Here is a 144,179-nt window from a genome sequence, read left to right as displayed (position 1 = left end):
TTTGCTTGGGGCAGCAAAAAACCTAGAGCCGGCCCTGCCTAGAGTATATCTTCATCAGTGATGTAGAATCCACCATGACCCTTGGTAAATAAAAGACTTTCAGAAAGTGCCCATGCGATTTTTTGTATTCATTTTTGTACATGAAATGAGTAGCTCTGCAATACCCATAGTCTATTACTAGTGGCTTCTGAGAGTGCTACCAAATGTCTGCAGGTACAGCATTATTTTATCCTGGCACTTTATTCTTAGAACTGTCTTCTGGGAATCATACCTTTAGCCAATCAGCATTTCTGACATTAAAACATTCTTGAAGCTCACTTTCCAGGACTTAATTTGTAGGAATAACATGTTGGTGTCACTGTGGGTGTGTCTTACCAAAGACTAACAAACATCCTATCTCACACAGAGTGGTGGGTACCACAGGATTACAGGTATATGAATCCTAGTCAGCTACTTTGATTGCTACTGTAATCTTTTCTCTAAGGGCTACATTCTGATCTCATTTGCACTGTAAATCAAGAGAAATTCCACAGAAGCCATTACAGTTACTATAGATTTAAACTGGCTTATATATGAGCAAAATTTGGTCCAATGGATTTATGCGACTATGAGAGCAAAATCATGTCTGTAGGAATCGACATTAATATTCTAAGCCACCACCCTCTCCCCCACCCCGCCTGACGTACATAGTTATAGTTGTAATTAGACATCATGAAAAAAAGCAAACATTTAATGAAGATTTTTGGTAGTAGTTTACTGAAAACCAAATTTTTGAGATAAATGATTGAAAACACAAAATTTAGGAAAAAAATTACCAGCTCTAGTTGTGACTCATAAAAAGGCACATTAAATAGCTTTAAAATCACAAGGTTAGGGGAGAGCTAGCTAATTGTGAACCAAAGAAATTGTATGGTCAATTTTTTCCTTATTTAAAAAGACTCAAATGAGAAATGTAGGGGGAAAAAACCCAAACAACAAACTCACAGCACAATTTAAGGGTTTTCCTAACACAAGTAAGCATTAAAGCTTATCTCCCAGAACTCACTGTGAGAGAAAAGTTCTCACCTGCTCCTCTGAGTCCTCCCCCCTAGCCTAGGTGCCTGGGCTCTTATACTACCTAGCTGCTAAACTCTGACTTCACCCGGAAGAGATAAAGCTTCTTAACTTGGAAAAATACCCATTTACTGACACGGGATATAAACTGAGCAACTAACTTGCCACGTCTACTGGTTTTCCCCAAAGGAAAAGCACATTTGCAATTCCCCTCATAAGAGAAGAGGCACAATTCAGATTTAGTAAAGACAGAGGGAATTCTTTATTCAGGTGTCAGAGTAACAGCCGTGTTAGTCTGTATTCGCAAAAAGAAAAGGAGTACTTGTGGCACTTTAGAGACTAACCAATTTATTTGAGCATAAGCTTTCGTGAGCTACAGCTCACTTCATCGGATGTAGCTCACGAAAGCTTATGCTCAAATAAATTGGTTAGTCTCTAAGGTGCCACAAGTACTCCTTTTCTTTTTTTTATTCAGATGGTAGCCACACAGACACTTGCTCTCCCTCTTTGTCTAGGCCATAGGCTGGAGAACACAGCTTGTGCTGCACAGTGATACCAAACAGGGTCTGCCTAAATCTTGGCCTAGATTAAACAGTCACGAGATGGCTTGCTGACTGCACTGCAACCTCCTCTACAAAATCTTTGATCTTGCTTTGAGCATTTCACAGCCATGAGCTTCTGCAGGAATTTAAACCACTTAGATGTTAGCATGTTGTTTGGGTCAGAGCAGCTGATACTCATCAAAGAATAGGTGAAGTAGGCCAAATAAGTGTGGATCATCAGAGTAATTAATCACCCCAGATGAACAGACAAAAGCAATTTTAAAAATCACAATGCTGAATTACACCAATTACAAACACACATCTGAAAGCAATATGGCTACCTGTCTCCTAAACTACATTTCCCATAACACCAGTGGCTTATGGTCAAGGGTTGAAGCCTCTTCCCAGCTTTAAAAGTGCCTTCTTGGAAGAGTTCCTACCTTGTGTTTTGTATGGTAGATACTAAGGGCAGGCAATGTTACCTGTGCATCTACTAGCCATGTTGTTGTATAAGAAGTTTCCACACAAGCAGCTTCAACATCAGCATAGCAAGGTACCTTTCTGACAACTGATGCATTGTTTCTGATAAATACTAGATCTAGCATATAATCAGGAATGCTCTATTGTGAAAATCAAAACCTTTAATTCTAATTATCAAGTTATGTGAAATATAGAGAGAATAACAAAAACACTAAATGTTAAAATCTCTGTTCTGCTTTCTTCTCAGTTTAGTACCTAATAGCTTAGTCCTGCAACTGTTAGTTGTGGAATTTAACAATTAAGCTGAGCTTAATTCTTCTTTCATACCAGAATAACTCAGGAGCAACTCCACTGAAGTCATAGAAATTACACCCCTACAAAACAATGATTGAGTCCAATATTGCCTCTACTGGGATTATTCATGTGAATAAGAAATACCGCTAAAAGAAAAAACTTAAAGGTTTGGGCCCTACGTTTTAAGAACCCACTTTTGCACATAAATGTCATAGTCTTCTCTGGTTCAGATGAATATTTTAATGCTCACCTCACTACATACTTGCAAGGTGATGCTTTCATCCTTTTTGCACTGGATGGGAAAAAGGTGACTAGGGCAGTGGAATTCATGAATGTATTGCTAAAATGACTTCCTGATTTGAATATCTTTCTACTAAAGCCACAAAAATTTGGAGTTGAATATGAATGAGCTTATTCAACTTGCTGTTTGTTGATATATGACAGGATCTATACTGCTTGAATCAATTTCTTTCTTTCTTTTTTTCTTATGAAAGGGGATTAGTAAGTTTTGCTTTCCCTATTTGTCTGTAGCCTTATTTTGCTTTACAAATGTTTCTTTGGGTATTGTCAGAGCTGTTGTTTTTTTTTCTTTGCTTTGTATCGTATACATGCATTGTGGACACGCTACAAAGAAGTTGTTTACATTACCCTGTGTGATAATGATAGATTGTTTATTTTGACATTTTGTGAAAGTTATAAATATATACATAGCTTTTTAGAATGGGTTGTCGGTCAAAATGGTGACAAATGGCTGCTGATTTGTCAACTGTTGAAATAATAAATGTGTTTATCACCTCTTCATTTCAGTACAATAGAACTATGGAATGAGAATAATGGAATTGTTTGGAATGCATTAAGAACTATACCTGTGGTATGATATTTTTGTGTGCATGCATAGCTACGTCATATGGAGATATTGGGTTTAATTTTCAGATGCACCTATAGCCTCCATTGTGCAAACACTTGTGCTTAACTCTACTACTGCGAGTACTTCTATTAACTTCAATGAGACTAGTCATGATAAGAGAGATGATATGATAGCGTATATTATCATGAGTAGATTTCTAGCCCATTTACAAAGTATCATTATCACAATTTTTCAGACAGGGAATCTAGGCCTATAGAGAAGTGATTGGTCCAAGGTCACCCAGCAAGCTAATGGCAGATCTGGGAATAGAATCTGGGTCTCCAGAGTTCCAGTTTAGTGTGCCGTCCCTTAGTACACACTCCTCTACTCACTAATTGCATACATTTGTTTGCAGGATCAGTGCCTAAATGACTCAGTCTTTCAACCATTTAAGTGCTGTTCAAAATTGTGCCCATGGCTACAAATTAAGGCCTCTACCCTGAATTTGGATCCATGCAGGCAGATCCAATGGAGCTCCATTGATCCCAGGGGTTTCCTTACATGGATCTTACTGCAGCTATGGCGCATGATATGCTACTTCAGAGAGAGATGGCTTTATGGAAAATAAGAAATAACCTTACCTTTAAAAGATTTCATTTAAAATGTTTCTGATCGGCCCAGTTCTTGTGAAGCATGTTTCACAAATCTTGAAAGAATTTACAACAGAGACTGCATACGTCTATTTGGTAATTTCGGATTAAAACTGTGTTTGAAAACAATGTTGCTCTTACGAAATATGCCTTTTCCACTGATCAAGTGATGCTATAGTTCTATTCATTGAATTTACTAACATTTAGAGAGTAGAACAACAGACTCTCATTTCAGAGAATAGCTCCATAATTTCATGCACCTACCATAAAAACAAGCAAATTGACACCCTGCCAGGAGTAGCCAGAGGAGATCTTAGAAGGGAGTTCATAACGATACTGTTGCCATATTGCATGCCTGTAAATAATTCATTAAGTCAACCACCCTTTTGTTTTAAGCAAACATGAGCAGATGCCTTTTTAAATTGGATGCAGACAACAGTTTTCCGCACGTGATTGTAATATGACACTTAAAGAGTAACATTTTTGTCTTATTGATTTTTGTAGTGTTATTGACTCTGTTAATTCACAGTGATTACTGCTGTTAACCAATGAGAGACTAGATGGGTTTCTTCTCACACACCTCCCCCCACATTTTTATTGTTTTGTGTGGGTGCTAAATTTCATAGTGAAACGTAGCAATGCAGAAGCTAACAAAATTAATTCATAAGCAATTAAGTAAACTAAGGAGGTTTTCATGGTCCCGAAATCTTAGCATTATTTGTATAATATGAAACTTGCTATTCAGACATTTTTAGCCCTGTTTCTGAAATCTTTTTACTTTTGTGTTTGGAAAATAACTGCATAGGAATAGCCTATTAATTGATATGAAACCATAACAGTTACAGGGGATGGAGGGGAAGGTTACGGTAGTATTTGCAAAACTGATGACTCCTTACTATGCAGTTCATGAAGTCATGTCACACCTTTCAAAATACCATAATTATAAAGTGTGGAGGTATATAAAATATGTCCTTATCTCTAACCTTGCTCTATGTCCTTTCCCCTCGCCACAAAGACCTAAATAATAGAACATTGCCTCTTCATCCTATCTGCTATTTCTAGTTTGGATTTTACAAACCCCTTTTTTACATCAACATATTCCCGCTTAAACATTCACACAGCATCAGTTTTCTTTAGAAATTCTGATTCTAAGCATGTAGTGAAAAATTTATACACACAAAAATAGATGCCATGTGTATCAAAAATTAGACTAGAACCTACTGAAATGTGTTTTTCTTTAATATGTAAACATGTATATTTTATATGCTCACTCTTTTTTTTTTTAAATCCCTAAATCCTTATTGTGAAATATTCTATGGTACAAATTCCATTCCATTTTGAGTAGTAAACAGTATACATTTTAACTTTTTACTGACATAATTTTACTATGAAAGCTTCCTGTCCTTCAGAGTCTGCTTTAAGGATAAACCACAAACAGATGTTGAGTATTATTAACCAGTAAATAAAATGGAATGTATAAGCGTGTTTTATTGGTCCAGCTAATGTTTCAGAAAGGTTACAGTCTTTTTACACGTTTTGTAAGACTTTATGAGCTATAAACTACAAATTCTTTTGCGTATGGGTTACACAACTTCTATGCTGTAGCAAAAGCACTTGAAAATGTTTTTAAAAAATCATTGTAACTAATTCATCCCTGCCTTTTCTGGTTTTATATCAAACCAACTGAAGTAAAGCAGAGGCGAATCAGGCCCATCATTTTTCTTTTTTTATATTTCCCTATTGTAGTCTGGCTTTTAAGAACTGAATGGGAATATGCCATTTCATTCTTCAAAGAAACTCAAATATTGCAGACAAAGAACCAGAAATGTAACATGCATAAAATATATAACACATAATTAACAGTCATAGACTCTAATGGCAAAAGGGATCACTAAGTCTGACCTCCTATGTAACACAGGCCATAGAACTTCACCCAATAACATCTTCATCAAGCCCATTATGAACAAAGCAGCTTAAACACCAATAAAAAATATGCAGAACTTTATTAATAACTAATTTGACTGGCATAGGCAGCATAGGGTAGTCATGAAATACTGTGTTAGGCCCTGATCCTGTGAACACTTATGCATGCGCGTAATTTTAGAAACATGAATGATCACACTGACGTGAAAAGTTAAGCAAACCTAAGTGTTTGGAGATTCAAGGGTTTAGTTAAAATTGAAAAGCCGATTAAGAGTAATTATTCAGTTAAATTGTACAAATGGTGTAAATCAGTCTCATTTAATCCATAAAATTCTACAGACAATGATCTACTTTTTGGTGTATTAATAAAAATGTCCCAATAATCTTCTCGACTACAATAGGTAAATCGGGCTATCATGTTTATGAGGGCTGGACTTGATGCTGACCAACTTGAATTGATAGCATTTGTTTTAATTTAAAAAGATAATTCCAATTTTTAAAAGTGCCTTTTATTTTTAACCTTGGATATAATAAATGTAATATTTTTCCCAACAGAGCTTGAAATTGTGTCACTTATGTGAGATGTATGATATGCTGATTTTCGGAGTGCATGAAGAACATGTATTGAAATATCTTTTTCAGAAAGATTTACAGTATTAACCTCAGGCTATTTTAAGTCACAATCAATCTTTATGAAAACAGCACAGAGATTACAAAGATCCTTTTTTTCCTTGTGATTGCAAACCAATATTTTAAATTCAAGCTGTTTGAAGAAAATAGTTCTTTGAAAATACTCCAAAGGTTGTGACTTTCTTTTTCTGCTTTTTTCCCCTTCTGTGCTTGAACGTTACATGAGTTAGAATGACTGTTACCTTGTGTCAGCCAGAACTGAACAAATGGCTTTAAGTTAAACTGATTCAATTGAGAATCATTCAGTTTCAACTAGATTGCACTTTGCATAAACTAGTAGGTAGTTAAAAACAAATGATGAGGTTATATTTTTTCAGCTACCTTTACCATGCTTAGACCCCAGTCCTACAAATACTTTTGCTCACATGTAAGCACTGAAGTCAAATGGTATATTTTCACATGCTTAAAGTTAGGCACACTATACGTTTTTTGTAGGATCAGGGCCTAAAATTACAAGCTTCAAGTATGCTAACTGTAGCATAAGTACCAGATGTGTGTGGGGGAAACCTGACTTCTCTGAAGCCACTAGTGAAACTCCCATTTACTTCAATGAGGCTAATATTTCATCCTAGACATGCAAAATAGTCTTCAAAATGTAGAACAAATTCTGAGAATTTTTTTCTTTCATATATTGTTATGGATTAAATAGTGAGACCGTGTCTCTGAAAAAAACTTCCTACAATACAAGGATGAATGGGGAATGAAGAGATGTTTGTCTCCTCACTGTACCAGACTTTAGATGTCCCCCAAGGCCATTCCCCAGCTTCTTTGGGAGATGCCGCCTCCTAATCTACTTCCAGTTCTGGTTTATCAGAGAATTGGACTTCCTACTAAGTGGTTACCTACACTGTGCTGTGCGCCTGTCACAGTGCAACAAAATGAATTTTACAACCTACTCGCCGGGTCCTTGGCCTGCTGAGAGGAAGGTGACAAAACACCACACTGCCCAGGATACTCTGACAGTGAGGGGAAAATGCCTTCCTATCACCAAAAAGGTGACTAGCATGATAGCCACAGCAAGGCCCCAAAATATGGTCCCACTCTAATTCCCAGGGGATGAGGTTGGAAGGGAACTTTTTTTATAAGCCTTCTCCTTTGGTACACAGAAGCCAATAGGATTATTCTGTACCCTTCTGTCCAATCAGTCAGCCACAGAGATACCCTTCTTCCTTCCTCAAGCCCATAATTGTCCATGAGGAGGGAAAAAGGCGGTGGTGCAATCCTTAAAGGGGCCAAGGGTTTTTTTTTCTCCTGCTACCTCAGAGGTTGCAGGGAAGGGGCATTCTTTTGCCAGTGATGATGCTTTCCTTATTTCACATCATACTAAATTTACTTCTTTCCTGAGGCTTTGGCTACACTACAAATTAAGTCATCATAAATGATGTCATTCAGAGGTGTGAATTAGCCATCCCCCAGAGGGACATAACTTATGCCGACTTAAGCACTGGTGTGGACAGCACTATGTTGATGGGAGAAGCTCTCCCACCAACATAGCTGCCACTGCTCTTGGGAACTGAAGTAATTAAGTCAACAAGAGAGCTCTCTCCCACTGGCTTAGAGCGCCTACACAGAGAGCTTACAGTGGCACAGCTACATGGATGCTGGTGCTGCGCCCCTGTAAGCTGTCTAGTATAGCCGTAGCCTGAGATAGGCAACCCTTACTCCAAAGCTTTGCTGGTACCAAAACTTATTAGGCCATCTGGTAGGCAGGTTGTCCAATGCTGACCAGCAGAACTGGTGCTGATTTCTCTGAAACGTGGTTTGTCTCAGCATTACTCCCTCAAACACTTCATTATTACAAAGCTGTTGTTTAGTATCCCAAAGGCCGTTACCACCTGCAATTTTCATAGCAACAGAAGTTGAGGGGTGATTTGCCTTTATGTGGGCCATGGTATAATAGATAATAAAGTCATATTTTTGCAGTTTGTGACAAGACTGACAGCTCTCTTGAGGCTTAGTTCAATATGAGCCAAATTCAACAAATATTGTATTTACCAAATGTTTTTTTGACCTAGATATTTTTAATTGCTTACTAAATACTCTTTCCATATTGTTGGATGCAAATGTGGAGTCGTCTTACAAAATTTTGAATGACCTAAAAACAACTTTTGTTTTTACTGCTGCTAGCACTCAGCAAAACATTGGACCCGTCTGTCTGTTGGAATTTTGATAATGTCTTATGCACATTTAGTTGGCTCGTACTCTCATTGACTGAGAACACTGTATAGCTAACCCACAAAGACGTCCGAATGGCTGATTTCGGCAACATTGAGGAGTGCATCCACCTCCAACTCAAGACAATGGGCAAAGCATTGAGAAGTACACCCCAAAGGGAACTTTTTTTTAATAATATACACAGTCTCTTCTCTTTCTAGTCATTACTGATGTCCCATCTGTCCATTCATTCTGCTGCTTAAATCATTCTTCATTAGCTTTTTCATAGTTCTCATAGACAGAAGATATTGAGTGTTGCCTTTGCTGTAGGGTTTTATTACTTCCACAAGGACAAGAAAATGTTTTTGACATTTTGCTGTTTCTGCACAACAATAAAGTGTTATGGCTGATTTTCCAAGAGAGGAACACTCTCACTAAGCATGCCAAGAACAGAGTTGGCATTAACAGCTCTTTCATATAACTTATTTTCCATTTCATTGGCAATATGGTATGCTTTCTGATGCTCAAATATCTGTAATGAGAACAGTGGATCTTTTCAACCTGTGCTTTATTTAATCTCTCAACTCACAAAATGTACTGTATGGAAAAGAAAAAGGGTTTTTTGTTTTTTGGGTGGGTTTTTTTGGCAACTACTTTGCAGTATGTAAGTTGTCCTAAAGCAGTATTTGCTTTCTGCAAACAGCTTGGAGCTGTATCTACCATAGAATCTACCAAAATGTGTCTACTCCTTTCTTCTGTCGTCATCTTCATGGAACTGTGGGTCTGAGTCACAGTGCTGGATACTTTTTCTCAGAGCTATAGATGTGGGGTTATTCTGCAGTTCTTGCATTTATCCATGATGAAGAAATATGAAACCCAACTGACTTTGACTTGACGATCCTGATTCTCCATCACTGACCATTTTAAAATCAAGATTGGATGTTTTTCTAAAAGATTTGCTCTAGGAATTATTTTTGGGAAGTTCTATGCCTTATGTTATACGGACAAATGATGATCACAGTTGTTCCTTCTGGCCTTGGAATCTATGAATCTATTAAATGGGTAAGAGCAATTTACCCTTGACATAATGAGGGAGAGAAAGATCGAACTGTTTCCTTATAGAAGGCTTCCCAGTTCACTGCTGTGTGTCCTAAAATGTTTACAATAGTCTGTATTTTTCCTGGTGATGATCCTCTGAATCAGTGGTGGGTGTTGCCTTATAGTCTGTTAGTTTATCTCCTTTTATGGTCCTTTGGGCATAGATTTTCACCTTCTTAAATATCTCTAAAGCTACAAGTAAAAACAATACCAAAATATATAACAGATGCACAAGTGCACCTGGGGAACGAATGTTTTTATGGACAAAATGTCATCATACTTACTTATTGGGGGAGGGATAGCTCAGTGGTTTGAGCATTAGCCTGCTAAACCCAGAGTTCTGAGTTCAATCCTTGAGGCGGCCATTTAGGGATCTGGGGAAGCAATATTTGGTCCTGCTGTGAAGACAGGGGACTGGACTCAATGACCTTTCAAGGTCCCTTCCAGTTTTATGAGATAGACAGGAAAAGTGTTTAATATGGAGATATACCTCATTCATCATGCCCATATGGCTTGTTGGCAAGACACTTGATCTCAGTGAGGTAAACTCCTACTGTAAGTTCAAACTAGCCTGGTGTATTTTTTTCCTTGCATGTTAGTTTTTCCTTCCAGTCTTTGAGACTTCAATTATGTACTTCTTTAAAATGATCTCAGAAGCATTTTAGGACCTACTTTACTCACTATAGATGTACCAATGTAAATTAGAATTTAGTAACAAAGAATTACACTGTACCTACATCAGTAAGACTTTTGTGTGCCTTATGGCGATGTGTTTTAAACAAACATTCATCAATAAGTTTGATGTTAATTAATTAAGCATGAACATTGATAGGAAAGAATAGTCCAAAATCTATGCGTAATTAATTAGCCTGCAATTATGCACCCTTCTCCTGCAAATAAATGTACAAATCAGATGACTGTGTGAGTAAAGGGCAAATTAAGCAAGAATAATAGCAAGCCAACCTGGATTGGGGTGCAGTAACAGAACAGTGTGGATAAACTTCCATAGCACCTGCCCACCATGATTAGCTATAGTGCACATGGCTCCCGTCTGAAGACATTTTTGTTAAAATGTTGTGCTGTTGCTACCACTTGTTCAGACCCACCAATGTGAGGGAACAGTAGAGAAGGCAAGTGTTCAGGATGCTGTCAACATTATAAATACGATATCACCCACCCCTGCTCAGAGCAGGTTTACACACCTTGGTGCTTCAAATGCCTTAGCCACTGGCAGCTTGTCTATACTCAGTTTCCCCATTGCTACCACCACTGGAGCTGAATCGGGGAAATTTTAGCAAAGGCTTCCTAGTTTAGAGAGAGGCTACAAGGATAACCCTGAGCAATACCATTTCTGAAGCTTTTGTTCTGCCCATTCAATGTAAAATGCTATTAAGAAAATTTATTTTTCTTAAATTTTGTTGTTGTTGCCTTTAGAAAGTTTATTTTTAACCTATGTGGTTGATGTCAAAGTGCTGGGATAAGACCTGAAAGTGTTCACAAATGTTCACACTGTAGGAAATTGTATTAATGGTCATATCAACAAGAGAATAAAATATTAAGCAGAAGCAGAATTAAATACTTTAGACAAAGTTCTTTTTAACTTGAAGAGTAACCTGGTTTTGAAAGCAAATTACCCATCTTTTAAAAAGAAAAGGAGTACTTGTGGCACCTTAGAGACTAACAAATTTATTTGAGCATAAGCTTTCGTGAGCTACAGCTCACTTCATCGGATGCATTCTCTCTAAGTCGCTAAGGTGCCACAAGTACTCCTTTTCTTTTTGCAAATACAGACTAACACGGCTGCTACTCTGAAACCCATCTTTTAAAGGTACCATTTGTGACAGATGGCATTTTCCTGCAATATTCTTGGAAGACTGACTTACATTTACGTAGATTTGGGATCCATTGTATGAAATGAATGATTTATGTGTTATTGTGGGGGTTATTATGGAGTGATATTGTATGTAACCTCTCGAGAAGAGAGATGACAGATATGAGACATGGAGGGTTCAAAGTTCTATGTTGAACTGTGTGCCAGACAAGATTGCACTCTTGGAACAAAAAGTTTTAAGTGGTTTTACTGTGGAATATGTAAGGGCAGGTAAATGCAAATTCCCCACCTCTAGTTACGCAAAACCCCAGCCATTTGAGTAAGCCATTGTCTGCTGATCAGCTGTTACATGAAGCCAAGCTCAAAGGCTCAAGCTGAATAAAGGAAAAGACCTATTCCTGGTTGTTCTGGTTCTGAATCTGAAACAGTTAAGAACTTGTAGCCCTGGGCAAAACTCATTTGTAGCATTTGAAGGATTGACACCTACCAGAGTCTGAGATTGAAGTTGGGGTGACCTCTGGTAAGCTTTTTAGCATGTATAGGTTCCTAACATTTTTTGGGGGTAATGATTTCACCTTATTTGCTTAAAGAGCTGTATGGTAACTTGTAACTGCTGGCAATTAGACTGTTTATGGCCTTCAAAGTTAAAGGAAAGCACAGACAATGTGACCTGTTTAAGCAGTCTGGCCTGCTGGGCACATTGCAGTGTAGACAGGGAACTATGCAGCCTGGAAAAAACCCTAGGCAGAAGAAAGGAAGATGTGGGTATCTACCCAAGAGAGGTGATGGCTGAGGAATCAGGAGCCTAGAGTGGTGCCATTAAGAGACCAGGGAGGGGGAATCCAGGTGCAATTGCCTTGAACTGAGACACCATTTAAGGTCCATATTTTCAAAAAACTGGGCTTCCATTTTGTGCATGTAAATTTCAGTCGGAAAGAGAATAAAAGAGGTGAGGTGGGGGAATAATAATTAACAGGAAGATCGGAGGGGGGGAGAAATTAATCTGCAAAATGCTTGCACACGTGCACAAAAATTCCAGCCATTTTGTACACATGTAGCATCCTAGCTGAAAAATTTACCTTTAAATAAAGTAAGTCAGTTTTCAGAGTTAACAACTTTGGTGAATTTTTGTTGAAAGTTCAATAAAATGAATAGATTTTTCATGAAATTGTTTTAAACGTTATGTCCCTTCTTTCTTACCAGCACTATCTCCTCATTTACTAGTTAGGCAACTGGAATATATTTTTAAAGCTTTTGAATCTTGCATCTTTTAGAACAATCGCATATGAATCCTACCTGAACAAAACTACTGGCATGTAGCATTGGCAGAAATGGAGCGAAAACATTCAACTCTTATCAATGTGTACTGAAGTCAAAACTGCCTTCATAACAGTTCAATCTGTCTCTTACACATCCTGTTTGTATCAAGTTATCTCTTTACTTTGCAAATGCTGGTGTTTGAAGATGCAATCTATCAATCACAGCAGAAATCCAAGACTTTAAAATGGAAAATTAATTTTAGCAGAGAGCAGGACATCATCTTCAACACTGTAGCCCCTTAAAAAGGGGAGATCAAGCTATAATAGAAGCCGTCAAACCTACATGAATCACTTAATCATGTTTATATATAACTTGCATATTAAAAAGCAATATCCGATGTCAATGGCTCAGAGATAAAAATATCTTAATAGTCAGTAACTGACTAATGAATACTACAGTAATAACAGTTTAATTTGAAGAATTCTGACAGCTGGTTGCCTTGATGAGAGCTGTTACCAAGGAGCCCTGGTCCCATGCTGAGAACATCCACAGCATGCTGATTTATAGCAGCAGTGCAGAACTGTTTAATGTCAGCACCTCTCAGCTAAAGTAATAATAAACGGGAATGTTATGGTTTATTTTTCTGTATGAATTGTTCAGGCTCTGTATGGTAAGCACCAACTCAATAGGGGATAATAGCTGCCATTCCCCAGGGAGTTGTAACTGAGGTTTAGGCATTTTTATTGGCAAGGTTAGTGTATCAAAATGAATCCAGAAGAAGTTGTTTTTCTTCTCTCTCTGTCTCTTTTGATCTCTTGTCCCATTCTGGTTAGCAAATATAATTCTTATGGTTATGAAAGCTGGCTTTAGGTTCCCACTACAAACATCTCCTTGTAGTAGTTTAACTGTGTGTTGTGAAATATACTGCATACACTCCTGTATGATTTTTGCCTTTGATATGTAAGCCTCCCTCCCCCCGACTGTGACTTCAGAACATTCACTAAATTCATTGACTTAAAAGCAGACTATTGCTATATGCCAGAAACTTCATACTAAGAAATAGTGTGTTTGAAGAGCTTAATGTGAAAAATTATTTTTTGGATGGCTTCATTTTGACTGTTGTGCCTTTTGTTCTTGTCCAACATTACAAACATGTAATATTCCTAACAAGCAAACCTCTAGAATCCATTTTAGTTAAGATCTGCCATCTTGAGCATTTAGGTTTGCAGAGATTGGTTATGAGACGCTGCATGACACGAATAAATATGAACATTTTCCTCACAAAAGCATTAAGGTTTGGGTGTTTCAATGGCATTTTACCTTTTAAATGTACACTGCATTTGATTATAAAGGCAAGCACATACTTACATTAGCTAGAGTCTCTCATCTTTTGCCATAATTTTTTGGCTAAAGATGAAAACTGCAGATTAGTAACAGGCTAATGCACAGATTAAATTCATCTTTTGTTGTTTGTCAAAATTGATGTCTCCTAGCTACTGTATTGGGATTATGCCAGGACCCATTCGGGTTCAGCCCCAAAAACTTGGGTTAGAGAGCCAGAGGCTTTGAGGTTGGGGGAGAATAATTCCTTTCGTGAGCCCCTTTTATTTTACTGCTGGTCTTCATTTTCTGCTGAGCCACTAACTTCACTGATGTGGCAACTTCCATAGTGGGTATTTATGGCTGTTTGGGCATACGCCTTTTATCATTCAAATGCACATCCATGGGGGCAGGAATAGCAAACACCAGTGAAATGCACTAAAGCACGGTGGTTATAGCCTTAACAAAACATGTCTTTGTTGATTACAGGAAGGATGCCATCTGCTGTGGTGGTTAACTATGGAGTAAGCACTAAGACCAAGACCAGCATAATAAATGTGATTGTGGAACTGGAAGGGAAAAGGATGTATTAGAAGGAAAGAAATACTGTTAACTGGTACTGAGAGGGGACTATAGAGATGCCCATGGTTAGAATAATTAGAACGTACAAATATTTGACCTATGGTACAGCATATCTTCCAACAAGATTTAGCCTCTCTTTGAAACTATACACTGCCTCTTTGTTAGAGGTGTAAATTGCATACAGCTGTTGTAACTGCAGTTTGATGCCAAATCAGAAATATACTTAAGCCCTTCCCTATTCAGGAAAGCACTTAAGCGCACGCTTAATATTAAGCAGGGAAGATTTCAATTCTTCTTTCTGTCTGTCTAGGACAGGGTGGGCAAACTTTTTGGCCTGAGGGCCACATCGGGTTTCCAAAATTGTATGGAGGGCCGGTTAGGGGAGGCTGTGCCTCCCCAAACAGCCAGGTGTGGCCTGACCCCCGATCTCTATCCAACATCCCCTGCTTCTCGCCCCCTAATGGGGGCCCCCCCCCCGGGACTCCTGCCCCATCCACCACCCCCTATCCCCTGACCACCTCCGGCCCTGACTGCCCCCGCCACCCCATCCAACCCCTCCTCTCATTCATGACTGCCCCCCCCCAGAACCCCTGCCCCATCCTTCTTCCTGACCACCCCCAGAACCCCTACCCCGACTGTCCCCTGCTGCCTCATCCAACCCCCCCTTCCTGACTGCCCCCCCAGGACCCTTGCCCCCATTCAACCCCCCTGTTCCCCGCCCTCTGACCGCTCCGACCTCTATCCACACCCCTGCCCCCTGACCACCACCCCAAACTCCCCTGCCCTCTATCCACACTCATGCCCCCTTACCATGCTGCCTGGAGCACCGGTGGCTGGCGGCGCAACAGCCATGCTGCCTGGCTGGAGCCAGTCATGCCACTGTGCAGCACAGAGCACCAGGTCAGGCCGGGCTCTGCAGCTGCGCTGCCCCAGGAGCTCGCAGTCCTGTCGCCCAGAGCATTGCGCTGGCAGCGCAGTGAGCTGAGGCTGCGGGGGAGGGGGGACAGCAAGGGAGGGCCTGGGGGCTAGCCTCCTGGGCCAGGAGCTCAGGAGCCAGGCAGGAGGGTGCCGCGGGCCGGATGTGGCCCACAGGCTGTAGTTTGCCCATCTCTGGTCTAGGACCTTCTATGACCCGCATCACTATCGTGTCTCAGTGCAGGCCTTTGGGAACCCTTCTTTAATTTTGTGAAAAACCCTGCTCCCTATAGGAGTCTTGCCATTGACTTCAATGGGATTAGAATCAGACATACAAAGAAAAATCTGTCCCTTTCTCCACATCACCGAAGGCTCTACTGCTACTGGTGCCAGGGACTGGGGGTAAGATTTGGATATCATGTGTGAATAGATCTACTTTTCCTCCTCTTATTACACATGAGCCAACACCCCCCACCCTGAAGGAACAGTTCTGGCCCCTGCACATAGCCAGGCTTTAGGTATTATTAAATAACTCTTGTGTACTGTAACTGACTAGCTCGTACTATCATAAGATATATCTAGTTCATTTTTAGTAGTTATGATTTATTCCTTAGTGTTTAACCTATACATTTATTATATAACCGATACATTCCAAAGTTTTTTTTTCTTCTGTTTTCTCTAAAATTTACATTTTATTGCTTTTACATTGTGTTTAACGGGGAGGGATAGCTTGGCTTGCTAAACCCAGGGTTGTGAGCTCAATCCTTGAGGGGGCCATTTAGGGATCTGGGACAAAAATTGGGGCTTGGTCCTGCTTTGAGCAGGGGGTTGGACTAGCTGACTTCCTGAGGTCTCTTCCAACCCTGATACTCTCTGATTCTATGAAAGCATTAAATGAAAATGTACATATTAAAATAGAAATATTTAGATATTTTAAATGGTCATTCTTAGATTAAGGTTCCATTTATAAATTAAAGGGTTAATAAATATTTAACATGTTTTAATAAATGAATACTCAACTGATTCTGACAGAGTCCAGCAAATTAGCAAGTTGCTTATAACCACCTAAAACACCTACTGATGTGCTTAAAACCATCTGTAATGCTATGTCTGCAACATGCTTATAACTAGTAATTGTTTGATAACCCTTTAAAAACCAGTTTATAAATAGAATTCTAATATTAAGTGTGACCTGTTAAGGTCACAGCTTGATTTCAAGACAGTTAATAAGAGCTCTTTCAGTGATAAGATTACTACATCAGAGATAATTCAGCCAATTACTGTATCATACAATTGACTTTAGTTCATTTTATATTGCAGTCCTATTGGTTCAAGTGATGTAAAACTTGTCTTGAGCACTTCTAATATTTTTAAAGTATCATATTTCACAACCATGAAATATAGCTTTCTGAAGGCAACTTAGCCATGAATATAATATGACCTTTAATCTTTAGTTGGCATCAAGCACAAAATAAATAAATAAATCTCATAGCTATGATTAATCTGTCAGCTATGCTTACAATGTGAGGAACAATCCAAGTCAATTTTGAAAGCATTTTTCTCCAATAGTTGCAAAACATGAAACAGATTGTGATTTCAGAAGTAACTCGAATCAATCTCTCCAGCCAATAAAAGTTGTTTGAAACTGTCTTGAAATCAAATTAAAGTAGTGAAAACAAAATTCTAAGGGGCAGTGTCTACTTATCAGTTATACCCAAACAATCATTGTGGTTTGCATCAGTGTAATAGGGGGAGGTAGGTGAAAGGAGGGGCCTAAATATTTTGCTTTGTTTTTTCCCCCCATAATTCTCTAATAAATAGAACTTTACAAAAATAACACTTTCTACAGGAGGTCAGAGAGATTTTTCCATATGGTTATAAAACTGCAAAGAAAAATATTTGAACATGCTCTAGATGTATTAAATGTAATGATCTGAACATGTTTTAGGCAAAATACTACTTGTTTTCCAAAAGTAGAACTTCTAGTTCAATGAGACTATCCATGTGAATAAGGCAGACTGGAGTTTAACAATGGTCATCAAGGCAACAACAATGTAAACTAAAGGCTGGGAGAGGAAATTAGGGCCTCTTTCCATCCCTCTCCCTGTTTTTTTGAAGGTCTGAGGAGTGCAAGTTGCCCTGTTGGAACCATGACCCCTAAAGGAATTAGTTGCCCGATTGACTGATGATGATTGACATACACACACAGCTAACTCTTTAGTTGCAACAACCTACCAACCCTTGAATAAGATCCATATGTTTAGAATCCACAGTACAAATATGCAAGTCTCTTTTTTATCCCAATAACCTGCACAAGGTAAATTGAATTAAGAGAAGCCCAAGTCATTGGGAGCTGTCCTGAGTCTGGATCACAGGGTTTTTTCAGCCATACATAGCAAGGCTATTTTTCAGATATCTTCACACACAGAAAAAATTGTCACTTTTAAAATTAAGATATTTAGAGCGAGTTTCTGATTTTTAAGACAAGGCCTGGGCTGGAAGTGTACAGAGGAGCCATCCGAGACCTCCCGGTGGAAGTGCCCAGACCTAGAAAGAATTGTGCTTGAGTCAGCCATAGGTGCAGTTTCGCTGCTATATTTGTGGGGGCAGTGCGTGTGCTGAAGCCAGTTCTCCTGGCTCTACCCCTGCCTGGAGTGGTATCTGGGCTGCCAGTGCTGAGGGTGGGAGGATGGGCTGGCTTAAGAGGGGAGCCCCAGCTGCTGCTCCTGCTGCCGTCCACTGTGGTGACCTGAGCATGGGAGCTGCAGCCACTCCGGCACCAGCTGCTGCGGCGATGCCACCTTTCTGCTGCCTCCCAGTGCTGCTGTGAGCACCTTCCTGTTGGGGCGGCTGCTGCTGCCGCCAAGGGGATGCCACAAGCCAGGCTCCAGTTTCCTCCAGATTTCCCTATCCCTTTTCCCTTCTCACTGCCCCATCCACTGTCCCCTCCCCATCCCATCCCCCTTCTCCACTGCCTCTTCCCACCCTCGCCCCCCCCCCCGCTTCCAGGCACTCACCATTGTACAGGAAACAGGATGGTGGCCATGCAGGGTGCCTGTAGACGGCAACGACGACTGGCAGTGTGGGAAGAACATAGCCTTCCCCACCTCCATCAGGCTGAGCAGAGCAGCTTGGTGCTTGCAGAAATTGGGCTGGTGGAGTGGACAGTGGTGCATGACTCCGCATGCCCCACCTCTGTTTGGAGGGGGTTAATGCCCCCACCTGTCCCCCCCCCCCCAAATTACGCCCGTGGAGTCAGCCCAAATTCTTCCTGGGAGCTCTTAAATGAACCCACGTGGCAATGGCAGCTGCACCGTTCTTTCATTGGTGGGCAGCTCAGAAGAGTGGTGGGAGCCGACAATCTACTCGGCTCTCTCCCCTGCTGGGTAACTAGTGTCTGTGGGAGTCCCAGCAGAGAGCTGAGGCCTTGCTTCTCAACAGGATTGTGCTCCGCCTCTGCACACAGTACCAGATTGGAGGAAGCACAGGAAGACCAGATGTAGAAATGGGAAGGAGAGATGAGATCTTTACTCTTCTTTTTTTTTTTTTTGAGTGGGAGGAGAGAGAAATCAGTATCTTGGCTATTAGTTTAGTTAAAACTGGTGTACACACTCTTATTTCAGTCTGAGTGGCTTACTTTGGCTTAGGTTAAACCTGTTGATGATCAATGTACGATAAGCTGAATCAAGTCTAGTTTAAAATGAAATCAGACGGTCCACACCACCTTTTCCACTGGTTTAACAAAATAGGTTCTAAATAACACCTTACATTAAACTGACGCAACTCCCTATAAAGAAGGAACTTGAGGAGGATAAACTAAGGGAGTCAAAATAAATATGCAGGAAAAAATGAAAAGACCTAAACTAACAATGCTAAAATGGAAAAAGACAGAAAGAGCTAAAAAGGAAATGACGCAATATGAAGATGGAGCAATGCAAAGTGTGCCTTTCTGGAGTACTGTGGGTTTGTGAGAGATTATTCAGTTAGGGTTTAGATCAGTGGTTCTCAACCTGTAGTCCAAGGACCCTTGGGGGTCTGCAGGCTGTCTAAGATTTTCAAAGGGGTCTGCACCTCCATTTGAAATTGTTTAGGGGTTCGCAAATGGAAAAAAAGTTGAAAACCCACTGGTTTAGATCATTACTGTCCCTGTGATTCTCTAGAATATTCCTGTAGAAATGTATTCAAAGTGTGTTTTCTTTACAATGATAGTTTATGAACCTAAACACAAACTGACAGTAATGAGAAAATAGTGTTGCTAAATCTATTTTTATGTAAATTACCTCATTTAAAATATTCTGGAAGCTGTAAGGGCACTTAATGAACCTTACCGATATTCTTGTTAGAAATGCCTGACTTAAACCCTGATCTTCTCTTTCAGCCTTGATAATCTTCCTTTCATAGTTTAATGTGTTTGTTTCCCTTCATGATACTGTAATTATAACAGTTTATCTTCCCCCCCACCCCGCAAGCATCTAGCAAACCCAGTTTGAATTAAAAATGAACAAATCTTGGTGTGTTAAATGTAAATCTACCTCCAAGGCTGTTGTTTGTTGTGCACATAGCGGAGGAAATGATGATGTAACAGGCATAATTTATACCTGTGCCTCTGACTGCCTTGATAGGGACAATACTGTCAGCATCTCCACAATGAATCAGTGCCACTAGTAATATTAAATACCTTTTTGTAGTGCTTCTCTTTCAAAGCAGCTTTGGTTATAAGACTTAAAATTGCATTGAGTATCAATTTAAAAAATAAAAATTCATTGGGCAAAGAAGAGAGGAAAGTGAGGTTAAAGTGATCATGTGGCAGTTAATCAGAAATAATAATTGTTGTTAACTGTAAGACCCCAGTCCTGTGAACACTTACACACATCCTTTACTTTAAACATGTAAATAGTTCCCCTGAGATCAAGGGACTACTCATATGCTTAAATTTCACCATGTCCATAAGTTTGCAGGATAAAGGCCTCACTGACAAGAGTTTATACACAAAGTAATATTTTTATCATCAAACTTTATACCCATTGAAAAGTGGGTAGCTGTTTTTCATTTTGTATATAAATATCATTGCATTTATATTGTATAAGGAAAGAGTGTGTAGATAAAGGAAATGTTATGTTTTTGAAGAATTGTTCTTCTAGAAATATACAAATTAAGGGCCAGATGGTGGTGTGAGGCCACAGAATTTCTTGGGGATTAAGGACATGGTGAGAAGCTGCAATGCTTCCCTGGAGGAATTCTGGCTCACTCTGTCCCTTCTACTACCATGGGTGGTACCATGTCAGGGAACCAGGTGCGGGGCGGGGGGAAAAAGGCTCTGCAGCACTCCCTGTCTCACGCTCCTACAGAAGCTCCCGCCTAGGTACACTATGGTGTTAAGTTTCAGAGTGGTAGCCATGTTAGTCTGCATCAGCAAAAAGAACAAGGAGTCTTTGTGGCACCTTAGAGACTAACAAATTTATTTGGGCATAAGCTTTCATGGGCTAGAACCCACTTCATCAGATGCATGGAGTGGAAAATACAGAAGCAGGTGTATATATACATAGTACATGAAAAGATGAGTTGCCTTACCAAGTGGGGGGCTCCGTGATAACAAGACAATTAAAGTGGAAGTAGGCTATTCTCAACAATAGAATACCAAGGGAGGAAAAAATCTCTTTTGTAGTGGTCATGAGGGTGGTCCATTTCAAACAATTGACAAGAAGGTGTGATAACAGTAGGGGGAAATTAGTTTTTGTAATGACCCATCCATTCCCAGTCTTTATTTGATGGTGTCCGGTTTGCAAATTAATTCCAGTTCTGCAAATTAGACATGAGCTTGCTGTATGATTCAGGGCTGCATCAGCAGAAACATCAGATCCACAGTATGACTACACCTGGACTATTGCATTAAAGTCTGGGATACTACATTACCAGAAATACATTGAAAAACTAGATGGCATTCAGAGAAGAGCAACAAGAATGAACAGGGAGCTGAAGAGACTGCCTTATGATGAGAGTGACAGATAACTGTGTGTGGCTGGGTTAGATATAGAGCTGCCCAGGAAGAGTGGAGATTAGGGTGAAGATGTCCTGTATGTCCCTGTAACTCAAACAAACAAAGAAAAGATAACCAGAATTTAAGTAAAAAGCTGAACAATGACAATGGCAAAGATCCTTTAAAATCCTCAGGTATATAGCTCCCATTGTCTGTAATGGGTACTGTTTAGCAGCATCCAAAGGCAGAAATTGGCCTTTAGTCACAAATCAATTAAAATGTCATGTCTCAGTAAACCCTTAGTAAGTTTGACATTATTACATTGTTTATACATTCTTGATACTTTTAATTAGAAACAATATAATGAGCCTAAGCTTCCAGATATAGGCTGTTGGGGCAAACGGTATTCATTAATGGGTGTCTTCTGAACTTTTTGGGTTAGCCCTCAAAGCTACTATATGGCTTGAGGGGTTTCATGCTCCTCAGTATTCTGAAGAGTAAAATGCCAGGGGCTGAGTAATGCTGGATACATTTTAACATACTCGGTGTATGATCAGCCTCAGAAAAGTACTCCTAATAGTAGAAACCATTAGACATTTCCTAAGTGTTACCTTGGTGTCCTTCTCTAACTACCGGGAAACTGTGGTAGCTCAGATAGCAGTAACTGTGGGTAAATGCTAATGGCTCTTTAAATGACAACTTATTCTAATGAACAAGACTTTCAAAAGCCCAGAGTCAGTGTAAATGCTTTCAAGATGCTGCAGCATGAACAACAGTGAGAGTCAAGGGAGGTCAAGACTGATGATTTGCTGGCTGCTGCAATTTTGTCCACTCATTGTAGGCTCTCCTTTGTTTCCTAGCTTATGATGTTCCCTCTCTTAAACTCAGTGCTAAGCTACTTTTAGTACCTCTTCTCTCCGCTATAAGACTTCTTTCTCATGTCTAACCTTCTCCTGTATCCTGATATTAACCTCCAAATTACTCTTTCTGTCCTCTTTAGAATGTGCTTTGAGCAGCTCTTTTCTCCAAACCCCGATCCATTAATCTCAGAACTATACCTGGACTACCTCTAGAGCAACACTACCATGGCCTGTAAATGCACTACTGTTCTATCGTTGTCATTCTTTTACCACCATTATCGTAAAAGTTATTTTTTTCCTTTCCTTTTTTATGTCAGTGCTATAATGTAGTTTACCCATTGCAATGTGAGCTATGAGTGAACTGACACTTAGAAGTTTTCTTTCCAGCCAGTTTTAAGGGATTAGCTTTTCTAAGAGCACTCAGATCTCTAAAGTTTTAGTTCTACTGGGAAAATCTTGAGCCTATGACTTCCAAATGAGTTTTAAAATTCCTATGAAGTGGTGTTCTCATCTTTAAGATTCTCGGCTTGTTACCTTGTGTCAGAACAAATCTGAGTAGTGAATTTTCTGTTGTTCAAGATGCTTAGATTGTGTCTTAATAATAATAATAATATAATAAAAAAGCCAACCTGAAACATTTTCATTTGTTCTTGTGAAACACACATGAAGCATATGCTCATTAGTTACAGGAACTAATTTAAATGATAATGTTTTCAAATGGCCGACATCAAATAAACCAAGGGAGGTAAACATCACTGCAACATGGTAAACAAGCTATGAAGTGCAGCTGAGTGTGAAGATGATTATCAAGGGATAGGGTTTGTGAGTACAGGGCAAGTAAACCAATCTACTTTCAGATAATAATGTAATTTTCTCATGCAATATGCCAGATTACTTCTCCCTCAGCTCTACTCTTGCTGCTCTCTACTTCAGTAATATCCACTTTGTTCACTCAATTCCTGAGCCACTACTGACAAATTGTGAAGCCCATCAAACTGTGGGTCTGTGTGCATGCTGCTGGTATATTAATGTATTTGGTTGCTGTGAGATGTTCACAAAAGCCAGAATAGCCATTGATTTTCTTCAGCAAGAAGCCACTAAAGGGCTTGTAAACCAGAGCACATGAAATGTAATTAATCCTTCCTCTCCTGGTGGAAAAGATTATAAATATTGCCACAGTACTTAAAACAGCTTTTATAGTATTTTGTGTCATTTTGGGTTTAATTTTCATGTACTTAATAATTAGACAATTAGAGACAGTTCAACTTACTTGCAATACTATACATTACATTTTGTAATGTCGCATTTTGTAGCAAAAAGTAAACATGTTGTAGGGTACTACCAAATGCATTTATCAGTTTTCCTGAAATTAAAATGCATTCCTGCAGGCTGTAAAACTAGGATATTAACTGATCCATTTTTTTTAAAGTACTTTTGCTTAATGTTGGCCTTCCATAATAAATTTCTATTTATTTAATGCCTTTCATCTGATGATCTCAAACAGCTGTACAACACCAGATAATCATTATTACAGATAAATATTGTTGCATCCATTTTACAGATTTGCACCATAAGGCACAGAGAGGATAACGAAAGAATTTACAGAAACTTGCACAGATGCAAGTGGCCTATTGTGTGCTACAAACAGGGCCCTGTGTATTTTAGGAAGCTCAGAGCAGTTTTTTAGTCATTCTCAGTTTAGCCTGAGAAGTCTGAAGCTGAGCACTTCAAGACAATGTGTCCAGGACTAGGTTCAGGGCTGGGTGCTCAACTGGGATTTTGCAAATGCAAGCTGAAGCCTCCTCACTCTTGGCCAGTGATGCTGCTCGCCAAGTCCTGGCAGGGGTGTGACTAGGCCATTTGATCTTCACAGCCACCCCTCTTGGAAGCCCACTACAAACTGATTCCTCCTAATATTTAGGAGTGTTTAGGTGAAAGTAAGATTTTTGACATTCATAGAGAAAGGAAGCAGTTTTCAAGGGAGTTTTGAGCTAGGGGTTAGGCTCAGGATGGAGGGGTGGGTGTATTAGATTAGTCAGATTTCTGGGAGGGAACTGCACCTGCTATTGGCTACAGCACAATAGCCATTCTAAGGTAGTACATGTTGAATCAAGCATTGTTAGGAGGAGGTGTGCAAGACTTGCCCTGGCTTAGAAATGGAGGAGATGCCAATCACAGGTGCCGGCTTCCTCCTTGCTCCAGGGGTGCTCAATCCCTGCTCCACTCCAGGCCCCTTCCCCCAAACCCCCACTCCCACCCTGCCTCTTCCTGCGCCACGCCGTTCCCGCCCTGCCTCTTCCTGCCCAGTTCCGCCCCTTCGCCCGAGTGCGCCCTATCCCCGCTCCTTCCCCTCCCTCCCAGCGCCTCCTGCATGCTGCGGAACAGCTGATTGGGGCAGGCAGGAGGCGCTGGGAGGGAGGGGGAGGAGTTGATCAGTGGGGCTGCCAGCGGGTGGGAGACACTGGGGGAGAGGGGGGAGTTAGCTGCCAGTTGGTGCTAAGCACCTACTAATTTTTTTTCATGTATGTTCCAGCCCCGGAGCACCCATGGAGTTGGCGTCTATGATGCCAATAATCTCAACTCCGCATCTGTGAGCCTAGAAGGACCTTCCTCACTGCAGCTCTGAACCCGTGGATAGCTTCAAACACCTGTTTATTTTTGATTACCTTCCCTGATCCTAAATATGGAATCCCCTCCCTCCCCGAATTACAGAGAGCTGTGGCTGAAGTTGAGCAATACTCAGATCTGGGCTGTTGACAGCCTTGAAGTCTGAAGAGCCCTGTAGTGCTAAAGCTTCCTTTCTAGTTGTGGTGTGGTGTGAGGTATCAGATCTTTAAAAGGCAACATTAGTATAGATAGGAGAAGCTATTTCAGTTCATTTTTATTTAGTGGATTCTAAAATGCAATAGTTAAAATTATCTCTGTATGAGGGCAATACAGATGGACTCATGGCATTAAGGCACAAAGATTTGAAAAATGGTACCAGCAATATTTCGAAAAATGATCTGAAACATTTCTGAAATACTTCTGAACTTTATGTGGACTATAGAGAAAACAATGGCATGGATGGGTCTTTGGGTTTTGTTGGCACTATTTGGGAAGACTTATACAAGGCACTCATGGTTTCAGCACTTGTGTGAAATGCAGCCATTCTAAACACATGCCCATAAAATTTTGTATCACACTATCATGTGTATTCTCTGATCAATGTGAATTTAACACATACATACATACATCCTCCACACATACATAATCCCTTTGTTTTAGAAAGAGAGCCAGATGATGGATTACAAGAAAAATTTAACATTTAAATTTAAGTTTCCCCCCTTCCCCCTCCCACTCCTATGCCATTCATAGTCTACATGCGGTGACTGGTACTATATAAACACCAAATCTAGCTGGCTTTTGTTTAAACAGTGCTTTGTGTGAGCCAGAATCTAGGGTGCTTAAATATCAGTGTTCTGAGAACATAAGTATGGTCTTTAATAACGGGCAGCTGGGTATATAAATATTAATGTATACTTTTTTTTTATTCCTAAGGTAATTTCCAGGACACCTATCACATGAGATCAGATCTCACCAGCATAGTTTGAATCAGACTCAAAATCCTGCCCACAGCACTTCGTAATCTTAAACAGTTAGTGTTAATGCAAACAAACAGCCATATCTGATAGGAACCATTTGCAGCGAGAGAGCAAATATCAGCAAGGAAAGGGTCACTTCTTTTATACTCACAGTTCATTTCTGTAAATAACTTACTACTGCCTCAGCCCTCTTGAAAGGTCTGGCCAACAGCTTTTTGCAAACATTGAATTTTACCTGCTGTACGATGCTATGATTGTTCCATCTTATAAAAAGTCACCAAGATGTAAACTACCGCTGATGGTATTTATTTAGCTTGTAGTTGTCTCGTAGAGTAGCACTTATCCTTTTGGGATCACCAGTTATTTTTGTAAATCTCAGGGGATTATTTTTTATGTTGATCCTGCAGGGCTCTTTGTTTGAATTCACTCTCTTCAGACTTTGCTTGCCTTGCACTATGGCTTGTACTGTTTTAGTTTAAAACTTTCTGTTCACGCAACATGTTGAAAGGTAATGTCGATTAGAAGACGCTTTAAAGTGGAAAATGAAAAGACAGATCTTTATACAAGGAGGCAGTTTTGCAGAGCCTAAAAACTACTAGTGGACTGTGTAGCTAATGTTTTATATGCTAACTCTACCACAGAATGATAGGTAGGCAATGCTTGCCCTGTATTGGCTCAGTGGTAAATGGTTTCACGTCATTAGGCAAAGATTCCTTTATTCCAAGCTCTGCAAGCCAAAGAAAAAGTCAGTCCTCAATCACTATGGAGATTTTTTTTCTCCTTGTTCTTCATTCACTCTGTGAAAAATAAGTCTGTTTGAGAGCACACAGCAGTGTAATTGACTCTATGGAGCAGCTGTCATAGGGGGTTTGTTATAAGAAATCATATTAGCCTTCCTTTTAAACTTGCTGAAGGTAATAAGTCCTTCCTGACATTGACAATTCATACAATAAAATGTCTGTTCAGAAAGCAACATGACAAATAATTAATAGTGAACATGTAAATGACACAAATGAGGTCCATTTTTAAAGGTGACCTCCAAAGAAATAAGAAATGGGCTTGTGGCCTTTTTTCCCCCTTTTTACTTTTGTGACGTATAACAAAGGCCTAAAAATTTGGGACCCTGCTTGATTTTTACAGTAGAAATGGATATCTCGTCTTCCCCGGCAAATATCATAATGACTGGGAATTATAGTAGAGCACAAGAAAATTTATGGAAATGGCTACCTAGCAAGAGATGTGAGTGACAGCTGAGTAACTGAATGGGGAAGAGATATAGCGTCAAGCTCTCTGCATTTTTGTGTTTGTGTATGTGTTTGCTAACACCTACAGTTAGGATACAATTTAGTAGAGCTGATCAGGAATTCTTGGATAATTTTTTTTTTCCCCCATAGGAAAATGTTGACTACTGAAAATTGTGGGTGTTTGTTTTTTGGGATGTATCAGTTCTCAGGTCCAGGATGTAATACTGGATGACTCCTCAGAACAGCACATACACCAAAATAGTCAATAGCCTAGTGTCCAGGGCACACGTGTTGGAGGCCCATGTTGAAGTCTCTGCTTCAAGTCAGGCACAGCAGGGATTTGAACTTGGGCCCCCTACATCTCGAGTGAATGCTGTAACCAACAGGCTATTGGCTACTCTGGGCAGGTTGTTTTGCTGCAAAAAATTTCAAAAGGTCTTAATTTGTACCTCATTGGCATGGAAAAAAAAGTTGAACCCTCCAAAATTTTTGTGAAATGGAATTCTTAATTTCTAGTCCACCCTAGGTTAAGAATTCTTTTCAGGAACATGCAGGACATACTTCAGGAAAACCTGAGAAGACATGATTGTTGCTATTAACCTATGACTTGGGACTTACCTACCTGAGAGAGCACTTCTCTCCCAGCGATGTACTGCTGTAGACCAGATTGGCTGCACCCCTTTGATATGAAGAGAGGGTTCTGCCAGCAGAGTGTTTTCCATGAGAGCTACAGTGGTTGAAATAATCAGAATCTGGCATTCCAGGCATGTCACAAAACCCATCTGTTTGAATGGGTATTGGCAAAGGGCAGAGACGACAAAGGGTATGATTTCCATCTGGTGAATGGTAGAGACTGGGCTGGTGATTAGGTGAGGTGGGGTGAAGGAAAGAGAAGTGTTGCTGCTTTCAAAGTTGTATGCTTTTTAACTCTGACAGTAGTGTGTTCTAAATATATATCAAAGATGCCAGGGATTTGGGTGGGAAGCCTTTGGTGTGGAATGTTTTTAGATAAATAAACACGTTTTAAAAAGCAAAGGCACAAGTTCTTCTTAAAAAAAATCTTTTGCTGGTCACCTTGAAGTCTTGAGACCAGAATCCTCGGATTTCATTCAGCTTCATCTACCTTACCTCAGAACCTTTGACATCTTGTCTACACTTGCCGCATAGGATATGGGTACCTGCATGCCACAATGAAAGACAGGTTGCATCCACACTCTCTGGTGTAAAGTTACGAGCAGCAGTGAAAAGCTCCAGTAGGGAAAGGCAAAGAGGAAAGGCTGTGCAAGGGAAGGAGCAGGACACTGCTAAAAATAGCAGTGTAGATGTGGCATGTAGAGAGCTGTGTAGGGTATATACCCTAAGATTCAGGTGTGCAGGGCAACTTACTCTACTTGCCTAAGCCATACCTCGCCATCTACACTAAGAACATAAGAATGGCCATACTGGGTCAGACCAAAGGTCCATCCAGCTCAGTATCCTGTCTACCGACAGTGACCAATGCCAGGTGCCTCAGAGGGAGTGAACCAAACAGGTAATGATCAAGTGATCTCTCTCCTGCCATCCGTCTTCACCCTCTGACAAACAGAGGCTGGGGACACCATTCCTTAACCATCCTGGCTAATAGCCATTAATTGACTTAACCTCCATGAATTTATCCAGTTCTCTTTTAAACCTTGTTATAGTCCTAGCCTTCACAACCTCCTCAGGCAAGGAGTTCCACAGGTTGACTGTGTGCTGAGTGAAGAAGAACTTCCTTTTATTTGTTTTAAACCTGCTACCCATTAATTTCATTTGGAGGCTCCTAGTTCTTATATTATGGGAACAAGTAAATAACTTTTCCATATCCACTTTCTCCACGCCACTCATGATTTTATATACCTCTATCATATTCCCCCTTTAGTCTCCTCTTTTCCAAGCTGAAAAGTCCTAGCCTCTTTAATCTCTCCTCATATGGGACCCATTTCAAACCCCTAATAATTTTAGTTGCCCTTTTCTGAACCTTTTCTAATGCTAGTATATCTTTTTTGAGATGTGGGGACCAAATCTGTACGCAGTATTCAAGATGTGGGTGTACCATGGATTTATATAAGGGCAATAAGATATTCTCAGTCTTACTCTCTCTCCCTTTTTTAATGATTCCTAACATCCTGTTTGCTTTTTTGACTGCCGCTGCAGATTGCGTGGACGTCTTCAGAGAACTATCCACAATGACTCCAAGATCTTTCTCCTGTTTAGTTGTAGCTAAATTAGCCCCCATCATATTGTATGTATAGTTGGGGTTATTTTTTCCGATGTGCATTACTTTACATTTATCCACATTAAATTTCATTTGCCCTTTTGTTGCCCAATCACTGAGTTTTGTGAGATCTTTTTGAAATTCTTCACAGTCTGCTTTGGTCTTAACTATCTTGAGCAGTTTAGTATCATCCGCAAACTTTGCCACCTCACTGTTTACTCCTTTCTCCAGATCATTTAGGAATAAGTTGGATAGGATTGGCCCTCAGACTGACCCTTGGGGCACACCACTAGTTACCCCTCTCCATTCTGAACATTTACTACTATTTATCCCTGTGCTAGCTGGCTGTGCAGTGTCTGTACTCGACATGCCTCTGTAAGTACAGAACTATGGGGAGTGGTTATGGCATGTTTGTACTGGATACAGCCACAGTATGGTGAAACATTGTAAGGTAGGTGGGACCTAATATTATCCCTGAAACCATAGTCAAATTAAACTCCAGTCTCAATCACAAATGACTGCCACAAACCTGAACTCAACTTGTCCTTGTCTTCGCTGACTTGTCAGTTGAGGTCAACATAATCTTAGTTAACTTAGTTTTAGCTCACGAAAGCTCATGCTCAAATAAATTGGTTTTGGATGAGCTATTGCCAGCGGGATAGTGAGTTTGTGTGTGTGGTTTTTGGGAGGGGGGTGAGGGGGGTGAGAGAACCTGGATTTGTGCAGGAAATGGCCCAACTTGATTATCATGCACATTGTAGGGAGAGTGGTCACTTTGGATGGGCTATCACCAGCAGGAGAGTGAATTTGTGTGGGGGGGGTGGAGGGCGAGAAAACCTGGATTTGTGCTGGAAATGGCCCAACTTGATGATCACTTTAGATAAGCTATTACCAGCAGGACAGTGGGGTGGGAGGAGGTATTGTTTCATATTCTCTGTGTGTATATAAAGTCTGCTGCAGTTTCCACTGTATGCATCCGATGAAGTGAGCTGTAGCTCACGAAAGCTCATGCTCAAATAAATTGGTTAGTCTCTAAGGTGCCACAAGTACTCTTCTTTTTGCGAATACAGACTAACACGGCTGTTACTCTGAAACCTTAGTTAACTCAGTCCTTCAGTGTTGTGCTCTAACACACTAAAATGTTGTAGTAAAGAGATGCTCTGAGAAGTTAAAGCTATACTATTCCATTGGTGCTGTGCTATCCAGTCCCCAAACTGGAGGAGGGTTGGAAGGGGGGGGGTGAGAGTGGTTATGTACATAATATTTGGCTAAATTGTCTCTGATTACATCACAGTTGTATTTTCCCCTACATAGTCTCAATGTCCTTCAAATTTTGTCTAATTTTGCTTTAATTTTACAAAAATATTTTCCCCAGTCTGTCTGATTTTTTTTCTTTTTAAAGTTACCACTTATTCAGATCTCTGTGATAGTGCCCCCTCGGACAAAATACTGCTATAACTTGTCTTAAAGTTGGTTTCAACTCTCTACCCTTCTTATGACAACACCTCCTTAAAATACTCATGACACCAGCATGTCATTGTTAGGGCTGTAATGAGCATGGAGTGTATCATTGAAAGTCTAATTCTGTCAAACCTCACCTCCCAGTTTATACTATTTTAGAAGTGTTATTTCAGCTGGATGATCATTTTGTAACCTTCAGATTACTGCTGGGTGACTTCTTCAGAAAGGGAATTACCAATGCATTAAATTTGAATTAGCTCTCAGAAATCATGCAGATGTGTGCACAGAACATTATAGCAATACTGTCTCCAAGGCACAGCAGAATTGCTTTTATGCAGTTTTAAAGAATCACTTGAGCAACCCTTAAATTGCACACGGGATGAAGCTGAGCCAGCATCTTTACTTAAACACACATGTGCGTGAGCACACACACTCACACCCCAGAGCAAATACAGCATTGACAGTTGTCTTTCAGGGAAACCTGATCACAAATTGACTGCTGCTGAGTGGGCCATTCGCACACATACGGCAGAAGTGTCACTTAGACTAATGATTATGAATTATGCAGAGGGTCACATCCTCTTAGCTACAAGTCATCTCCACAGTTTCCCTCTAGACTGCCTAGCCTAGTTCAAGTTTTTTCCCTTTTGTGCCACTAGCAAATAACACACAGAATAGATGCTCAAACCTGCATTTATTGACATTTTATTTTTTTTCCCCATAACTCCAAGCTGGCAAAATGATTGAACAGTTTCAAAAAAAAACCTGCCATGGTGGATTAGAGTAGGAAAAATTTTTCCGCATTCTACTAAGTCATTTAGGAGAAATAGTACAATAGGAATCTGTGGAAACCATGGAACTTGGGGCTTCTTACAGATTTTTGCCATATATCTCAGACTCTAAGCTTTCATGTAAAAAGATGAACTCTTACATCCAGGACCGGCTCTAGGCACCAGCAAAGCAAGCACATGCTTCGGGCGGCACATTTCCAGGGGTGGTATTCCGGCCATCCTTTTTTTTTCCCCCCAGCCCCACTCAGTCAGCCAATGAGCCCCTGTGTGGGGCGAGACGGTGGGCTCAGTGTGGGGGTCCTGGCCCGGGGGCGGTCCTTGCCCTGGTCCCCCGCCGCCGGGGGAGTGGGGTGATGAGGCTCCTTCCCCCCCGCCCGCCCCTGCCACATGTGTCACAAGCGGCGGAGGAGCAGGAGCCGAGGGGCGCAGAGCCCGGGATTGGAGCAGGACCCGCGGCTGGTAAGGGACCTGCTGCCCTGGGTGGCTCGGCGCTGTGCAGGTGCCCCTGGTCCGCCCCCCATCCTGCAGCTGACCTGCTCCCCAGCCGCTCCGTCGTTTACTGTCCCCCTCTGCGGGGGTGGGGCCGGGTCTGAGATTGGGCTGGGGGCCCACGGGCGGGATGTACAGCCCCGAGCACCTCACTCCAAACATTGCTATAGCATTACGCATGCTTTTAACATTACCGGTATCAGTGGCTTCTGGTGAGTGCAGTTTCTCAAAACTGAAATTACTAAAAAATTTATTTCAGGTCCACTATGTCTTAAAATCGTTTGTCAGGACTTGCATTAATTTCAATTGAAAGTACCATTGCAAAAAATTTAGATTTCACTGAATTATTAAAAGACTATGCAAGTATAAAAACCAGAAAAATTCAGTTCATATAAATTCTTTTAATTTATGAGAAACTGGGTGCACCAGAAGACACTAACATTTTTCGTTACAGTGTATAGTTGAACCCAAATTGTTTGTAATTGTGATTTTGTTAAAATTAAATGAGTACACTAGTAGGAAATTGTTTTATTTCACTAACTACAAATTCTGTTTTCATTTTTTTTTAATTTTAAGCAGTCAAAAACAAAACAAAACAAAAACATTGCAAAGTGCAAATATGTGTAAAAGCCAAAAAAAGGGGGGACGGTGGCCAAAATATTTTTTGCTTGGGGCGGCAAAAAACCTAGAGCCAGCCCTGCTTACATCCTTCTGACTGGAAAGGTAACCGTTTGCCTTTTTGGAGTCACTAAAACAATAGTATTCCTCTTAGTGGGGTATTAACCTGAAAAGGTAACTAGCACCATGTTTAAATTGAAATGTTAGCACTGTTATCAGATCTATTGTTGTGTGTTGTATTGAATATGTACCACAAACACATTTATCCAGCATGGGCAGTTGTATCTTCTATGTCCTGATTTGCAACGACAACACACCATATTCTGACAGCAACAACTAGGCAATAATCTGACAGTTACAGATTGGGGTACAGTGGAGGATCAGGTATAAACAGGAAGCCCTTTACCTGCCACTAGGAAAGAAGCTGCTTTCTAGTGGTGCACACCACAAAGGAAAGGGACAATAAGTGTGACCTGCAGAACTGACTGGCCCAAATGAAATGTTTCTGAATGGGAGATACCCTCACTCCCTTGTGTGCTGAGATTGCTGTAGCAGAAGGCATTCTTTCTACAAGTGTAGCAAGGCCTACTCACCTCAAGCATTTGACAGGCAATAATGCCTCCTCCCATCCCCTGGGGAGGCTCGGCTTTATAGCTGAAGTCATAATTCGCACTTTAGCTTTGAGGAAAGTTTCCCAAATCATATCTAATGTTCTGTGCATTTCTACTGGCTTTTTGTTTCCATTTAAAACTTTTATTTTGTTGTTCAGAAGGTAGTTAAAAGTTCCTTGCTGTGGTTTCAAGAAAAGGAAACAAACCCCTTTCCTCCTGCAAGTTTGCAGCCCTTAAAAGATATGCACAGATTTGGGAAGGAAACTTTTGCAGATTTTGCTAAAATTCATCTTATATGTATGTTGCCCATTTATATATAAGATCGGAAAGTCCAATTATTTTCTGTATGAGAAAAACAGCATCATCCATTTTTCTCTGACATTTGCTTTGTAAAGACATGAATTCACTGTTTGCACTCGAGCAACCTTGCTGACTAGAGGGTGGGATGTTTTATAAAAATTTGAACAGATTGTCTAGTTGTTCCATGTAGCAATAACTTTCAACTGACACAAGACTGCTTGTTCATAGCTTGCTACGTATATTGCTACTTGTCATCATGGAGCCAGATTTAAAATGAATACCCAGGTCCAAAATGATTTATATCACAGATTTATTAAGGCAAAGGTTCTCCCCAAAAATAGTGAAAAAATAAGGGGAGGGGGTGGAGGAGAGAGGTTGGCTGTACTTGCTTATTTGATTTATAAAACAAAGATTCTCCCAGAGACCCTAAGTACAAAGTTAAAAATACAAAGAAGTGCAGCAGTTCACACACTGAGTCTGTCAATTAAAGAGCTCCCTAATATCCCAAAGAGAAGAACCTCAAATCCCCTCTGGCAACACCTATTTCAGTAGATAAACTTTGAAGTGTGCCCTGAAGGTCAATAAATTTTGGCTGCATGGGGTCACTGCAGGGAGTATGTTTAACTGCTGAGAACCTCTAGCCCTTATACGGACATTTTGGGACCACTAGCCAATCTCCACTGTGAGGACAGAACAAGAGGAGAGAGACTGCCTTTAAGAACCTGTCTACTCGTTGTTAGTTATTAAAAATGTTAGTGGCAAACAGCAGCCCCCTATAATGTAGGCCTCCCAGTTATCTTACTGTAGAGAGGGACTATGGCAGACAGGATCGAAACCATTTAAACTTTCTGAATTATGATTGTTGTTTATTTGTTTCTGGCAGGGATTTCCAAACAAAAGAGGACACAGTCCCTGCACACAAGTGCTTGCAATCTAAGACAGACAATGGGAAGAGATAAGTGATACAATATATAAGTAGAGGCAAGTCTGGTAATCTGCTATTTAAGTGAATGCAACATATGACTAAGGTTATCAATTTTCTCTTTTGGTGTTTAACCCAACCATAATCAGCCAGTTAGTTTCTTATAGGCACCATCTGGAAAGAAATCAGAAGCCAGTGCATATTATGGAGTGCAGATGTCCTCTGCTCTCTGAGTGAAACACAGCTAGGTAACTTAGCCCTTGCATTTTGTACTTTGGTTTTTGAGTAGCTTTAAGGATTAGGCTGAGCAGAGCATGTTGCAGTAATCCATATTGGATCTTACAAGATGTAAATAACTGCAGAGAGGTCCACCTTCAAGAGAAAAGTCACAATATTTTGGCTACTGGGGCTCCTTGACTATCTGAATCCCCCTCGATTGTGCACATTACTCATAATAGGTGGGGGGGGAGAAAACCTCTATGAAAAGGGCCAATATCATCTCTAATTTCTTCCAGATGTTCCCCTAACTGGCATCATAGCCATTTATTCTTGATTGAGCTTCAGATCTGATTAAAAGAAGTGCTATCAGCATATTGATGGCACTGCTGGCAGCGTGTGTGTGTGTAGGAAATGATACACAAGTTCATATTTTGGTTATGAAGTGACAACCATCATATATAAATGCAGATAGAGCATATGATGGGATGGTGAGGTGCTGTGCACTATATTTTTAATAAGAGTTAGTGTGAGCAAGTTGTAGCCAGTTTGAGGAGAAACATTCTTGATCTCAGAACAAAGATTCATATTTGTTTTGTAACGTTTTATGTGCACTGATTTTCTCTGATGTTCTGTTTGTTTTCATGCAATGAATCATGCTTATCCAGCAAGAGAATCCAGGGAGATGATAATTTAATAACAAAGCTAAATCAGAACTGGATGTAAATTTGAGAACAAGCACTTTTTGAACAATAAGACCCATTATGAAAAATACAAAATTATTTGCAAACCAGACTATCCCTAACCCTTCATTTCCATTTGACATATGTGTATGATCAAAATGTAGTCCTCGTAAAATGCTATATTTTCCTTTCCTGACATGATGCAATACTTGAAATCTTAAAGGAAAAGAGATCCTGTGTTTGCAGGGAGATGAATTTACGTGGTCTAATATGTTTCTTCTTTCTCGAACTCCTATGTTTCTGTGATGATTGACAAGTAGTTTATGCCTCAAAATGTAGGGTTTGTTTTTTAAGTGTTTATTTTGGATTTTCACATTGTTTCTTGGACAGTACCATTTTGTTTGAGTTTCCAGTAATCATTGTCCCTCTTCCCAAAAGAAGCTAGCTTTCGATGGGAGCTCAAAGGGAAAGAGGGAGCAAGGAGCCATCTCTTCCCTTGCACCAATATGCAGGTCTGGGAACAATCACAAGCTTTGCACACTGATCACAAGGGTTGGGCAAGCCTAGCACTGGGAGTGAAGCTAGACTTCCCAAAAGAGAATGAGGCACTGGCCAGCAGAGCTCAGCTACCCCAGGTAGAGTACACGCTATCTTGTGTTATAGAGTGGTAGAATTCATGCTGTGGAAGGTGGCCCCCCACACCACCTGGAGGAATTCCAACTTACTGTGTTGCATGCAGTTTTGCTGCGTGATCCCTTCATGCATCCCTCCCAATCCCATTTCTGCTATGGCTTAAATCCACAAGGTAGCCATAAAGCTATCAAAGGAGGGTCTGGGAAATACCGCACGCTTGGTGCATCTTGGAAGACCATTCTTAACAGGTGGAGGAGGCAGCTGGAGCCCAATCCCAGACAGTCAGCAGGTGCATAAAGCAGCAGGAGGGCAACACCGGATGCTCAACAGGTGGAGAGGGCAGCAGGAGGGCAACGTCACTTTGTACTCTATTTGACATTACACTTGTTGGAATCGTGCATGCCTTCACAAAAGTCATAAAAGTGTTAAATTGCAAATGGCGTTGGTTTAAATTCTGGAAATGCTAGGGTTTTTTTAAACTAGTGAAAATGTGGAGTGAAACTTAACATTAAGGAAAAAAAGCATCCTTCTCCAGCCCTACACCATAAAATAAGGTTTAGAACTAGTTTTATACAAAGATGTGAGCTGCATTTTTAATTTGCCCTGATTCATCCAGGCCTTCTAGGAAACCTTTAGATACATTAATGAAATATTGACTTTTTTAATTGTTGCTTTGCATTGAGTAGAAGTGTGCACTGGGGTCTCAGTGATGCCTAAGTATTGATAGTTTAGAACCCAGTAGTACTTGCAGTTATTCCTTTTTATTTCCATTATCTTGCTTTCGTCCATTGTCTTTTATTATGCACCATATGGTGCACTCACTTAGCTTTAGAGACTAACAAATTTATTTGGGCATAAGCTTGCATGGACTAAAACCCACTTCATCAGAGTCACTCTATGCATCTGATGAAGGGGGTTTTAGCCCACCAAAGTTTATGCCCAAATAAATTTGTTAGTCACTAAGGTGCCACAAGTACTCCTTGTTGGTTTTTGCTGATACAGACTAACACGGCTACCGCTCTGAAACCGATCACTTAGCTTTGTTAGGCCACTCTGGAGTTCCCTTCTCTTCTCTAGTCGACTAACTTAAATAATTTTGTGTCCTCTGCAGATTCTCCCACCTCACTGTTCATCCTTTTTCCCAAAAACATCAATAAATACAGTAAACACTAATTGTACTATAGAAACCTAGAGAGCCCCTTTGTAAGCCTTCTGTCATGTTGAAAACTGACCATTTATTCCTACTCTTTGTTTTCTGTTGTTCCATTTCTAATTCATGACAGTCCCTTAACTCTCACCTTAATGGCCTCTGGCAAGGTATTTTGTCAAAGGCTGTTTCGAAGTCCAAATAAGCTATATCTATAGTTATATCTATTTTATTTCAACTATTTTGTTGCCATGCTCAAAGAATTCTATTAAATGAGATAAGCATAATTTTCCTTAACTGATCTTCTTTAGCTGGTTTGCCCAGCTCATCTTGTTCAGCTTGCTGTTCTAAATTCCATTTTTAGTTGTTGTTCCATCCATTTTCCTGGCACAGAAGTAAGGTTCACTGGGCTTAATTCTCAGGAATGGATTACCTCTAGCTATGTTAAGTACAGCATTTGCTAACTTCTAGAGGATGCAGCCTGGAAACCTAGTGGAGCCATCAGTTCCTTCCATGGGAATACCTGGCTGCTTACCCATGGATGCTGGACTCCTGGGTGACTCTGCTTTGAACCCTCCTCCTGCTGTCAGCACAGCTCCCAGAGTATCTGTGTTGCAAATGGCTGTTCTATTCGTGCCTGTAGTTTATGTTCTCTGTTTCCCAAATGGAGGCATCAGGCAGAGGAGAAGTTATAGTGCTGGGAATATTAATTACTCAGCAGTTTTCTGCTAGGTCTGAAGGGGAGGATGCATTGGAACAATGGTGGATTTAAGCTCATGCAGCCTGTGAAGCCCATTGGTTCTGCTTTTCCAGAGACCGCTTATCGCTTATACACGTGACTTACCACCCAGCACACTGTCATTGCTTCCCTATCCAAGGTTCTATTTTACTCTGGTTCCATTGAACCATAATAGAGAACGAATTCCTTAACTCTCCTTCCCTGCTCATTGTTTAAAAACTGCACAGTGGCATCACCTTATGCCTTCCTGGCCCATGTAGGGGTTGTCATATTATCTGGAGTTGTTCATGACCGTGAGCGCCAACCTCAGGGCAGACACCCCACATGGGTTTTATGTTCTATCATTAGATTTCACCAACCCAGTACCAAATGTGAACTCCTGAAGCACTATAAAGGTCATGGAGTCAGACAATCCCCTTTGGCATTCCAGTCTATTTTGCAAGCCAGGCAAGCTGAACTTAATGATAGTTGGTTGCTATATACCAAAGATCACAAAAAAATTCAGGTTGTCTCCAGTCCCAGGAGAGCAGTCACTTATCCCAGGTCAATTTGTACTTCAAAGCTCATCCCAAAGACAATGCTTGTAGTGAATCCTATAGTAAACTAAGGATTTATTAACTAAGAAAAAGCTAGTTACTGTAAAAAGTTATTTAAGGTTAAAGCAGGGAAATACCTACACGTGCGTGCACACACAAATGAGTTAGCCTATGGTTGTAAAAGATCAGAGTTGTAGTTGTCTGTCAGCACTGAATGTCTTTTAGGGCTAACCCAGGTTGACCTTGGGGATCTCTGCTTGTTTCCTAGCTCCAACCCAGTGAGAATCCAAACAGCAAAGAGACGAAAAATTTTCATGTCAGCTTGAATTCTGGAAGAAGGAAACAAAGATAGCTGATGAAATGAGCCCTTTGGACATAGACTGTGCAGGGGTAATTAGCAAAGTCTTTGGATTGTGATGTTCCACAATCGCCAGTTTGTTTTGATAGTCCTTCCTGATGTCCGAGGGGTAATACTTTACCTAGTGCTTAATCCCTAGGAAAAGGTGTTTTTTTTTGTTTGGTAAATTACATAGTTCAGAACAAACATTTTGCAGCTATACGACAAGCATTACCTTATACATGGGATACAGACATTACAATTTTAATGCAGCAAATTACAAACATTTCATAAAATCTAATCACATCCTTTATAAATTCAATTCCCATCTTAACCATACTAAAACACCGGTGAGCTGGACTAAAGGCCTAAAGCCTTGGCAAGATCTGGTGCCTGGTTTGCCACCACCACGGGTGTTCCAGGAAATGTAGAATTTCATAAACAAGTGGTGACTGGGAGCGATAGCAGGCAGGTAGTGACAAGGGGACTATACAAATATTCAGAATTGGGAAACTCAGAAAATAGCTGGATGGGGTGGGTTATATTACTTTATATAGTGCTCCAAAAAACAGATCCAGCCCAACATGGAGAAAGGATGCTCCCACCATGCTCCACTGCTATCCCCGCAATGCCCCATACCAAACTGCAAAGACCTGACCAGGTGGAGCTGTAATAGAGGATCCTGTATTGGCTCCCAGGGATAATGGAGCATAAAGCACATCTTCATCCTCCCTTTCTGCGCCTCTATCTCAGTTCTCTTACTATCAGTTGTTACCAAGAAGTTTAAAAAAAAAATCACTGAATTGTTTTTGCAAGTTAAAGAATAAAACATGATGCATCCCATTTGGATATATAGTTTATTTTCCTCTTACCTAGATAAGGCTCCCAGTTTGCCTTTTCCTAGATCAACAATATTTGACCTGAAACACTGTCTGTTTCCATTTGGCTGTGCTGGGTTTCTCTCCCCCTTTCCCCAATCAATACTTTGTTCTGAACAAAGAATCATGATTCCATCTTTTTTTAAACAATCTGGAGGATGGAGGTTTCACAGTCTTTCTAAGATTTCATTTGTGTATATCAGATGGTTTTACTCAGTTCTCAAAACCAGCAGATCCCTTTTATTAAGACCACTTAAAATTAGCCTTTTAGGAGCCAGTGCTGATTGATAGTACATACAGAAAGAGATTTGAGTGTTTGCCTGTCTGATACAAAATGGCCATAATAATTAATTTTACTTAGCACGTCTAAAACATCTTTCATCCAAGGATTTAAAACATTTTACAAACTAAGCCTCAGAACACCCCATGTGTGGTAGGTAATGGATGGAGAGAGATTATGTCAATTCAGCCATTTCTGGGATGGATTACAGCAGCTGTTTGGCAGTGCTTTGCAACACTACAGCACATTTTAGGGCAGATAGTGAAAAGGGCCATATTCACTTGAAACTGCAGAGCCAATTCAAGTAGGTGCTCTGAATAATGTCGTTACTCAAGCTGGTGATTGGCCAGGATATGAGGGTTTAACAATACCTTAGAGCAGGGGTCGGCAACCTTTCAGAAGTGGTGTGCCGAGTCTTCATTTATTCACTCTAATTTAAGGTTTCCCATGCCAGTAATATATTTTAATGTTTTTAGAAGGTCTCTTGCTATAAGTCTATACTATATAACTAAACTATTGTTGTATGTAAAGAAAATAAGGTTTTTAAAATATTTAAGAAGCTTCATTTAAAATTAAATTAAAATGCAGATTTTATCAGTTTAGTGTGATCCTTGCCCTTGCTTTTCCTTGCTGAGTTTTCCAATGTCTGGAACGTATTTGGATACTTTAAGGTGCACATGGGCTTTTGAGTGATCAGTTGTTAACTGGCTCCGAGAGGGACAGAGGACAGATTTCATGTGTGAAAATACCTCTTCACACAGGTATGTGGATCCAAATGGTGAAAGCATTGCAAACACAATTTTCTTCAAACAGTTAAATTTCACTGGCAGGGACGTCCAGCAGGTCAGAATAGAGGTCCCATGTGCTCTCTCGGTAGCTTCACGTGCACTCCGCAGATCTCCAAACTTTGATGCCCACAATTCTGAGCTTTTTAACTGCATGAGCTGCATTTCAAAATCTTCAACACCCATCCACTGAAATAAAGCCACTTTCATTGAACTTTTCAGGTTTAATTAGAAAAGAGAGCATTGGGCCAAATCGCTGGAAATCTTGAAATCTGTCAGCAAATTCTGATTCCAGTTCTTGCATGTACATTCTAATCTCAACGTCAGACGCAGTGCGCTGTTCCGTTTGGTGTGATAGGGATGTAAGCAGCAAATCAAGACTTAAAAATATCCCAGCACAGTGGTGCTGGAACAATTTTTAAGGTGGGGGTGCTGAGCTGCACCCTCTCTTGCCCCTGTCTGCACCCCTCACTGCCCCAGGCTGGGGCCAGTGGGCCACAGCTGGGGGCGGCTGCAGAGCCCTGGGTTGGCGGCCAGGACCCCAGGCCAGCAGCAGAGCCCCCCAGACCGGTGGCTGGGACCCTGGGCCAGCAGCAGGCTGAGCAGAGCTGGCAGCCAGTACCCCAGGCCAGCAGCGGAGTCGCCAGGACCCAGGCAGTGTGAGTGCGACTGAAAATCAGCTCGTGTGCCGCCTTTGGCACGCATGCCATAGGTTACCTACCCCGCCTTAGAGATGCATTAAGGCTGGATCTACCAAAATTTTAGTCTTCCCAAAGAACTTTCGGGGAACCCCTGAATCAATACTTTATCCCAACCTCACCAGATAGACTTTTGTATACTTCCCACACCTCAGTGCATGAGCAACTCCCAAATGTCACACCTTGATCCGCTCCAGCAAACAGATTATTCTGTTTGCTGCAGCCTTATCTGCTGTACTGATTCACTATTCTACTTGTATCCCATTAGTGTGTGGTATTGAAAACTATGTCAAAATTATAAGCTGTCAATCTAATTTGTAAAGGAGTTCCTGGTCCTGCTTGTAGGCACAGTGCCCCTGCATGGAAATGTGCAATCAGTCAACCTGCAGAAAGACAACCTAAAATAAGGTGATTTGAGTTGTACCTGGCTCTTTTACGGAGCAACCTGCTTCACATATATCTGTGTTTTGGGCTCTGGTGAGTTCTGAATTCTAAGAAATAGTGATGTTGTAACCTTCCAGCAAGAGTATTTGTTTTTAATCTAACTTCTCTGTGTATGCTTCAAACATAACATCATTGACCATAGAACCCATATCCAAATGGTTTGGTAATGCTTCTTTATTTCCACCATAGTCTGTTACTACTTTAGAAAGGGTCAATGGATTGCTCATAACTAGTAGCCAGGACCTCACTTTTATATGTAATTCAGGGCAACAGTTGTATTTTATACAGTGCCGAGCACACTGTAGGCACATAAATAATAAAAACAGACCAGCTTGTGCCCATACCTTTTCACATCAAGGATTCCTTTTTTATGTGTGGCTCTGACCTCAGACATGCAGGAAGTGTTCCGCTGTCTCCACAACATTGTGCACTTGGACTTAGAGATGGGCTCTTTATGGGTCCGTGGACCAGATGTGTAAATGTGAGAAGGTGTAACAAGGTCTCGCATTGTCTGCCTGGCATCTTGTGGGGATTCCAGGATAAAATCAATATTGCCTGAGGCTCTGTATTGAGGGATCCCTTCTCCCCCACTTAAGCTTTAATATAGACAAAGCCTTTGATAAATAGCTCTGGAGGTCAAACAGGAGTGCGCCTTCAGTTTTGAAAGTTGCAGGTAAACTCTGGTCTTATTCTGACTCCTAGCTCACATTTATGTGAAAACCACATCTCAGACATAACCACCCAGCAAAATGGTGACTAGCCAGTGCAGCTATTTTCTATTGAAACATTAAACATATGTGATAAATTACATCTGCAAAAGATTTGTTTCATATGTCAAGCACATGTTACTTCTAAATCAAATGCTAAAACATGCCTAGTTTAGTCAAAAGTAAGTGGAATGCTGTAATTTATAATCTTGAAGCACACTGCAGCGAAAAATGAAAGCAGACTATTAAAATTTAATGCCTGTTCGGCACTCTGTGTAGCGCATCTCTGGCATGTGTGATGCGGTGTGGTGTTTTGCACCATTGTGTGCACATAGAAAGTCAGTTTCTTTACCAACATTTGTGGAAACAACCTGGAAAAAATGATTTTAGCTGTTTAAAGCTGCCATCAGGTTGGAAATTATTATGAGCACAGATACTCATGGCAGGGGTTTTCTCCTCCCTCCTCTCCATCAACTCGCTTTTACCAATTGTCTGTTGTTCTTCAAGCTAGCTCCCTGCACTACAGTTGCTAGCAAATATTCATTGGGGTGTCATCTCTGTTTAAAGTCTCATCCTACACACCTATTCATCTGTGTTAAGTGAACAGCAGCATCAGCTCAAATTAAGCTGGCATGAAAACAGCCACTGTTAATAATTTCTGCTGTGATTCAACTTAGCTTTGGATAACAGGTGAAGATGTTTCATAACTGAGGCAATTACAGCTCTGTACGCTCTTTCCGGCTGCCTATTTAATCAGAGGAATGGAATACTACAGCTCCTGGTGCATGTGGAATGGGCCGGGCCCAACCGCCATCAGACCACATTTGTTATCTGCTAGATTGAACAGGCTGCCTGGCAGGGACAGATGCTTAGCGCAGTGATTAGAATGTAAAGCGTTTGGAAAGGCTGAGGGGATTGAAGTGAATGTACTTTATCTAAACTTACTACAGACCTTTCCAGTCAGATAAAAATCTTATAAACCAACATTCTCTTGATTGGAATAGAAATGTCTCTCTCTCACACATACACATACACATACACATACACACACACACACACACACACACACACAGTCTCTGTGTCCACACACAAATTGTTTATGTGAAGCTAAAAAAATAATCAAATCAATGATATAATTTCATATGAGAGAAATCCTATTTACAGATGGTCAATAAAATGTTTCTTTTGAGATTATAATCAGGTGCGGTGATTTAGTGAGCTGCTTAACAGAAGTTAATTAAAATGTAGGAGAAAAAAGAAATCGCTAGATATTAATTTCCACCCATCTTGCTAAGTACATATGAAGTTTGTTCTCTCATAAGAGAAGTGATACACTGGTTGGATGGATCTTTCGTAATTAAAAAAAATTAAATAACAATGTATTTCCATCTAATGAGAACTCTGTTGCGCTATTTAAGTAGTCTTTCATGTCAACACCACATCGTTCAAACTATATTAAAAACAGTCATATACTTTATTGTGTGGATTTTGAGATGGTTCATTTTGAGCCAAATTTTTTCCTTCAGAGCTGAAAAGAAAACCAAGTAACCTAATTGAATTTTTATACATTATGATTTCCAGAAATGTAATTCTTAATGGTTTCTGATGTGCCTAAAGGCATGAATCTTAAACTACTTTTTTTAGAAATGAGCTTGGGAAAAACTGACAAACATGTTGGATATAGCTTTTCCCCCCTCATGTTGCAAATACTGAATTTCTATTGTATGTATTAACCTACTTGGAGTTTAGTGCTGTAATGTTTTCATGAAAATGTTTGTAATAATCAACATATATTTCAGAAGCAATTGATTACAGTTCCATGGTATCTGCAAAATGTGTAGAGTGCAGGGCTTTTCAGAAACAATAGGCATATCTGCTTACTTTTCAAAGCAGACTGTTAGTAGGTTTGAAATATTTGTGGTTCCTTTATACAGAAGGTGAAATTTAGAGTGACCTATTTCCAAATTCCATTTTTTCCAGAGTGGGTGGGTGGGTGGGTGTGTGTGTATTGTGTGTATATATACACATAAAGATTCTTCTTTCAGTTAAGAGTACATATTTTTGACATTATCTTAAACCATCTAACAGATAAATGGTTGTGGGCTTCAATCCACATTCAAATCCTAATCTGACCAGCAAGTAATTGTTTAATTTAGTTTTGAAAGTTCTCCATATATTGTTGCCTTGGAACATTCTCTGCAACTGTACTCTGTATACTGTATCTTCCCCTGACAATTACTCCTGTTCCTTATCCTTGAAGCTTTTAAAGCTCTGTGTAACATTAGCCTATCTAGCCTAGTGAAAATGTCTTTACAGATTAGTGTAATGTTAATACTACTGGCTCCCTGCTTTTGACCTGAAGTGGAATATATTGCACTGCTGGAACAGATGGAATCAGAGCTTCATTGGGAAACAGAGATTGGTTGGCTACCTGCCAAAAGCTCAGTGCCAGAGGCTGTATGAGCTCCAGCTAAGGAAAGCAGCCTTGAATCTATTCTGCGCTCTTAGAGAGAAAAAAAGTGTCATAAGTTTGCACTGAATTGAATTGAAATATGATTGTTAAGGTTGTTCATCTATAGATGTTTACTCAGCATTTTAAAAGTAATTGAATCTTTTGGTGCACAATAAAGGCATCTTCACTGTGTTATGCTAAAAGAACTGAGAAAAAAGTAAGAAAGGAAAAATCCTCAACTCCAATTAACCTTCTACATAAGCACTGATATACCGATCAGAATAATACAAATAATATTCATACAGCTTACTGAACTAAAGAAATCCTCACTCCCTTTTGCATCAAAGTGAACAGAGATTCCAATGAAAACTATCTCCTTAAACTTCTTGGGTTACATACTAAAGCTATATAACCTCTATGGTACGGAAAAATATAAAGGGACAAATCATTACAAAATATACATCCCCTATTATATGCTGTTTTTAAATACATGAACTGCATTATCACTAGCACACCAGCTTTCATTTTAATGTATATTATTAGACCAAAAGGATCTCTAATTTGGTACATATTTAATATTAATCTGTCACATCACATTTCTACATTTGTTGCAGTTATATTTTTCCTCTCAAGTACTGCATTTCTACAGCAGTAAAACATATGCTGTTTTCTGCCTGCGTAGATGGGTAATGTAAGCTGTGATGTGGAGAGTTGTTTTTTGGGGGGGTTTTTTTGTATCCTTTCATTTCTGAGGGTGTAGTTGCAGAAATGTATATGTGCTTTTATCTGTGATAGGAACTACCATCTGGTAGTTAAATGTGCACAGCTTATTGCTTGGAGTGCTTATACATATTGTGAAAACACACAGCTTTTGTGTATGTTTAGAATATGTGTAGGCAGTATCCTAATAAACCCATGTATTAGCTACTTGAATGTGTCAAATGGATGTAAAAGAGAACTAATTCTAGACCAGAGGGATTAGGAGTGGCACGTTGCCAAAAGTGTATATATGCCAATAGTACAATTGTGACCTTTTTAATATCACATTGTTTTCAACCTCTTCCGGCAGATAAATTGTTTAGGGGGGAAATGGAACCTCTTTGACAAGGAAAAGGCCTTTGTTACATTCAAGGAGTTGAAGCTTTCATCCTTAGTATACCAATTCACAAAGATGTGTAGTGCATGTGTGTGAGTAGAGAGAGAGAGAATGTATAAATTTGAGTTACTTTGACCTTTAATCCAGGAGACCAAAAAGAGAAATGCACTAGGAAGGTTGGTTTGTTGCTGTCTAGAGACTGATAAGCTGTAATAAAGGTGCACTCAGTTGCAATTCATCTAAAGCTTCCATTGCCATACTCCTCTTTTTTTATTTTTGTTACCTCAAGTACTTATCTAAATCCCTTTCAGTGCCAGCTTGAATGCACTTTGTATTCTCTCCAGCTGTGACTGTTGCTGTCTGTGTGCATCAGTGTGCTTCAGCATACACTCTTCCCCTTGTTTGACAAGAACCAGTGCCAACACCTAATTAAGGATAAGCCACAGAGCTCTCTGCTCTATCTTTGTCAATTGCTACTTTCCTATCTTCCTAGTTAAGTTTTCTATGACATGAGGAATGTTTCACGTTCAACCTACTTTAGGCCCATCGGTTCTCTACCCAAGAACTAAATACAGCATAACTTACATCAGTTAATTTTAAAAGGATGTTTACTGTAGCTAAATGTATGCATCTGTCTATGAATCTCTTAGCGAGAGAGAGAGAATATTACCGTCTTTGTCTGATTTTTCTCAGACTGTTTTCTAGGATGTGGTGGGACAGACTGGAAGTGTTTTTCATTAGAAAGTACTGTATTTCAAAATACAACAGGAGTCTAATTTATCAGGACAAAGTACCATTGGCTCAGTCTACTGTTGTGCTGTACTAAACATTCTATTTCAATTATACAGATGTATTTAGGCCACAAAGCAGTAACAAAAGGGTTTGTCATTCTAAAAAACAGAGAAAATCAGATTAACATTGTTGATACTGCTTTTCAGTGCAAAGAGGCTTTCTTAGATGTAGTGACCTAATGCCACTTAGGAAGCTGCGAGGAAAATGTTTGTGTGTATGTGTGTGTGTGTTTGAATAGAACATATATATGTACATATATAATGGCACAACAAATAGTGTCATACACATACACACCAGGGTGTGTAAAATTTGTGTCTTACAAGAATAAACTCTCACCAATAAAGTCTTTATTACACTTGATACCTGTGTGTTATACCAGGAGCATTAATGAAAGCTATGGTTAAGAAGGATGCCTGAACATTTCCATTCTAAGACCATGTTTTCTGGCACTCATAGCTTCATGAAGCTCTCATCTACTGTGGTTCAATTAGTCTCTTCCCATATATAATGTTTTGTGGGGACAAGTCTGGGGAGAAATTGGGCTATCTGTTTTCCAGGCATAGGGTAATGAGGGGAAAATAATATCCTCATGCTTTTTTTTAAAAACTTATTTTTTAGCAATTCCAGAGCCAAAAGGACAGAGGGCTAACAAGTCAAAATTTGGCAGACAAATAGATTTCAAGTATCAGATCTGCTCTTGTTTATGCCAAAAAAAAAGTAGGGTTTGATCTGGCTAAGTTATGAGCCTTGGAATATTATTCTTTGTGCAAACTCTATATATTTCACAATAGTAAAATTAACTTCAATTACGTTAAACTCTGAAGGTAATATGAGTAAATTTCAGGGACTCTGAGCATACATAGAAGTATACAATGTAATTAATGTTGTAGAAAAGTATAGGAGAGATATAGTATGAGTTGTTTATGGCAAGAAGCAGCCATGTTTGTCCATCTTCTCATACTACTGCTGAAACCTTGTAAATGGCCTACCTCAAAAGATAAATATTTTATTCACAAAGGATAATATTTTAAAAAGCACCTAAAAGCCAAATTTTCAAAGGCACTTAGGTGCCTAGTGGGATTTTCAAAAGTGCCTAGGCAGCTTAGATGCCTAACTTTCATTTGATTTCAAGTCTTTTTTGCTCTGAATCAGTCAGAACAAGGAATTGAATTTGGGTCTCCAGGTGAATGTCCAAATCACTGAGTTATTGTCTGTCTCTTTCTTTCTCTATCCCCTCCTCCTCCCCACAGACATTTTATCCTGGACCTGAGAAACCTTCCTGACAAAAGTATTTTGTTGAAATCAATGTTTTCTCCAAAAGTATTGGTTCCTGACCAGCTCTACTAAGAGCCTAAGTCCCATTTTCCAAGATTATGTAGAAACTTGGAAGCCTGAGTCCCACTGATTTCCAATGAGACTAAGGGCATGTCTATACCTATTGGGGATCAATGCTGCAGTGATAGATACACCGGCGATCAATTTAGCGGGTCTAGTGAAGACTGCTAAATTGACCACAGATTGTTCTCCTGTCAACTCCAGTACTCCACCAAAATGAGAGGAGTAAGGGAAGTTGATGGGAGATCACCTCCTGTTGATGCAGCACGGTGTAGACCCTGCGGTAAGTCAACCTAAGCTGTATCAACTCCAGCTACATTATTCACATAGCTGGAGTTGTGTAACTTAGGTCGACTTACCCTCGTAGTGTAGACAAGGCCTTAGGCTTCTAAGTGCCTAAGTTATTTCAAAAAACAGGACTGGGGTTCTTAAGTCATTTGTGGACTCTTGAGTATTTTATCTAGAGACCTTATAGAATTATTAGCTTTTCCTAAGTGTGCCCACTTGTGTGACCATATAGCTAGTGAGTTAACTTGTTCCTGTTTAAGGTTGCACAAGTGACCCTAATTTTGGTATTTCCTGACTTTTCCATGCTCAACTGTCAAACCTTCATTTTCTTTTCATATAGTTTGTGTATCTCTTCATGTATGTGCCTGTAGTCAAACCGGTGCAATGTGAGAAGCTGGGACCCTGATCACTGCATCCTTTAGGGAAAGGAACAAAATGTGTAAGTTGCACCACTGTGCAGGAAATGATGGGAATGTACACCATATTAACAATACTGTCGTGCCACCCTTCACAATGCAGTGAATGCACAAGAGCACATCAGTAGAGCTTAGGTCACACACAGCTCCAAAGAAGTGGCCAGAACAAAAGAACAGAGGAGATGGCCCCAGGAAATAGCACTGAACTGTAAGCCTCACACACAGAATACACATTCAGAAAATGACATTCCCACCCTGCTCCTAATGCAGCACATGCTGGATAGGATCCAGGCTTACTCCCTTCCTGTGGTTTTCTTTGTTGTTAACTTAAATAACAAGATTGCCTGCCAAAGCTTGCCTATTCCTTGGGTTGCCCCCTTTGTCCCTGTCACTAGTTTCCTGTGCCTCAAGGAGGCATTCAAAAACCGTTCTATATCCTGAGCTGGAGCCAACAGGATTCACCTGTTCTGGCTGCTAACAGCATAAATATCTCTACATCTCTATGCAGGGCCTTTGAACTTGATCCCAGAGTGAGCCAGTAGAATAACTTTGCATCAAAAAGCAAGGCTTTAGATCCCGATTCCCCGTTATGCGGTGCTAGGACGGTATGAAGCATGGTGTTCTGGATGTACACCACAGTATCCATGCCTACAGCATGATTCTGTGAGGCCAGGTGGTGGTAGTGCATTGTCTTGACCGGCTCCAAGGACAGGGTGACCAGATAGCGACTGTGAAAATATGGGACGGGGGGTGAGGGGTAATAGGCGCCTATATAAGAAAAAGTCCCCCAAAATGGGACTGTTCCTTTAAAAACAGGACATCTGGTTACTCTGTCTTAGGAGTCCAGATGCTTGGTGCAGTCAAGGTCTCTATCGTGCTAGCACTCTTTGTGTCCGCGGATTGTCCTGAAATCCAGCTCTTAACTGAAACTGTGCACATTTCACTCTCACTTTATTGCAGGTCATTGCACACGTCAAGGTTCTCCTCCTGTTTCTGCCTGTGCACATAGGTAGTAGTAGCCCAATTAAAAGCAGATAAGCTGCACATCTTGTTTTGGTTATAGGTGAGTGCCCTATGTATGCTGCTCCTTTATGCTACAGGCGAAGAATGCCCAACAGAGATATAAAGACTTTTAAAAATATTGTGTTGTAGTTTATTCACTTTAAAGCTACTACTAACTGAAGCATAGTCATTGATTTATTTTATTTTATTTATCTTTTGAGACAACCCTGCAGGAGTTAGAAATACAGTAGGAAGAACTGCCTCTGTAAATAATAATATGTAAACGAGGAAGGTGGATTGTTTATAACAGCAAATGTTTATTGAATTTGATTTCATAGTGTATTTTTGGAGCAGACTTTTTGGGAGGGCTTCCTTTCTGAAATTGAGAGGGGGAAAGGTTTATTTGACTTGTGTTTGTTTTGTTGCTGTTGTATGTATGAGGATATGGAAAACATGCTGCTGTTCTTAATTTTTAAATAATGGCAAGAGTGCCTAGAGCCTAGGATAAGCCTTTCCTTGTTACTTCAAAATAAATAACTTCTGATCAGTCATAATATATTAATTTAACATATTATGGCTAATTTGGGATACAAAGGAGCTCAGCTAAGTCCAACAGTTTTATAATCTTAAACTAAAGTATGATCCAATCTTTTTTTCTTGGCATTTGTATGCTTCAGCATGCTTTTGCATAAGCACACCTCTACTTAAAGTAGTTAGCTCCTCAGACTCTTTATAATCAAGGTTAAGTGGCCTCTGTATTTAAGCCCCTACAACTTTTTTCTAAAGGAATACAGTGTTAAAATTCATTCTGTGTGCCTCTTAGAATATAGATTGCTAACTTTGCTTTGGTTAGAAAAACAAAGGCATCTCATTACAGCAACCTGCTCAGGGAGCTGTAGGTTAGTTTCCTCTATTGCAGAATCTGATGTCAGTGTGGTAATTACTAGGCACAGTCAATAATACCTCTCCTCAGTATAATTGCAAATCCAGTACAACCATGACCAGAACTAAATTGCTTCAGAACAATCAATAGGAATCTCCTGATTGCATTCCCCAGTGAATGCATCAAATATAAAGAGGAAAACTGTCCATCCAAACAAAAGGTCAATTTTTCCAAATAAAAAAATACAGCACAAGTACTAGCACATTAGGTTTGTTTTAGAAGCCTCTTGGTTTACTATGACTGGAAGTGGGAGGACTGAATAGGAGAGTATATTTAATCAAATAATGAAAGAATACTTCTGAAGGATAAAAATTTACTCAAGAAACCAAACCAAGCTATTTTGGGGGCCTGATTTTTTCAGCCCTTTCTCATCCTGAGTAACTTTTACTCATATATGAATGTCTGATTTGCTGTTCTGGCTTTGGTACCGTTTGTCGTCCACCTACTCAAGCGTTTGCTTCAAATGTTAGAAGCTGAGATAACTAACGACTCTAAGGTGTGCGTATATGGTTAATTAATAAAGAATATTGGCAAGATGAGGTGCAATGGTTGAGATGTTTCTAAATTTATGCCCCAAAATCCATCATTGCACATCTCAATAAGAGGCTCAATTTTGAAAAGAGCAGAGCACCCAGCAACTCCCATAATACTTCAGCGAGCTCCTGGGTGCTTAGCAGTTTTGAAAACCCAGCCACTTATTTAAGAGCTGTTTTTCAAACGCAGAATTGGAATTAGGCACTAGTGTCCATAGGCTTTTCAGTGGGGATTGTGTTCCTAAGTGACCTTTGAGCCTTTCGAAAGCTCCTCTTGTATTTGACAGCATAACTTCAGGGAACCCATTTTTGAACAGCTTGACCATTGTTTCCTTTTAATTTTGGATCAGCTGAATAGCAACTACTAAGCATACAGAAGTATGTTAATACTGTTTCCTTATGACAGCTTTACTAGATGGGTTTTCTAAACTCAGCTTTTAGATACAAAATCTTCTTTAGCATCAAATTGTTAGTTTTCTCACTACTTCAAATTATGCTGCCCACACAATGCAAAGTAAATACACCCACACAATGCTGTGGTGTGTGAAACATCAAATCTATTTCTGCTTAGGCTGTGCTGACAGAAAATGTTTTCCTTCCAATGTAATTCTATCTTTGGTTTGACATATCTTTTGTTAGACTTCTGAGCCAAATATTTTCAACAGGTGTCAGATTAAAAAAAAATTATTTGCAGATGCATTTGTAATTTTAGAATAGTAAACAGCATTGCCCCATGAGAATGCATTTTGTATGAATTGCTTGGTATAAAATTCTCTTTCCTCACCATACTTTTTTTTTAAAAAAAAAAACTACACATATTTGCATTATGTTATGGATTAAAGAACTGCAGTCAAAAGGCTGTTAAATAGCTGATAATTTCCTCATATTGGAACTGAATGTGGATGTACAGTGTAGCTACCTTAGCACTCTAATGCTATGAACATTTTCAATTACCATGCTTAACCTTGCTAAGAAGCTAAACTGAATGCTATCACTACAGTGCTGCATAAAATAATACAAAGCAGCACACTATTCTCTCTTGCTCTCTCACTCCCTTTTTGTCTCTGTTCCTCCCCTCCCCCAGTAACGGAAAATGTGTGGACTGTTGCCCACACCAGTTTTAAATTGCTCAAGCAATTGTTTCCTGTAGATTAATTTGTAATTCTAAGTCTTGAGAAGAATGAAATGTGAGCATGTCCCTCCCTTGGGCCATTTACAGAGCTGGAGCTTTAATGTAATCTAAAGCAGAGGTTGAGGACCTGCACAGGAGAGAGTGAAAAAAGGAAGAGGAGGAGAATTGGGGGTGGACAGAGGCAGTGATGAGGCTGCCCCACGTTTACAGTTACATGCTGTTTCCATTCATGTAAAACAATCTCACATGAGCCTAAGTGAATTGAGAACATGTACATTGACACATACCTGAGACTGTATTTCAGGGAGGCTATATTCAGTTGGATTCTTTGTTTGTACATAGTTTGCTCCAATGGCAATGAATAGCTACATTTAATGCATAATATTCAAAAATCAAAATCCTTCTCCATCAGAACCACTTGAATTCCACCATTTTGTGCATATGTGACAGTTGGGACAAGGTTTTTAAAGATATTTCAGTTCCTAAAGATGCAGGTAGGTACTTAGCAGGATTTTCAAAAGTGCCCAGGTATCTATTGGAGTTTTCAATGGCCCCAGGATGCCTAATTGAGAGAAGCTAGGGATCTAGGAGCAAATATGATTTTTAGGAGCCTAAATACCTTTACAAATATAAGTCTTGGTAACTTCCTAACACCTAAATCTTCCTTATTCCCCTCAATCTGTTTTATTTTCCAATATGGTTGAATCACCTCAGCTTGATCTTTTATTACTACTTCATTTCAGTCCTCCTTATCAATGAACACATTTTTAAGTTCACATCAGGTTATCCAACCACAACAAAGAACACGGGAAGGAAAGAAATGAAGCAATAGAGATACTTAAAATAATCCGGATGTGGTATTAGAAATAGCAATGTGGTTACTTTGGATTTTTGCGGAGAGTCACCCAGGAATTTCCAAAGGATATATTAGGTAATCTATGTAGGACATGGCCTGTATTCTGAGATATTTTAGTACAATAGTTTCTGGATGGGTTTCATTAAATAGGCGTATAACACCCTTTCCTCTTCCTCTGGGTTAACCTCCCATGGAGTGGAACCATAGACTCTTGTGCTAAAATCTCTCAGCACACAGGACAAATCACTTGCTGGGAGAATGGGGAAGATGGAAAATCAGATGACTTCACTCTTTCACTTTATCCTGCTGGAGCTGTTATGATTAGGTCTCCATGACAGTGGGTGGGACTCTGAGAATTGTTGGGTTTTGGGTTTTTTATGCAAACACAGCTTAAGTTGGAGAGAGATCATTTAGGAAGCAAACATTTCTAATGTTATCCCTGGGATTTCAGCCAAAGTTTCTTTATTTCTATATTGGCAAGAGCTAGTGTTCATTTCTGTCTGCTTGGAAAAATTTGTTTTTATAATAAATTTCAAGGAGTATTGTTAAATGTTTAATATTTCTCTTAATTTTACACTGAGTGTGTGCTGTGCACTTTCAGAGCAGTGTTAGATTTCCAACCATTCTGTTGCAATGCAGTGAGGGCTAGTAAGGATCTCCCTTCCCTACACAAAACATAGTCACGCCTGCCAAATTCTCTTTGCTCAGGCAGTGATGTCAAAGCCCATATGACTCTGTTGTCAGACAGGGAGAGCATAGGATTGAGCAGAAGGGCCTGTGAATAGGAGAGGTTGGCCAAGTACTACTCTGGAAAGGCCTCTCCAATAAATATCTAGTGCTGACTCCAGGAAGAAGTCTTGCCACAGCATCCCATGTGTATTGCAACTACCTGCAACCCACCCTTCAGTCTCTGCACAGGTAGGCTCACATTTAATCACAAAGGAAATTCACAGGAGCCAATCTGAACATTAGAGCCCTGGGGTTGCACTTGGAACAACTCCTGGTGGTTCAGCACAATGCTGATAGAAGGACAGGGATAAGGGTCTGTCTTAATGCAGGAAAATGGAGTATACCTAAGAACCATGTGAGTCTCCTTTGGCACACGTTGGGATGTGGTTAAAATAAATAAGGAAATGTTCATTCCCAGATACCTAGGTCTTGGGCAAAAACTGAATTGTCATGATGGGATCTTATTACAAATACTGCAGCATTACCAAATATAACCAGTACTGATCCTGTAAACAGGATACCAGACTAGACTGATCACTGTTCTGTCCTAGTATGGCAATTCTTCCGTTTTTATGGGTAGGTGTTGTTATACTTTGCATGTTTCAATGTTTCATTCAGAGTTCTCAAAACACTTTGCAAATGTTAAACAAGGAAGGGTCTCCTCACCTCTGTGTGTAGGAAGTGATTTATTTGTTTTATAAACAGATAAACTGAGCCCTAGAGCTGTGAAATGCCTTGTCTAAGGTCTCTCAACCAATGACAGTGAAGAATGTGACCCAGAGCTCCCACCCTCTCTCTTAGACCTTGGATTTTGGTTTTAGATTAGGAGAAATTTTTTTTTTTTTTTGAAAGCACATAAGTCCCAATGAAAGCTTGTTTAGGTCACATGGGGCCTTTTAAAAAAAAAAAATCCCACTCCTAACCATTCTTTTGAAAATGATTTTTCCCAGTTTAGAGACCCAGCTATTAAAGCTGCATTTTATTTATTGATGTAATGGAATTAAATTACCTAAAACAGTTCTAAATTCTGCTTAGAAAGTGTGGTGGAAAATATGGTTAGGAGGAATATACGAGCTGAGCTAATTCTGAATTCTGGATTGCTGAATTCTGTAACTACCACCCCACCAATGCATTATGGACAAGCCACATTAGGAGAAAAAGGTGTATTTTTTACCATGTGTTAACTAACCCATAATAGCTAACACCTGGTAACACCCTAGTGTGGACAAGGCAGTCATAGTTTTAACATGCATTAGCAGACTACTGACTCGCCCTTTGTATTAGCTAACACATAGTAAACATACTGTTGGTTTTTTTCCCCCACAATCTTTTTGGTCTGTTTGTACTGTGCTTAGTAGAGTGGGGTCCTGGTCCAGACTGAGGCTGCTAGATGCTACTGCAATAGAAATTAATAACAGCAAAGACATGGTCTAAATGTTATGAAAAGTTCAGCAGTATCCCTAATTTTCAATGAGACACACAATCATTTTTACTCCTAAAGTTTTCCAAGGCAGCATTTCAGAATTGTCAGATTGTTTTTAAAAGGACAGCTCTGATATAGTACTCCAATTCTTCACACAGAATGGCATCCATATGGTGAGCTCAACGAATTTTGACCCTTCACTTATGATGTTCCCACTTTGCCAGCCAAAAGAATGCTGTAGTAGGAAGCCAATAGACATCCCTAGCAGCCAAACAGTTGAGCTTAAAGGGCACTCAGTCAGCTATAAATATATTATATGGAGCCAAAATTTGCAATATTAAACAGCTTTTCTTTGTGTCTTAGTGAGAAAATGTGCATTAGATTTATATTAAAGGGATTATAAAAATGAGAGTTGTGGAAATTGCACTATAATTGCCTGATGTCTTGAAATGTAAAATGACCCAATTCTTCCATGTGGCTTTTGGATTGCCTGCCAGGTGTTGCTCAACATTTCAGCACAGTGCTTGATTCTTTGCCACATAACTCACTTTTTTTTCTTCCCCCCGCCCGCCTGGGAACTTCCTGTCATCTGACTTCAAGAATGCTTCGTAGGCTTCTGACTGTTGAAAGCATTCAACTCCCTTTGCTCAGCATGTTCACTCTATTTTACCTGCCCTACAGACTTGTTTTATTGTTGTCAAACACTGCTGCTGCACAGTTTCAATACAGTTCTTAGCCTGATTTTTTCAGCTGCACTGGATCTTTGAAAGCTGGCAGGATGAATTGCTTGCTTTCCAGTCCTTAATGTTTATCTCCCTGTAGATCTAGCCATCTGCTGTGATTTGGCAGCTCAGGTAAATGAATTTTTTCAGCTTCCTTCGGTTGTCCTGTGTCCTACGGATATTACTTTACCTGCCTTCTTCCTCTCTCCAGATAGCATCGGCTTGGATTTGATGGCATTTATTGAAGCTGATGCATCTAATTAGTGTTTCCATGCTGATCTGTCATTTTTTAAATGTAGTGAAGGATGCGAGTGGAGAACAATGCAGAGTCGTCTGCAAAGTCAAGATTGGTTAATGTTTGCCTTTTTTTACTCTTTCCACTTCATTCCTCTTAACTACTTACCTTTTGTTGTATTTTTTGTTGTCTACTCTCTGGGTACAGCAACAAATTGCAAACCATTCTTTCAGGATCCCCGTTCTAATTTGTGTGCATTTTATGTCAGTGCAATCGTATGTAATACCTGGGTCCAGAAATCATAGATGGCAGTGCCCTATTAGGACATTGTGTCCCAGTATTAAGGACCATGTATTGTAGTTAGATTTAAAGATAGATAATCTCAAGCTTTCTTATTTTATTTTATTTTTATAGTCAGATTCAGGATGATCCTAACTTTTATATACATTGTGCTTTTAGATTGAGTCCCTCACCCCAAGACCCCGCAAAGTCCAATATGCCCCTCCACCAACACACAAGAGATCAAAAAGAAGCAATGATAAGGCATGGAATATGGAAGAAAGGGGCATTTCTTGATTATTATTATTTTTAAAAAATATTGGGGACCTAATTTTGAAACACTGCCTCCATTTCTGAAGCTACTCTATGGAGTATGGAAGAAGGGGAAATTTGTGGGTATATATGCTTCCTTTTAAATATAGAAGAAATTGATTTGCACAAAATGGCTGCCAGGGTGTGCCTTCATAATATCCTCTATGCATTGTATTACTTTTGGTTTGTATATCTGTATTTTTTATTATTCTGACACCTGGCATTGAAATCAAATACAATCAGCTTTTGGTGTACGCCAAGTCATGTTCAATGAGTTATTGAAGGGTGGTTGAAGAGCTTCTCCGGGCACGAATTAATTTGAATTAAAAACCCATCTGCTATACTTTTTTGTAGTTTAACTGTTCTTGGATTCTCTTCTAGGTCAGACCTGTGTTATAATTTGGCAGGTGTTGCAGTCTGTCCACAACGCCTGGTGATCAAAAGTAATCTCCATATGACAGCTGTTCTGTAGCTTGTATGAAATGAGCTGTCCAATTCTGATAGGTATCAACATCACTGAAACCATCAACCCATTTGGTACTCTTGTTGGCAGTCTCAAAGGAGAGTCCAAGAACTGAATTGGCATTGATGCTAAACTACCCTCTTGCCCGTAGAATCAAAAGTCTTAGCAGTAATCCCTATGACTTTCATTTACCTCGGACTACTTCGTTAGATCTGGGGTAAACTACATTGGCAGGGGATTGCAGGGGGAATCATTGCATTGCTGCTCTCTGTGCATCATCTGTTCTGTGGCTAAACAGAGGACTTTTAAAAAGTTGCCAGCCAAGCATCTGCAACCACAGGCAGTAAATTAGTTTAAAAAATGAAGTTGTTTGGTACTTTTACAATGATCCCTTGTTTCTTTCCATATTTCAGGTATTTGCTCTTCAATAATTTTTGGCAGCTCCTTTTTAACTTTATACAGCACAGTTCCTAGCTCCTTTCAACAGTCTAGCAAAAACTGAGCGTGCATACTGAATAAAGCTAAAGAAGCTCCATAAAAGGTTGTAGAGGAGCATTTTGACTAAGGACATTACCAATTTTGGGGGTGATGGATAGCTGTTTAAAACACTTCATTCTCTGGCAGCTCTGTTTCCACAGCTACTCCTTCATATTTGTTCTCACTTAAGAATTTTTCAAGCAGTTACAGTACATTAGAGAAGTTAAGGTGTGAAAGATTTAGTAGGTCATCTCTGGCATCTCAGTCTTTGATGCTTAACTTCTTTCGAATCCTTTTGTGTGGGCTCTGATTTCAGGCTGTTTAGAAATTACAATGATCAGATTATTGAAGGTTTTATTTGTTTATTTGTTTGTTTATTTATTTGGTAAACATTTCCTGACTGCAGGCTTGTTCATGTCTGTTGGATTCACAAAAGCTTTTATTTCCTCCAGACAAGACAAATGGTTTTGCTTGTTGAATTATCTAGCAAACTGCTTTACCACACTTCAGCCGGTGTAAGATTCTGCTGTCAGGGCATTATATGGAATAAAGGATAGGTTTCATGACTCTGGTGATTACATACACTTAAAATGCTGCAGCAGCATCAGTGAAGATGCTACCTACGCCGACAGGAAGAGTTCTTGCATAGGCATAGGAAATCCACGTCCCCAGGAGAAGTTAGCTAGGTTGATGGAATAATTCTTCAATTTACCTAGCATTGTCTATACCGGGTGTTAGGTAGGTTTAACCGCATTGCTCGGAAGTGTGGATTTTTCACACCACTGAATGATGTAGTTATACCAATTTACTTTCCTTGTGTAGACTGGGCCTCAAGTATTAATCTATAATGCTCTTTACCACCAAATCCTGGATTACATTTCAGATTTAGATTTCTAATCTACCCAGATACACTGCACATATTACTGCACTTCTAGTTGTTTTGGGTTTTTTGCTGTAAGTTCTATAATAGAACCGTTTAAATCTCTGTTTTCATTTTGCACTGTTTTAGTTCACTAACCCAGTTTAAAGTTGGATATTTTGTTGAACCAGTGCAAATCTGCATGTAGATAAGGCTTTTTAATCAAGAGGTAATGTTGCCATGCAGCTCATTAGGAACCATAAGTGACTGCTTCTTGGAGCAGCTAGTCCTGGAACCCACAAGGGGAGGTAGTTGTTGATTTAGTCCTAAGTAGAGCATATCTGGTCCAAGAGGTGAATATAACTAAACTATTTGGGAAAAGCAACCAAAATATAATTAAATTTAACTTTCTAGTGGTGGTGGTGGGGAAATACCAAGGAAGTCCTCCACTTAATGAATTTAACTTCACAAAGCAGAACTACACAAAAATGAGAGAGCCAGCTAAACAGAAATTAAAAGGTCCTGTTACCTTGCAAGTGAAATGCTTGCAAGCTGCATGGAAATGATTTTAAAATAGAGGCCCAAATTAAATAACAGTAAGAGGATCAAAAAAAGTGCCACCAAGGCTAAATAAAGTAAAAAACCGTTAGAGGCAAAAATGCATCCTTTAAAAAGTGGAAGTTAAATCCTACCAAGGAAAATAGAAAGGAGCATAAACCCTGGCAAATGAAGGGTAAAAATATATTTAGGAAGGCCAAAAAATGAATCTGAAGAATAGCTAGACGAAGACTCAAAAAGTAAGAGCAAAAATAATGTTTAAGTACGTCAGAATCAGGAAGCCTCAAGATGCTAAAGGAGCACTCAAGGATGATAAGGCCATTGCAGAGAAACTAAATAAATTCTTTGCATCGGTCTTCACGGCTGAGGGTGTGAGGGAGATTCTCAAACCTGAGCCATTCTTTTTAGGTGATAAATCTGCAGACTGAGGCGTCATTAGAGGAGATTTTGGAACAAATTGATAAACTAAACACCAAGACCAGATGGTATTCACCCAAGAGTTCTGAAGGAACTCAAATGTGAACTTGCAGAATTACTAACTGTAGTATGTAACCTATTATTTAAATCCGCTTCTGTACCAGATGACTGGAGGATAGCTAATGTGACACCAATTTTTTTTTAAAGGATCCAGAGGCATTCATTACAATTACAGGCTGATACATGGGCGGTGGGTATAATAGGCCTGGGGAGGCTCAGCCTCCCCTGGTGCTGCCATGGCCCCCAGACCCTTGGTTGCAGGGTTTGGAGGGGAAAGTTTTTGCGTTATTATAGCCCATGTGGGTTCCAGGGTGGCTGAGGCGGTAGTATGTGCTATTCAGCTTCCCAGATTAATCAGTAGTCTCCATGGACTCCAGAGAGATTACTAATTAACCCAGGAAGCTGAGTAGCAAATACCACCTCTTCAGCTGCCCCAGAACCTGCATGGGGCATATTAAAAGCTTCTTTGGGAGAAGAGTGAGATGCCTTTCTCAGGAGAAGCTTGAGGTTTTGGGAAGGGAGGCATGACTGCAGCTGGCCCAGGGCTTCTCCGGACGGGGCGGGGAGGCTCGGAGCACCTCTGGGAAGGTGGAGAGTGAGGGTGCTTGGGCCTTTGGCCAGCTAGGGCTCCTTTGGCTGAGGGGGGTGCTTGTTGCTCCTTCGAGTGGGAGGGGGACTCATGGCTCTGGCCGTGGGGGGAGGACAGGGGGTCTTGGGGCTCTGGCACAGGGGGGATTGAGTAGAGGGGGAAGAGCCAGGGGCTAGCCTCCCCAATGGGGGGCTCCACCCACCACCCATCAGCTGATAAGTCTACCTTCAGTATCAAGCAAATTGTTTGAAACTATTGTAAAGAACAGAACGATCAGACCCACAGATTGACACAATTTGTTGGGGAAAAGTCAACCCGGCTTTGAAAAGGGAAATCATGCCTTGCCAATCTATTGGAATTTTTTGAGGGGGTTAACAAATGTGGACAAGGGGGATACAGAGGCTATAGTGTACTTGGACTTTCAGAAGGCTGTTGACAAGGTCCCTCACCAAAGGCTCTTAAACAAAGTAAGCAGTCATGGGATAAAAGGGAAAGTCCTCTCATGGATCTGTAACTGGTTAAAAATTAGGAAACAACAGGTAGGAACAAATGTTCAGTTTTCAGAATGGAAAGAGATAAATAATGTCCCCCAGATATCTGTACTGGGACCAGTGCTGTTCAACATATTCATAAATGATCTGGAAAAGCGGGTAAATGGTGAGCTTGCAAAATTTGCAGACAATACAAAATTACTCCAGATAGTTAAGTCCAAAGCAGACTATGAAGAATTACAAAGGGATCTCACCAAATTGGGTGTGTAGGCAATAAAATGGTAGAGGAAATTCAATATTGATAAATGCAAAGCAATGCACATTTGATAACATATTCCCAACTATCCTTAGAAAATGATGGGGTCTAAATTAGCTGTTACCCTTCAAGAAATCTTGGAGTCATTGTGGATAGTTCTCTGAAAACATCCGCTCAATGTGCAGTGACCATCGGAATGGCTAACAGTGTTGGGAACATGAATAAAAGGATAGATAATAAGATAGTAAATATCATAATGCAACTAAATAAATCTGTGGTACCCCCACACCTTAAATGCTGTGTGCCCCATCTCAAAAAAGACAAATTGGAATGGGAAAAGAGAAGGCCAAGAAAAATGATTATGAGTATGGAACAGCTACCATATTAGGAGAGATTAAAAAGACTTGGATTTTTCAACTTGGAAAAGAGATGACTATGGGGAGATATGATAGAGGTCTGTAAAATTGGGAATGGTATGGAGAAAGTGAATAAAGAAGTACTGTTTTCTCCTTCTTATAACACAAGAATCAGGGGGGTCACCCACTGATATTAATAGGAGGCAGGTTTAAAACAAAAGGAGGTACTACTTCATGCAACACTCAGTCAACCTCTGGACATCATTGCCAGGGGATGTTGTGAAGGCCAAAACTGTAGCAGGGTTCAGAAACGAATGAGATAAATTCATAAAGGGTAGGTCCATCAATGGCTATTAGTCAAGATGGTCAGGGATGCAGCCCCATGCTCTGGGTGTCCCTAGCTTTTGACTGCCAGAAGCTGGGAGTGGACAATGGGATGGATCACTCAATTGCCCGTTCTGTTCATTCTCTCTAAAGCACTTGGCATTGGCCACTGTTGGAAGACAGGATACTGGGGTAGAAGGAACATTGGTCTGTCCCAGGATAGACATTCTTATGTTCTTAACCAAAGGTGAAAATCTGGCCTCATTGAAGTTACTGGCAAAACTCCCATTGATTTTGTTGTAGCCAGGATTTCACCCCAAATGGGCAGTTCTCAGGTGCATAATAAACCTCCATTATTCACAGAAATTTGACGTCTTACCCATAAATGGAAAATATAGGGAGATACGTGGCATAGAGACTGGAATATAAGGGAGAAGTGGAGCAACCCACAGTGACACTATACTAATGTTGGTTGTACACATCTACTATCTTAAAACCACTTCTGGGCTGAAAGGTCTGAAGCCACTGCTAAAGTCTGAGGGCTGTGTGATTGTGACTGTGAGCATACACTCCCCCATTCTCCCATAAGTCATCCACATGAAGCCCATTTACCTAGGCTGTGCATTGATGACAGCATTTAATCCCCTAACACAGGGTGGCACATCAGATTATTCTGTAGGATGAAACTCAAGAACCAGTTTCGGTTCTTGCAGATTTCTACCATTGGATTAACTGCCACAGAAGCCACTGGAAGCTTTGTACCCAAAACTAAGGATAGATTTTTTTGGTCCTTGTTATATAATCTTCTGATCTTTTTCTTGGCCAGTTCATATTTTTCAATTGTGCACAGTTTTGTCCTGGTCCATATTTTTGTTGACCTTGTAAACTGGTAAAATCTGGAACAACCATGATTTTCCCATTTTAACCTTTACTTTGAAGAATGTTATAATTGTACCAACTAACTCAGCTGTCAATATTTCCATCTCACACCTTTTTATAGGGGTTTATAAATGAGCTATAAAATTATACGCACTGAGCATATGAGGTGTGAGCCAGCAAGAAATTTAATAAATTATGTACATAAATACAAATGTGTCCATTTTAAAGTTATATATACACAAGTTAAAACTATGATTTCAGGTGCATTTTATAGTTCTGTAACTCAAAGGAAATTTGGTTGGGTTTTTTGTTTTTCAAAATTGAAGTGATTAGCCTATTAGTTTCTAATGTGGACTGAACTAATCTCTTTAGGCATTATGGGGAATAACCACATTATTTGATTTAGGAAATTAGCTACTATGCACTTAGGGTAACTTATCTCAATGAAAATCACACACAAATTTTAAACAAGCAGACTTATTCCAGGACTCAGTCCTCCTCAGATACACTGAAGCACAGACTGTCACCATTTTGCAAGTATATCAGAATATGTTTAAAAGACTCTTTCAGCTTGCTAATCAATGTTACTGACACGAGACTGTCTGAAAGATTAGAGGTAAAAAAATTAACTTTTTGAAAATTCCCAGTTGTGTATCTTTTTAAAAAATACTTCAAGCTCATATTAAACCATTAGACAGTAACAGCTCTGAGATAGCTGCTATACTGTATTGTAATTTCCAAAATTGCATGACTAGAGCAGTGGTTGGTAAAACTGAACAAAATTCAGGGAGGGTTACAAGTAACCTCTCCAGTAGCTTCCATATGACAGGGGGTTGTGATCTGCAAGCCACTTCAGAGTTTTGCTTGGAGTTTTAGGTCCCCCTGAACTACAAAACTGAGTGAAGCATGAGCAAACTCTGGTGAAACTCTTGCAAAATAAGGATCCCATGTTAGCATGGTGCGGACTAGCAAAATCTTAGACAGGAAAAAAATGCCTTGGGATGTGGCAGCACTGTGATCAGAGGAATATTTCTTGACATGATGGAAATGTTCACACAGTTGTAGTACTGGGTTACATTAATAAGGACATACACTTAAAATTTAAAGAAATTGAGTGCTTTTTTATAAGGCTACACAGAGCTCTTCAGATCTGAGGAAGAAGGCAGAGTGTCTGAGCTAAATACAAATTGCGATACTATGTTAAACTGAAAGGGTTAACACGTGGTATATTACAAATTATTGTAATGAGCCACAAAACAGTGTCCCTGTTAAGTCCATAGTTTTTAGTTTCTAGCACGTGTTACTCCATCTCCTTAACTATTTGCTCAACTTATATTTAGTTCAGACACTCTGCTTCCTTCCCAGACCTGGAAAAAAGCTCTGTGTAGCTCAAAAGCTTGTACCTTCCACCAATAGATGTTGCTCCAGTAACATATATTATCTCACCTTCCTTGTCTCTCAGAAACCCCTCAGTTAAAATACTGGATAACACACAAGTTTTGGAATGTGCTTGCAGGTTTACAATCAAAGACGGAGGCAAATGTCAGACCCTTCCAGAATAGCTATTGCTTGACTGTTATACTTAAGGGATAAAGACTGAATCCTTTCAAAGGCCAGGGAGCTAAAGACAATCACAAATTGAGAAAAATAAATCCTTTTCTTTCCAGAAGTTGGGCCTAGTACTCAAGGCAAAAGACATACACCTTGGGCCTAGTGAAATTTTTTTTTACTGAAATAGCGGTATCATCATCTTTCAAAGAGTAAGGGTTTTGTTCAAAATATAGGAGTATGTATTCCTTGGTTTGGAATTGGCAAACAATCCACTGTCTAACCTGGACGTAGATCCTTCTTCAGTGAACACATACAAATACATAGCAACAGATTTTGAAGGCAAAATATAAAATACCAGAACTGTTTATTTGGGAAAATTCTAATAATCATATTTGCTTTGCTTTACATGGAAACAAACGCTGAATTTCCATCTTGTGTTCTGAGGACTTTTTGTATACAGAAGTTGTGTGAACACTGTGGAACTATGTATTTGTATTGCCTTCATCAATGTAGGATATAGTCTCTCAAAAAAAGCAAAACGTCCCTCTGAACTGATCGCATTTCCTACCCATCTTCCCATTTATTTGCTGATTTATTATGCAGTTTTCTTCTCCTTTTATTCGAAAATTTACTATCACTTACACCTTGATATGGTACCAGTGACCCTATTTCTGCATAAAATAAGTGTGAGCATAGACCTAACACTCCTACAGCATTAAAATGCCAGTGTTAAAACAAATCTGTCTCTTGAGGAGGGAGTGGTATCATAGTTTACTAAACACAAAGGAAAAAGGCACAGGGAAGGGGCTTGGAGGAGAGAAGGAAAGTAATAGGGTCCTCCTGTCCACACTGGTGCTCTTACCATTTCTGCCACCAGGGAGATGTAACAGTGGTGGTTGATTTCAGAGTAAAAGCCGTGTTAGTCTGTATTCGCAAAAAGAAAAGGAGGACTTGCGGCACCTTAGAGACTAACCAATTTATTTGAGCATGAGCTTTCGTGAGCTACAGCTCACTTCATCGGATGCATACCGTGGAAACTGCAGCAGATATTATATACACACAGAGATCATGAAACAATACCTCCCCCCACCCCACTGTCCTGCTGGTAATAGCTTATCTAAAGTGATCATCAAGTTGGGCCATTTCCAGCACAAATCCAGGTTTTCTCACCCTCCACCCCCCTACACACAAACTCACTCTCCTGCTGGTAATAGCCCATCCAAAGTGACCACTCTCTTCACAATGTGCATGATAATCAAGGTGGGCCATTTCCTGCACAAATCCAGGTTCTCTCATCCCCTCACCCCCCTCCAAAAACCACACACACAAACTCACTCTCCTGCTGGTAATAGCTCATCCAAAGTGACCACTCTCCCTACAATGTGCATGGTAATCAAGGTGGGCCATGTCCAGCACAAATCCAGGCTCTCACCCCCCCTTCCCCCCCCCCCCGGGGGACACACACACACAAACTCACTCTCCTGCTGGCAATAGCTCATCCAAACTGACCACTCTCCAAGTTTAAATCCAAGTTTAACCAGAACGTCTGGGGGGGGGGGCGGGTAGGAAAAAACAAGGGGAAATAGGCTACCTTGCATAATGACTTAGCCACTCCCAGTCTCTATTTAAGCCTAAATTAATAGTGTCCAATTTGCAAATGAATTCCAATTCAGCAGTTTCTCGCTGGAGTCTGGATTTGAAGTTTTTTTGTTTTAAGATAGCAACCTTCATGTCTGTGATTGCGTGACCAGAGAGATTGAAGTGTTCTCCGACTGGTTTATGAATGTTATAATTCTTGACATCTGATTTGTGTCCATTTATTCTTTTACGTAGAGACTGTCCAGTTTGACCAATGTAAATGGCAGAGGGGCATTGCTGGCACATGATGGCATATATCACATTGGTAGCTGTGCAGGTGAACGAGCCTCTGATAGTGTGGCTGATGTTATTAGGCCCTGTGATGGTGTCCCCTGAATACGTATGTGGGCACAGTTGGCAACGGGCTTTGTTGCAAGGATAAGTTCCTGGGTTAGTGGTTCTGTTGTGTGGTATGTGATTGTTGGTGAGTATTTGCTTCAGGTTGCGGGGCTGTCTGTAGGCAAGGACTGGCCTGTCTCCCAAGATTTGTGAGAGTGTTGGGTCATCCTTTAGGATAGGTTGTAGATCCTTAATAATGCGTTGGAGGGGTTTTAGTTGGGGGCTGAAGGTGACGGCTAGTGGCGTTCTGTTATTTTCTTTGTTAGGCCTGTCCTGTAGTAGGTGACTTCTGGGAACTCTTCTGGCTCTATCAATCTGTTTCTTTACTTCCGCAGGTGGGTATTGTAGTTGTAAGAAAGCTTGACAGAGATCTTGTAGGTGTTTGTCTCTGTCTGAGGGATGGAGCAAATGCGGTTGTATCGCAGAGCTTGGCTGTAGACGATGGATCGTGTGGTGTGGTCAGGGTGAAAGCTGGAGGCATGTAGGTAGGAATAGCGGTCAGTAGGTTTCCGGTATAGGGTGGTGTTTATGTGACCATTGTTTATTAGCACTGTAGTGTCCAGGAAGTGGATCTCTTGTGTGGACTGGACCAGGCTGAGGTTGATGGTGGGATGGAAATTGTTGAAATCATGGTGGAGTTCCTCAAGGGCTTCTTTTCCATGGGTCCAGATGATGAAGATGTCATCAATATAGCACAAGTAGAGTAGGGGCTTTAGGGGACGAGAGCTGAGGAAGCGTTGTTCTAAGTCAGCCATAAAAATGTTGGCATACTGTGGGGCCATGCGGGTACCCATAACAGTGCCGCTGATCTGAAGGTATACATTGTCCCCAAATGTAAAATAGTTATGGGTAAGGACAAAGTCACAAAGTTCAGCCACCAGGTTAGCCGTGGCATTATCGGGGATAGTGTTCTTGACAGCTTGTAGTCCATCTTTGTGTGGAATGTTGGTGTAGAGGGCTTCTACATCCATAGTGGCCAGGATGGTGTTATCAGGAAGATCACCGATGGATTGAAGTTTCCTCAGGAAGTCAGTGGTGTCTCGAAGGTAGCTGGGAGTGCTGGTAGCGTAGGGCCTGAGGAGGGAGTCTACATAGCCAGACAATCCTGCTGTCAGGGTGTCAATGCCTGAGATGATGGGGTGCCCAGGATTTCCAGGTTTATGGATCTTGGGTAATAGATAGAATATCCCAGGTCGGGGTTCCAGGGGTGTGTCTGTGCGGATTTGATCTTGTGCTTTTTCAGGAAGTTTCTTGAGCAAATGCTGTAGTTGCTTTTGGCAACTCTCAGTGGGATCATAGGGTAATGGCTTGTAGAAAGTGGTGTTGGAGAGCTGCCGAGCAGCCTCTTGTTCATATTCCGACCTATTCATGATGACAACAGCACCTCCTTTGTCAGCCTTTTTGATTATGATGTCAGAATTGTTTCTGAGGCTGTGGGTGGCATTGCGTTCCGCATGGCTGAGGTTATGGGGCAAGTGATGCTGCTTTTCCACAATTTCAGCCCGTGCACGTCGGCGGAAGCACTCTATGTAGAAGTCCAGTCTGCTGTTTCGACCTTCAGGAGGAGTCCACCTAGAATCCTTCTTTTTGTAGTGTTGGTAGGGAGGCCTCTGTGGGTTAGTATGTTGTTCAGAGGTATTTTGGAAATATTCCTTGAGTCGGAGACGTCGAAAATAGGATTCTAGGTCACCACAGAACTGTATCATGTTCATGGGGGTGGAGGGGCAGAAGGAGAGGCCCCGAGATAGGACAGCTGCTTCTGCTGGGCTGAGAGTATAGTTGGATAGGTTAACAATATTGCTAGGTGGGTTGAGGGAACCATTGCTGTGGCCCCTTGTAGCATGTAGTAGTTTAGAAAGTGTCCTTTTTCTTTTGTAGAGAAGCAAAGTGTGCGTTGTAAATGGCTTGTCTAGTTTTAGTGGTTGAATAATAGTGGGAGATTCCCTGAAAAAGCTAGCATTCATACAGCTCAAAGCATAGTTTTCTCAAAGCATCCCTATTAGGAATCCAGCTCCTGCTGCGGATCTCAAGGGAAAGAATCAAATCCAGATCAAGTAGGGCAGAAGCCTGTATCTGTGGACTTCACTTCCACAGTGATGTACATTACAATTTCCCCAAAGAAGACATTTGAGTTTTATGGAGAAAAAGAAAAACCCTGCTTCTTCACAATCTCTGGTCTTCACTGATTTCACCAGAATAATTTTGCCTACCTCTTAAAATTTATAGATTTTTTTTCTATTCAACACAGATTCCCCAAACAGAATGTGCAGCTATAGTGCTGAGCTAAGTATCAGAAAATGCAAACAATCAGTTCTGAGAATTCCATTGTATCTTGCAAGATTTAAATGCAATTGAAAATGTTGCCTGTTTTTATATACTAGTAGCAAGAGAGAAAAGAAACAAAGATAAATTGATGCATAAAATGGAAAAACGTCTTTAGGGACATTGAATCAATTGAGAACAATATGGAAATAATCAAAAGTCAGTCAACAGACCAAATTAAACTTTCTTTTTATAAAGTTTAAAGAGGGCTGGATAATAGTAGAGGCCTTCTGTTTACATAAGAGACTAAGAGATTACAAAACAACATATGAAATAATTAGCATTGGTTAAATCTCAAAAGGTTTAGAGCTTTGTTTTCAGTTTGAATAAGCATCCAAAAATTTGATTGCTTATCCAGATCTTATCCATGCTTTCATGAATCTGCCAAACTGGCTAGAAGACACATGGAAGAGGCATTCTAATTAAAGTTCCAGTACTTCTTTCTTCCAATTGGGTCAAAACAGCCTCTCTCTCTATTCTGGCACATTTGCTGCTGCTTTCTGGAAATGTAGATACACATAAAAATGAATTTTAAAAACCCTGTAGATTTTCCTAACAGTATTAATTATCAAATAATGTTCAAATTCTGAGTGAAAGTTTGTGTAAGTCTTTTTTCATTTCATTCAAAATGGTTTTGTTCATTCTTAGAAATAAAGTTAGAGAGATGGTTATGATGACATAAATACAGTGCTGTGAAAGATATAACTCTGTAAGGGCGTGGGCATAGACTGAAAGGAAATAACATCCATATTATATGAAGCTTCTTCTTTGGATACCTTGGGCGGGGGTAGGAAAATGGGTTAAACCGAGATAATGACAAGGTCTAAACCATCCATTAATATAGTCAATCAGTCATGATGATGGGAATACAGCTAGCAGATGTGAACCAAACTGCAGCACACGGGGGAAAAAAAAAAACAATAACAAGGTAAACTAAAAGCTATGCCTCTGACTGAATTACAGGTGACGTATTGGAAACTGATGTATTATGTAGTCAAGATTTCAGGGTAGCAGCTGTCACATCATTGATATGCTCGCAGTGCATTTCTCCTGACTCATTCTGGCTCCTTTTTAGCACACTCAAAGAACAAGCTATCACTATAAAAGGATTAATTTAAGCATATCAAAGGAATTTGAATTTTATGTATAAAATTCTACAAAGGATAGGCAGATTTTATGCCTCTTATTTAGATGCTCTACAAATTAAATGTTACATTTGCAACACAATCTTACATTTCTAGCAGAACCGATGAGTTTAACAGCACAGCTCCATTGACTAAGAAATAGTTTGTCATTAAATGCCTACCTTTTGACTTCCACTAAGGACCTAATGTTCCATATACAAAAAAGTGATGTTCTGCTGAAACAAGCATAGCACAACTTCCATTGGCTGAACCCCACAGGTTCCTAGAGTTTCTCAGCTGTGGGAATGCAAGACTGCCATGTAAAGCTAATCCCCTTGTGGATAGGGGAGACTATAAATTGGGCAAGTATTCTGAAATGATTGGTCAACAACTGTCAGACAAAACAGCTTAAATTTGGGAGAGAGGGAGTGAATGGCAGTAATTATCTATGTATCATTCCTTCTTCCCACTAGAGTTAGTGATGCAAGCACAATGTAGTCCCTGAGCAAGGATGTGTTTAAAGCTGCCGAACATTTCCATAGTCAGAGATCAATTATACGAATAACTACTCAATAAAGAATACATACTAGCTTATGGTTTTGCTAAACAAATGTTGTCAATCAGGGTTTTAAAGGAATAGGCAGAAACTCCAGGAAATGGGTTCAATATGATCCAGGTTGTGTGTGTGTGTGTGTGTGTGTTTATCAAGCAGTAGCAGAAGCGTGTGCCTGCAGTAATTTCAAGTTACTCTCAGTATCAGTAACTACTTTCATTGCACTTCTAAAATTACTGTAATTCTAAATTGTGCATACCCAATTTTGCATACCTATGTTCCCAACATGGGCAATAAAACTTGCTAGTCAACCAACTAAACTTAAGAATGAAATTCATACTCTAATTATGTTGATAATGTACATTCATACGTTAATCCATGGCCACTCAATCTTAGGCTCTACTCATTTATATTTGCTCATGTTGGGGTTTGCATATCTCTCAACTTCTGAAAATGATTCCATTTATGGAATAATTACATACATGGAATTTATTCCATACCTGTATTATGACTTGATCATGATCTACCTGTATTTTCATGGGGAAGAGATTTCTGGTAGTAGTCAACTCCTTTATCTAGAAAAAGACATAATGATAGTCAATGGTTGGAAGATTAAGCTAGACAAATTTAGACTGGAAATAAGTTGCATCTTTTAACAGTAAAGGTAATTAACCATTTGAAATGACTTACCTAGTGGTGTAGTGGACTTTCAATCACTGAAAGTATTTAATTCAAGACCACATATTTCTCAAAAAAAAAAATGCTATAGTTCAAACAGAAGTTATGAGCTTGATGCAGAAATTACTGGGCAAAATTCTATGCCCTGTATTAAATAAGAGGTCAGACTAGATGATCGTAATGATCTCTTCAGGCTCCAAATGTTTATCTTACTCTGTTGCTGCCTTCCTAAAACATGAGGATTAATGTTTAGACTCCATACTTATGTGGTGCTGCAGACACTTTTGCTGACAAATTACAAATAGAATGAACCAACAGAGATGTTAGTGAGATAGGCTAGAAATAATAAATAAAGTTCATTGAGATCTACTGATGAAAAATGCTATACAAGAGCCAAGTCTTATTACTGTATAAGTAAAGTAGATGCATTTTCTATGGTTTCAGATGTCTGGAGAAACTTAGACCTTAGTCCTGCCCAGTGATATTAGCTCTGATAGAAATCCTCTAGAAGTTGGAACTTCATAGAGTGGCAGGAAATAAGGCCTCAGTCTGCATTCAGATCTGTATGGGTGAATCCCTGAACCCATGGAAAGTGGGGCTCTACACAGGCACAGGTGTTCACCTAGATGGATTCCCACAGCAGGATCAGGCCCCAAATGTAGTTTCCAAAGGATGAAGCTTGGAAGATTTAGGCAGTCATTCACCACTAATACATTAAGGAGAGAAAGATAGTGGGTAGAAACTACATTGTTGTCCATTCTCACCCATTTACCAAGATTTATAATGATATGCATGCCTATTTTGGATGGTTATGGGGCTGCATTTGAGCAATGAAAGGAAGTAACATTGATAGTTCATCAATGTCAGTAATGATTTGTTGTTGGCTTAGTCTTGTAAGCAATGTGATGGGTGGTGGGGTCATTGTGAACCCCGTGTGCCTGATCCTCTATTGCCTATGCTGTTATTACACATGTGCAAACTGGATGTAAAATGCTACCATGAGATCTGGAAGTGCTTTCTACTCACTTTGCACTCTGTAAGTGACTATAGAAAGTACAAGGTAGTGCAACCCAAGTGAGTTCTTTTGTCTGTGTTTGCATGCCAGTTGCATTGGGACAGGATTTCTCCCCTGTTAGTGTTTTAACTTTATTGATAAGAGTTTTAAGATACTTAGAGACCAATTTTTTTGTGCAGGTAACTGCTGGCTGAGCTGAGGGCACTCCACTTAGTAGGATCAGGCCACTGGAAAGCTAAACCTGATATTACTAGTCTTACAATCATGCAGAAAAATACCACATCACATTGGCTGAATTATCATATATACTATATGCCTAATCTTGATTTTCTGAATTTGGGAATTAAACCAAAAAAGCTCATAGTAATTCTAACAAAACTAAAACAAAAATGTATTTAATTTATAAACTACAGACCAAAGTGCTATGTTCTATTCTCATTTCCTTTTATCATTTTTGCATGTAAATATTCATAAAATATTCAGCAATGTACAGTAGGGGCAACTAAGTACAGTAGAGGCATTTCAGAGCTGGTGCAGAAATTGTGTGTGTCTCACTTTAGGGGGTTGTGAGGGCCAAAACTCCAGATGGGATCAATACATAACTGCCTCTAGCTCCACACTTTAGAGGTCCCATGTAACTTTCTTGTCCAGTCTCCTGAATTTTCCACTTTCAGCTGCTATCCCCAGTTTCCTGGGCACCATTTTAAATATCATGTGATGGAGGCACCACGTGCTTCGTACAAACATAGAAAGAAAAGGAGTACTTGTGGCACCTTAGAGACTAACCAATTTATTTGAGCATAAGCTTTCGTGAGCTACAGCTCACTTCATCGGATGCATACTGTGGAAAATACAGAAGACGTTTTTATACACACAAATCATGAAAAAAATGGGTGTTTATCACTGCAAAAGGTTTTCTCTCCCCCCACCCCACTCTCCTGCTGGTAATAGCTTATGTAAAGTGATCACTCTCCTTACAATGTGTATGATAATCAAGGTGGGCCATTTTCAGCACAAATCCAGGGTTTAACAAGAATGTCTGGGGAACGGGGGGGCATTGCTGGCACATGACGGCATTGGTGGATGTGCAGGTGAACAAGCCTCTGATAGTGTGGCTGATGTGATTAGGCCCTGAGATGGTGTCCCCTGAATAGATATGTGGGCACAGTTGGCAACGGGCTTTGTTGCAAGGACAGGTGCCAGCAATGCCCCACTGCCATGTACATTGGTCAAACTGGACAGTCTCTACACAAAAGAATAAATGGACACAAATCAGATGTCAAGAATTATAACATTCATAAACCAGTCGGAGAACACTTCAATCTCTCTGGTCACGCGATTACAGACATGAAAGTTGCGATATTACAACAGAAAAACTTCAAATCCAGACTCCAGCGAGACTGCTGAATTGGAATTCATTTGCGAATTGGATACAATTAATTTAGGCTTGAATAGAGACTGGGAGTGGATGTGTCATTATGCAAGGTAACTTATTTCCCCTTGTTTTCCTAACACACAATCCCTCCTCCCCTCCGCCGGATGTGTGCTGGAAATGGCCCACCTTGATTATCATACACATTGTAAGGAGAGTGATCACTTTACATAAGCTATTACCAGCAGGGGAGTGGGGTGGGGGGAGAGAAAATATTTTGTAGTGATAAACATCCATTTTTTCATGATTTGTGTATTCCACAGTATGCATCCGATGAAGTGAGCTGTAGCTCACTAAAGCTTATGCTCAAATAAATTGGTTATTCTCTAAGGTGCCACAAGTACTCCTTTTCTTTTTGTGAATACAGACTAACACGGCTGTTACTCTGAAACAAATATAGAAGACACATACGCAGACATGGGTCCTTGGCTCTCCAAGACTAACCTGCTAAACATAGTTTAATGAATACATAATTTAAATGCACACAAGATGTAATGATTGCCTTGCCGTTGAGAGAGCAAAAGAGAAGTGTGCACAAAAATATTCCAGTAATCTGAAACACATTGTAATTCAAATATGTGCAATGGTATGGAGCCAAAATTACACAAACACCATTCATAGTGTAGGAAAAAAGCTATCAATGCTTTACAACATACAAGTAAAATGGGAAAAGCAGAGGCTGTGGAAGCATGAAAATACAGGCTGCCAGTCTACTTTTAAAATCATTAGTGACTCAGAATACCTGTTGTCTAAGATGTAATAAGCAAATGCCATAGCTCCAAAAGATTTCAGATGGAACAGTCGAACAGCTAATTCCTGCCCCAAGAATCATGAAAATGTACAGTGGAAAACATTAAATTAAATCTGAAATCTAAGAAAATCCCAGCCCATGAAGTGGTTTAAAATGTTGTGAACATAAATTTAAAGAACGTGTAAAATGCTACAATAATAGCAAGAAATAATTAAAAGAAATAACATATCGGGCTACACTATCCTTACCAAGGAGCCTTGCAGCAGCATCTGGAACTGAAGTCTGTAAATAAACTGCCAATAGGTCTAACAAAGAAAAGAATTATAATAACCAAGCATGGATATTATTAAAAGCATAGCTCAAGAGTTCCAAATCAGATCCGGAAATGTACTATACTACTGAATCTGAAACAGCCCTCAAACTGAAAAAGCTGATATAGCAACCTATGAATGGTATGTATTAAGCATTGTTATCTGTAAGCAGTGCTTGGTTTTGGATATTCATTGAAGTTTGTGGGTTTATCTGAACCTCTTGGATCTGCAAAACTGGACTGGTTATTGTGGAGTATTTTAGCATTACATTTCTGATCTGGAGCAAAACCAGAAAGTGCAGAATGCACAAAACGAAAAGCCAATGGGAAAAAGATGGGTCCAAAACCTTTTTTGAGCCTTAAGGGCTTAATTCTTATGTTGGGTGAAGTCTTGAATTGCTTCTTAATTATCTCAACTTGTTTGTAATTCACCACTTACAATGCAGCAAATATTGATAACACTGTTTCCCAACGGTTAATTCAGTGTGGAATTAGATCAAAAAGATGAATTATGTGATCATTCTGGATACTTCAAGTAGATGTTTTTATAATGATCACAAACACTGCTTGAACAGTCTCAAAATTATATTGTCTTGTGTTACAAAAAGCTGCTTCTTTCCATAATGGCATCTTGATAGAATGTGGGTGGATTGAATAGCTCCCAGGACATTAGCAAAGCAGTGACATAAAAGCTTTCTTTTATTTTCTATAGTTGTTTGTGATACCTTGAGGGAAAATATACACTGTATATATACATACTGGAACATGGTGTGTTACAAGGAATAAATACATCAAGGAATTCTGGTGACATCATAAATCATGAAAGGAAAGCTTGAGTGGATTGTCATGTTTCCAAAAAGGCTCAATATATTTTTTTATTGTAATTCTCATTTCTTGTTATAACAGATCAATACCATACCCATTCAGCATTTGCCCCTTGGGCACAGCCAGAAGTTCTGTGGGGGCACCCATGTCTTTATGCCTATAGTACAGTCTGACTTGCTTGTCTTGGACTGAGGCAATGATTTCACTAAGCTCTGAGGTGGTTTAATGCATTCTTCTGTATTCCCCGTTAATGGGCTCAGAATAACTCTGTCCATGCCATACAGCTTTTCTTTGTGTAATGTACCTCAAGGAGACACACTGACTGTATGTACTGTTAAATATGATCCAGTCAAAGAAAATTTATAGCATTTATCATCAGTATTTACAAGGTTGGAAATATATAGTATAGGAAACATTAAATCAAAAGAAACTGCCACCCAATCTGTCTGACAGTTAGTCTAATAGAAAGCTTTCTTGTAGGGAAAGATAAAATGTCCAGACCTGAAAGTGCAATCTTAATAAAAACAGAAACACCAATCTTAATCATATTGATCCTGGTCTGACCTTTTTCAGGAGCTCTGCTATGTTTATACTGGAGCTTCTGTGAGTCACTGGCAATGAATGGTTGAGAGTGAGATACCCCCGGGTGTCACTGCATGTTCCCAAGACATCTACTCTGAGGCTAGGCAATGTTGTGTGAACTCCACCTCAGCCATCATAAGTTAATTGGACACTGCAAAATTCTACAAGATCACATAACTGTTCTCACTGGACAGGTCCTGCTTGCAATGAAATCAGCAGGAGCTTTGCCATTTAACAATAATGGCAGCAGGATCAAGCCTAGAGTTCTTGCACCAGCAGACCTCCATATTGCTGTCCTGGAGAGCAAAGTCCAAACTTCTGGGAGTATCTAATTATTAAAAGCTTTGTTCCTCTACCTGATCACTGTTTTTGTACAGTTGGATATAGTCAATGCTCCACAACAGAATCTGTGCAAGATTGACATCTTCAGAGCCCTGACTCCTTGATCAAAAGTGTTGTAGTGGAATTCTTGAAACTCCTTCACTGCATTAGTAGTTGAGGGATGTTACAACTAGAGCTGGGAAAATAACTGATTTTGGTTTACTGGCAAAAAAAAATTAAGGGGGGAAAAAAGGCTGATTTGGGTAAACTGAATCCAAAAATTCTGAAAAATTTAGATGAATCAAAGAAGTTGACATATTTTGTTTTGGTTTTCTGCAATATGAGTTCAAATCCCTTCTTTACATCAGGCAGGGGGGAATTGAATAGTAAGTCATTGGAGTAGGGACACTAATTTGAGTCTTATACCTCCCAGATGAGTGCCCTAGCCACTGTGCTATAGAATCATTCTCACTCTTCATCCACATGACTGCTGAAGTATTTTATACATAGTGGAAGAAATTAAACAGGAGAGAGGCCCATAACCTAGGATCAGAGCACATGACTGTAGTGTGAGAGAACCAAGTTCAAATCCTTTCTTCACATCAAACTGAGACCATAGGGTGTAAAAGTAGGCAGCTGTACCTCCTCCAGATAGTTTGTGAATGGTGACTAAGTACTCAGTGGGGGAAAGGGGGGATGGAACTTTATGGCCAAAACTATTTGGTGAATTTGAATCAAATTTGTGAGTAGTTTTGGGTCGACAGAAACTGTAATTTTCAGGGAATAAACTATTCATCCAAAATATTTAATCTAGTTCTAGTCAAAACTGATGCATGCTTTTGTAGAAAATTGGGAAGTAATCATACAAAGAGGGAAATAACATGGAGTTTCGTTAAGGTGACCAGACACCAAGTGCGAAAAATCAGGACAGAGGTGTGGGGGGTAATAGGCACCTATATAAGACAAAGCCCCAAATATTGGGACTGTCCCTATAAAATCAGAACATCTGGTCACCCTAAGTTTTGTCTATGTAGGCCAGGGTTGAATTTTTCCAGTTTGTGGGCTAGATTCTGCCACAACACAGCTCCTTTGCACTGATCCTGTGCAAAGTTTGCTGTATGTTTCTGCAGAATTTTAGCATTGTAGATTTCCATCTGAATAATTGTTTCATACATCAAACAATTAACTTTTGGGATATTATTCCTACCCTGGATTTTCATTTATTTATAATTAGAACTATTCTATGTATTTTTAACACATGATCCCACTGTCTTCCCTATATGCACCTGTCATAAATATAAAGGAAAGGGTAAACACCTTTAAAATCCCTCCTGGCCAGAGGAAAAACTTTCACCTGTAAAGGGTTAAGAAGCTAGGATAACCGTGCTGGCACCTGACCAAAATGACCAATGAGGAGACAAGATACTTTCAAAGCTGGAGGGGGGGGGGGGGAAACAAAGGTTCTTTCTGTAGTGTGATGCTTTTGCTGGGAACAGAACAGGAATGGAGTCTTAAAACTTAGTAAATAATCCAGCTAGATATGTTAGATTCTGTTTTGTTTAGATGGCTGAGAAAATAAGCTGTGCTGAATGGAATGTAGATTCCTGTTTTTGTGTCTTTTTGTAACTTAAGGTTTTGCCTAGAGGGATTCTCTATGTTTTGAATCTGATTACCCTGTAAGGTATTTACCATCCTGATTTTACAGAGGTGATTCTTTTACTTTTTTTCTTCAATTAAAATTCTTCTTTTAAGAACCTGATTGCTTTTTCATTGTTCTTAAGATCCAAGGGTTTGGGTCTGCGTTCACCTATGCAAATTGGTGAGGATTTTTATCAAGCATTCCCCAGGAAAGGGGGTGTAGGATTTTGGGGGAAAATTTGGGGAAAAATTTTTGGTTTCCAAGCGGGCTCTTTCCCGGTTATATATCTGTTAGACACTTGGTGGTAGCAGCAATAAAGTCCAAGGGAAAAAGGAAAATAGTTTGTACCTTGGGGAAGTTTTAACCTAAACTGGTAAAAATAAGCTTAGGGGGTTTTTATGCAGGTCCCCACAGCTGTACCCTAGAGTTCAGAGTGGGGAAGGAACCTTGACAGCACCATTGGGGGTATGTCTACACTACCCGCCGGATTGGCGGGCAGCGATCGAACCAGCGGCGATCGATTTATCGCTTCTAGACTAGACGCGATAAATCGACCCCCGAGCGCTCTCCCATTGACTCCTGTACTCCAGCTCCGCGAGAAGCACAGGCGGAGTCAACGGGGACCGGCAGCAGTCGACTCACTGCAGTGAAGACACCATGGTAAGTCGATCTAAGTACGTCGACTTCAGCAATGTTATTCACATAGCTGAAGTTGCGTAACTTAGATTGATTCTCTTCCCCCCCTCACCACCACCCCCCCAGTGTAGACCAGGGCTAAGAAACCTTCAGAACTTTTGGCTTCTAATTATAAAAGGTGATTGTGGCTTCCGATTAGCTTCCTTCTTATCAGTAAGGTGCACCATGCCATCAGTGATGTGATCTTGTATTGAACACAAAAAATGCAAAATAAAGGATAGGTCCATTCCACTGAGAGGTTTATTAAGCAACATCCAAAATTCAGAAGCATTATCTTTGGTTTAGCCAGTACTATTTTAACTATAATCCTGTGATTTACTCCAAATGGATGCTTGAACAGTGATAGTATGACTCATTAATTGATAGTGTTCTATTTTAATTTTACCATGAAGCTTAATGGGATGGCTTTGACCACTTTTCATCAGCAGTGGCAGTATATTTCCCATCTCAGATTTCATAAATCCCCAACCATCATTTTTCACTTGAAATCCTACTTCAGTTCAATATTGTCCAGACATCTGTACAGAATATTTTTAATTTCCTTTTATGAAATACATACTCTTTGTAGATATCCATAGGTATACACTGATGGAGTGGAATAGTGGGGAAATTCTGCTTTTTGTACAATTGCAATAAAAATTCTTTACAAAGGAATTTGTTTTCAATTTGCATAATGATTTTTCTTTGGCTTAGAGACTTGTTTTTCTAGTAGTTGGGGTGGTATGTGTTCAAAGGTTAGACATACTTTTTAGATATCTAACATATCTTGCCACATCTGGCTCAAACTGGCTTGGGGAAATGCCATACCTAAGATGGATAAAATAATAAGCAGCATGAGTCTTGAACCAAACTTGAGCTGAAACTTGAGATTTGGCGGGGGCCGGGCAGGGAATGGTGATTGTCTGATTCCTTTTACTCATGTGTTTTAACACTTCTCTGTGATTTTTACTTACAGGAGGGATTTTGTGTACCCAGGATCTCCTGAGAGCCTGTTCACGTACAGTCTCTAAATGTCTTTCTAGACTAGATCCATATGTTTGATCTGAACTTTGGGACCTTACAAATAAAACTGAACCCACTAAAATTCTCCTACCCCACTACAGAACATGGTGATACTGAGAATCCCAGTTGTAGACAAGGTAGCTTAAATGCAACTTTCCATCAGTGGTTACCATCATCTTCCATATAGTTTCTAACAATACAGCCATGAAGATGAGATATTTCCACCATTATTATATTACAACAGCTGCTGAATTGTTGTAACTTGACTTCTGGAAGTATTACATTTTAAGTGTGGGGAATATTAAGAAGGGAACATTCCCTGTACCTGCAGATAACTTAGATACTGGGAAAGAACTATTCAGTAGACAGGTTAAACAGGCCCAGATATTCAAAATTAAGTGCACATAATTGCCTGCACTTACCTGATATCTTTCAGCATGAAAATGAATTTATTATATTTAAGAAAGGAGAATTGTGCAATCTTCTACATTAAGCAGCAGGCAGTTATATTGTGTTATGTTAGCACCAACTTGCTTATCATTAGTATTATTTGCCTAACCAAAAAGATTTATGCCCCACTGCATTATTGTTTCCTCTTCTTAATTGTGTTCACATTGATAGGAACACTGTCAAATTATGTGGGTGCATATATACAGAGTGTATGAATGGCGTTTCAGCTGAAAATGATTTCCATGATGTAACTTGACAATTTATTGTGAGCAGAGTCTCCTTTTACCCTTTGGAAGGCTTAAGCATTTGATAGAACACCTGGAAATCACAGAGATGAAATCCTAGAAATCCAGATTCTGATATCTCTGGCTGTTGAGTAGTACCTTATTCTGGGACTACTCCCACTGATTTCAATAGGATTAGTCTGAAAGCAAGGTAGTACACAGTGGGAGCAGGGGAATCAGAATTTGGCCCTTTATTTTTAGGCCTCAAACACTAACATGCTTAGCTTTACTTATATAATCCTGTTGAATTAAATGGAACTATTCACGGGAGTTAGGTTCAAGCACATGTGTGAGTGTTTGCAAGATAGAAGCCCCTTTTGCAGCAGTGACAGATTGCCTACTCTTTTCTGGTGTTGATTATTTCTAAATAAGAAACATACAGCGATCAGGAGAGGGTAGTTAGTGTAACCAATAGCTGCTTTTTAAGATATGCATTAAATCAAATTTAAAATAGAGCCATGGAAAGTTAGTTTTTTGTGGCACGCTTTTTTTCCCCCTTGCATACAGTAAAGTGTTTCATCTTGCATATAATACACAAGTGGAGTGCATGCAAGTGTGGTGTTTGTTTTTGCTTTAAAAAGGGTACAAATCTGCAAATGAGGAAAAAGAATGTCAGCAATAATAGACTTCTGTAATTCAGTAGGGATTATCTGTTATCTTTTTTTCTCCCTGTGATAGTATTTTAACTTTAATTCTGCAATCTACCTAATACCATCTGGTCTTGAGGATGTCAGACTTTTACAGTATCTGAATTCCTTTTCTTCACAAGCATGTGAAAAGTAAAATAAAAATGACTGTTTGTACCTGTAGGACAGGTATTGGCTAAACTGGGATTATAGAGGAAAAGTCTCAGCTCTTGCCTTTCAGTAAAGCCTTTATTCTTACATTTACTGCACAAACACTTTCAAGGAAATTGGTAAATATTTTATGAAAAAACATCTTAATCCTTCCAATGCCACCTGAGGGATCTATGTTTGCATTTTATTTTGGGCCCGATATCACAATCCTGGAAAAGTTTGTTATTGTTCCTGGATATATTACAATTTGGAGACAATCTGGGAGTGAACTAAAAACACAGTAATGCTGACCTACACTTGCCCATATGGGCATAATGTATGTTCTGGAAAACAGATGTATTGCATCTGTACTGATCTCCCTGTAAGACCTCTTTGGTTCTCTTGTTTTTTGTGGAAAAGTAGGAGCATTGAGGTGTTGGAGAATGGCATTACTAGAGTAGCTCTTCAGGAAATTTCTGACTAAACAGGTTTTGTTTGTTTTTGGAGTAGGGGAGGAATGCTGTTTTGACAAAAATTTTGTCAGGAACGGGTTCTCTGGTCCAAGATTGAATTTCTGGTCAAAATGAGAGAGAGAGGCCCCAGAATAGTCAATAGCCCAGTGATTCAGATGCCTGAGTTCTGAGAGACTCCGGTTCAAGTCCTTGTTCTAATATATATTTAACTACTTCTCCAGTAGAAGATGTTAAGAAACTAACCCTAGAAAAGCTGATTGGTGATTAGGGCACTCACATGGGAGAACCACCTGCTAGTAGGATTATCAACCCTCTAAGATTATCCTGGAGTCTCCAGGAATTAAAGCCCAATCTTTAATTAAAGATTGTCATATGATGAAACCTCCAGGAATATGTCCAACTGAAATTGGCAACCCTACCTGCAAGTCCCTATTTAGAATCAAACAGGACAGTCACCCAGGATGTGAAAGACCCAAGTTCAAATCCCTGCTCTAACAGTAAGGGGTGTGGGGTGAATGGGCCTTGCACTGTTTTCATCAAAAAGTTTCAAGTTTGTTCCAATGTAAAATGGGAAACCATTTGAAACTTTGAAAATATTTCCAGGATGGGAAAAATATTGTCTATCCAGCTGAAGTTATTAATATTTGATTTTGAGCTGCTGCTTGGTAGCAGGAGAGATCTGACAATTGCATGTTGTTTTCTTAAATTTAAAAAACTGGCAGAGTCAACAAAACTGTGCATGGATAGTTGTTACTTGTTCTAAATCAAAGTAAAATAAATATTTATTTGAGGGTATACCTCTAACTGCTTTAACAAATACATTTAAAATATTTGTGTAGTTAAAATACATAACAGATGTTACATATATAATGAAACCTCTATCTGTAACATGCAGTATACTGTATTGTGTAAAGTATTTGTTCTGTTAATCAATTTATTCTCATAATGGTGAGTACCAACGATATTTCAAGGACTGTTCCCGTTCATAGCTACTCACATTTTTAGTACCAGTCAATCTGTAATTTTAATAAAATTCCAAATATAGTTTTGTTGTGATTTCATCCTATTCCAGCATCTGTGTTGGTTTGACTTAAATCACACTCATGTTTCTGAGACCAAACCACAAGCTAACCAGAGCCAGTTTATTAAAGTCTGCATGTTCTCTTAAGTTTCTAGGCAACTTATGGAACACAAATTGAAAACAAACTGAGATTTCAGACCAAAGATGAGACAAGGGTGAATAGGCTTAGCTTAAACTTGTGTTGCTGCAAAACATTAAAGATCTAAAATAGGGTTTTTTTCCCCTAATAAAAACTAAAGATAAAATTTTCAAAAGACATTTAGACACTTAAGAGCCTAATTTTGTTGAAAGTCCCTTTGGAAAATGGGACTTAGGCACTTAAGTTTCTTAGATGCTTTTGAAAACTTTACCCTGCGCTAACAGACATGGTTGCTGTCAAAGTATGGTATGTAAAATATGGTTAGATACCTTAATCTGCTATTTGAAAATCCTCTTTATTGCTAAATTCAAATTTATAAAACTACAGAAGAAAATCTGTCTATTTATTTATTCCTCACTGCCATAACGCTCAACTCCATTCTATTCTCATGCATCAGGTGTGAGCCTTACTCATAGAGTCATGTTTCAGAGTAACAGCCGTGTTAGTCTGTATTCGCAAAAAGAAAAGGAGTACTTGTGGCACCTTAGAGACTAACCAATTTATTAGAGCATAAGCTTTCGTGAGCTACAGCTCACTTCATCAGATGCATATCGTGGAAACTGCAGCAGACTTTATATATACACAGAGAATATGAAACAATACCTCCTCCCACCCCACTGTCCTGCTGGTAATAGCTTATCTAAAGTGATCATCAGGTGGGCCATTTCCAGCACAAATCCAGGTTTTCTCACCCTCCACCCCCCCACACAAATTCACTCTCCTGCTGGTGATAGCCCATCCAAAGTGACAACTCTTTACACAATGTGCATGACAATCAAGTTGGGCTATTTCCTGCACAAATCCAGGTTTTCTCACATCCCTCCCACCCCTATACACACACAAACTCACTCTCCTGCTGGTAATAGCTCATCCAAACTGACCACTCTTCAAGTTTAAATCCAAGTTAAACCAGAACATCTGGGGGGGGGGCTAGGAAAAAACAAGAGGAAACAGGCTACCTTGCATAATGACTTAGCCACTCCCAGTCTCTATTTAAGCCTAAATTAATAGTATCCAATTTGCAAATGAATTCCAATTCAGCAGTTTCTCGCTGGAGTCTGGATTTGAAGTTTTTTTGTTTTAAGATAGCGACCTTCATGTCTGTGATTGCGTGACCAGAGAGATTGAAGTGTTCTCCGACTGGTTTATGAATGTTATAATTCTTGACATCTGATTTGTGTCCATTTATTCTTTTACGTAGAGACTGTCCAGTTTGACCAATGTATATGGCAGAGGGGCATTGCTGGCACATAGTCATGGATTTTTAAGGCCAGAAGGGACCATTATGATCCTCTAACCTGAAGTCCCACATAACAAACGTCATAGAACCTCACCCGATAATCTCTGCATCAAGCCCATAACTTTTGTATGAGCTAGAGCATAGATTTTTTTTTAGAAAGACATCCAGCCTTGAATTAAAGACGTCAAGCAATGGAGACTCCATCATGTTCTTGGGTAAATTGTTCCAGTTGTTGTTTACCTTGCTCTGCTAGAATAGAGCCATTTATTTTCAGAAATCTCTCCCACATGTAGGTACTTGAAGACAGAGTTCCACTCCTGCCCCCTCCCCCAAGTGCGTGCTGTCGCTGCTCCTCCTCCCTCCCCCACCCCCAGCACCTCCTGTATGCCGCAGAACAGCTGATTGCGGTGGGTGGGAAGCACTGGGAGGGAGGGGGGAAAAGTTGATTGGTGGGGCCGCTGGTGGATGGGAGGTGCTGGAGGGTGAGCTGGCTCCTGGTGGGTACTAAGCACCCACTAATTCTTTTCTGTGGGTGCTCCAGCCTGGAATACCCAGAGTTGGCACCTATGGGCTTGTCTATATGGAGAGTTACTGCACCCCCAGCTTGCCGTGCACTATGTCAAAACATACTATGGAACTTTTAGTGCACCGTAACAGTGTCCAGCCAGTAGTAGCCAGTTAGTGTAATAGATTTACAGCCCAGTTTGCTGTGTGCTAACCACCCATGTAGACATACTCTTGGATAAAGTAAATAGATTGAGCTTCTTAAGTCTCTTACTATAAAGCATGTTTTTCAGACCTCAAATTCTTCATGTAACTCTTTTCTGAACCCTTTCCAAACTTTCAACATAATTTTTTGAAGGGTAGACAGAAGGAGACACAGTATACTTCAGTAATGATTTCCCTAATATCAGATACAGAGGTAATACCATCCACTTCTTGATATCCCCCTATTCATGCATTCAGAGCTCATGCCCTCTTAGCTATAGTATTGCACTGAAAGTTCATGTTCAGCTGGTTATCTAGCATTAAACATCTGTCTCATGCTTTCAGAAGAAAATGACACAGGTTGTGTATTCTTGTAGAAATTTTAAGAGACTCCTGTAGAAATGTAGCAAACACTGACCTTCTAGCCGCTTATTACTATTGTTTTATTTGCTACAGCAGCACCTAGAATTCCCAAATCAGACTGGGACTCCAGTGAGCTAGGCATTATACAAACAAAGCTAACAAAGTCCCTGCCCTGAAGAGTTTACAATCTATAAGTCCATGTCAAAGGGTGATAAGTATTATTTTGCAAACGGGGAAGTCAGGCACAAAGATTAAGCAAGCTGCCAGACAAATCTTGAGACAACATCTTCAATCAAATTGGAGAAGCTTTAAAAATAGCTCTTAAACTATGTTATCAGAATTGAATTAGTACTTTCTGTAACATTAATTCAGTAGTCCTTTTGGAAGATCATTGAAAATGGTTGCCTTGATCAAGCTTCATTAGGTGCTCTGCAATGAACTCGGTTATCATTAAACTTCAATTATGAGATAATTAATTACCTTTCAGGCACAGAAAAATGCCATATAAAATAGAAGTGAAAGCTTCCCCACGTTACCCTACTGATATGCTCCAACCCAATTCTTAAAGGTTCACCTCTCAGAATTAGTAGGTCGCTCACTCTCCATGTACAGCTTCTTTTCTGAGACTGTCAACAACAGCCTGTGGTGATGACAGCTGTATTGTTTGGGTTTGAGGGTAGCCTCCTGATGTGCTCCTGATTGGCTGAGTCCACTCTGCTTGATGATGAGAGTCCATTCAATGGCCTCAGAGCAAGAGAGGCCTGCTTCTTCACTGTTACAGTTGGAAAATCCAAAGAAAAAATACTTTTTCCACCCTGGACCTCTTGAACAGCAGGGCTGTGAACCCAGGAGAACTAGTTTTAACACACAATATTCACAAGGGAGTGTATGCACAGCTCTAATGCATAACGTCTGTAGTTCTGCTTCATTCCAGATGGTCACTGAGGCCATTTCTTTTTTTAATTAGAGGATCCACATTCCACACGCAAATCTGCACACGCCATGGTACACATTCATTTGCAAATCAATTTATCAAGGTTGAACATGGAGGCAAACAGCTAGCGAGGCTCAAAACTAGCTATATAGTTGTCTTAGTTGCATGCACACCTGCAGAAATTGTGTATGCGTATCAACTTGTAGACCTTTGCCTCTGTTTTCAAAAGATTGGATCAAAATAATCTTTTATTGCTTCTAACCTTTATAGTGATATGCATCTCAAATTAATCGGTGGCATAATTTTGTTATCTTAAAAATAAAGCTATTACTTTAATCAGTCTGCACTGATTGAGGGAAGAGCCTCATTAGCTAGCTGTACAATAACTTAGTTAAATTCTTTAGGTTTCTCTATGCCTGAAGAAATAGCTAGTTGTGCAAGAACTTAGTTAATGGATGTATTCCTCAATCAACTCAAATAACAGAACTAAATTTACTTCCACCACATCGTTTATAAGAACATTGCCATCAAAACCTATATTGGCTGCTTTGGAAAAAAATATATTCCCAATAGTCCTATAAACTTTATCTATTAGTTGAGCACCTAGTTGAGCACTTTCCACCTTCATTCACTAAAGCTATTTTTAACCTTTCTCACAATCTTTCTTTTCCATATTCTGTCCTTTGACTATGCACTTATAAAACCATTTCAAAAGGGTGAAATTCCCCTTGGTTTGCCTGGAAATAAATCCTAATGATGTTTATTGCATGACAAAGGAGCACTAGAGATTCCATTTTTCCCTAGACAACTTGAGAACTAAGGGACTGCAAAGGCTGCACACTTATAAGCACAAAAGCGATACAACAAAGATATGGTCAGTTAGAAATATAGTTCTGTAGCTTGTTTGGCTATCAATTTCTCCAATTATTGTACATTGCAATTTTCACTCTTTCTTGTATGCCAAAATACCAGCCAGAAGCTTGGGATGCACGCATCAAGATGCAAGTAAATTACACTGAGAGCAATCAGATAATGTTGTTAATGTGACTCACTTCAGTGCAATTTCTTTGCTCCTCCCTTGTATGATTAATTACAACTAAATTGATGTTGCCAGCAATGATTAATTTACAAATTCGTCTGCAGAGTAAATGAGCTAAGCAAAAACTGAGTTGGCATTGTTACTTGTTTTAAAAGTTCTCACAAAAGAGCACACTCCACAGCTCAACCTATTACTAGTTATTGCATATGCATAAATAGTGAGTAGATGGCATAACTTTTAAATTAATATTTTATTATTTATATGCTACTTGTTTGTCCAAATTTATCCCTGGTTCGATTTAAATCAATGGGTTTACAATGAGGTTGAGTTTGGCCCATTCTGTCAAACCAGTCAGTCAAATTACTGTTTAACTGAGATATTTGAAAAATAAATAAAACTTCCAGGCCTTTGATTAGAGAACTGAAAGAGGGCCACATACTTAAAGGAGCTCATTGAAATAAACACTTAGAAGACTAAATGAATTGCGCCTCACTGCATTTTGTCTAATCGAAGAAATCTGTCATCCAGTAACTACACACGCCGCCTTTTATTGTACATCGGTGGGAATTGTTATCTATCTTAACCATAGTATCTGTGCACTTTCCAGGTAAAGCCAATAACAATAGTGAAATGTGATTCATGAAGTCTCTAGCACATCTCTCTTTCTAGGGTGAAAACTGTTTGGAATGAGGAGGAGTTGGGTTTTATTTTTTTTAATATTCATTTATTTTGGGAGGCGAGGGTTGAGTTAGGGTTTTTTCGCTAAAAGGGAGTGTCCGTGTTGTGCCGTTCTTATGGTGGAAGTTCACCAAAGAAATTTCTGAGGGGTGCTCTGCATTTTTAGGAGCCTCAGTAAAGGGTTAACCTCCTAATTTTCAGCTCCTACTTTTGAAAATATAGGCCTACGTGTACTTACAGCTGTTTTTCAGAAGAGGTGGCTTAGTCACACCTTGCATAACTGGTGTCTCAAGATGAATTGTCCCTCAGGTAATGTGTCAACTCCTGAAACACAGCTCTTATTTGAGGCCTAGCATAATCTTCATCAGCTGGGTGGACCTGTTATTGCATTTAAATATTGTACCTTGTGACTATAACAATTTTAGAATCAAGTGGAGGAATTCTAACACAAGAAAAAATATACCATATAATGAACCGTGGTAATACATAGATTCAGGAATCTGGGAAAAAGGGGAATAACTAAGGCTCATATTCAGTTCAAGTGAGAGCCATGTGTTCTGGTCAATTCCCATTCCTTTTAAGCTCCTTTTCCAAATCCTAGGATTAATTTTTAATGTAACGGAATCTCAGTAGAAAAGCAACACCTTAGTGTGCAATTACATTTACATGGAAATAACTGGCTGAATAGCCATCTGTACATGCAAAGGGCTATGTGCCTAATAATAATAACAGCACAAGGAAATTTAACCTCTCAAAATTTTGACCTCAATTTCATAGGTGCAATATTTAAAAAGCTGGCAATGACATTAGAATTTAGTTATAAAGTATTGTTTTCCTTCTACTGAGCAGTAGCAGATTTTAGAGCATTTGCAGGTTGTTTTCCCTCTGAAGAAGAAATCAGTGACACAGTCTGGGTGTTTAGTTAATGTAACTTGTTTTATTTTCATTATATATGCTAGTCCTTGAACAGAGGTGGTCACCAGGAAAAAGGCAAACTTTTCTTTCAGCAATCTCCGCCAAAACACTAATGCCTAGTTTCCAGGAAATGAGTCTGTCCCAAAATAGAGCGATTAAGGGTGAGGACAAATATTTTGTTTGCAACAAGTTCCCCCAAAAGAACCTGCATCACAAAACTGAGAGGATAGTCTTTCTTCAGACTGCACAATGCTTGCGTGCTAACAGAAACAACTTGCTAACTGTACACTCTGGTGACTTCCATCATAACAGTATAACTAGAAGATAATGTAAGGTTTATTCTGCAGCCCTACTCACATTGAATAGAAAGTATGTAAATATTCCTACTGGCTTTGATGACACTATTTTTGTCGGTATGTGCTATGCAATTGCAGAAGTGACCCCTAACTGTTCTTGAAAATATATTCCATTTAAAACAAATTAAATTCTTTTATTAATTTTTCAGTTTTTCTGTAATTTGGTGTATATAATTATGGATCTATACCAAATATTCACTCATTCATCTGTTACAGGATTGGTTGTCCTCTTGTTTGACTATTTTTAAATCACCAACACAAACTCTAGTTTATTAAGAGGCTTGTCAGAATTCAAACATCACACTTTCCAACTCTATTTTAAGGCCCAATAGAATGTAAACATTAATTACCACCAAAGTGACCATTACTCAAGAACAGTCTTCTTTTATGCCAGGCTGTTAACTCCATGTATGTCTAAATGACAGTAGCCATGGCTTTATGTTAAACCTGTTTAATGAGAGGAATGCCTGGATTAAATTAATCTTTAAAAAATCTAATTTGGAAGTTGTCCCATATTGTTGGTTTTACCTGGAAGATGCTATAAGTATATTTAATTTAAATCTGGTCTTTACTCCACTGCTTAATTATTTTTAATGACCATGTAACCTGCAGTAACCTCAGTGGATCCCTGTGGATAATTTTTTGTTGCCATGCAATGCAATTGCTATTGTAATTCTTATGTCCTAAAATTTTCTGCACATGGGCCAAATTCTGTTCTAATTTTCATTCTGCAAAACTCTTTGAAGCCAATAGGGTTGCACAGAATTTTGGCCTTATTGCGGGTTTTTTGGACATTGTTAACAAGTCTGACCTACATTAACCTTCCAAGTTCTCATCTACATTTTTGGGATGAATGACTATTTTGTTATCTCCTAGAGTCAAAGCTGAGCTCAGAATAGATTTAATCTAAATTGAATTTAATTTCTTCATGACAGAACACATGAACTACAGAGAGAAAACAGAAAAGATGCTAAGGCCCATAGGCAGTCCAAAACTTGGATCCATGCTGGCCACACTGAGATATATGAATCTAGTAGGCTCCTCATCCTTGTGGAGGGTTTATATTATGGAAGTAAATTAATATAACAAGTAAACCTCTGTATGAACTCTTGTTTCCTAACACTAGTCATTGCTTTTTCAGATTTAGGGATGCTGTTACTAAAATTAGTCAAACTTTTGAGTGCTAAACCAGATTAAATTACAGGAACACCCTGGAACAGGCTGAGTGAATAACCAGTGATAAGACGGCTGCATTCAGGAACATCTGGGTGATGTTAGTACCAGAGAGCAAGAAAATGTACATTCCAGCATTATAACATAAATGTGTAAGCAATTTGTGTGTTTCTATGATGTCTCTGCTGTCAGTATATCCCAAGTAAAATGGTGAAACACTGGATCAACACCTTTGTATGGGGTACCTATGCACTAGCTGGGACACTCCTGAACTAGCTTAGAAGTATTGCATGTGGCATCTGTGCAGCCACCTAAGCTAATACTCAGCTTCAAGAGCAGAGTAGTAATGGTTGCTCACTGTGGTTTCCCCCCCGCGCACACACTCACCACACCCCTGAAACTCTCCCAGAATACCCACACTTCCCTCTGACCCCCTCCAGTGCCTCACAGAGAACAGCCATGAAGCATTTATCCACGGCCAGCAGACAGCTGTGAAGTTCTCCTGTGCAAGCTCTTTGTAGCCTGTCACCCTAGGCAGCAGGGCTTTGGCATTTCTTTGGGATTTTGAGCTTTCCATACCTGAAGTGGCAGAGGCAGGATTTCATGCTAAATGTAGAAGTCAGTCTGGAATGCCCTCTAACTACAGTGCATAAGTTCAATAAGAGTGACTTAAAGGTAAAGACCTTGGCTGAACAGCAATGAGAGAAAGAGAGACTTCACACGTGAATAGTTTTTCACTATCAGGAGGTCTGCGCTGGTACTATGAAGAAAAGTGCAAGTGGCTGTTGCCTTTGAAATAACAAGATGGTCTCCGTTCAGCTTCTAGTCTATAAGTGTCAATTTCACACACAAACACCATCACAAATAGCATTAATTGGAATCCTCATTGGCCCACCCTGCAAAAGGGCAAAAGAGTCAATAAACGTAAGACTTGATATACCTCCTCACACATAAGGTGAGACTTGAGGAAGAAAGGTGTGGTTCAGGGAATCTTGTCCTTGTAATAAATTTCTGACACGTAGGTAGTCACATGATCCCAGTCATGTGACCGGGTTCCCTAGGGACTGCTATTACTGTGCTGCTAGTAGTGTACCTGTTCTGCAAACAGGGGGTTTCAATTCCCAATCCTGTCATTCTAGCACTCTTCAAAAGCCCTAAATCCTATTTAAATTTGAAAAGAAGCATAGTATTTCTCCTGAGATACATGTAAAATGCAAATAGAGAAGAATGAACAGAAAGGATTCTGCAATTAGCACAGCAGTGTCCTCTTCTTGGGACCTGAGAAAGTTGTGAACAGCCCTGGCTGGAGTTGCACTAAGGATGAATTTTCCCTCAACATGCCAAAGTTGCTGGTAATTAAAGAAATTCAGAAATTGAGCTGGCTGAGTGAGGGAGTCTTCCTTGGTGCATACACAGGCAGCCCTCAAATGTGGTGGTTTCTCCCAGATGCGAGAGCCTCCCTGGCTCAGAAACTAATTCTGAGATGAAATGCAAGGGTGTTCCTTTTCATCTTAAAGCTGGAAGACATAGAAAATGCATTTAACAGCAACATCAGCAGCAATAGGGGATCTTTCTTTCTGCTCTCTAGACCCTCTTCCAATAACAAAATATGATAAGGGTCTTTTACTGGTTGGTTGTTCTGGGGCTATACCTGCTTCTGCTAGCCCTTCAGTGTGAAACCATGAGGTCAGGTTGTCATGTCTTGTGGCTCTCGAACGTTTTAAAGATTATAATATGTAGGTCGGAGGGTCAGTAAGTTTGGCCACCCCACTATAGGGTCAGTCTCACTTTTTCTCTGGCCTAATGAATACTTGCAGTCATTATAAATAACTATGTCTTGCCACTATGAATTTTGATTCTCTGAAAAAAATAACTTTTTTTAAAAAAAATTTCGGAACAGCCAGTGAACCCAAAAATTCATTATTCTTCCCCTTCTAGTTGGATCCTCACACAAACACAGCAGCTCTCACCAGCTTTGGCCACTAAGCTCGTATTTTGCTCTGCTACTTTCATGATTTTATTTATTTTTTTTTTCAGCCAGCATACTCTGTGCCCATGAGTTGATCAAGGCTTTTCCATTCATTACTACAGGTGGTTCAAAAATCATGTCACCTCACAAACCTGCATGATGATGATGTGCAAACTTCTGGGAACATTCTATCATAAAGTTGAATATTATTCTGTTTATTAAAGTCGAACATTGAAGTTATTCATGCAGTTCACATTTAATAGGTTAAGTATTACCCCCATTTTATTAAAAAAAGCAGTTATTACTGGAGACTCTATAGCAAAATAAGTTCAACATTTATATTCTCCATTCAGTTCTACTTTGTATTTTTAATTACTTCTCTATTGCTAATAGCCAAAAACAAGTGTGAGGTTTTAGTAGTTGTAATTGTGGGTTGTTGTTTTTCTCCCTGATGTTACAATCCCTTATTCTTTGATAACGAATGATTAAATACAATCACAACAAAACTCCATGATCTTATGTCTCATTTAGTAAACAAGTTGACTTTGTAGCGAGTGTTCAAAAGTTACATGACTCAAAACTGCATACTAGAGAACCAACATTAGTCTTACAATCAGGTCTGATTAAGGATAAATAAATTTTAGCATATGTGGCATGAAAGAAGGATGCTCTTCTGTAATGACGTGTTCAAAGGAAGATGAGTACATCAGGATGTTTTTAATTAGCTGTGCAGCAAAATTGATTTTCATATTAATTTTCAGACATTACAACAACCTTAAGACTATCTCTTTATTTTTTTCTAAGTAACATTAAGTAGGCACTTATTTCTTGTCTTTTGCTTTTCTATAGTGCTATGAATATATACAGCACTGTATAAAATTTGAGTGTTACCAAACAAGTACCAGGTTTCTGCTTCCAAAGATCTAACAATGCAAAAGTTTGAAGCCACTCTTAGAGCTGAGAACTTTTGGAAACATAAGGAAAAATAACAATAAATACATGGGTGTTATTTAATATAACAAATTAAATAGTGTAACGATGCATGGTATGCTTTTCAATTAAACAACATGTGCCTTGAGGCTTTGGGAAACAGAAGATTGTATAATACCATGTGCTTGTATCATCCCAGCATGATATACTTTACAGATGTACAGTATGATTTTTTGTATTACCTATTCTTTTACATAACATGATTAATCATGGAAAAAATGGCCACCATCCTCAGATATGGAATAAATCATGAGTCGTCTGAAGACTAACACAACTTGCAGCATTAGTCAGTATTTTTTTTTAAGGGTGGAAGGATGAGGTCTTAGCATTAACTTGTGTTGTCAGAATAAATAGGCCACTTAAATATGGTGACATCCATTAACAAATTTATGTGTGTGTTTGTGAATATATATTTATAATTGCTCTTTCAGAAAGACAGGCAGAATGTATTAAATTTCTCAAGCAAAACTATTCTTTCAATGTATGGAATTCCATCAGACCTGTTTCTATTGAGCTGACTCCATGTGGCCTTTAAGTCCTTATTGAAGCTAGTGAACCTTATATTTTATTGATGAATTAAGTTATCTGAATACAGAGATTTAATAGGTATTAGTCATATTGAGTCAAATTCTTCTCTCGGATTCATGGGCCCAACTCCATTAAGACCCTCAGATTTTGAAAGTTATACTGTAGATTAAATTATTCCACAAATATTACTCACCTATCTCTGTCAGTTAGAGTGGGATGTAAATATTATCATTATTAAATGTTGTCATCCCTATTTCACACAGAAACTGAAGAAGAAGTAGTAGTAGTTAAAGGCCTGGTCCCAAGCCAGGTGATGAAAATGGGAGTTCTTTGACTAACATCAGTAGGCATTGGATAAATCCCTAAATTACCTCCCCAGAACCAGGATTTTAGGATTTAGGATTCTCTGATTCTCAAACCTGATTTCACTCCAGCAGACACCTTCCTATTTTCACGCTTCTCCCGCCCCTTCCTCAATGAGATTTTTCAGTTTTCAACTCTGCAGTACCCCAGTGAATGATAGTCTTCTTCATCATACAAGTTTGAGGACCTTTAGTCTGTCTCCAGTATCTAAACATTTCCCATTAGTGAAGCCACTGGTTCAGCCAGCTGGGATCCCTTGTGGAGACTGGCCACCAGTTTTTTGTGGGTTTTTGCTTTTTTTTTTTTTTTACACTGTACTAACAGGTCTTCCTCCAAGCAGATCTAACTAATATTTAACACCTTTTTTAGGAAGACTGAGAGGGTAAATGAGTGGCAAAATGTCTGTTAATACCAAATAAGGCCTGTTCCTGATCTACTTGAAAGCCAAAGGGAGCTTTACTATTGACTTCACTGATAGGTATAAAGAATAAGAAGGAAACCTTAGAATATCCTAGCAGTGTCTAATTATCTTAGGGAATGACAGGTTTCAGAGTAACAGCCGTGTTAGTCTGTATTCGCAAAAAGAAAAGGAGTACTTGTGGCACCTTAGAGACTAACCAATTTATTAGAGCATAAGCTTTCGTGAGCTACAGCTCACTTCCTCAGATGCATATCGTGGAAACTGCAGCAGACTTTATATATACACAGAGAATATGAACCAATACCTCCTCCCACCCCACTGTCCTGCTGGTAATAGCTTATCTAAAGTGATCATCAGGTGGGCCATTTCCAGCACAAATCCAGGTTTTCTCACCCTCCACCCCCCCACACATTCACACTCCTGCTGGTGATAGCCCATCCAAAGTGACAACTCTTTACACAATGTGCATGACAATCAAGTTGGGCTATTTCCTGCACAAATCCAGGTTTTCTCACATCCCCCCCACCCCCATACACATACATACCCCAGTTTGTGTGTGTATGGGGGTGGGGGGAATGTGAGAAAACCTGGATTTGTGCAGGAAATAGCCCAACTTGATTGTCATGCACATTGTGTAAAGAGTTGTCACTTTGGATGGGCTATCAACAGCAGGAGAGTGAATTTGTGTGGGGGGGTGGAGGGTGAGAAAACCTGGATTTGTGCTGGAAATGGCCCACCTGATGATCACTTTAGATAAGCTATTACCAGCAGGACAGTGGGGTGGGAGGAGGTATTGTTTCATATTCTCTGTGTATATATAAAGTCTGCTGCAGTTTCCACAATATGCATCTGATGAAGTGAGCTGTAGCTCACGAAAGCTTATGCTCTAATAAATTGGTTAGTCTCTAAGGTGCCACAAGTACTCCTTTTCTTTTTATCTTAGGGAATAAATCTGCCTGCTGGGACCATTTTACATGTGGAGAAGTTTTTCACTGCAGAAACTCATCTATGTGATTGCCCCCTCCCCTGCCTCCCATCTCCACTGTTTCTCCTTTATATTACATACACGAAAAAACAGCTGATGGGTAAGTATTGTGTTTCAAAATCTTTCTCGGTACTGCTACCGGTACACTGTGGGGGAAAGAATGAAAACCATGTGCTTAAACTTGTCCATCACATGTGAAAATAATGAACAAGAAAATGACCTTTCTAGTATTTTTCTTATTTCTTATGAATTATGCTTATAACAAAGATTGGTTTTCGTCATGTTTCACCATAGGGAAATTGTTGTTGCATGGTGACCAAAATCCACCTCTCAATCTTCCACTTTCTGAAAAATGTGCTGCTTATTATCGAAGCATATATCTAACATAATCTTTTGAGTTACTATTGAAACAGCACCACTGAATCTACATCTCCACTGACTGAAGGTGTGTCAAGGTTCCTGCCTTTGAATAAACCCACAGCCCAGAGAAGGAAGGAGCCACAGAAGTAATCACTAATGTGGGGAACCATTGTCATTCCTCTCAGGACTTCATTAATGTATGTATTTGCCTCAATTGAGAGTACCTTGGGAAATCACAGAAGTGAAAGACAGCAAAGCCCAGTTAAATCCTGGTCAGTGTAGCATTGGTCCCAATAGTTAATTTTTGAAGGCTCTCTCCAGAGAGGTTTTAAATGACTAAGAGATGAGGGGGCAGGAAAACCTAACAAACTATGAAAATGCAAAATCTAAAATTGAATTGTTGTAAATATTCTACTCTGTAAAATTCTACAAAAAATTAGCCCCCCAAAATGAGGCTAACAAAGGTATGTACACAAAGCTAAATGATCTGTTTTAATGTAATCTTTATAGCTGACAGAGCTGTGGAATGCACCAGAGTCAGTGATGTCATATCTCAACAGCCCTTGGCACCTTCTAACAGCCATAGCAAGTGTGATCCAGCTAAGCCTGACAAACCGGGCTGACATTTGGCTTCACAAACTGTGTATTGTGGGAGCTGTGTGCACATTATCTCGTTTCTAGTAAAATGATCTTTTGGCTTATTTGGCCTGCTATTGTGTATATACAGGGCAAAAATAATGTAACATCAGTAAACAAACAACTGTCAACCATCCTCCTAAATCTATGATTAATATTATATCTCATACCGGGTAAATACTGTATTTTTGCTAACAAATAATGAAAACCTATTAGAAACAGTAATAGTTGTAAAAACACAAGTGAATGGATTTTAATTATGACTCTGGAGGAGCAAAGAGAGTAAAGGAGGGAGAGAGCACCATATGTGTAATATATTCGCTGGTACAGCTTGCACTGATTAAAACTCTGTTTGTCGTATTATACATCATTGTACTGTAGTTGTAGTAAATGTTCCTTGTAATGCATTTTCAAGTACAAAAATTGCTTCAGAAAAGAGCATTTAGGAAACTAATTCTATTGAAACCAATGAAGTGTTGACACATTGCCTGATGTGGATTTGTTTAAGGAAGCTTATTTTAGGTTATAAAAGTACAGTCCTCAAGGCAAAAATCAGGGACTGCTTGGTATAGTGACTGAGAGAACACTGCAACAGTATGTTCAGCAAGAAACCCCTCATTAATCCTTTCCTGTAATTCTACCCTATTCACCTTCTCCCCTGCCTGACTCAATAGAATTTAAAACCTGCTGTCAGCACAGTAACTAACCCAGAACCCATTCATTACTCATTGAAGGCATTTCTAATGTTTGCTGATTTGTCCATGAATAGGAACACGGTCTAAATCTGGATGGAGGAGACCTTTTTTTCCCTTGTCAGTTTAATTGCCCCTGTGTGATGTGTTCCAAGAGTTAGAAATCATCAGGGATTTTGACACCCTCATCTTTTCAAATAGCCATGGCACTTCACTACATCTAACCCCAGAGAAAAAGAAAACGTTTTCAGCTGAAAAGAAATATGCATCACTTATTAAAAGCTGTTCATTCACATCAAACTAGGCTACTGGCACCCACAGTCAACTTCCAGTGCCTGAAGCCTCTGTTGAAATTAAACATAAAAAAGCAGACATCCCCTGAATCCTAAAAAGGCTCCCAGTGTGACACAATTCAGCAGTTTAATGGCAAGAGGATAATAATTAATGAATTGAGTGACTCAGTTGTTGCCAGAAAGATGCATGGTACATTTTACAGGACATGTGTTGAATGGAAAACATGCTAATGACAATTTATAGGGAATTTACATAGTCCCTAGGTAACTGCTTTTTTTAAGAAAGGTCTCTGTAGACTCAATGAGTAACAATGCAGCTGCAAGCAGGGTGCTCAACTGGACTGTCAGGAAAACATATATATTTCATTCATTTGCTTGATGTACTAGCGTTGGTTGTTACTGACATATGAGCAAGTCAGCAGGAGACATGAACATCCATGATGAGGCATGACTGGCTCCTCCTTTCAAAAATATTCTGCCAGGTTTTTTTATAGAAAGATATCTATATATAACCTGTAAAACAGATAACATTCTTTAACTGAGGAAGGCTTTACTTGCTTGATGCTTTGCTGGAATGTATTAGGATGGGGAGGTCAGTCATAGGGGTCTCTGATATTTGATGGTTTCTTTTTCCAGTCAAATATATATGTTATTGAGATGGAGGGGGGCGCGCCTTTGACTGAATTTCAGGGGTTTTCCCCCACAGATCTTTTCTAATCTGTGAATTCCAAAGTGAAAACATTTGTCCTATTATTGTCTGTCTGCATATTATATACAAGATTCGCAGGGTTACCACCATTATTTTCTAAAATGGCTGTATATAAAAAGCACATTTATTCATTTTTAATACAAGCTACAGACCTGTATGCAAAAACAAAGCAGATTCTTTCTGTGTAGGTATACAGCGCTCATAGCCATGAGATCTGAGATTAGGCAACATTTGCCATCTCATTATCACATTGACAGAATGAATATGCATAATATAACGTTATTTGTTCTTGTCCCTTCCTCTGCCAGCGTGTGTGTGTGTAATCTCTCTCTCGAGAGAGAGAGAGAGAGAGAGAGAGAGAGAGAGAGAGAGAGAGAGAGAGAGAGCGCGCCTCCAGTCTGAAATGTAGATATGTTATCTAACCTCTGTTATTCATACAAACTGCACAGGGCCAAATTTATCATTGATATAACCAGAAGAAATCCATTGATGTCAATTCGTCACCAGTGTAACTCCACTCACTTCATTGGAGTTGCTGCAGGGTTGAATATCACCAGCTGGGTGTAATTCCCATTCTAGTCTGGCAGAATACTATTGGCCAGATTCTCATATGGTGTAAATCGGTGTGGCTCCATTTAAGTCAATGGAGCTACATGGATTATCTCAACTGAAGATCTAGTACTATGTACTGTTGTTGTTTTTTTTTTTTGGTGCAGAGCGGTTTATCACTGTTGAACCTGGAATTCTGACTCCACTTTCACAAATCTTTCCCTCCCAGGCAGCTGATAGAAAGGTTCCTGGTAAGCTTGACCAGTTAAAGCCCTTCTACCTTCAGTGGGGAAAAGACATTGCTTCAGTTAATTGGTGCAGTTACATCTCATTCTAAGTTTTTGCACTGCAGTTTAGGGTTTCACGCTGATCCAGTTGACATAGCTTGGATCAATTTGACCCGCTACTGCGGTCGTTTCCCTTTGATCCAGACCAGTTTGTAATTTGACCCATTCAGATGACTTTCCTATAATAGCCTAGCAAGACAAAACCAAATCAGCTCCATTTATCTTAATGGGTTTTTTTTCAGACATGAGGCCTTGCCGATCTTTTGTGGAGAAGAAAAAGGAATCTGTGTATCTGATGGGCTTTGAAATACCATCTGGTGTTTAATGTTTATTGTGCTCTGTTCTCATAGTGGTGTGCTGAATCATATCTTAAAAGTTCAACAACCATTCAGTCACAGCCACCATTCAATACGACTGTGTCATTATCAAAGATTCGGATTTACAAAATGCTGCCTGCAAACAAAGCAGATTTTACAGACACTTCTCCCTGCGGCAGACTCTGCTGACGGAGAAGTCTTCAAGTGTGAAGTCAGCTTGTTTTACATCTTTAGCTACCATTTGGATACACAGCAATCCTGTTTAACCTCAAAAATTACTGCTTGAGACATGTAATCATAGGTAATACATCCAACTTTTAAGGGTGTTTTTTTTTTGTTTGTTTTTTAATTAGGGGATGGTCAACCTCATAGAGTTTGAGAGGTTTCTTTTTTCTTCAGGTGGGGGGAGGGTTACAAAACTGAGTTTGCAAACACTTCCCCGCAGTAATAGATACCCTTGTTGTGTCAATTAAAATTATAATAAAGACAAGCATGTTTTACTAGCAAAAAGGAAATCTGTGCTGTGTCCTGGGGGCAGAACACCCTCTCTCCTCCCCCACCCCCAACCCCAAACAAACAATAGATTACCCATTAGCAGGTTACCAATATAAGATATGCAGAGTGTATTGATGTTTAACCTCTACTTGGTGAAGTCCCAACTCCACTGAAGTCAATAGCAGAATTCTCACTTTAATAGGGTCAGGTTTCAGAGTAGCAGCTGTGTTAGTCTGTATTTGCAAAAAGAAAAGGAGTACTAGTGGCACCTTAGAGACTAACCAATTTATTTGAGCATAAGCTTTCGTGAGCTACAGCTCACTTCATTGGATGCATTCAGTGGAAAAACTTTTCCACTGAATGCATTTCCACTGAATGCATCGATGAAGTGAGCTGTAGCTCACAAAAGCTTATGCTCAAATAAATTGGTTAGTCTCTAAGGTGCCACTAGTACTCCTTTTCTTTTTAATAGGGTCAGGATCTTACCCTCTGTATTAGTTTTTCACTCTCACCCTATGCTCCCTTTTTTCCATTGTGATTTTTGTTCTGTCCCTTTTATCCCCCAATCTTTTTTGAGTACTACATGAACCCAATAACTTCTTCGTGAAGCTTTCCAACACATGATCTTCGAGTTAAACAAAAGATTTGGCAAAAAATTCTCTAATCCCTAATTTTTACATGGAGATGCATCCCTATAATTTATCTATTACCATACATGCACTGTGTATCTATATATTGTATGCAGAAAGATTTAGTTATGCATATTTTTCTTCTACATAAAAATAAGTTCATGGATACTTTAATTGCTGATCTTGTGGTTAGGGCTTTCAGAATGACAATGTTGCATTCTATTTTCATTTAATAATTATCAGAATTCTTTGTATGAATCACAACAGTGGAGCATTTCTACATATTATTCATGAACTAACAATTTCCCCCAAAATGCTTTTTTGGTTTTATACATCAGTGAGCAGCTCTATTTGAGTAAATGATCCATTCTTGACTCATTGTGTATACAGAGAGAAGATCCGCCTTTGATTGTTGTTTTAATAAACTGGAAGTCTGCCAAAATCCTCCGGGAAGAGAGCATTAATGATAGTACTGTGAATCTAGCCCTTCTTTGGTCTTAGACTGAATTTAACCCCCTCCCCCCCCACACACACACCTCTTTCTTCTGCTGATATAGTCTCTTTTCCTAGCATTTGCTTGGCCTGTCTTAAATAGCATGAACTAATAAACCCTGTGATTTGGAAAAGAGAAACACTTGCAGGCACTGAACATGGTACATTTTAAATTCTTCTTATGAGACTGAGAGGGTAGTGATTAATGAGTTTATCTATCAGAAAGCTTCAGTTTAAGTTATTTATCAAAATGCTTCTACCATGCTGCTGGTGTGGGACAGGATTTATCGTAAAGAAAAACTTGCCATCCATCCATAGGATCTAAATCTATCAGCTCCACACATTCATGCAAATAACACTAAATGATATATCTGTAGCTATTGGAAGGTAAAATCATTTTGGAAGGTTATGAACTACCAAAAGGAACATTCTTAAAATCCAAGCTAGAAATTATTTCTTTCCAACCTATTGAGCTAGTGAGTGTCATCTTCCTAGTATCAATCTCTCCTTATAAAAAATACTAAGCTGCTGATGATCAAGAGATTACGTTAGTAATGCTCAGTGACTTTCCTGTAATTCTCCAGAACTCATCTGTAATACATTTGATAAGGGTAATATAGATTTTTATACAGAGATCTTGTAATTGCTCTGCTTTGTTCTTCAGCTCTTTAGCTTTGACAGAGAGACCCGCCTGCACCTTGCATAAAGCATGCTTATTTCCATCTGCCAGACAGGGAATCTGTATGTAAAAGCTGCAAATGCAAGAACAGCAAAAGAACATATGGTGCATCCCACCCTCCGCCCTACATTATCGTGGGATTGCTCTCTGTTATGCATGTACAATTTTTTAATCAACCCATATATAATCCTAGAATACTAGCTGGAGATGGCATATATGCCAGGTTATGCCATGGAGTACAGGTATCATGGAGATCACATAAATGTAAAGAACTCCTTTATGTTACAGTTCCCCTACCACCGCCTGCAGGTGGTGAGACCTGCAGGCCAATCCCTTTATTTCCCAACCAATTTACTCTTCCTGCCTGTGTGAAATACAGGAGAGTCAGAAAGGTCAAAAATACGTAATGGCAGAATCCAATTTAATAGGAGTACACAGGTGGAAGCCAATAGACATTTTTTAATGTTGTTTTGCATGAATGGAGTTGTTTTTGTTTGGTTTGATTTGATTTATATAAGAGATCTGAATAACAAAGACCCATAACCTCAATTCACCAGTGAGATCAACGCCACATCAATAGCTCACTGAATTCATGCCTTGTTGCCCCTTTGCAATGTTCTGTAACATTCCTGCCAAGTCACCAACCAACACCCATGAAAAGTTCATTCATGAATTAATGAATGAGGTCCAATAAAAATTATCTTTCATATCCTGGGACCAAAACAGCTAAAACAACACTACAAACACACAAATACCAGATTTTTTTAAAGCACTTCTCTTCTGTTTGGTAGCTAGCAGAATTGTCCCACTAGACTTTGAAAATTTGCTGACTGGCCACTCTCCATACACACCCCTGTCTTGACATGCCTTTCCCCTGCATCAGGACTTGCAAGAGGGTTTTTTGTTTTTAATGGTGATAAGCTGTCTTAGTTCCCACATCAGGGGAATTCTTCTGAGGCCATCAGAGCCCCTTCACACCACGCCACTCCACTCCTTTATCCCAGTGTACAGGCCGGAACAGGAATAAGAATCTCATCCAGGAAACTTTGACGCCCGCCCCAAACCCCACCCCTGACCCAAACTTGAGGTGGATCTTTTTTTCTTTTCTTTTTTTTGTTAAGGGGTTCCAAAATATTTGGATGACTTTTATAGTTTCTGGATGAGACTGAAAGTGCTAGAAATCCCTTGTTCTTGCGAGGCTTCCAGCCCAATTTTGTAGACTGGTGAACTTTAATATTAAACACCCACAATGTGCTAGATTCTGTACCAATGTATAGAAAGATATAGTCCCTGCTCCAAAGACCTTACAAAATTTAAAAAAAAAAAAAAAAAAATGGAGGCAGCATGGGGGAAAGGGATACAACATACAAAGTGATCTGGGTGATGCTTAGTATGTCCTATTGATTCAGCTGTTTGTTTTTATTTTTAATTATGTAGTTCAAATAACCTTCAGGTAAGCAGACAGACTTTTTGATGCTAGTCCAAACTGAAACTACATTCCAAATATTTGAGATTCACCCTGCTTCTAACCTTCCACAATGCATGACTCCACAATTCAAACATATAGTCTCCCTGTTAAATATATTTCTAAATATCGCCACTGTTGTTGTTTATCCACCATATTTTTAAGGCACAGAACAAGCTGCCTGTCTTTGAACATTTAATTAGAAGGTTTTGCTATTAACCAGTGACTTTATAAGTGGCACCTGCCAAACCTTTTCTTGGTTCAGTGGCTGTATGATTGTCTGTGACAAGTGCAATACAGAAGATTTTGTTTACCTTGCTTTTCTAATAGGGTGCCAACTCATTTCTTCCTCTTGGCCAAATTAAATGAGTTCATGGATTTAATATGCATTTTGACGTCATGCTGCTGCTCAAGTTAAAAAGCATGTGTGTTTAGAAAAGAGTGAATGGTGAAATGGGTATTTTTTTATCTCCTTTGGGTCTCTGACATCTCCACTTTAGGACTTTTTTGGTAGTTATAATTATAAAAATAGTTTACAAATATCTGCAAGCAAATCAGATGATCACTAGTCACCAAACACAGAGATGCAGTGAAATGTTTTTGCACTGCTATAAACAATGAAAGAAGGAATTCCAGTGTTCTTTCATGCAGTTTTCAATTCTGACTGTTCAGTGATCTTTAAAAAATGGTGGAGTTAAGTAAACATGTATTTTGCCTTCAACCCACTTGTGAATTACTAGTGGAGCCTGACATCTAAAGTAACTTAATGGGAGTAATTAAATCTAACTAGTCTTGGCTTCTTTCTCAAATTGCATAATAAAAGTGTGAAATAATATCCTTAGACATAGTTTGTTTTCCAAAGTGGGAAACATAAAAATGCAGAGAGATGAATTATGATGTTATGACAGCAATATTTGTATTAAAGTAGATTTATATGCTGTTGCTGTTAAGTTCTCTCCCATGCCCTGCTGATAGGAGTTCCATTCCCTTCCAGCATTCCTCCTCCTCTTACTCAGTCATTATCAAATACCTCCATCTTGTTTAAATAACATGGTACTTAACCTCTGTTTGATGTTGGGAATGTAGGGCTGCTGAAATTACAACCAGGAGGATATGAGACTGTGTGTGTGTGTATGTGTATTCAAAACTTTAACTTCAAAAATTACTCACTCAACTGAGTTGCAGTCAGTTAAACTTATGGCATGCATTTTTTCTTGAAAGCTCTAACAGAATTAATAATAATTGTCCCAGTATATTGGAAGTGATGCATATAATGTTGTTAATGCTGTTTTGTTAGGGCAATATGACATCTAAAATAATGGACCTTATTCAAGACAACTGTGTGTGTGTGTGTTTAGTTCATAGATCAACTTAAAAAAATAAAACTTAGGCACTTGCTTGGGCTATAAATGGGTACAAGAGCTACAGTGCATTGAGTATCAAATATAGATGCCTTTGTGTGACCAAAGTGAAACTTTTGTTCCTGTTCTTTGACTATTTGAAAGGTGACATAACGATGGACTTTTGTTTAATTTCTCGTGGAGCCTCGTTATTTCGTGGTTTTTGTGATTGTTTTCAATAATTGGACATTTATTGTGAACTGTTTGTGGTGGAAGTGAGAAAAATGCACAAATATCATGGAGAACTTAAGAGCTGCAAGTGAAACCTTAAGTTGCATGGGAGGCTGATAGTGGCATAAAGGATCAGATCAGCTGTTAGGAACAGTCAAGGGGACATGTTGTTCATCACGGTCTAAAGTGAAAAACAATATTTAAAAAACCAAAGAGAGTGTATCAAAAGTTACATAGCTGATATGAGGGTGGTTTTGTATTTCAAAATCAAACCAGTATGTTAAACCTGGGTCCTCTTTTTGCTGAACCCTTACATTTTTGTTTCCAGCTTTGACCCATTCCTACTATATAGGATTAATGGCCGGTTAGTCCTGTTTTCAAAACTATTGAATTAGTCTCTTCTCTTTTTGTCTAGGTACTTAAAAGAATTCTTATAATCTTAGTCACTATTCAGAATTCATGCATGGACGTTTGAATTAAAATGAAAAAAAGAAAAAAGCTAACTAGAGTATTAAATAATGTCTGTGGTTTGACTTTTGGCCTCTTCACGATAATCACCCTGGGTCTCCTCAAACATTGCTCTTTTAGAATGATAGCCCTGACCACAGTTAAAAAGGATGGAATAGATGTGTCCTCCTACAAGTTTCATCAAATAGTCTTAGGCCATGTCTACACTACGAAATTAGGTTGAATTTATAGAATTCAGTTTTGTAGAAAGCATTTCTATACAGTCGATTGTGTGTGTCCCCACACAAATGCTCTAAGTGCATTTAGTCGGCGGAGTGCGTCCACAGTACCGAGGCAACATCAACTTCCGGAGCATTGCACTGTGGGTAGCTATCCTACAGTTCCCGCAGTCTCTGCTGCCCATTTGAATTCTGGGTAGAAATCCCAATGCCTGATGTGGCAAAAACATTGTTGTGGGTGGTTCTGGGTACATATCGTCAGACCCCCCCCTTCCCTCCATGAAAGCAACAGCGACAATCGTTTCACGCCTTTTTTCCTGGGTTACCCATGCAGATGCCATACCACGGCAAGCATGGAGCCCGCTCAGCTCACAGTCACCGTATGTCTCCTGGGTGCTGGCAGACATGGTACTGCATTGCTACACAGCAGTAGCTCATTGCCTTTTGGCAGCAGAGAGTAGCCATCATCGCTGTACTAAAGGGTGCTCTTTTAGCCAACCTCGGGTGCCTGGGCAAACATGGGAGTGACTCAGCCAGGTCATTTTCCTTTTAAGTTTTGTCTCATGGCAGTTCAGTCTTGCCGGCAGTCCTACTGTACTGTCTTCTAATGAGCAGCCAGGAGACGACGATGGCCAGCAGTCATACTGCACCATCTTCTGCCGAGCACCCAGGAAATGACAATGGCCAACAGTCGTACTGCACCGTCTGCTGCCAGCAAGATGTATAAAGATAGCTGAAGTGGATCAAAACAAGAAATAGACCAGATTTGTTTTGTATTCATGTTCTCCCTCCCTCCCGCCATGAAATCAACGGCCTGCTAAACCCAGGGTTTCGAGTTCTATCCTTAAGGGAGCCATTTTGTTTCTCCTTGATGCAAAGCCACCCCCTTTGTTGATTTTAATTCCCTGTAAGCCAACCCTGTAAGCCATGTTGTCAGTTGCCCCGCCCTCCATCAGAGCAACAGCAGACAATCATTTTGCGCCCTTTTTCCTGGATGGAGCCTGTTCAGCTCACCGCAGGAGTTATGACCATTGTAAGCACCTCGTGCAGTATCGTGAAGTTTATACAGAACCAGCACCTGAAAAACCAGGTGAGGAGGTGACAGCAGCACAGTGACGAGGACATGAACACAGATTTCTCTAAAACCGCAGTCCCCAGCAGTTTGGAGATCATGGTGTTACTGGGGCAGGCTCACGCCGATTTTGGGACCGGGAAACAAGCACAGAGTGGTGGGACCGCATAGTATTGTGGGTTTGGGATGATTCCCAGTGGCTCCTTAACTTTCACATGCGTAAGGGCACTTTCATGGAACTTTGTGACTTGCTTTCCCCTGCCCTGAAGTGCAAGAATACCAAGATGAGAGCAGCCCTTACAGTTCACAGGCGAGTGGCGATAGCCCTGTGAAAGCTTGCAATGCCAAACAGCTACCAGTCAGTCGGTAATCAATTTGGAGTGGGCAAATCTACTGTGAGGTTGCTGTGATGGAAGTAGCCAACACAATCATTGAGCTGCTGCTATCAAAGGTAGTGATTCTGGGAAATATGGAGGTCATACTAGATGGCTTTGCTGCAATGGGATTCCCTAACTGTGGTGGGGCTATAGACGGAACCCATATCCCTATCTTGAGACCGGACCACCAGGGCAGCCAGTACATAAACTGCAAGGGGTACTTTTCAATGGTGCTGCAAGCATTGGTGGATCAGAAGGGACATTTCACCAACATCAATGTGGGATGGCCAGGAAAGGTTCATGACCCTCGTGTCTACAGGAACTCTAGTCTGTTTAAATGGCTGCAGGAAGGGATTTACTTCCCAGACCAGAAAATAACTGGATGTTGAAATGCCTAGTTATCCTTGGGGACCCAGTCTACCCCTTAATGCCATGGCTCATGAAGCTGTACACAGGCACCCTGGACAGTAGTAGGGAGCTGTTCAACTATAGGCTGAGCAAGTGCAAAACGGTGGTAGGGTGTGCATTTGGATGTTTAAAGGCGCGTTGGCACAATTTACTGACTCTGTCAGACCTCAGCGAAACCAATATTTCCATTGTTATTGCTGCTTGCTGTGTGCTCCACAATCTCTGTGAGAGTACAGGGGAGACGTTTATGGCGAACAGCTCAGAGCCAATGCCCTGCCCCCCCCCACATGTGGCTAACTGCGAGGAGGATCTCTTTTCAGTCACAGGCAAACAGCCCAATAGGAACGGCCACCTCTGAAGTCCCCTTAATTAAATTCCCCTATTTCAACCAGTTTACCATGAACGATTTCACATCTCCTGAGGATAACACAGAGAGAGAAAGAATGGATGTTACTTGAATGCGAGCAAACACCAGGACCATACGCTGCCAGGCTTTGTCATGCAATGATACCAGATTACTTGCTACTAGCATGGCATGGTAAAGTGTCCTACAACAGAGGACGGAATAAGGCCGCTCTCCCCAGAAACCTTCTGCAAAGGCTTTTAGAGTACCTCCAGGAGAGCTTCATGGAGATGTCCCTGGAGGATTTCCACTCCATCCCCAGACACGTTAACAGACTTTTCCAGTAGCTGTACGAATGGCCACGAATGCATCCCAAGTCCTCAGGGCTACTTAATCATTAAAAAACCACTTGCTTTTATAAAGTGTATTATATTTTAAAAGATACACTCACCAGAGGTCCCTTCTCCGGCTTTGTTGGGTTGGGAGGGTATTTCAGTCAGGGTGAGAAAAAGATCCTGGCTGTCGGGGAGAACGGTGTGATGTGTGCTCTCCTCAAGCTCATCCTCCTCCTCCGCATCATCATCCCCATCCGCAAAATGCTCAGACATGGCGGAGAGTACCCCATCATCAGAGTCCATGGACAGGGGTGGGGTAGTGGTGGAGGCCCACCCTAGAATTGCATGCAGCTCAGAATAGAAGCAGCATGTCTGGGGGCTCTGTCCCGGAGCATCTGTTTTGATTCTTTGGTTTTCTAGTACGCTTGTCTGAGCTCCTTAAGTTTCACACAGGACTGTGTTGCGTCCCTGCTGTAGCCTCTGTCCCTCATGGCCTCAGAGATTTTTTGAAATGTTTTGGCATTTCGTCTTTTGGAACGTAGTTCTGATAGCACAGATTCATCTCCCCACACAGCAATCAGATCCAGTACCTCCCATTCAGTCCATGCTGGAGCTCTTTTTCAATTCGGGGACTGCATGGTCACCTGTGCTGATGAGCTCTGCGTGGTCACCTGTACTGATGAGCTTGCCTGGCCAAACAGGAAATGAGATTCAAAAGTTCCCGACGCTTTTCCTGTACACCTGGACAGGGCATCAGAGTTCGGAGTGCTGTCCAGAGCAGTCACAATGGTGCTCTGTGGGGTAGCTCCCGGAGGCCAATACCTTCAAATTGCATCCAAACTAACCCTAATTCGAAACGGCAATGTCTATTTCAGCGCTAATCCCCTTGTTGGGGAGGAGTACAGAAATCGGTTTTAAGAGCCCTTTATGTCGAAAAAATGGCTTCGTTGTGTGGACAAGTGCAGGGTTAATTTGATGTAATGCTGCTAAATCTGACAAACTCGTAGTGTAGACAAGGCCTTAAGTCCATTTGATCTATTTTCTCAACTTTCATCCAGTGGGTATAACACACACACACACGCAACTTCTGCAATCACATTGGTGCCCTGATCAGAGGAGAACCTCTAATCACCATGATGTCAAAATCAAACAAACTTGTAACAGTTCCTCCCTAAATTCTTCCACATTTTTGATTGTCTTGTCCCCAGCTGTTATGTCAGCCATAAATCTGGGAGAAGTTACAATTTTAAATGCGTGGCAGCTCTGTTCATTCAAGAGAAGTACCTCTACCACAGTTAACTATTTTAAATAAATGGCTCCTGGCCAGCTAAAAGCTGTTTTGACTTCTTACAGCCAGGGACAATCTGATTTACTGCTGACCAGTGCAGGAGTTTGTTAAATTGCACTTTAATACAATTTGTATTTTCTGCCACCTTTTTGAACCAGATTCTAATTTGCTTTTGTGTTTGGTGTACAGGTTTGGGGGAAAGCACAGGCAGCCAGTCACAACCCAGAGGAGCGTAGCTGTCTGCTACTGTCTCCATGCGACAGACTGCACTGCAAAGCAGGCAGGGAGGAGAAGGAGCAATGGCTAAAGGATGGTTTATCTTGTTGCACTCCTTTTCCTTGGAACTCAGGGCGGGATTGTGCTTCTACATTTCCCCTCCCCCAGGTCTGTACCTAGTTGGTATAATTTCGCCCTATAAAAGATGTATAAACGTTTCCAGCCTGCATGTAAAACCCTTTGGTGTCACACAGGAATCTCACTTACAAGGGGAAAGCAGAAGTCTTTTGCTCCATCAACTTGGATTTCCCTTCCCCACATACTACCTTTAAAGGACCAAAATAATTTTTTTTCTATTGTTTAGCTGTTTATTTCCATTTGCCTGTTTTCCTGCCTGCTAATATCCTCAAAGCTCCTGAAATCATTAATTTTCTGCTGCCTGCCTGCAGCTGTGGCTAATGCACCCAGAAGGCTTTGCTCTTGACAGTTACAACAGGATATAGCAGCGCTATTGCAAACAGATAAGGAAAATAAACTGGCTCAGGAACTCTTGGCCCAGAGACAGGAGATCAGACTTAAAGGTGATTGGGGGATGGGAGACCATTCTGTTCTAAGATGGATTCAGATGAGAGGGCAATGCTAAGGATGGAGGGGAGTGTAGTAGCATTTGGAACTGGGAAAGAGGATTAAATTAATATAGGTTTTGCTCACGCTTATAATGAGTAAGGCTGGGTAATTTTCTCACTTTATTTCAGGGTGTTGATCCCTGATGTTGTCTGTGTGATGAACTCTGAAACTGCATATTGCATCAGTCTTTCCCTAAAACATTCCTGGAAAAGATTAACTATGGCTTGCCTTGTCATCACTTTACTTAGGGAGGGGAATAACATGCAAATGAAATAAGAATATAAATCCGAACAGTTTAAACATGTAACAGTGCCATTTAAAAAAAAAAAAAGATGTCTTGGATTTTTTTAATTTACCCCCTAGTGTCACAGCACTTTTAGTTAGTTACAGATGATTTAACATCACCATATCCTTGAAGAATGTGGTCAGCCATTTAGAATGAGGATTTAAAGCTAACACATCTTGGAAATCTCCTGAATACAAGAGGAAGGATGATCTAGGAGTTAGGGCACTAGCCTGGGGCTTGGGAGACTGCGTCCAATTACCTGTTTCACCACAGACTTCCTCTATGACCGTGGGTAAGTCACTTTGTCTGTGCCTCAGTTCCGCCTCTGTAAAATTCAGTTAATAGCACTTCCCTACCTCACAGGGATGTTCTAAGGATAAACACATTAAAGATTGTGAAATGCTCAGACAAGGTACTTATGACAGGTAAAGTAGACAACTGACAAAAATTTGACTGTCTCTATCCCTGCTTCCACCACACACTTCAATAATAAAATATGTTTAGCCATGTATTTGCCACTTTTTTGCATTTTCTACTTATTTAGTTTTTGGTGGCGTGACTCCAAAGATTCCACATATTTGAATCCCCAGACTCATGACATTGACACTTGTCCTTGGTAGGAGTGAAATTTTGCATATTTTCTGCATGTGGAACAAAATATTGCAAGTGAATAAAATAGGAATATTTTGTACTGATAGATACTAAGGCCTGTTCCTCTGTGTGCAATTATAGTGTATGAGCGCAACAACGACAACTATTTTTTTAACAATATGCCTTATTTGCAAAATTTTAAAAGTCATTTAATAGAAATACTCGGGTGTAGCATTTCAGCTGCATGTCATGTGCAGGTATTTTGCTTGCGACTACCATGCACATGCTTCATATGTGTATTTCTGGCAAGCAGCAATAAGTCAAACATAGTTTAATAAAGATCTTATCACTTTATACCTCATTATTTTAAACAGACCTATTTTGAAATCCTGAATATAGAAGATGCTTAATATAAGATGTTTTAAATATTTTATGTGCTGCTTAAATAATTAATTTTGGGAAAGTTGCTTCTCCACAAAGAGAGGCTGCATCTACTTACATTACTCTGTTCTTGAGGAAAAATGGAGTAGCCTTTGAATTGCTGAAGTAATTGGCTGCGGTGCCTTATATTAAGTCGCATAGAAGAAAACATAGAAAGGATAGTTAAGACTGATTCAGCAGAAAACTATATTTTGTTCACATTGGTCCCCACCACAGGGTACAGTGCATTGGCCCTGCCAAAACAGACTGCTGCTGGAGATGTGGGTCTCCTGGAGCCAAACTGGCTCTCGTTTTGGGGCTGTCCCAGAATCCCAGGTTGTCCCAGGATCCTATTGGATAGAAGTAGGCAGGAGGATTAATATTATAATGGAGAGCTCTGTAAAAATTACTTCCCAGACTGTGTTTTGGGATATAGTCCACCATCTTGGAAACTGTCCAACTCATGAAAAGCTTGGTTCTCTAGCGCTGTGCTTGTAGCCAAATGCCTCATATTGTTTAGATGGAAGAGCAGACTATCTCCAGGGTCAGATGCTTGACTTAGCAATTTGGCTGTCCTGGCAGCTTAACAGGTAACCATCAGAAGAGGGCTCTCAGGTAAATTTGAAAAGAATTGGTGTGACATTTTAAACATCTTTGATTAATTACAACACATGGAAACCAAGATGTCACTCTTCTTTCCACTCCCTGCCCCCCTCCCTCCCTTTCCATTCCATTTTTGTCTCCCCCCCCCTTTATTTGGGGGAGGAAGATAAATCAATAAAATAGAAATAAAACAGGGTAATTTGTATTCCAACTTGAGGAAAAAATACAAAATTCCCTAGTGTGAGAACATTGCATTTTTCCAGCTTCCTGTTTGATCCACTAAAGACACAAATCAGAGAAAGAGGGGAATTTGGCTCTTCAAAGTGGAACACAAATGGACCAAGTTTTGTATCAGACACTAGACTTTAGTCAGTACCTCTGCAAACTGTCTCATTGACTTCATAACCTCCTTCCATTAAGCTAAGTAATATTCACTACATTTAACGTACACGTGGGCCTGAACCAAATGCTGGATCCAAACATCCTCGCTTTTGGGAGTGTTCGTATTTCAGATACAAATTTTGTGGTTTGAGTTCATTTCTTCTTTGATTGCCAGTCATCACTCAGAGCTGACAGCATACAGAAACAGTAACTGGAATTTCATCTCCTGAGGCAAAAGTATTGGGCCAGATCCTCATCTGCTGTAAATTGCCATAGTTCCATTGGTGGCAATTGTGTGAAATCTGAACAGTCGTTAAGTTCAATTGCTTGTATCTCTCATTAGTCACTAAAATGTGTGAATTAGTCTTGTTCACACAATTGTTTGCAAAACGTGGTGTTTGTATGAATCCCTGAAGCCACATGTGAACAAGGGTATACATGCACAAATATGAGTATTCACCAGTTGTTCGTCATTCATGCTTCTTTATTTTCCTGTTTTAACAGTTTGTCATCCTCTCAAAGAAATAATACTATGTGACTTTTAGATGACCACTTACACCCTATGAATTACAAATACCCAACTTGAGCACTTCATTATAAAAAAAAGGGCTAAATTTGTTCCTCAGCAAATTCTTACAAATAACTAACATTTACATGAATTGGGATGAGTTCATAAAAATAGAAAAAAAGGGTTAAAATCAGATAATTTATTTTAAATTATTAATTCAGCCAACTCTACTATGCCGGCAATGTGTGATTATTGTAAAAATGTTTTTATTGCCATTTCTCCAGTTTTCAAATACCTATAGCATCTGTTTTGACTGAAGAAAAATAAAAATCCAAGGAAAGTGTTGCTGAGAAGCACATTTTCTACTATGGTAAAATCTAGTCAGTGTTGGACTTTTTTAATCTTACTCTTGTTATCAATATCCTAAAATGACTGTTCTCTCAAGTGCTAGCGGTAAACTAATATGTGCCTCCATTTGCCTTTTGCACTATTTTTTTTAATGGTGGTATGACCTATATTGAGAATAACATTCAGCAAGATGAAGCAAATTTACACATCATTTCAGGGGAACTGAAAAGTAAAGTGAGTGAACATTTTTAATTTGGGGAATGAACAAAAGCCTATAATACGGAGCTCCACGGCATTGCCTTAGTACTCATTAGTTAGGACATTAACTCTAACTTATGGAAAGTGTTTTTTATATCGCATTCTCTATGACGATATACGGTACTTCTTCTCATTCTTCTAATGTAATAGAAGTACTAGATTTGTTATTGATCCTAAGGACAAAGTGGTATAATAGAAGCAGCACTGGGCCAGTTGACTTTTCACACATTCACTAAATAAATTTATGATCCACTAACATTTGCCATTTATTTAAATGTAAAGAAGAAGATGACCAGCTTCAAAGGGTTGATCAATTAGGTTTCTCACCTTAAACTAGTAAAACTCCACAGTGAGTTACAATGACATTAATGTCTGTGTGGAAGGCTGTGGACCTTGACCCTGACCTGATGCAAGGATAATAGGTATATCTCTAACCATGATTTACTTGTTCCCCAGCTAAATGAATTCTAAAACCTTGTGTCAATATTAGCCCCCTAAGTATAGAATTAATCCAACTACCATGTATGTGCAACCCCATTGGCCTTTGCAGTCTTATACTACTGGCAAACAAAACCTCTGATTTTTCTCTTTTCACGGGGTGGTAAAAATCCTAAATATGTATCTAAGCTGTATGTAAAGTACAAATTCAAATGTCCTGTCATCTCTCAGAACAATTATGGAGAATCCCTGGAGGGCTGCCAAATGCCTGGTAACAAGAGAAGGGGGAAACTTTTCTATCACAGATGGGTGATGGAAGGTAACCTCCATGTTCTGCAATTTAAATATTTAAGAAGTGGTCACATAAGAAAAGAGGTGTGTGGAGGGGAAACAAGGTCTTGGTAGTTTCTAAGAATTCTTCTGATGACTAAGAAAGATAGCCACTGTTATATGATATACCCCTATCTCATGTCCCTGGTTAAAAAAAAAAAAAGTCTTATAATGCAGGATACTATTTCTGTAAAGATCTGTTGTATGCAATTCACGTCTGTCTGGAAACACTCTATAAATCCTATAGTTAAAACCAGCTGGGAGTTATTAGGAGTGCCATTCTGAAGGAGAATTCACCTTCAATAAGGATGAAGGATCAATTGCTCACAGACTGCCTGCCTAAAATTTGCCCAGTGAAGCCTGCCCTGCCCCCAGGTGTTTTGGTACTTACTCTAATTTTTTTCTACTCAGTACTATTGAAAGCTTTGGAACTAGGGACCCCAGAAGAGGAATTAAGGGGACCACATTGACAAATAACTCCAGATTCCCCATACCTCTCCATCTGGTGAGGCAGATCTTCTGCCAAAATAATTCAGAACAGGAGAAAGCATTCTCGGGGTGTGACTATAGATGTCTGAGAGTCAAGTTTCAGGAATATGAACATATGTGAGGTTGGTATTAGGTGCTTAAATACAAAATGGACCTTTGTGTTTTCTTCATTGGTGATGGGCAAAGCAAATAGTTTTGGAGGAGTTTGGCTCAGTTCAGTCTAGATTTGTAACAGAACTTTAGATAAATTAACAGCCTCCTAGGCCTATACATTTCAGCTGACAATCTAATGTGAAAAATTTTCCCATGAGTTTGGATACTTTCTGTTATAATTTTAGATACCATACAAAATAGACTCTCATGATATAGTGGTCATCATTAAAAAGAGTGGACTTTTTCCCAGAGATACCACTCAGTATTTACAGATTATAGTAAACAACTGCAGAATCATACTATGATGGGGTGGGACTCACCATCTCAGCACCTCCTGCTGGCCATGCTGGGAATTAGCTCTTGGTTGCCAGTGCGCCTTCCTCTAGTGGTGTCTCACTGCCATCACTTCTGCTCCACCTCTAAGACCCGCATCTGTCCCTGGACTGCAGCATCCTCTTCTGGGCAAGGCCTCTGGCTTTGCCCCACACCGTTTTCTCTCCCCTTCTGGGGAGACTGGTTGTCTCTAGTCCATCCGCTTGCCACTGTGGCCTTCAGTCTAGCCCCTCACTTCAAGGGGTAAACTGCAGTCCGAATACTGGCTTCCGCCTCTGTGGCTACTCCAGGCCCCAACCCAGGGACCCTATAGCTGGAAGCCACATGCTGCCGTTCCTCCAACTCCCGCTGCCTATTTCCCTGGGCCACTTCCCCGTAGCCCTAGCACCTTCCCGGCCCTTTGTATCAAGGGCCTCAGTCTGGCAGTTCTCAGGCTGGAGCTCCCTATTATTCCCCGACCTTGCCCATAAGCACTGACTCCATGGGTTCTCTAGGGCTGGAGCACGCCCAGGGAAAATTGGTGGGTGCTCTGCACCTACTGGCAGCCAAAGTCCCCTCCCCACCCCAGCTCACCTTCTCCTTCTCCCCTGAGCACGCTACGCCCCCGCTTCTCCTTCCAGCGCTTGTCCAAGCTGTGGGAGGGAGTGGGGAGGAGCGGGAACACCACACTCAGGGGAAGAGGCAGGGCTGGGGAGGGGATTTGGGGGGAGGGGTCCAATAGGGGCAGGGACTTTGGGGAAGGGGTTGGAATGGGGGTGGGGAAGGGGCAGGAGAGAGTGGGGCAGGTGTGGAGGTGGGGCAGGACCGGGGGGATCGAGCACCCGCAGGCGCCAGGAGAAGTTGGCGCCTGTGACCTTGTCCAGCACTGCTCTATCTAAGGTACTACTCTAAGGTAGCCAGTCCTTCTCCCTTGTACTCCAGGGAGAGACTGCCCCTGCTCTGTTGAGCTGCCCTTCTTATATGGCCCTGACTGGCTGCTCCAACAAGACTTCTCCTGATTGGCTCTCTACAAGCCCTCCTCCCTTTGGTTGGGTTTTGTGCAGCCTCCCTGAGGGCTGCTTTAACCCTCCATCTGCCTGTGTGGGGCAGCCACCCCACCACACATAGATACTGAAAAACTGAGTACATGGTAACTTTTTAATGGCAGCCTCTATTTTATTATGTCTACTTTCATTCCTGGTCAGAACCATAAAATACAGATGTAAAAAGTGGGCAATAATAGGAAATATCCAGATTTTTCTCAAAAGCCTTCACATTTCATTCAAGTGTCTAGAAAAGTTTTGGCTCATTCTTATTTTATCTATTTGCCAATATTTACACAGAAAACAGCAAAAACTTCAGCCTAAGTTCACCAGGCAATGCACAAATTTCTTTGGAGACAGACCTTAGTAGCAGGAAGTCTATAGGTGTGTATCTGTGAGTGTTTGACAGTGCTATGCAGTCTTCTACAGAGACCCACTAGCAAAATTAAATGCCCTCCCTGCCCCTGAAGAATGTGGACAATGCCTGTATTATTTCATGAATATTCAATGCCCCTGTCTGTTTGCTTAGTTATGTTTCTGCTTGGTTGCTATGTGCTTAGAAAGGGGTTAATTCCAACAGGAGCACACAGCATGTAGAGAGGAAAGCAGACAAACACTTCTGATAGCCTCACTTACCAATACTTAAAAGACAATGCAGAGAAAATGGTTGTGAAATCTATCCTTCACCTCCCCCCCCCCCCCCCGCGCTTCCTGGGGTGAATAAAAAAGTTTTCCAGGTTCAGGAGGCCCAGGGCTGGCAAAAGGGACATTGGCAAGGATAAAAGGGTAACCCTTGAAGAGCAGAGGAGTGGGGAAGGGAATCAGGCAGGTGGGCAGAGACTACAGGTATAGACTCTCTTCCCGTTCACTCCCCATACCTACCACTTAGACACAGAAGGGAGGGAGTCTGGATATGCTGCGCTTACCTAAATTGTAGGCAAGACAGTTCGGCACATAGACTCGGAAATGTGATGGTCACTATTGCTGGCAGGGGAATGCACCTCGCTGTATAAACATTTCTTGGAATACCTCCTGGGCTTAAATAGGGTGCTTGGACCAGTCAGGGGCCATGAGGGAAGTTGTCAGTCCAGCCTTCTGATGTGTTACTTCCTGTGACATTTATCTCCACAGGGTCTGTATGATCATGCTTATGGCCCTATCCTGGCTGCCAGGGAGTGGCGTAGAGGTGTCAGCTGTCCATCACCCAACAGATCCAACTTTTAGTTCCCATAGAACTTTACAGATATCTTCCAGTTCCAACACAGTCTTCAATACACCACAGCAAAGGGCCCAACTGGTTTGTATGTGCTCCAGTAGGAGTTCACTTGTTTGCAGTGTACTTCCTTTCTGCTAGACTAGTGGAGGCTCACTCCTCTCCTTGAAAAATATTTGTGGTTCCTCCATAAGTTAAAACCTGTTTGCTTAAAGCTGAATGGTTTTGATGCACGGCACATCATAATTATGCAATGAGAGGACTTTTTGTTTTACACTGAACAAGCCTTTGGAAACAGAAGGACTTCTAACAATGTAAATGCCTGGTGTTCATTTAATCCTTTGATTTATTTGGAGAATGATGTAGTCAACAGTGAGCCTTTTAGCCAGCTCCAAATTTGCCTTGGAAATTTCCTCTGTCCATCATAAAACTAGTTTGTTGCCTACTTTAGCACAAACACAGGTATTATCAGTTACATCCAGTGATGCTGCTGCCTTGAAAAAGGAAAACAAAATATGGAATGCCTGCTTAGCATTTTCTAGGTTTTACCCATTTCTCTTTCTAGCAGTTCTACCCTTCTTCTTTGTCCACAATACTTGCTTTCAAATCAGCCATTTTGTTAATTTGACAAACCAGAGTTTCTACTAAATATCCTAAAGTGGCATTATCTGAAGCACACATGCTCATCCATTCTGAGAGACAGTTGTCACCGTGGATTATCCAAGATCACGTTTTTCCAAACTGGCATATATCACGAAAAGACCAAACAGCCTAGCATGATTGCTGTTCTGGGCCCCTGTCAGTTATCACCAGGGAGTTAAAACTCAAAAAGCATCGGGAGGGGATTGCAGCATTTTGAGGCCATTAGCAGTGTAAATTAGACTTACGCTGGGGAACTGGCCCTGCATACAGTGAGTGGTTCCAGGGTCAGGAGAGTGCAAAGGTGGGCTTAAAACCCTCTCTTCCCAGCCTACTCTGGACCAAGCCATCCATTTTCCGGTAGACTTGCACAGTTTTGTTAGGCTTCCTTTGCGTGGTTGTTCTGGTGTACATAGTGTAGACTAAACTCTGCTTTCATTGAGCCCATGCAACCATATTGACTCTGATGGAGTTGTATGAGTTCAAATTAAAAAAAAAAAAAAAAAAAAAGAATTGATGCAACTGCATACTTCCTTAAGATAGTGAGGTGCACAGTTCTTAAAGCATTTTAACAATGGTGTTTTAAAATTATCCTTGTGTTTGTCTGCCCATTTTTAAAAAAATATCAGTTATTTATTAGTTAATATCAAATAGAACTTGATTTTGTTCCCAGGCTGGTTGCTGACTCAGTTCTTAACAGCAGATGTATCAGCGAAACAGTAGAATGTGAACTTGTTTAGTCAAACCATGCAGCATTTCTTTTGACTGTGATGGAGTCATTGTATGTATGTGTGTTTAAACAAAAGCATTTCTAGCTACCAGATAAGCACGTGTCTCATGGAGAAAGATGGAAGATGGATGGTAGTGTCTCTCCCAGAATACAGTGGAAAATAGGAGCTGTCATCTAGAAAATGACAAAGCTGCCTCTAGTCCCTGTGGATTAGTACTCCATCTTTTACTGAACAAATAGACTGTTAGCTAAAGGTGGTAGCCTGCAAGCCAGATGCAAAAAGTCTCACCTGTATGAGAGTAACACTATTAATTGCCGGTTGAAATTTATTATAATTATTAAGTATTATAATTATTTGTATTTCAGTAGAACCTGGAGACCCCATCCAACCTTTGGGCCCCAGTGAGCTAGGCACTGAACAAACACACAGTGCAAGACAGTCCCTGTTTCAAAGAGCTGACCATTCAAACGAAGGATGTAAGGGGGCACAGATCTACAGATAGAAGCCAAATTTCCCAATTACCAGTGGGAATTCCTAGTGACCTATCCACTTAACAACAGTGTCTCTCCACTTAAGGTAAGCTGGTCAGTGATGATATGAGACAGGCTCAAAGTAACTGGAAGTGTCCTTCCCTAGTGGTTCCGTAGCCTTTTCTTGGGACCCGTTTTGCCACAACATGAGTATTGTTGCTACTCCTTGCTGGATCAGAACAACTTCTGGCTCCCTAATAGCACTTGGGCAAGAACAATCTGCTGATTACATGGAATACCATCTGTAGCCATTGCATGGCACTCAGTGTCAGCCTATCCAGATTCTTAAAATGGCACCAATCAGTATAGTATATTGTGGTCAAAAATATATACCATCTATCCAATTGTGATCAGCCTATGGTCAACCCTTTGTGCAGGACTGATTTTTCTGGCCCAGTCACACAGGAAAGATAAACCCTGAATTGTGTGATGATGATGGCAGTGTCAGACAGTAGAAATGAAGTCTCCAGGGGATACCGATTGACACTTCAGCACTTTTGTTGCCAAAGAACTGCCTTGCACGCGCACACACACAATTACGGGGGGGGGGGGGGGGAAATGTTAAAAGTCCTTGGAAGTTGAAAGCATGGTTAGAAACCACCAATTATTTGTAACTGGAAACTGAGCATCTTTTATTGTCTGTGTGCTATTATGTAGCAGGCATAAAATGACCTTAGATATCCCTATCCCCCCTTTAAAAAAAACCAAAACAAAAACCCAAACCTTCCTTTAGTTTCCATTAGTTTTAGTAACCCAACTATAACAAATCCAGTCCATGCATTAAGAGTTAAACTGTTTAACATTGGTAGGAGTGATAATGATTCACAGTAATTTTAAAATAATCCCTTTAAGAGCATAAATATTGTAAACATATTATAATATAATGGGCCTAATTTTCCTTTCACTTTCCATGTGGTTTACACCAATTTAACTCCATCTGCTTCAGTTGAGTTCATTCTAATTTACACCAGCATGAGAGGAGAATGCATCCAAATGTTTTTGACAGAGAGAGAGAGGGGCTCAATCTCAGTTTACTACTGCATTTTAATTTTATTTCAAGTTCTAGGTTATGTTCCTTTATTTTAAAAAAAAAAAAAAAAAAAAAGCATGTGTGTGAAAAAGGGGAACCATATTCATGTCACACTAAAAGCTGTTTGATTTTTTTTCCCCTTCTTGCTGTCCTTTCTTCTTTTTCATTCTTTTATTTTCAATGACATTTCCTATGATGAGCACTCTGAAAGAATAGCTATTGCCTCTCTTGTCAGTTTTGTTTTGTCAGCTCTGAATGCTGGGTCTTGCTTTGCCATTTTCAAGGTCTCTTTCAATCCCTGGAACACAGCTGGCACTTCAATCAGGAGCTCATACCGTGAAGAAGCTGGCAGTTGATCCCCAACCAACTATGTGGAAGATATATAATATATTTCACAGTACACAGTGGAATACCCTTTTCATTTCATCACTGAGAGAGACTGCATCACTCATGAGTTCTATACAAAAATATTAATAATGTCCCATTCTCCTAAGGGATGTGAACATTTTTGGGTTTGAACTTCAGTGACCTTAGCTTGTCAGGCTGATATGACTTTAACAAATTCAGCAATGGAAACTTTTTTGTGTCTTAGTTTTAAGATCTCATGTGGTCTCACATCTGAGGGCATTTTTTAATCACTTCTCTGAAGAGGTTGCGGGAAAAGTAGTGTTGAAAGAGAGTTTATGGAGACCCAAATGGCATAGACTAGCATAATTGAATTGTATATAGAAATTGTTAATAGAAAGACAGTGACAGATTAAAGAGGAATTATTTTAAATGCACTTACCTTTGCTTCTAATAATTATTATTGATTTCAATTAACCATTCAATAATTTTGAAAAATCTCTCCCACACCCATTTATGCTGATATACTTTTTGTATTTCCATGAACTTGGATAATAAAGCAAATCCAGGCAAAATTCCCATAAGGAATTCAATATGAATACAGATATAATGAAAGCCATGGGAAAGCAGTATGTGCCAAAAGAATGTTTGCACCTTTATTATCTATACAGGGACAATCCCACCCTCACCCAGGGATGATGGTGTGGGTGCGGTCAAGCAGAAAGGGCAGGGCAGGGCAGCTCAGGATGCTGAGGGCAAAGCCTTTTGTTGTACTCCTTATTGGTTACCCAGAAAGAGATTCCTGGGTAACCAATAAGGCAATCCAGTGACCTAACCAAAATCATCCCCAAGCCAGCTAGTCATGAGCACTGCACTGTAAGGCAGTACCTGGCATATTAAGTTGATCCTCTATAGGGCTTGATCCTGCAAGATGCCTGAATGTCTTCAACTTCTACTGACCTTATAAATGTAAGCAGTGTCAGGGTGAGCTCCACCCTGACATCTGGTGGTGAGGTGTGGCAAGTTGTGGAAAAGAACATCAGGGGCTGATCTCATTTGCATAGGCACACCCACCCCGCTTAGAATGAGGCCATAGCTGCCCAAATGGTCACTTTGGCTGCTGTGGGATCCCCAGTGTCTCTGTTATTGGGGCAGGAAGAATAAATTGTTATTACCCTGATTATGGGAACTGTGCTTGGAACTGTACTTGGCCTTTTGTTATGATGGAGGGACTCACCATCAACTAAGTGGCACTCGCTAGGCAAGGGTCATGAGTTCCAAAACTCTGTGAATGGAGAGAGGCTGGGGACAAGTATTAATACTTGGTGGCATGGGCCCCTTGGTGAGGGCCTTACATGCTAATTGCACTTCCTCTTCTCTCCACTGTGGAATATCAGAGCTAATTTTGATTCTATTAGGAGTCTAGTTACAGGCTGCTGAGCTCACTTTGAGTTAACAGTGCACCAGCACTGAGGCTCCCCTACTACAAGCTGAATTCACCCAACAGCTGAACTGACTACGAGCTGAAATCACTGAGTATTGTGTTAAGTAGTGGGGGAGCCTGAAGATATATTGCGGAGCAGTTTGCAGGATGGCTGGAGTGCCTTGTGGACAGGCTGGTGGAGCAGTTCGTAGGACGGGGGGAGCTGCTGGTGGGACGCGGAGCAGTTTGTGGACTGGCTGGTGGAGCAGTTTGTGGGATGGCGGGAGCTGCTTGTGGGCCGCAGAGCGAAGGAGTTCGTGGGGCAGCTGGCGGAGCGGAGTGAAGGCCTATGGAGCTGTGGGGCGGTCAGCTTCAGATCATGTAAGGTGCCTCTTACCCCCGTCCCATCTCCACCCAGGTTGGGAGGTAAAGCTCTGCAGATAAACTTTCGAACTCTGGGGCTGCCCTGACCAGGGACAGAGACTTTTGGGTCATTGGACTTTTGGGACTTTGGGTGATTTGGGGTTGCTGGACTCAAGAACCAAAGGGAAAGGGGCATGCCCCAATTTGCTTGGGGTGGGGTTTTTTTGCTCATGGGTTGTGTTATGAATCCTGTTGGTGGTGTTTCCCCAACATAATGCCACATTGTTTCTCTCTGTTATTAAAAGGCTTTTTGCTACATTCAGACTATGTGCTTGCGAGAGGGGAAGTATTGCCTCTTGGAGGCACCCAGCGGGGGTGGTATATATTTGTCCCAGGTCACTGGGTGGGGGCTCGAGCCAGTTTGCATTGTGTTATTGGAATGGATCCCCTAGATATTGAACCCGGCCCTTGTTGCTGCCAACTCTGATGGGCAGAAGGGTTACATAAATTTAAGCCCCTAGTGTTCCAGAATCAGCCAGCTCGGTCCTGCTCTGATCCTATGCAGGTGCACTAGGGGAGAAAGGCTTCGTCAGCATGCTATATAGGGCAGGACTTTCATGTTATTTATATATATTAAAGATACAGGCATACAGACATACTAGCACATGAAGAGAAGGGAGTTACCTTACAAGTGGAGAACCAATGTTGAAGGCCAATTTAGTCAGGGTGGATGTGGTCCACTCCCAATAGCTTATGCCCAAATAAATCTGTTAGTCTTTAAGGTGCCACCGGACTCCTCGTTGTTTTTGTGGATACAGACTAACATGGCTACCCCTCTGATACCTAGTAAGTATCTTACATATAGGTCAACCCTTTAGAAATCACATGCAATATTTTATCCATCAGTGAAAACTGAGTCCAGACAGGTGAGGTAATATCTTTTATTGGACCAACTTCTGTTAGTGAGAGAAAGAGAGCGCGAAGCTTTCAAGCAACACAGAGCTCTTCAGCAGGTTACGTCACCCACCTTCTCTTTCTAATATCCTGGGACTGACACCGCTACAACTACACCACATAGAATAGTGAAAACAGAATCCGTATCATGCAAACATTTCATTTTACCCATCTGGGTGAGCAAAGACTAAACAAAACGATTTAGTAACAAGTTTAGTGGAACGTGTATTTTCACTTTAAATACATGTCAAAGAGGAGCACATTCCTGTTAGTGTCTGAAATAAATCTAACATGCTATATAAACCAAACATTGGGTCTTTAAGTGATGTGGTGTGTACATGTGAGGCTTTTTTCCCCTGTTTAATTTTTTACACTCTTATTCACATCTCCATGTCATCTCTCTGCTGCTTGAAGTGACAACTATGGCTAGTTTAGCCAGTTAAGATGTCACTGTGGGTTTTCTTTACTACAAAGGAGACAAGCCACTGTCAGCCATTGATCTAACAGCATGCACACTGGCCTGAAAGCTGTTCAGAACTGTCCATAGGTTTTTCTTCTTCATCATCTTCATCTACTTCTTGTGAAACCATCTGAGCGGTTGAACGGCTCCCTTTCTCCCAAAATTTAAAAACAGGCTCACTATTATCAAACTGCCCTTTTCCTTAGGTAAACATACATGCTGAATTGTCTAAAAACAGTATCAATTCTATATGGGATGCAATATACTGTTAATGTATAAATTACATAAGATATGTTACAAAACTAGCCAACATTCATATTTAATTAATCTAAGTCATTATATCAAATATAGTGAAAACTGGCCAGTCTGGTCATGTATTAAACATTTCTTATGAACTGACACACAGTTTCCCAATTGCTTGACCTAACAGGAGTTTTCCATCTCTAATTTCTCTACATTCTGTTTTAAACATATTAATACTGTGTAATTTATTAAATATTTAACACACACATAGACGATGTAAGAACTGTTCTGTAAACTGCTTGCGGAAATGACTGTGTTTCTGGTATGTTTGTAGAGAACCAACATATTGATTGAGCAATTACTAAGTTAATATAATTATACTGAATTAAAATAAGGATCCAGTCCCTAAATTTGCATAACTGCCATTGACTTCTGTGGGAGTTTTGCCCAAACAGAAACTACAAGTTCGAGCCAATAACTGGTTTGCTGCACGTGTTCCCAGTATAGCTGAGAAATAGAAATAGCTAGTAGAGGCAATAATCTTACCCCCTACAGTTCAGTAAACTATATTGCCAGACATTTACAATTTTATTTTTTAACGATCAGCTCCCCCCCAAAAAAAAAAATTACATAAAAAATAACAGCTTTCCTAAGGATTTAATTAGGTCACCTCCAAGGGTTATCTTTGGCACTCCAAAATTAGCTTTCTTGCAACACTTGGGAGGGCAATTAGGACCCCATCTTATTAGCACTGAAGGTTAAAAATCCAGTATTGTCTTGTTTCATGCTCCACAGCTCTATTTTTCACAATGAGTTGCAGTGAAAATACTGTGGGGGGAAGGGAAAAGGGCAGACCTGAAAGAACTAAATAAATATCCACTTTAAGGAAGATCCTTAAGGCTTTCCATTCACTGACCCTGATAAATATGCCTCCGGAGCAGAAACAAAGCTGGAAGGGGTTGGTGAACTATAATTAGATCCAATAACTTCCCTTAACTGAATTCCTAACATGACGTTTAAAGAAAAGGGTGTTTATATGAAGTTGAAGTACACCATTCTTTTGTTTGAGGGTGTTAAATACAAACTACATTTATAAGTCTTGTGGTTCATGTATTTTCTCATGATGAAATCTATTGCATTTTATTTTTAGCCAAGAAATATCGTTCTTTCACAGCTGTACTACTGCTAAATGTTAAAGCCCAGAGAATGATTTTATTCTCACATGAAAAAGTCCTTCCATTCCTTCCCCCACATCTCTACTGAAAAATAGTGTATTTTGATTATTCTGTAAATATTCAGGATATTTCTAGATTCCAATTATTATTATTTTTAAAAGATGTTGTCTTCGAAAGATAATTTTTATAAAACTGAGTTTTCACGCAGTAAAGAAAATCTATTGTATCTTGCTTCCTGGCTATACACAGTCCTTTCACAAGAAGGCTCCATCCCAATGCATTGTGCGGTAACAAGCAAAATGACCTTCCAGGGTCATGGGATAACACTTACCCCTTGATGCTTGCTTTTTTTTTTTTTAGTGGCACCTGCTGTGAGGCTCTCAGTATAAATACAGAGTGCTTGCAACAAATCACAGATGTTTTACGCACTGGAAAAATCGACAGGAAGCAATCACTAAAAGAAAAGCAGAAACAATGGGGGGTGGGGAGGAGAGAAAGAGAAACCTTGTTGCATTTTCTATTATTTATTTGTTTATTTATTTATCTATTTTATTTTATTTTTGCAGTGCTGGCAATGTATTTGGTGCCCTACAATTGGCAGAACTTTGGTTGGAAGCTCATATAGCTCATGTACTATGCCTGTTTAAGCTACTGTTGTTAGACCCTCAATTTCAAGAGCGTTAAATGTACTCGTTTCTGTCTTTTTTTTTAACCAAGAAATATTGTGAATTCAGTGAAAGGTACTCTGAAACAGTTCATATTTGCTGTCTTTCTTTTTGCTCCCTTTCTAAACTTCTCCCAAACATTCTTCTCTGAACTTAGTTCTCCATGCAATCCTGCCTGACTTATCCTTTTTTTTTTTTTAAAGGAGAATAGCAGAGCCATACCTATCTGCTTCAAAACATTGACCAAAACCTTGTTTGAGGAAAGGAAAGTGATGTGAGCTGCTAATACTGTCTATGGGTTCTCCCTGCACTCTGTCCAGGTGGGTTGTAAGGAATCTCTCCCCAAACATCTTCATATTGTAGTTCTCACATGCTTTGCAGAGGTGGCTGTGAATTTCAGCCACTGTGACCATAAGGACAAAGATCAAAGAAGAATAAAGAACATTTGAATGGGAGGAGAAGACCATAAATTTTGAAAAACATTGCTCTTGATTATGTCCCCAAAATCGGAAATGTGGATGAGCCCACCAAAAATTGGAAAGACGTTCTGTCTACAAAGAATTTCCTCACTGATGATAGAACCTCGTTACCTAATATTTAATTTACTATGAGGGGCACAGAAGATAATATAATAATTTACATTTGGGGTTTTCAGATGTATAAGAGAGATTGAACTGTCAAAAGTATAACACCAAATATTATTACAAATGGTGTCAGTAAAACTTACTTGAAGGTCTTTTACTCAATATTCTAAATATTTAGTTTTCATTATTTCAGGGAGCAAGGGGTTATTTCTCACATATTTATGTACTTTTAGAAAGGAAGCCTTTCATAAGGTTTTTCAAAAACAATATTTTTGGTTTCTTTCTGTGGGGTGAGTAAAGTGTTCAGAACTGGATTTCTTAACAGCAAAATACTTCAACTCTAAGTACAGAAAAGTTAAACAAACATTATCCAAATTATTTTGTATAATTTTTTCAAACATTAACCAACATACCTTTTGGGTTACTGGGACCATTATTCCTAATTTGATTTTTGTCTTGATAAAGAAAATCTTCTCAAATATCAGTATGTGTTAAACATGGGGTGGATTTGGAGCTGCCTGTAATAACCTGATCAAAATACATTATTCATAAGTTATCTTGCTGTATGCATCTATTGTGCTAATTCACTAGCAACATTGACAGTAGGGGCATATCAGGATTCACCACCCCTTCAGCAGTCATCTGATGGACAATGCTGGAGCTATGTGCTGTGATGCTCTGGCTAGACCCCCTGCATGACTGGCTAAACCGGTTTTTCCAGGAATGTCACAGTCCTGAGGGGGGTACAGCAAAGCCTCAGAAGGCTTTTAATACACAGACACTCTCTCAAGTAGGTCAGATGGTTAAAGTGGAGACCTAAATTAAATATAGGAGGTAGAGATTCCCTGCCCCCAGACTCCAGAGGTTGGGGGGGGTCTGGATAAGACATGCCTACCTAAGTCTTCAGGTAAGATAAATAGGCCTATTGACTGTTATTTTAAAAAATACTTTTTCTCTTATGTTTTGTTCCCATGGTTAAGATGAAACAATACTAAGAATTGGAACATTGCAGTATTCTTCCCGAGAGAGGAGAAGGCTCAAAGCCTATGACCTAGAGGGGGTGCCCTCAGAAGAGACCAAAAGAGGGGACAGAGATGCAGCTAGCGCTGATCTATGACAATCAATGTTTGCTGTAAAGCAGGGATCTCAAACTCAAATTACCTTGAGGGCCACATGAGGACTAGTACATTGGCCCAAGGGCCGCATCACTGACACTGCGCCCCGCCCCCCCTCGCGCTACCCCTTGGCCCTGCCCCCACTCCACCCCTTCCATGAGGCCCTGCCCTGCCTCTTCCCACCCCTTCCCCGCCCCCATTCCAACCCCTTCCCCGAGTCCCCAGCCCAACTCCACCCCCCTCCCTGCCCCTATTCCAAACCTTTCCCAAATCCCCACCCCTGCCCCGCCTCTTCTCCACCTCCTCCCCTCAGCACACGGATCCTTGCTCCTTCCCCCTCCCTCCTGGAAAGCACAAAGCTTGTTTAGCGGCGGGAAGCGCCTGGAGGTAGGCAGAGGAGCAGGGATGCAGCGTGCTGGAGAGGGGGAGGTGGGGAGGGGAGTTTGGTGGCTGCAGGAAATAACTGGGGGGGGAGGGGCAGGGGGATCTTGGCAGGCTGCAGTAAATAGCTCCACAGGCCGCATGTTTGAGACCCCTGCCGTAGAGCAAGAGTCACCTCTATAAAGTCTATCATATATATAGTTTCTATATAGTATATATAGTCTCTCTTCTGATTACACTAACTAGTATTTTATGAAGTTCTGGACAATTAACCATCTGCTGCTATGTGCCTGGCCAATGGGCTTCTTTAGACTTCTTATAATTGCAGTCTAGGCAACAAAGAAGCCCAATAAAAATGCTTAAAGTTGGGATATGCAGGAGGCTGGCCTCCATCTTTAAAATGTCAAAGCTAAATTGTGGTTCCCTGTGCAAAGCCCAGTTAAGTGTAGGGGTCCTTTATGGTGATTAGATTAGAGAAAATAATCTTTCCTCCCTTCTCCCCATCTGGAGTCAGGACGTGGAACAGTTGTGCTACCACTCGTAGGCCTTTACTGCAGTTTTCTGGCTGTAGCAAAAGTTACAGTTCACAATGTGGCCCCATGCAGCTGTTTGGGCAAATGGATCTGCATAGTTCACTGACCTAGGGCCGTGATCCAGCCACTCATCCTGCCAGCAAGCTTTCCCTCCACCCTACTATGGAGAGCCCCCAATGTACACAGAATCTCCCTGTTCCTCTCACTTCTTTCCCTGCATGGAGCAAAATGGGCCTTTTTGTTGTCTTTCTTACCCACACAAAGGGGAACCAGATTTTCCCCATAAGAACAGTCTGTCAAGTTAGTTCTTTTCCTTTCCCAAATAAACACATTTGTCCGTTTCTGCAATAAAACATTAAGACATCATAAGGGGCAACAGGGAAAAGAGAGGCCTTTTTAAAGACTGGCCAAACTAATAATTTAGGCCATCCCTTTTATTCACATATCATAGTGCCTTGCTTTACAAATAGTGCTATCCAAATCAGTGGGATGCTCATGTCAGGGTTTCCTCCCCACTCTGAACTCTGGGATACAGATGTGGGGACCTGCATGAAAGACCCCCTAAACTTATATTCCAAGCTTATATTAGGTTAAAAACTTAGGCACAAATTCCTTTCCTTGTCCTTGGATGGTATTGCTGCCACCACCAAGTGATATAAACAAACATTCAGGGAGGGGCCACTTGGAGTCCTATCCCCACCCAAAATATCTCCCCAAGCCCCTTCCTGGAGAGGCTTGAGAATAATATACCAACCAATAGGTTAAAAAGGTGAGTTTTTAGGACACTAAAAACCAATCAGGTTCTTAAAAGAAGAACTTTATTATTTAAAAAAAAAAGGTAAAAGAAGCAGATCTGTAAAATCAGGATGAAAGGTAATTTTACAGGGTAATAAGATTTAAAACACAGAGGATTCCACTCTAGGCTCAACTTCAAAGTTACAAAACAGGAATAAACCTCCCTCTTAGCACAGGGAAAATTCACAAGCTAAAACAAAAGATAATCTAACTCGTTTCCTTGCTAGTACTTACAATTTCTCTAATTTTAGATGTATCATTTCAGTGTCTTTTTAGGAGATGTTTTTTCCTGCCCTGGTCCTCTCTCTGTCTGAGAGGGCACACAACAAAAGAGCACAAACAAAACTTCCCCTCCACCCCCAGATTTGAAAGTATTTTCTTTCCCCCGTGGTCCTTCTGGTCAAGTGCCAACTAGGGTAATGGAACCGATTAACCCCTTACAGATAAGTGATTCTGTACCTCTGGCCAGGAGGGATTTGAGGTTACTGCATACATAAAGGTTGTTACCCTTCCCTTTATATTTATGATAGCTCATAAGAAGAATAAGATACTATTCAACATGAGTAAAGAAGGCAGAATCTAATCTTTTAAACAGTATCACATTAACGCATGCAAAATATAGATGATATAGAGAGAGTTACCATCTAATGGTAAGTCTGATAAATACTCAGAAGTTAGGAATTCCAAAAATTTATGCTAAATACTCAACTTTATTTCTTAGACTTAACTTTGACTGGCTCGTGTATGTCTTTTAAAATATAATCTCACTATGTTTATAGATTCTTATTTTTCAACTGATACAATAACTGAATTCTTACACAACCTTATACACAGTACACACTGTATTTAGCATAATTTACTACTGTTTAATATGTGCTGTATTTATCCTGAGAACATAATTTTGATTTAAATTAGTAGGTGATTAATTCAGTATTGAAATTTGTCAAATTCTGAAAAGCTCTTTGAAAAGAATTAACAATTATATAAAAGTGCATTTGGAAAACAAAGGTTTTATAAAATGCATTAAACAGGATGGTTGTAAAACTTGAAGGAAACATCTCTAATGACTTTTTTTGTCTGAAATCCATTTCCAATGTTAAAAGTTAAGTTGATATTGATAAATTCCTAAAATAAAGATAAGATAATAGGAGATAATATTCTCTCATTATCTGACTTTAGTATTATACTGTGGTATGCAGTTTAGTCCAATGTTGCATTGCTTGCAACATATATGAAAGTTTTGGGTGTACAAGGAAGGAGACTGGACCCACCATGTGTACTGTATGTAAGGTGTATATTTGGAATGAACAATAACAGTGGATATGATTTAAAATTGGCTATTTACTACCTGGTATAGACATATGTGCTGTGGTATCTGAAGTACATCAGATTCTAAGCTCATGTTAGGATAACTACATCACTCAGGGGTGTGGAAAATCCACACGCCTAAAGCGATGCAGTTATACCAACCTAACTCCTGGTGCAGACATTGCTATGTGGATGGGAGGGCTACTAGCTCTTGGGGAGTTGGACTCCCTGAGATGATGGGAGAAGCCCTCCTGTGGGTATAGGTAGTGTCTTCACATGCTACAGCAGCTCAGCTGCACCACTGCAGCATTTTTAAGTGCAGGCAAGAGCTGAGATGCAGACTTTCCTGTCTAGAGCAGAATGGCAAAGAGGGGGTTCAACTTTACTTTAAATAATTTGCATCGTGGAGTTCAGTTGGTTCATCAGGTAGAGAGGTTTTAAGGACAAATTAAAAAGTAAAATGGGAAAGGGAGCACTTTTTCTTATGCTATGTTGATCTAAGACTTTCTGGGTGCAGTCTCTATTTATCAGCAAATCAAATATGGGAGTAGTACACAATGAGGGCACTCAGGAATAAAAATTACCTGCCATACCCAGGAGAGAGATCATCCGATGAAGTGAGCTGTAGCTCACGAAAGCTTATGCTCAGATAAATTTGTTAGTCTCTAAGGTGCCACAAGTTCTCCTTTTCTTTTTATTTTAAATAAGTATGTGCACTCAATCCGATCAAAAACCTTCTTGGCATCAAGGCTAAGATCACAGACTGATGTTAGCCATAGGTTATGGATCTCCTCCAATCCATTGATTGTACCCAAATGGCCCATATGGATTATCTATCAGAAACCTAACTAATCAGGAGACCAATATCTTTGGGCCTAATTCTACAACCCTGAATCACGTTGGTAAATACTTACCCATGTGATTAATTCCACGAACTTCAGTGGGCCTGCTCCTGTAAACAGTGATGAGCTGCCAAAAGCTTAACAACCAGTTCCCTCCTCACGCCATGAGGAGGTCGTGGGCCCGCCACCACGCTCCCCCTGGGGACTCCTGCCCCATCCAACCCTCTGCGTTCCTTGACATGCCCCCCCAACCCATGCCCCATCCACCCCCCTCCCCTGTCCTCTGACTGCCCCCAGAACTGGGCAGGAGGGTCTCGTGGGCCACCATAATGGGTGCCCTCCCCACCCCTAAGAGCCAGAGGGACCTGCCGGGGGGTGAGGTGGGGAGTCCCTCTGGCTCCTAGGGGCAGGGGAGCATAGCTAGGGGGGGAGCAGGGGGAGCGGCCGCTCCCCACACAGATCACATCAAAAATGGCACCCTAGGCACCCACTCTGTGGGTGCTCTGGGACTGGAGCACCCACGGGGAAAATTTGGTGGGTGCAGAGCACCCACTGGCAGCTCCCCGCCTCTGACCCCAGCTCACCTCACCTCCGCTCCACCTCCTCCCCTGAACACGCCACCCTGCTCTGCTTCTCCGCCCCCTACCCCACTTCCCATTAATCAGCTGTTCGCGTGGTAAGCCTGGGAGGGCTGAGAAGCAGGCAGCAGCTTTGCGCTCAGGTCCAGGGAGGCAGAGGTGAGCTGGGGCGGGGAGTAGTTCCCCTGTGTGCCCCTTCCTCTCCCCCCGGGGTTACCTGCTGCGGCGTGGGCAGTCATCCTCATAACCCCCCCCCCCCGCCCCAGCTCACCTCGCCTCCCTGGTCCTGAGCGCAAAGCTGCCGCTTGCTTTTCAGCCCTCCCAGGCTTCCCACGTGAACAGCTGATTCGCGGGAAGCCGGGGTGGGGTGGAGAAGCAGAGCGGGGCGGCGCGTTCAGGGGAGGAGGCGGAGCGGAGGTGAGCTGGGGTGGGGAGCTGCCGGTGGGTGCTCTGCACCCATCAAATCTTCCCTGTGGGTGCTCCAGCCCCGGAGCACCCATGGAGTTGGCGCCCAAGGCGCCACTTTTGTCCGGTTATTAAATTTAACAACTGGTTCTTGCGAACCGGTACGAACTGGCTCCAGCTCACCACTGCCTGTAAGTAAGTATAAAGGGTCCCAACCAGGCATTTACATTTTGAAATCAGAATGAAGGCAATTGGTCTTAAACTTCTACAATCATTCTCTGGCTTCACTTCCTTAAAATATAAAGCAATGCGGACATCTGACACTTTCTGTATAACACAACTGAAAATTTCAGTTGGAAGTGGAGTGAGTTTAGATCTGTCTATCCAGATCGTGTTGTAGCATGTTGGTCTCAGTAGAAGTAATTTCATATAAAAATTTGAATATACTTTTTAATATAGTTTTTAAAATATTTCTGTACATTCTTTCTGATTTCGTTAGCCAAGAATGGAAAAAATCTGTTTTTTATTCATGTTTAGAATGCTGAAGAATTGACAAAGGACAACTTTCTCAGATTTCCTCAAAATGAGAGCCCAGATCTGCAGCCAAATTTCTGAGGGGTGTTGACTGAGAAAGCACTACAGTATCATCCCTAATGGCCAGATGATAATTTTAGGTTTTCTGTTATATATAATATCTAAGAAGTAAAATAATGATCTACTTTCTGCTTTTGTTCCATTAACAGACTACCTAATGTACAGGATTAGGGGAGATGAAGGAAAATTCAGTAAGGAATTAGGCATGGTCCGGAATACAGCTGCTCAAGTCTTCATTTGTGGTGTTCCCCCTTCAAAAGAAAAATCACAATCTTTCCTCAGTTCAAGGGCCTGCTCTACAACTGCCTCATGGTCCCTTGTCACTTTTTCTTTGTTCTATAGTGCCCTTTTTTAAAAAATTCCTCAGTTCTCATATCTATGTTTATCTGTGTGGATGTAATGTCATCTGGTTCATGAAGTATCTCCACTTGAACTTTGATTTCTTTACTCTCTTTAGAAATAAAACCCCAGATCCTTGGGGCTTCCTCATCATCAGAAACTGCTGGTATTGTTTCCACACTGCTAATGGAGGCTTGAAGTCATCAGGATTGTTAAATCTTATGACATCTTTTATGGGGTAAAAGGCTTTCTCATCCTTGAATAGATGGTTTTGAGTTTTGCTTCTTATCTGAGATAGTTAGACAATAGTACAATTTTCTTAAGTTGACCAAAAAGGGCCTTTGAACAAGAGAATCTACAGAAGGGCAGCAATAGAGCAAAGGATCAGGTACCTCTGTTTAGCTCTCATGCAATGTGATTTTCTAGTGCATTTTAATTTGTCAGATTTGGTATCCTATAAAGCAACTTTTTAAACTAGTTCTTGACTTAAATCACATGAATAATATTCCCCTAAAAATATTCTCTTGAGCATTGCCATTAACAAAAATAATAATAATAATATTTGGCAGTTTCTCTATAGAGAGAGAAAAGAGCATTTGAAATAATGTTGGGTATTTTGCCAAGTCTGTCAAATGAGTAACACTTCCACTTTCTCAGCTCTGTCTCATTAAAATTGTATTCTAATTCTGTCTCAACTTGGTCTCTTTGCTTCATAAGTCATTGCCTGCTCATTACTTGTAGTGTGAGAGATTAAATTTATTCAAACTTGATAGCAGGGATAAAGAATTGAAAGGCAGGCAGCTGGGAGAAATGAAATTAGCTTATTTTAATGCTTTTTTGAAAAGACCTTCTCATAGCCATGGGTTATAAGTGTCAGTTTGGATTTGTGGCACTATCTTTGTTTAGTTTGTTGTTGTTTTTTTTTTTAAATACACAGCATTTGAAACACTAAAATATGCTTTCATTTGTCATAACAGTGAAATAATGTTTAATATCTATGTTGATAATAGGGTCACATATTTGCTACAATATTCTGTAATTATGCAATCATTATAATTGTCCAACAAAGTCTAAATTTTTGCTATTGTTTTATGTTAGATTCTACTGCGGAATCCCTAAGTGAATGCTAGACACTCTCAGTAGGTTTGGGCAAATTATATAAAATGTAATATAACTTACAAGCAATTTAGTATGGAATACAGAGGGGAGCTGAGCTTTCTTAGCCCAAATATTCTATCTCAAGCTTTGAATGTCAAAAGAATGCATTAAGGGATTTCTAATTTTGAATATAGGAGAGTATTAGGAGCAAATTGACTAAAAGCACAGTGCTTTTCTATTATAAAATTGAGTTGTTAAGGAATTATATGGTCTAATTACTGAACTTGGTATTTTTGACTACTTGGATTATGAACAGATATTGTCATTAACTAGCTAATTAAATTGACTGCAATAACAAGCAGTAATTTAGAAATATGTTCTAAATTAGTTTTTATATCAAAGCAAAGTCTTTGTTGATCTGTGTATATGATTAGTGTCAAGTGTCATGAATTAGCTCAGGGATCTCTGTGGAGGAAGGGCGTCACATAGAGAAATATCTGTATATGTATTTGAGAGACAGAGAAGCTGTTGAAATGTTTTTATTAAATTAAAAAATGAAATAAAATATAGATGAAAATGTACACATTGTTGTCAGTATGTTAATTAAATATATGCATATATGGAAAATGAAACACATTCATTTGTCAAAAAAGAGTCAGACAAAACTATATTTGAGGCTACATATTAATTCTTTATTCACTCAAAACTCCTCCCACTGAAATCAATGGAAGTTTTTGGTGGGCAGGAAATGAAGGATTGGGCCCTTAATCTTTAAATCATATAACTTGAAAATGCTAAAATTACAAACATTTGAAGCCCTTGACAATTAAATGTGATATACAACCAATTCTGTCAAAGCCCCTTTATGATTCGAAAGTATGGAAATCTTTTTTGAACATAATAAACTGAGTTTATAGTAAGCAGTGAACCATGTTCCCAAACAGACTTGAGTTTGATGTGGATATTGTAAAGGAAAACACATGTTAGCTGGACTGGAAAGTTGAGTATCCTCTAGGGAGCTTTCATTGTTGTAGATTTTGTTTCGTTGATTCCTTTCCCACTATAATATTCTCATCACACACTTATATTTCTTTCATTCTGTTGGTCTGCTTGTTGGCTTGGGGAAAGGGGTGTCGTTTAAACAGGGACATAATAGTAACACAGCAGTAAACTGAAATATTACAGTGGTGGATTTTACCTTGATATTATTTTTTAAATAAGTCATTTTCGAATAGTTCATACTGACCATGTCCCGGTACACAGAATTAACCCGAACTCTTTTCCTAAACTGTTTGAAACCAGTTCAGGCAACATGGTTGTAACCCTAATAGCATCCCAAGGCCAGAGAGCGAAGTGCTCCCTGGTATCTAATAGGGTATTTCAGCTGGTTTGGCCAGTGTACTCCCAACTCATTGGTGTCACGATCTGTATCAAAAAGGTGTCATATAATATATCATTGGGAAACCAGTGGCATACTTTTTTCAGAGTAGAAGCCATGTTAGTCTGTATCCGCAAAAAGAACAGGAGTACTTGTGGCACCTTAGAGACTAACAAATTTATTAGAGCACAAGCTTTCGTGGGCCACAACCTACTTCACTGATGCATAGAATGGAACATATAGTAAGAGATATATGTATAGATAGCAAAGAGATATATGTATAGATAAGTTGGAATTTACCATACAAACTGTGAGAGGCTAATTAGTTAAGATGAGCTATTATCAGCAGGAGAAAAAAACTTTTGTAGTGATAATCAAGATGGCCCATTTAGACAGTTGACAAGAAGGTGTGAGGATACTTAACTTAAGGAAATAGATTCAATATGTGTAATGACCCAGCCACTCCCAGTCTCTATTCAAACCCAAGTTAATGGTATCTCGTTTGCATATTAATTCAAGCAGTTTCTCGTTGGAGTCTGTTTTTGAAGGTATTCTGTTGCAAAATTGCCACCCTTAAATCTTTTACTGAGTGGCCAGAAAGGTTGAAGTGTTCGTTAAGATCCTTGTGAAATGTATATATTAATACTGTATGGGTAGTTATGGATGTTCTATGATATGTTTTAAAGTCTGTATTTGAACAAAGTAGAAAACAGGTCTGCCCAAGTCTTGAATGCAAATTAAGCAGGGTTAACTAGTGAGAGTAGGATTAATTTATATATGCAGTAAATAGAAACATCAAAGCTCACCAGATCGTGGGGGAGTCAGCATGACCAGATCACGCAGATTTACTGCACTATAAAGAGAGATGCAGAGAGCCCATCAGTTATTCATCACTTGAGGGACTAAAAAGCGCTTGAGATCAGAGAAAGATGGGTCCATCAACCACAGGGGTTAAAGTCTCTGGAAACCAATTATAGGTAACCAACTTGTTTAGGCAAAGACTAAATTAAATTTTAGTCTTGGAAGCATATTCCTACTTTAGTTGGTTGGTAACTCTTTCTAATATTTTATTCCTTCTTCTTGGTATCACTTAAACAAGATTATTATAGGTCGTAGGTTTACTCTTTACTATAAACCAATCCAGTGCTTTGATTTAAAAAGAATGATTAACTCCAGTAATGTGGTAACCTGCTGATGTACTGTTTCTTTAAATGGAACAGCTGATTTAATAATTCTCTAAGTGTACCAGGAGAGGGCTGGACACTTCAGGGCAGGCTGTTTTGAGAAAATTCGGGACTAGGAGTGTGTTTGGGGTTACTGCTGCATAAGGAGGGTTTAGGTTGGACAATAGGGAAAACTTCCTAACTCCTAGGGTAGTTAAGCATGGAATAAATTGCCTAGGGAGGTTGTGGAATACGAATCATTGGAGATTTTTAAGAGCAAGTTAGACAAACACCTGTCAGGGATGGTCTAGAGATAATACTTAGTCCTGCCATGAGTGCAGGGGATTGGACTATATGACCTCTCGAGGTCCCTTCCAGTCCTATGATTCTACGAAGGTAACTGGATGATAGAGATTAGAGCAGGCCTCTTGTGTTGTAGGCAGATTGGTGGGGTCAGAGTGCTAAACTACGGCTGCCTAGCCCACACAAACTCAGAGGACTGCATGCTTGTCTGCTGACGGTTGGTGTCCAGGCTGTGAGCCACAGCAGCAGAGCATTACAGGGCAGGCAGTGACACCCCCCCTTAATGGTCTGGATTGCGCCCCAGAATATGGCAATGGGCTGAATCCTAAAGTAGTCACGGCCTTCAGCAATCTAAAGGCTTGTCTACACTGTGCTACAGTGCAGATTGCAGGGGTGTGAATTGCATAGGTATCCAGTTCACGTTAAAATAGTCCTCTTTCAAACAGGACTACATTAATGCAAACTAGGGACCTTTTAGTTCACACCAGCAGTGTCCACACAGGCAGTTAGCGTGCAAAACCTCCGTGCACTTTGCAATTAACGCCCCCAATTTCCACACTACGGCATAGCATAGACATAGCCTAAAGCAGCTCCTTCTCTGTTCTTGTCAGCTGGAGGCTGGGAAAGCTGCACCTGTGATACCAATATCTGAAATATTGACAAAGTCGTCTACGAAAAAGAGGGATGTCAGGGCTTGATTTTTCTAACACATAAAAAAAGCAGAAATTAAGGTGATTTGCAGTTCACCTTTAAACTTTCTGGGCTTTAATACTATCATGTGTTACAGACACAATGCAATAGCAAACTTGGTGATGTTAAATACAGATAATGGCCCACAAAAAGTGGCACATTTGATGTAAATTTTGACTTTCAAAATTGACCTTAAAATGTGCAGGTTACAGAGAATCAATTTTATATTATGCAGATTTGTATAGTCTAAAACCATACACTAGGCTATAAGTAATCAGAGCACTCCAGAAAATTGCCAAATGAAAAGATACCAAACTGGGCTGAATGGGATTAGTTATGTGGGATACATACTCAGTGACAAAGCAGTTCAACTAAAACCAAAAAAGTTGGAGGCAATTGTAAATGGAAAGACCCCAAAACAATTAGGCCTTACAGAGTTTCATGGACACATTTTCATCTAAGTTAATTGATTCTGAATTTATCACAGTTCTATAATTCACTCAGAATGCTGCTTGTGGACTGTACCGTGTGGCACCAGAACAGCAGGTGAGAGAAAAACCTTTGGGCATTTAAAAAAAAGTTGTCCAAAGTACCTGTATTCAAATAGGTTTGCAATTAACAAAACCCAAATCTGGATCCGTGCAAGTTCACATGGGTTGGGGGCTGTTCTTTTGCAAAATTATCGGATGCTTCTGAATCACTGACTAGAACACAATAGAACTATGATCAGATTGGGAGGGGGGGAAATGTTGGCAATTGCTTATGATTGTGAGTGACTTCATAAATGTGTTTACAGGCAGAAATCAGTTGAGGTGGAAACAGAACATAAAGATGTATCACAGAATATGATCATGAAATTGCACAGTTACTCATTAAACGTGAAATACAGGTCTGATAAGAAGCTTCCTACCGCCGACATGCTTTCAAGAGTGCCTAGAAATAGTGAAAGCCAAGAGCTTCAGGAAAAGAAGTTTAAAGTAAATATAGCTCACATGTTACCAGTTTCTTAAATGAAATTAGACAAGCTCAAATGAGAAACACACAATGAACCATCCTTTCAAAAGTTTGGAATGGTAATTTTAGATGGATGACCATCAGACAGCCCTGGAACCTTCAAGCATAAAAGTGTATTTGATACTTTAGACATGAAAATGCTGTCTGTGATGGGATTCCATCTAAAGGACATTGGGCTAGATTTCTAAAGATCTTTAGGCAACTATTAGGTGCGTAGTGGGATTTTGAAAAGCACCCAGGTGCATAACTTCCCTTGGGATGTCACTTGAATCCACTGGGACATTTTTTTATCTTGTTCTTTGCTATTAGTAGTTAGGTACATAGGCACTTTTGAAAATCCCACTAGGTGCATCTTTAGATCTTTCAATCATATCTGCATCTTTAGATCTTTTAAAGAGCTTTTAAAATCTGGCCATGTGTCATAATGCCATACAGCATATGATCAGAAATGTATATATGGTGTACAGTTGCCATCTGGGTATTGGGAAGTCTAAGAACAGATATTGAGATGTTCTCTTCTCTCTGTGCATGTATGCTGTTCATTGAAGATAAGCTACTGCAATAAATATAGGGACAGAATGCTAAAGAACCACTGAAACTATGAGATTCCTGATTGCCCATAACCCAAGACTGGCTCAGATATATTTTTAATTAAAAAGAAAATATTTTTTTAACTGAACTCTTACACAACACATTGAGTAACAATGTAATAACCCACTCTAAATCTCATTTACTTACTGTGTAATTCCAGGTGAATTAATAATACATAATTAATGAGTGACTCAATTCAGTCGTTCTCTTTGATATATCAATTCAAGCACACCATGCCAAGTCCGTACTATGCACACACAAAAATGGACTAGCAGAAAACTCAATACAGATAGCAAAGAACTGTGAGAGGGAAGAGAGTCCTGGTGGATTCAAGGGATCCCTATTTACCATGGTTAAATTTTACAGGTCTTTATTAAGATCACCAATTCAGAGATTTTCAGGACAAAGGACAAAAACCTTAGTGTTATGGGTGAAATCCTGGCCCCATTAAAATCAGTGGGAGCTTTGCCACTGACTTCAGTGTGGTCAGGATTTCATCCAACATCTAAAGGTTTCTTAAGCCGCAAGCAATCAGTTTTGTATTAATACCCAAAGAACTATATGCCAGGAAACTAGAACAGTAGAAATGCCATAACAAGAATGATAAGTTACCCCTTTGTTAGGTTTCAAACAGAAACTGGTTGGCCGCTATTATAACCACTGTTGAGGGTTAGTCCTACAGGAGGAAAGTAAAACAAAAGCAACCACACGGCTCGCTCTTTCATGAGGACATCTAAAATGTTACGGATAGTGCTCATGTGCTGCTGACAGAGGTAACACATTCCCACCCAGTCACTGACCATGAAAAACAAGACAATGCAAACAGGTTTCAGGTGGGTGCCCTATCTCAGTGGCCGCATAGGTCACTGCAGAAGGAATTGTTCTGAGACCAAGAGGCTATGTGATTAGAAAGCTATTGTGCTTTAGAGACAATAATTAGAGGCAAGGAAAGAAGTCAAGTTTCCTGACCATCTCTATTCTGTCCTATTTAATTGGTTTTGTGCGTGTGTGTTTAATTGGCTGTATTATTTTGCATATGTTTGTTTGGATTTGATTTCCTAAAAAGGAAGATATTTCAGTAATTACTGACCCCTGTCATGTTGTTTGGGTATAAAATTTTGTAACCTTGGCTCATGCCTATGACTGAGACAGGTAATAAAGACCAGGCACTCTTAACATCCTCCTGTGTGTCCCACTCTTGTAACACACAGGACAATGTCTTCCTCCCAAATGTCTTAGGTTCCCACACTTTTGCCAGACTTTGATTTTTTTTTCTGTGGCTTGAGAATTTGGTGATCTACTGCCTTCCCCTTCAGTCCTCCATGTACCTTGGAGTGGGCAAACTGCCTCCTCCCTGCAACAACAGGACTGACATTTTCCTGTTCTTGCTGCTAAGTACTTGACCCTGATTACATTTATCTAGGCTCAGTGACTTTATATAGGGTTGACTTCTTGCATATTTTTGAAAGGTTCTCTTAAGGGCAAATCCTGCCTCCTTATGCCTGTCAAATGTCACTCATCTAAAATTACAGTCACTTGTTTGCCCCTGCTGTCCGTTTGTCATTCATCTCAGCTGTTGTCACTCTTGTGCAGGACCACAAGGATTGAGCTGCCACTCGGGCAACTGAGCAGGCAGCTAAAGCTGTCTCTTTCTCTTCTCCTCTCATTCCTTCTTCGTGATCCCTTGCCCCTGTTCTCTAGTTCAGCATAGCAGCACAGCAGGACACATGGCAGGGCAGTGGAATGGTAATCAGTAGCACTATGTCCTGTTCCTGGAACAGCCATTGACTTGTTGGTGTGATTTTGGACAAGTCACACCAACCCTATGCCTGAGTTTTCCCAGGGTGTTTGAGATGTACAGATGGAAAAAATTATACAGCTACAAAGTATTCTTGCTGTATTTACTTAGGATTCCATGTTGCTAATTAAAGGGTAAATAATAGACACCAATTATAATTTTATATTTGAAAACTACATGAAATACCTTGGGAATGTAATTCATAAACATTGTTAGATTTAAATGCAGCTTTTGTCTTTCCTCTCCAAGTGAGGCTCAGGCCACTGAAACACAGTTATTATGGAAATGGCTGTAACTTTCAATAAGCTAATGTTAATCTTTTGGAGCTATAACATGAAGGGAAAGAATTATAACATGCTGGGAATTTTGGTAGGAATGGAGTTATAAAAGAAGTCTCCACATTTGTTTAAAGTGTGGTTAAAACTTTGGCTTGGGAAAAGACAAAAGGGCATGGAACTGGGTAGTTATTTCATCAATGTGGATGTAATGGAGAGAGCCCACTGGTTTCATAGGCCTGTGTTAGATTCCCACAGCCCTGAACAAACAGCTCTCAGCCCTATATTTTCTAAGCCTTTGTTTTCCCACTTTGGAATTCTGACTATGGGCACATTACCAAGCCAACAGGACTGACTACAAAGCTCCAGTGTATTTTATCACAAAGATCAAGACAACAATTGTGTGCCTACAAGAAAAGAACAACTAAAACCATCGAGCAAACATTAAAAGAACAATTCTAGAGATAGTTGCCTTTGAACTGCAATAATGGGCAACATTCAGTCCCTAGATTTGAATTCTGAGTAAAAGGAATTCATTACTAACTGCCTCTCCTTGTAATTAGCCAAGCTGCTGGCAGCATATATTTTCAGCAGCATTAATTTTGTCAAACGTAATATTTTGTAGTCATGCTGAACCCCCACAATGGCAGTATTGTAAATCTACTTTATAGAGTTAGTTTTGTTTATTATAGAGTTCGTTTATGAAAAGGGAAGAAATCTAAATTTTGTCTTGGCTTCTCCCCAAACCACAGAAAATGGAGTATTGTTTTACAAGAGCTTGTTCTGAAATATCACTTCCTGAATGTAAAAGAAGGATGGAATTTGTGCAGATGCATTCCACAAGCATGCACAATGTCCAGCTGAAAAAATATAGTAAGAGCAAACAAACTCTTTTTCTCTCCAGTACAGCCCAGTTTCACACTTTAAAAAGAAAGAAACTACTATTTTTAAAATAAACACTTCATTTAGTGATGCCATAGAAGCAATTTGAACTCGATTCTACCAGACACCAATAACACAAAGTAAATATTCTATTTGAGGATCTTTGACCACTGTTATTTTAGTTCTGGCACTGCATATCCAAACCTTATAAATAGTTTCTCTGAATCATGGTCACCACACTCCAACAGGGTTTTTAAACAGATAAGTGTTGAAAAAACTTTTCTTTAATCAGCTGCCTTTCCTCTGTTCCCTTTGGAACGAGATGTGACAGTATAAGTCCTTCATAGATGTCTGGTTTTTAAAAGGAAAATTCTGAGAAAATTCTAAGAATTTGGAAATCTCCAATCTCAGATTATGCCATCCATATTTATAAATGATGAAATCCACATGCAGCAATACAGTCTGAGCAACTGGACTACTTGTGGGAACCTCACAGTGATTGGAGGAACAAAATCCACCCATTTCAAAACACAGCTGGTGAAAGTTTAGGATAGAGTTCCCACCCCGTGTGGCGTCTATGCCAGCCTATGGGCTCAAATAGTGGCCAGGGTGTGTCTATACAACACCATGCAGGAATTTTTTGTAACAATCTTCAAGTGACACAATCTCCAAAGACCCAGGCTGCTAAGCTTATTTCCAGTCATGTGAGAGGTCAGAGGAAGACACTGCAGAGACCCATCTCCTTCTTCCCGCCCTCCTCCAGCCCTGATGATCAACTGAGGAAATGGGTCTGGGGAGAAGGAGCTACTAAGATTCTCTCCATTCTAAATTCTACATATTTGAAATTTTCCAGAGATAAAAGCTTTTGGTATTCAAAGTGATGGAAAGAAGATTGAGGGACCAACAAACTGTCAGTTATTTATAATACAATACTCTCAAGCAGAGCCCAAAATAAGTATGGAGAGAATCAGCCTGGGAAATCTGCCAAAAATGTCAAGGGAATTTATAAAGGGCGTGGAGCCCTAAACAACTTCCCTACTCCATGCATGCAGTGTTGTTGTAGCCGTGTCAGTCCCACAATACTAGAGACACAAGGTAGGTGAGGTAATATCTTTTATTGGACCAACTTCAGTTAGTGAGAGAGATTGTCTCCAAAGTTGGTCCAATAAAAATATTATCTCATCTACCTTGTTGCCCTACTCCATTGTCTGTTTAAGGCATAATGTCAAGGGGAGATGCTGAGGCATCAGCAGGTGCCAGATCTTTTAGTATAGTGGGAGCAAGCAATGGGCCAGGTTTGCACAGTCTCCTGTCACTATGGGGC

The 144,179-nt window shown here is 40.0% G+C and overlaps 1 long non-coding RNA gene across 1 annotated transcript; it reads left to right on the top strand.

The window, feature by feature from the left end:
* Positions 1–56,539: 56,539 nt before the first annotated feature.
* Positions 56,540–134,634, top strand: LOC140912075 (uncharacterized). The gene is made up of 4 exons (XR_012159218.1): positions 56,540–56,666; positions 119,367–119,577; positions 126,393–126,509; positions 133,782–134,634. It is a non-coding gene; the product is annotated as an uncharacterized LOC140912075 (long non-coding RNA).
* The last annotated feature ends 9,545 nt before the right edge of the window (positions 134,635–144,179 follow it).

Source organism: Lepidochelys kempii, chromosome 5, assembly GCF_965140285.1.
Source record: "Lepidochelys kempii isolate rLepKem1 chromosome 5, rLepKem1.hap1, whole genome shotgun sequence".
Lineage (NCBI taxonomy): Eukaryota > Metazoa > Chordata > Testudines > Cheloniidae > Lepidochelys > Lepidochelys kempii.
The sequence above is the reverse complement of the archived record's forward strand: the minus strand, read 5'-3'. Positions and strand labels throughout refer to the sequence as shown.